Genomic DNA, 115,993 nt, shown 5'->3' on the forward strand with positions numbered 1-115,993 from the left:
GTGGAAGACCACATGCGTTACATTTGGCTGACTGTCCCCTATGTGCCTTTCATGTTTACAGCTGTAAAGAGAGAGAGACTTTCATAGAAGTGTTTCCTTAAAATACTACTGGAAGAAATGCTCTTGCTTGTCACATGGACATGCTGAGAAGTCAAATATTCTCCCTGGTAAGGAGAAGTTGTCTGTGCAGCTTTTCTTTGGGTGGAGTCTATCTGCAAATGATGAAGGTCAAGGACAACCATGCAACCTGTGAAGGGTTTGAGGAGAGTCTCGGGAGGGTGCTATGTGTGAGGAGATACTAGTGGAGACATGGCATGTGTTTTGTTGATTCCCAGGTTTTATTGTTGGTGTTCTGAAAATGAGTCTGAAGGTGTCTCATTTTTGGATATTGCCTTGGTCAGAGTCCAGCTGTCCAAGTTGTGGGTTCATCAGTGTGCTTTCCTGTTGCATGATGTTTCCTGGGAATGGTGGTTATGAAGCATAGATGTAAACTTTGCAATAGTGTGGTAGCGTAACGTATCTTCCAAGTTGCCTGTGTGTTGAAGAAGGATGATGTTGCCTTTGAGCTGAGACTTTGATGACTGGGTCTTTAACTGAGCTCGTGTCACTCATGGCCTTTAGAACTTTTAATGTTTAATCAAATTATATGGGATGAGCAGAAAGATCTCTTTGCATGTGTCCATGTTGCAGTGCTTGGATTCTGAGACGCTTTGTGCCCAACGTTTCTTTCAATGCTGTCTGTCTGCAGAGGTGGCTTTCCTGTTGCATGCTCTTTTGTCAGGTTGAAGCTCTGCGTGTACAGAGACAGGGCAGCTGGAAGACTTTGCTGTGGTATAGAGTGAAATGGCTAAAGGGTAGGTTTAAAAGTTTGTCCTAGTTGTTAGATGAGGCCCACAGTTGTGGTTCCAAGACTTTCCTCTTTTTTTTTGTCCAAAGAAAGTATTCGTGGGAATACGGCTATGGTCTATGATGTGAGCTGCTGTGTGAGCCTCCTGTGTACTTGTTAGCAGGTGGTTACCTTTTCTGTGTACCTACTACAGCTGACACAATCTGAAATGTGAAGCTACAATTCTTCCACTCCTGTAGGGTTCCCATTAATGCCTTCTTTCTTTGTCCAGGCCTGAAGCTGGGCCTCACTTTGGCTAGTAATCCTTAAAACACTGAAAGGTTAAAAGACTGACAGCTCCAGCTGTCCAAGTTGTGGGCTCATTATTGTGCTTTCCTATTGCATGACGTTTCCTGGGAATGGCAGTTACTGTGCACAGACGTACAATTTATGTTCAGATTTGAGAGTCATGTACCTTCCCAGTTGCCCAATGTGCTGAAGTAGGATGATGGTGTCTTTGAGCTGATACTTTGACAACTGGGTCTTTATCAGAGCCACATGTCTCTTTTCCCCTTGAGAATATTTTACATTTCTTCAAAGTAGTGTTGTTGTCCTAAAAGCAGATTTGTTACCCGCTATGCAATAGACCAATCTGACACACTCAGGAGATCTATTGCTTTTTGTTCAGGCCTGTGTGCTCAGTGGACTTTCCACAAATCAAGCACGCCAGATTCATCAGGTGTGTCTCTCTTGTACAGTAACAATTGCGTATAATTTATTAAACTACTCCTACCTAGCACATAATCAGGCTATCTAATGCAGATGCAGAGGATTATATAACCACAACACGTCAAAGGCCTTCTCCGCATTCGCAGGGGTGTCGGGTGGTCTTTGGTGGTTGTCTGGGGAGGTATTCCCTCCTCTACTTCGACCACTAAGTCGCTCTGTGCCTGGTCAATGGTTTGTTTTCCTGCCAAGAGGGATGTCTCATCAATCAGGAAAGAACAGAAAGGGTCAGAATGACCTTGGCTACTTCTGTAGGTGTTATGAAAATTGTTTGAAGTTGAAAATGATTAACTAACGTGATTTAGAACAGGATTTTCTAATCTAAAACAAATTTTCTAAACCTGACATCAGTGCGATGAGCAGAGAAATCTCTTTGCATGTGCCCATGTTATCATCCATGTTGTCAGTAAGGAGAATTTGCACGTGCAACTTTTCTTTCAATGGTGTCTGTCTGCAGAGGTAGGTTTCCTGTTGCGTAATATTTGAGCACACTGAAAAATTCTGTCTGTTCCACTCCAGAGCAGGTGAAAAAGTTTGCTGTGGTATAATTTGAAATGTGTAAAAGATGGAAAGGTGGTGTAAAAGTTCAGTTTGTCCTAGTTGTTAGATGACCCCACAGTTGTGGTTCCATGCATTTCCCCTTTTTTATTGTGCAAAGGAATTACTTTGAGGAACTGTGGCTATGCTCTTTGGTGTGAGCTCCTGTGTGAGCCTCCTGTGGACTTTTCCCCAACTAGGTAGCCTTCTTGTGTACCCACTGCAGTTGACATAAGCTGAAATGTTAAGCTATGATTCTTTCAGTTGTGTAGGTTTCCCATTCTTGCCTTGCTTGTTGTCCAGGTCTGAAGCTGGGCCTCCTTGTGGCTGGGAACCCTCAAAACATGAAAAGATCTCAATAATTGTTGGGCTGAGGAAGCAGTTTCCATCCATACCTTGAAGGTGTTCAGCTGCTAAGACAAAGACTTTGGCACCCTTCCGTTTCCCTACAATGTCACTGAATGAAATGCTCTTTTGCCTGTGGTCGCCATGTGGCCAAAACAGTGGATATTGTCCGTGGTGCCACTAAAGGCTGTGAATGCAGAGCAAGGAGGCTGGGAGGCTGGGGTTTCCCAGCCAGGAAAACAGGTGGGTCAATGTGGCTTTGGCTGAGCAATGGTTTGATTTCATGCCTGGTGCCGAGGGCTGTGCCATCATCCAAAGAAATTACGTTGAGGAACTGTGGCTATGTTTTTGCATGTGAGCTCCTGTGTGAGCCTCCTGTGGACTTGTTAGCAGCTAGTTACCTTGTCTGTGTACCTACTACAGTTGACGTAATCTGAAATGTTAAGCTATGATTCCTTCTCTTGTGTAGGTTTCCCATTCCTGCTTTGTTTCTTTGTCCAGGTCTGAAGTTGGACTGCAGAGAGAAAATATGACAAAAGGCTCATGGGTCGAGATAAGGACAGGGAGAGATCACTCAGCGATTACTGTCACAGGCAAACCCGTCTTGACTTGGGGAAATTAATTTTATGTATTGCCAGTTAAAGTCAGAGTAGGATAATGAGAAACAAGAACAAACTTAAAACACCTTCCTCCCACTCCTCCCTTCTTCCCAAGCTCTACTTCACTGCCAATTTCTCTACCTCCTCCCCCTGAGAGGTGCAGGGGGACGGGGAATGGGGAATGGGGGTTGTGGTCGGTTCATCATGGTTTGCCTCTGCCACTCCTTCCTCCTCACGTTCTTCCCCTGCTCCAGCGTGGGGTCCCACCCATGGGAGACAGTCCTTTATAAACTTCTCCAACCAAGTCCTTCCCACAAGCTGCATATATTCATAAACTGCTCCAGCATGGGTCCTTTCCATGGGGTGCAGTCCTTCAAGAATGGACTGCTCCAGTGTAGGTCACCTGCAAGGGTCACAGGTCCCTTCTGGCGCTGCCAGAAGACCTGCTCCAGTGTGCGATCCTCTCCATGGGGCCCCATGTTCTTCCAAGAGCCTGCTCCAGCATGGGCTCTCCACAGGCTCACAGCCTCCTTCGGGGCACATCCACCTGCTCCAGCGTGGGGTGCTCCATGGGCTGCAGGGTGGATATCTGCTCCACCATGGACCTGCATGTGTTCAGGGCGACAACCTGCATCACCATGGTCTTCATCATGGGCTGCAGTGGAATCTCTGCTCCGGCACCTGGAGCACCTCCTTCTTCACTGACCTTGGTGTCTGCATCGTTGTTTCTCTCACGTAGTCTCACTCCTCCCTCCCAGCTGCTGTTGCGCAGCAGGTTTTAACTCTTCTTAAATATGTTAACACAGAGGTGCCACCACTGCTGCTGATTGGCTCAATTTGGCCAGCATTGGGTCCATCTTGGAGCCAGCTGGAACTGGCTCTGTCATACATGAGGGAAGCTTCTGGCATCTTCTCACAGAAGCCACCCCTGTAGCCCCCGCCTGCTACCAAAACCTGGCCACCCAAACCCAATACACAACACAAAGACTTTGATATACTTCTGTTTCCCTGAAATGTTGCTGAATGAAATGCGCTTTTACCTGTGGCCAACATACGGCCAAAAGTTGGATATTATCCATGGTTCAACTACAGGCTGTGAATGCAGAGCAAGGAGGGTGAGAGGCTGCCTTTGAACCTGGAAAATAGGTGGGTCAGTGTGGCTTTGTCTGGGCAATGGTTTGATTTCATGTCTGGTGCCAAGGCCTGTGCCATCCATGCTGTGATCCTGGTTTCCCTGTCCTGAAAGGTCATGGTAGTCCTCCAACAATAATGAAGTGTTTGCACATGTCGTGGTTTAACCCCAGCCAGCAACTAAGCACCACGCAGCCACTCGCTCACTTCCCCCCCACCCAGTGGGATGGGGGAGGGAATTGGGGAAAAAACTCATGGCTTGAGATAAGAACAGTTTCATAGAACAGAAAGGAATAAACTAATAATGATAACAGTAACAATAATATAATGGCAATACTAATAAAAGGATTGGAATATACAAAACAAGTGATGCACAATGCAATTGCTCACCACTCACCATCCCATGCCCAGTTAGTTCCCAAGCAGCGATCCCCTCCCCAGCCCCACTCCCCCCAGGTTATATACTAGGCATGATGTCACATAGTAGGGAATACGCCTTTGGCCAGTTTGGGTCAGCTGTCCTGGCTGTGTGTCTCCTCCCAGCTTCTTGTACCCTGCCAGCCTTCTTGCTGGGTGGGCATGAGAAGCTGAAAACTCCTTGACTTGGTTTAAACACTACGTAGCAACCACTGAAAACATCAGTGTGTTATCAACATTCTTCTCATACTGAATCCAAATCATAACACTGTTATCAGCTACTAGAATGAAAATTAACTCTATCCCAGCCAAAGTCAAAACAGGACAATAACTGTGCCTTTAGAATGAAGATGGTCCTCCTGCTAGCAGAGGACATTTTTGGTGGGGACAGCTGTGGGAAGTGGAGCCTGAGCACCAGCGGCAGTGCAGAAGAGCCGCCCATTGACACCGAGGGGCCACATGTCGATAAGCCCACGCTCTCACTGTTTTCCTTGAGCCTTTCTGAACCTCTGTCCTCTTTCCCCTGCATTTCCCTGGTTAGCGTGGATGTGAAGTGCTGATCTGTGTCTCCAGGAAGGAATGAAAGAAGGAACAGTGTAACCACCGTCCATTCAGAGCAGCAAGTTGACTCCATTTGTGCTGACTGAAATGGTAGAAACTAAAACGGGTGTCCCTGAAACCTTTTGATTTCTAGTGAAATCACCTGACTCTGCATAACAGACTCTGCAGCATGGTCAGCTTTGTGTTGCAGAGCTTGTTTTCCTTTCTCAATGCTTTTTCCCATTGGGATGCACTTGGACCCCATTGATAGCATTGGACATATAGCTCTTGGTTATTGCTGGTTTAATAATGGAAGTCTGAAAGGAGATGAGCGTGCGGTTCCATGAATAGAGAAATGAAAGTTTCTTCTGCGTAAAGAAAGAAAGGAGTCTCACTGTCTGCCCTCCCATCCTTTGGAGGAAGACTGCTGCATAAACGGTAGCATTAGTGGGATGGATTAATTTTCTCCAGGCATGATTTCTCTGTGTTCTTGCTGCAGCTATTTCTCACTGTTTATTCCATCCTTGGAGGTAGCCCCTTCCTTGCCTATCAAGGTGAAGGTGTAGGGAGATGTTGATGTACAGCTGAGGGTAGAAAAGCATTTCCCTGGAGGGCTGTAATTGCTATGTCATAAATACAGGCTTTCGTCCATCCATACCTTGAAGTTTCCATCCATACCTTGAAGGTTTAGAGCTGCCAAGACAAAGACTTGGATAGCCTTCTGTTTCTCTACAGTGTCGCTGACTGAGGTGCTCTTTTGCCTGTGGCTGATACATGGCCAAACCTTGGATGTTGTCCATGGTGCAAATAAAGGCTGTGAATACAGAGCCAGCAGGCTGGCTCCCAAGCAGGAAAATTGGTGGGTCTATGTGGCTTTGGCTGAGCAATGGTTTGATTTCATGCCTGGTGCCAAGGTGCGTGCCATTCATGTGGTGATCCTGGTTTGCCTGTCCTGAAAGGCAATGACAGTCCTCCAGCAATAAAGCGTTTGTACAATAACTCTCCCTGCAGAACCATGATGCATGGGTAGATCCTGTGTGAAACCTCCTTCATCCATCTGCATCTCCGTGTAACATCTGCGATGTAGACTTTCTTGATAGTTGTAATTACACTGTCTTTCATGCCTTTGTTTCCTGGAAGGTCATGGTTCATTTTGCCCCATTTCTGGATAGTTCTTTATCTTTGGAGACTCGGAGTGTTGTTCTGCAGCAAATCCTTACTTCCCCTGGCAAGCCCTCAGCCACTGGAAGGCAGAATTTTATGTATGAGAAAAAGAAAGCAGAAGCTAGAAGAGAATCTGCTATACTTTCTCAGAAGACTTAGCTTGAGAAAGGGGCCTGTGATTAGGTGTTTCCACTTACGGCTTCAGACTTGTGGGAGATGAGCAGGCCACAGAGTAGAAAAAATGATGAGAGCTGATGAGTTTTTCATAAAAGGAACCCCCCCTACTCTGTAGTCCAGAGTAAGACTTTAGGGCTGAACGTGCAGCTTGAGAACGCAATGGCTCCCAGGTGCTCTGGGGGATGAATTTCCATGCCCACAGTGAACACTGAGACATCTTCCTGGTGAGTTTCTCTGACAGTACTTTTAATGCTTCCCTGCATTGCCTGACTGTTTTTTTTTTTTTCCTTTTCTTCCCCCCTCCCTGCCCCCTGGTGTTCTATGTATGTAGGTTTAGTTACAAGTAGTAGCATATCTTCATTTAGCAATGCCTTGTGTGTTAGTGCCTCTTGCTCATGTTACAGCTGGTGTGGAAGGCAGGAGATGTAAGGGGGGGTACATTTGTGTTCTGGTTTTGTTACAGGTGAATAGATGTAAACATGACCTTTGAAGAAGTTGCATCTCTGTGGAACAGTGTGTGTGATAAAAGAGGAGAAGAGATTCCTCCTAAGCAAAGAGTTTGATGACCCAGTCTCTGTTGGAGGACTACTCATCTTTTAGTTTGGCCATGTTAACTCTCCTGTGCTTTTGAATAGTTATGTTTCTTCTGAGAATGGTGGTGAGCAGACAAATGTATGTGCTTTCTTGGTATGATCGTGATGCATTAACCTCTCATGACATGTGTGTGCCAGTTATGAGGGTCAGAAGCTAACCTGCAAGTTGTGTGGGGTTAGAGAGAAATGAGAGCAATGACGTAGGGGTAGAACCTCTTGTAATTCCTGTGTGAAACCTCCTCTATCCACGTATTTCTCCCTGTAACGTTTTGATGGAGACTTTCATCAAAGTGGTAATTACATTTTCCCATCCTTTGATCTGCCTTCAGGCTTTGTTTCCTGGAAGGTCATGGTTCATGTTTTCCACTTGTGGATTGTTCTTTTGCAGTTGGAACTGTGAGTGTTGTTTTGCAGCAAACACTGACTTCCCTGGAGAACCACGTGAAGACAAGACTTTTTTGTGTGAGGAAAATGAAAGAGAAGTTAAAACTGAGTCTCTCATATGCCCTTACACCTAGATAAAGACCTTTGATAAAGCATTTACACAGTAGAAAAAGTCACAAGGACAGACGGATTTCCAAAAGCGACGCCCCCTACTATGTAGTCCAAAGTAAGACTTTAGGACTTTGCTTGTGGGTTCAGACCTCAGCCACTTCCAGGTGCTCTGGGAGATGAATTTTCAAGGCAGACTTGTGGCCAAGCCTCTGTACATTCCAGTAGTCAAATATTTACCTCGGTGGAGCAAGTTAGACTATTTCTTTTTGTTTAGTAATCAGAAATGGCTGAAAGATTTGAGCTTCTGCTTGGCAAGAAGGAACTCATGGAGAACACTTGCACACCCCCCTACCCATCGCTTACTCCAAGTGGATAACGAGCACTAATGAAGATCAATGAGCATTATTGCATAGCAGCAGTCACCTCTGATCCCCCTCTGGCAAGCTGGCTACTCAGGAAGGTGGTACAGACTGGTGTAGAGTACTGCTGGCCAATCCCACCTACCTGTGCCTTGTTCTTATGTCTCTGAGGACTACAAGGCTACGTATCCCTCTGTGTGATTTCCTAGCCTGCACAGGCCTGGATATGTCACAGTAGCAAATAACCTGCCCCATCTTGCTTAGTGAGAGGTATTGGTTTTGGCTGCTTTGGTTTAATTAAGTGCTGCTGAGTTTTGTTGTTCTCATTAAAGGAACATGTGGCGCCCAGTAAAGTCATGTAATGCAGTACAGGCAAGAGAGACGTAGCAGCCCTTCTAAATCACTGTAACTTGCCTAGCTTACACCTTGAGGCCTCAGCGACTTGTGGCAAAGCAACTGCAAACCACAGCACTGAAGTACCTGCCCCAATGAGGTCAGGTGGAGGTTTTGGGTTTGTATATTAATCACCAGAAATCGTTGACAAGCTTTCAGCTGATCAGGCAGTCCTTGCATGGGCTGGCCAGATGGTATGACTTGTGCCTGGAAGCTCCCAAAATCACAGAGAGAGAAAAATGCAAAATCGAGTCTTATGGCAGGCCTCGGAGTTTGGCATTTCCAGCAAGAGCACTGAAGGGTTTTCTGGACGGAAGATGAGTCAGCGTCAGGATGTGCACAGGGCAAAGAGCCTACACAGTTCTGCGCTTTGCTCTTCTCTGCCAGGCACGTACAGTGACATTGGTCTGAGTTCAGGTCCACGACCTTTAGGCTTCACATCTCTCCATCAGTGTTAACTGTTGTTCTAAATCAGAATCAAACCTGAGCATTTCAGAGTAAAATGAAATTCACCCTTTTTGCGTGGGCTTCCAAGGCACACGTGGGCAGGGAGAAGAAACATGAGGAAAGGCTGAAAACATGCATGACGAAGCTTCTTTATTGCTCTGTCACAGATATTTCCTTCTTAGTTTTCATACCAACGCACGCCAGAAGACGTAAAGGTACATGGCAGGGTGTATCACTACTTTAAAAGTCTACTGCGGCCTCAAACTCCTTCTTGAGTAGGAGACGACGGTTGTATTAAAATGGCTAGGGTTCCTGCTAAGCATTCCGTCAGTGCCTCTGAGTGTCCTTTTGTATTAAAAGAGAGACCGCCAAGCTTGATGCGTACAGCTCGAAAGCCGGGGCCGCCGGGAGCGAGCGCGGCCGTCAGCCGGCTGCGGTGGCGTCGCGGCGCCTCCGGGTGCCGCTGTTGGCCGAGGCGGAGCGGCGCTGGAGCCGCAGCCGCAGCCGGAGCCGCAGCCGCAGCCGCCGCAGCGTCCTGCCCCCGCAGGCTGCTCGCTCGCACGGCGCCGGCCAGAGCGGCAGCGGCACGGGCAGCAGAGGCGAGAGGCGGCGCGGCGCGGGGAGCAGCGGCGTCCGAGCCGGCGCCGAGATCGCTGCCCTCCGGCGGGCCCTGCGCTCGCTGCGGAGAGTGGCTGGAAGGGAGGCAGGGCAGCGGCAGGAGGGAGGAGCGCGGCGAGCGCTGCCCACAATGGCGGGCAGGCAGAGGCAGAGGCAGAGGCAGAGCCGGCGGCGAGCAGCCGGGCGAGTGCTGCTGCCCGCTTTGCTGCTGGGCTTGTGCTGCCGGGCGGCGCCGGAGCGGGTCCGCTACGCCATCCCCGAGGAGCTGGGCAGAGGCTCGCTGGTGGGGCCGCTGGCGCGGGACCTGGGGCTGAGCCCGGCCGACCTGCCGGCACGCCAGCTGCGGCTCAGCGCCGAGAAGCAGTACTTCGGCGTGAGCGGGGAGACCGGGAACCTCTACGTGAGCGAGAGGCTGGACCGGGAGGAGATGTGCGGCGAGGCGGCGTCCTGCTCCCTCAGCTTCGAGGCGCTGGTGCAGAACCCGCTCAACGTTTTCCACGTCGAGGTGGTCATCCAGGACATCAACGACAACGCCCCGCGCTTCCTGCGAGACAGTTTCCAGCTGGAGATCAACGAGTTCACTTCTCCCGGCACCCGGTTTGCCTTGGGCACGGCCGAGGACGCAGACGTGGGCAGCAACTCGCTGCAGGGCTACGAGCTGGAGGCCAACGGGTACTTCGCGGTGGAGGTGAAGGAGAGCCAGGACGGCAGCAAGTTCGCGGAGCTGGTGCTGCGGCGCGCGCTGGACCGGGAGAGCGAGCAGAGCCTGCGGCTGGTGCTGACGGCGCTGGACGGCGGCGAGCCGCCCCGGAGCGGCACCGCCCAGCTCTGCATCAACGTCACCGACGCCAACGACAACCCACCCGTGTTCGCGCAGGACCGCTACCGCGCCAGCCTGCGGGAAGACGCGCCGCCGGGCTCGATGGTGCTGAACGTCTCCGCCTCCGACGCCGACGCCGGCACCAACGCCCGCATCACCTACGGCTTCGGGGAAACGCCGGCCAAGGTGCTCCAGAAGTTCGTGGTGGACGCGGAGAGCGGGACGATCACGCTGCAGGAGGCGCTGGACTTCGAGGACACGCGAGGCTACACACTGCTGGTGGAGGCGAGGGACGGGGGCGGTCTGGTGGCGCACTGCGAAGTGGAGGTGGAGGTGCTGGACGTGAACGACAACGCGCCCGAGGTGACACTGACGTCGGTGTCGAGCCCGGTGCCCGAGGACGCGCCGGCCGGCACGGTGGTGGCCCTGGTGAAAGTGCGGGACCGGGACTCCGGGGAGAACGGGCAGGTGTCGTGCGAGCTGTCGGGCGAGGCGCCGCTGTCGATCGTGGCGTCGTCGGGCGGCTCGTACAAGGTGGTGACGGCGAGCGCGCTGGACCGGGAGCAGGCGCCCGAGCACCGGGTGGCGGTGGTGGCCAGGGACCGGGGCAGCCCGGCGCTCTCCAGCCGCGCGGCGCTGGTGCTGGAGGTGTCGGACGTGAACGACAACGCGCCGGTGTTCGAGGAGGCCGCCTACAGCGCCTACGTGGCGGAGAACAACGCGGCGGGCGCGCCGGTGCTGCGCGTGCGCGCGCGGGACGCGGACGCGGGCGCCAACGGGCGCGTCAGCTACTGGCTGGCGGGCGGCAGCGCGGGCGCGGCGCCGTACGTGTCGGTGGAGGCGCGGAGCGGCGCGGTGTACGCGCAGCGCTCCTTCGACTACGAGCAGTGCCGCGAGTTCGCGGTGGCGGTGCGGGCGCAGGACGGCGGGGCGCCGGCGCGGAGCTCGACGGCGACGGTGCGCGTCTTCGTGCTGGACCGCAACGACAACGCGCCGCGGGTGCTGTGGCCGGCGGCGGGCGCGGGGGCGGGCGCGGGCGCGGGGGCGGGCGCGGGGGCGGCCCCGGCCGCGGCCCCGTTCGAGGTGGTGCCGCGGTCGGCCGAGGCCGGGTACCTGGTGGCCAAGGTGGTGGCGGTGGACGCGGACGCGGGGCGCAACGCGTGGCTGTCGTACGAGCTGGTGCAGGCGCCGGAGCCGGCGCTGTTCCGCGTGGGGCTGCACAGCGGCGAGGTGCGGACGGCGCGGGCCGTGTCGGAGAGGGACGCGGCGAAGCAGCGGCTGGTGGCCGTGGTGAAGGACCACGGGCAGCCGGCGCTGTCGGCCACGGCCACGCTGCACGTGGTGCTGGCCGAGAGCTTGCAGGAGGCGCTGCCGGAGCTGAGCGAGCGGGCGGCGGGCGCCGACTCGCCGGCGGAGCTGCAGTTCTACCTGGTGCTGGCGCTGGCGCTCCTCTCCGCCCTCTTCCTGCTGAGCGTGGCGCTGGCCGTGCTGGCGCGGGTGCGCCGGGCCGGGCCGCCCGCCGTCCTGCGCTGCCTGGGCGCGCAGCGCTTCTCCGTGGCCGGCGCCGCCTTCCCGGCCGACTTCTGCGAGGGCACCTTGCCCTACTCCTACAACCTGTGCGTGGCGCCGGGCCGCGCCGTCGCCGAGGGCGCTTGGCTGCCGCCGCCGCCGCCCAGCCTGGCCGCGGAGGAGCTTCTCGGCGCGGAGCCCTGCGGGAAGCGGAGCCCGACCAGCAGCGCCGGCGCGGGAGAGCCGCCCGCGGACGCCGAGGCCCCGCAGGTCTGTAAGCCCGCGCAGTCCTTGCCTCTGCGCCTTTCCTAAGCTCACGCCGAGGGGAGTGGGCTCTTGCTCGTCCTTTGGCCGCTTGGGCGCCTGCTGACGCTCTCCCTTTCCGTCAACAGATGAAGTAATCCTCTGCCGTGTCTGTCGTGGCACCAGGCAGCGGGAACCGGCGCTTCCTGCCTCACCACCTGTCACACGTGTAGGCTCAGTGGAGAGTTCTTGCCATTCAGCTTGTGCTGGATGAAAGGGTACAAGTGTGGTGAACTCTCAGGTGGAATGAGTTCTGATGATGCTGAACGTCGGTGGTTTGCATCTGTTTACTTTCCACTCAGAGCAGGCAGGTAGCGGCGGCAGTTCTTGGTTCATCACTCGTTCAGTTCCAGCTGAGAAGGTTTTTCTTGTGGAACGTGTGTTCTCTAAAATGGTATGAGTTACTAATGTTGAACGCGGATCCCTACCGTGTACAATGAGGTGCCCTAAGTCTATATGATGGAGTCGGGAAAGTGGGATTGGTGCTTGATGTTTGAGATTTTTACCTTCCTGATGGCTTTTTCCCGAAGCAATGGACTTGGGACCTGGTTGACAGCTAAATAAAACCACCCCGTTGTTTAATGCTGTTTCTAGAATGCAGCAGCAAGTCCTAAGTGTAAGCACGGTCTGTACCGTGTAAGGCTGTAAAAACAAAACAAAACAAACCCCAAAAAACAAAGTGGGGAGAAATGGAGGCTGATTGCGAGCAGCCTCCGATGTGCAGCCGAAAAGCAACGAAGTGGAGAGTAGAGGGCCGTCCCTGAGGAGGACTCCTTGTGAGGGGGGATCTTCATTGCTGCCTTGTGCTATGGCTGGGGGTTAGGGAAATAATGTGGCTGGTGGCGTTCCAGTATGACACACTTTTGATCTGCGGAAAGGGTGAGGGAAAAGTCGTGCAAGCACGACTGCTGCTAATTGCTGTGCAACTGGTGGGGCAGATTGTGCTTTTGAACTAACGGGCCAAGACTGGCAATGCTCTGCACGGAATATTAAGAGAACTTTATATCTACATTGTATCACCATAACAAAAACATTTATCCCCGCGGTAGAAATCACACAACCACGGGAGGCGTGCCATTTCTTTATGGTCGTCACCGCCCCTTCCTAGCCGATTCCTTTACGTTATCGAATTAATTGTTTAGGTGTAAATGGCTATGAAGTATGCAGACCCTTAATTTATGTGGCCTAATGGGAAATCACCCATTCAAGTCCGTTAACTTTCCCTTTTCGGTATTAGCTGCCTCTGTAGGTCTTCCAACAGTTTAATGATGTAGCCATTAGCTCAGGGACTTCACTGAAGCACTCCATTGCTCTCATCCCGTTCTAAAACACCGTCGGGACTTGACGACTAACGGGAAAATAGGCGCAGAATAAAAACTGGGAGCAACGCAAAGGTGTCGTATGGCTGCAATCACCCTCCACCCACAGAATGAGCCGTATGAACGGGAGTATTTCCAGGAAAGTTTCTGAAGCGTGGGTTCATGAGCCCGATATGATTATTTCTCCGGGGGGTAGGGTGTGTGTCCGAATATCACGTTTTTTATTTCAGAGCCTGTTTTCTCTTGCTTTCCTTGTAGCAGTCATTCAAGCACGACGGCTACAAAAATTTGTGTTATAGATTGTGGTATGGGCTTAGATTCTCAGTTGATTGACGCCACCTTCTTGGGCCTTTGAATGTCTAATCTCAGCCGATTGTCGTGGTGTAGTTAATTTCAAGCTTGTTCCTTATTGTTGTCCCACAAACGGGGTTCGTTTTCCCGGCCTGCAAGGCAATACCACACAGAGTGGAGGTATTTTTAAATTAATTTCATGGATGCGCAAGAACGGGTGCCTGTCTCAAGACAGCACACCTTTGTCTCAGAAATCCCCCTTTTATCTAATTAAGTGATACATATTCAGTATTACTTCCCTTAACGATTGGTTCTTTCTTCTTCGCCTGTCATGTAAATTAGTGCGCAGAGTCGGTCTTCTTCTTCATGGTCTTCTTTTGAGTAGGTGGTCTCATTGGAGTAGGTGGTCAATGAGTCGGTGGTCGCAATCTCCCCCTGTAGGACTTGCCTCTTACCTACTTGTTACTCTGTCTTGGCAGTTACAGGTGGTTCGTCGAGATTTATTGACCAGACCGCAATCCATTACCTTTTCTGACATAACCATGAAACCCCACTCTCAGAAGAAAGACCTTCTGGAATATCAAACCTAGGGAGAATTTCTTTTGATAAGGCCTTAATGATTTCTCTAGCCTTCTTGGTACGACATGGAAAGGCCTCTGGCCAACCACAAAAGTTATCTACTATCATCAAGAAATACCTGTATGAATTACACCGTGGTAGTTCCATAACATCTGTTTGCCAGTATTCCCCAGGAGTTATTCCTTGTTTCACAACTTCTCCTGTAACCCTCTTGGTAATTTTTTGGATGATTAGCACAACAAATATCACACCTTTTAACTATTATGTCTGTCAGAGTTTGCATTTTTGATCCTATAAGCTATCTTTTTGGCAGTCAATACCAATGCATTTGCTCTTGAATGTGTTTCTCGATGCAATCTTTTAAGTAGACTTTCCATCATCTTTTCAGCAAGTAGCAGTTGCTTTAAAGGTGTCATCCACCATCCCTGATCATTCTTAGAACAATCTAATTGTTCTGGCAATTGATCTTCTCTCTCAGTATATTGTGCAGGTGATGATTCTAAACGAGGTGCTGGAATTAAGGCTCCTTCAACTGTTGACTCTTTGAGAGCTGCTGCTTTTGCCACTTCATCAGCTTTTCGACTTCCCTTTATCATTTCACTATTCCCTCTCTGATGGGCTTTACAATGTGTTATTGGAACTTCCTTGGGTTGAAGAACTGCCTGCAAAAGTTTCGCTATTTCTTCTCCATATTAAACTGGAGTTCCTTGCGAGCTTAAAAGTGCTCTTTCTTCCCAAGTGGCTCCCTGTGCCTGCTTCAGCCACGCTTCAGCCTTTAAATGCCTAATCTCAGTCAGTGGTGGTGGCGTAGTTAATTCCAAGCGGTTCCTTATGAACGGAGGTCTTTAACGCAAAGTCCCTGCCGCTTGGTTTCAGGAGCCCGATACCGCTGGTTCACGGAAGGGGTGTGTCTGAATATCCCGGTTTGTCTTTCAGAGCCTGTTTCCTTCTTGCTCTCCTTGCACCAGTCATTCATTCAGGCATGACTGCTACACATATTAGTGTTGAGATTGTGGCTTCGGACTAATGGGATGAGGCTCGTAATCACCTGCATGTGAGACGAGGAGACATTCTTTTACTTGGCACGTCTCGGCGTTAGCAAGTGATTTTTCCCGTGCGGTTGAAGCAGCGCGGCCGCGGGAGGCCCCTGCCTTCCTCCTGGTCGTGATCGCCTCGAGGGTCGAAGGAGAGAAGGGCTGGCGAAAAGCCAGCGCAGGAGATGACCGCGGGACGGGCCCCGCTGTCCCCGTGGCGACGGTGCCGTCCCCGCCCGCTGCCCGCGGGAAAGGCAGGGCGGGCAGCGTTCGGCAGCGCTCGGTGCCTGCAGTGCCGGGAGGAGGCTGCGGGCGCCGCTGTTGACCGAGGAGGAGCGAGAGGAAGGCCGGAGCGCTGCCGGCAGCCCCGCCCGCTGCGGCCCGGCTCGCTCGCTGGCTGGCTGGCTGGCTGGCTCGGCGGCCGGGCGGTCTGCGAGCGTCCCCGCGGTGCGGAGCCGTGCTGCAGCGAGGCGGAGGGGCCGGCGGCAGCGGCCGGGAGCGGCGAGCCGGGGCCGAGCCTTAGAGGGAAGCGGAGCCCGAGCCGGAGCGTCTGCGAGGAGCGTGCGGCGGCGGTGCGGGTCCGGCGGGGCCGCGGCGGCGATGTGCGCGGCGGGGAGGCGCTGGGGCCGGCGGGAGCGAGCCCTGCTGTGGTGCGTCCTGGTGGCGGCGTGGGAGGCGGCGTGGGGGCAGCTGCGCTACTCGGTTCCCGAGGAGATGCCGAAGGGCTCGTTCGTGGGCGACGTGGCCAAGGACCTGGGGCTGGAGCTGCCGGCGCTCCGCGACCGCGGCGTCCGCGTTGTCTCCGAGGGGTCGACGCAGTATTTCGCTCTGCACGGGAAGACGGGACATTTGGTGACGGCGGAGAGGATAGACAGAGAGCAAGTCTGCGAGAGTGTGCAGCGATGCGTGCTGCGCTGTGAGGTGATAGTGGAGGGGGAAATGAAGTTTTTCGAAATCGAAGTGGAAATCACGGACATTAACGACAACGCGCCCAGCTTCCAGGAACTCGAGCTGGAGGAGAGAATCAGCGAGACGACAGCCCCTGGGTCGCGGTTTCCCCTGGCCGAGGCTCACGACCCGGACTCGGGACGGAATTCTCTGCAGAGCTACGAGCTGAGCGGGGACGAGCACTTCTCGCTGGCCGTGCAGGCGGGCCCCGGCGGGGATCAGCGTCCCGAGCTGGTGCTGGCGAAGGCGCTGGACCGGGAGGAGGCGGCGTTTCACGAGCTGGTGCTGAGGGCGAGCGACGGCGGAGAGCCGGCGCGGACGGGCACGGCGCGGATCCGCGTGGCAGTGCTGGACGCGAACGACAACGCGCCCGTGTTCAGCCAGGCGGAGTACACGCTGCGTGTGCCGGAGGACGTGCCCGTGGGCTCCACCCTCGTCACCGTCACGGCCACCGACGCCGACGAGGGGCTTAACGGGCGAGTGAAATACTCGTTGAAGAAAATCACAGAGAAATCTTCAAAGATCCTACAGCTGGACTCCGAGACGGGAGCGATCACGCTGGTGCGGAACCTGGACTTCGAGGAAGGTGACTCGCACGAACTGGAGGTGCAGGCGCGGGATGGCGGGGGCCTTTCCGACACGGCCAAAGTCGCGATCACGGTGACTGACGTGAACGACAACGCGCCCGAGATTTCGGTGCGGTCGTCGCTGAGCGCGATCTCGGAGGACGCGCCGCCGGGGACGGTGGTGGCCCTGCTGCACGTGCAGGACCGGGACTCGGGGGCGAACGGCGAGGTGCGGTGCTCGCTGGACGGGGGCGTCCCGTTCCGGCTGCGGAGCTCGCAGGGCAGCTACTACCGCGTGGTGACGGCGAGGGAGCTGGACCGGGAGGAGGTGGCGGAGTACAACGTGACGGTGCGGGCGGCGGACGGCGGGTCGCCGGCGCTGTGGAGCAGCGCGGTGCTGGCGCTGCGGGTGCTGGACGTGAACGACAACGCGCCGGTGTTCGCGGAGGCGCGCTACAGCGCCCGGCTGCCCGAGAACAACGCGGCGGGCGCGCTGGTGCTGACGGTGCGGGCGGCGGACGCGGACTGGGGGCAGAACGCGCGCGTGCGGTACCGGCTGTTGGAGGGGCGGGTGCGGGGCGCGCCGCTCTCGTCCTACGTGTCGGTGCAGGCGGAGACGGGCGCGCTGTACGCGCTGCGCTCCTTCGACTACGAGGAGGTGCGCGAGGTGGGGCTGTGGGTGCGGGCGGAGGACGGCGGCGCGCCGGCGCTGAGCAGCAACGTGTCGGTGCGGCTCGTGATCGTGGACGAGAACGACAACGCGCCGCAGGTGCTGTACCCGCCGCCGGCGCCGGCGCCGGGCGCGGGCTGGGCGGGCGTGGAGCTGGCGCCGCGCTCGGCGGAGCCCGGGGCGCTGGTGGCCAAGGTGGTGGCGGTGGACGCGGACGCGGGGCAGAACGCGTGGCTGTCGTACGAGCTGGCCAAGGCGACGGAGCCGGGGCTGTTCCGCGTGGGGCTGCACAGCGGCGAGGTGCGGACGGCGCGCTTCCCGCTGGCCCGCGACGCGGCGCGGCAGAGCCTGGTGGTGGTGGTGAAGGACCACGGGCGGCCGGCGCTGTCGGCCACGGCCACGCTGACGGTGGTGCTGGCCGAGAGCGTGGCCGAGCTGCTGTCGGAGCTGGGCAGCGCGGCGGCGGCGGCGCCGGGCGAGCCGGCCGGCAGCCTGACGCGGTGGCTGGTGGTGGCCGTGGCGGCCGTGTCCTGCCTCTTCCTCGCCTTCCTGCTGCTGCTGCTGGCGCTGCGCCTGCGGCGCTGGCGCCGCTCGCAGCTGCTGGCGGCGGGCAGCGGCGCCTTGCGCGGCGTCCCGGCCTCGCACTTCGTGGGCATCGACGGCGTCCGCGCCTTCCTGCACTCCTACTCGCACGAGGTGTCGCTCACCGCCGACTCGCGCAAGAGCCAGCTCCGCTTGTCGGGCGGCAGCTGCTGCGACACCCTCCCGGCCCGGCCGCCGCCCGACGAGCCCGCGCCGCTGCTCGGGGAGGACCCTGCCGGCGCCCGCCGCGCGGACCCCGCCGCTCCCCCGGTGAGTTCCTCCCACCAGCCCTTCCCCGCGGCGCGGCGCGGCGCGGCGCGGCGCGACGCTTCCCTCCGCTGCTTCTCGGCCCTTTCCCCCCGACTTCTGTCTCCTGCCTCGGGGGGTGGAGGTAGCGGGAAGGCAGAGCTTCGCTCAGCGACGCGCGGGGCGCTGGCGCCTCTTGCTCCCGGGAGGTGAACGGGGGATCGCGGCTCAGCGTGACAGTTGCTGCGGGAGGCAGGAGAAGCGGGAGGCTGCTGTTGCCTGCTGGAGTTTCCTCTCAGGGGGGCTTGCTGCTTTTATCACGTCGCTGATGTGTTACATGCTGTTCACTGACCCAGCCTCTGCCGGAGGACAGCTCCTCTTTTACTCGTAGAGCCTCGAGGTTTCTTTCCAGAAGACTAGTGAGCAGGCAATGTATCTTCCTTCTCAGTACGGAGATGTAGCGAAATCTCGGCGAGGTCCGTGGCGTGGTAGTGATCCATGTCGAGGACAAAGGGTCTGGGTTCTGGCCCTCTGATAACAAGTGCTTGCAAAGTGTGAGTGTCAACGAACACCAGGCAAGTTGTGACGGTTTGGAGACGAGATTCTTGGGAAGTGTTTGTGAGGGGCTGTGGAACCAGACACAAGAGATCTGGTTTGCTCCTTTCCCTGTTCGGTGCCCATCTGTAGTATCATGCAATGTGAGTTTTGGCTTCCCAAGTAAGTTTGGCCCAAGTCAGACACGTTGTTCCAGCTGCATAGGGAGGCCTGGGAGGTTCCTCCTGTGTGCTTGCACGTTGTGGTGATGTTTCTAACAGCTTAACTGTATACTTATGGCAAGTGCCCTAAAGGGAGCTTTGGGAGGAGCCAGCCCTGGTTTTGTAACCTAATAAACACCTGAGTTATGCCATAATGTAGAAGAGTATGTTGTCATCCCTTCCCTTCTGCGTGTGTTTAACGTCCCGACTTGCTCGTTGTAATGCTGTGGAGGTGGGCTTTTGCCTGTGATAATGTCTGGGGGACCACATGTGTTACATTTGGCTGACTATCCCTCATATGCCTTTCATGCTTTCAGCTGTAAAGAGAGACTTTCATAGATGTGTTTCCTTAAAATACTACTGGAAGAAGTGCTGTTGTTTGTCACATGCACATGTTGACAAGTCAAATATTCTCCCTGTTAAGGAGAAGTTGTCTGTGCAGCTTTTCTTTGGGTGGAGTCTATCTGCAAATGATGAAGGTCAGGGACAACCATGCAACCTGTGAAGGGTTTGAGGAGAGTCTTGAGAGGTTTCTGTGTGTGAGGAGGTACTGGTGGAGACATGGCATGTGTTTTGTCGATTCCCAGGGTTTATTGTTGGTGTTCTGAAAATGAGTCTGGAGGCGTCTTATTTTTTGGTTATTGCCTTGCTCGGAGTCCAGCTGTCCAAGTTGTGGGTTCATCAGTGTGCTTTCCTGTTGCACAATGTTTCCTGGGAATGGTGGTTATGAAGCATAGATGTAAACTTTGCAATCGTGTGGTAGCGTAACGTATCTTCCAAGTTGCCTGTGTGTTGAAGAAGGATGATGTTGCCTTTGAGCTGAGACTTTGATGACTGGGTCTTTAACTGAGCTCGTGTCCACTCATGGCCTTTAGAACTTTTAATGTTTAATCAAATTATATGGGATGAGCAGAAAGATCTCTTTGCATGTGTCCATGTTGCAGTGCTTGGATTCTGAGACGCTTTGTGCCCAACGTTTCTTTCAATGCTGTCTGTCTGCAGAGGTGGCTTTCCTGTTGCATGCTCTTTTGTCAGGTTGAAGTTCTGCCTGTACAGAGACAGGGCAGCTAGAAGACTTTGCTGTGGTATAGAGTGAAATGGCTAAAGGGTAGGTTTAAAAGTTTGTCCTAGTTGTTAGATGAGGCCTACAGTTGTGGTTCCACGTCTTTCCTCTTTTTTTTTTGTCCAAAGAAACCATTAGTGGGAATACGGCTATGGTCTATGGTGTGAGCTGCTGTGTGAGCCTCCTGTGTACTTGTTAGCAGGTGGTTACCTTTTCTGTGTACCTACTACAGCTGACACAATCTGAAATGTGAAGCTACAATTCTTCCACTCCTGTAGGTTTCCCATTAATGCCTTCTTTCTTTGTCCAGGCCTGAAGCTGGGCCTCACTTTGGCTGGTAATCCTTAAAACACTGAAAGGTTAAAAGACTGACAGCTCCAGCTGTCCAAGTTGTGGGCTCATTAGTGTGCTTTCCTATTGCATGATGTTTCCTGGGAATGGCAGTTACTGCGCACAGACGTACACTTTATGTTCAGATTTGAGAGTCATGTACCTTCCCAGTTGTCCAATGTGCTGAAGCAGGATGATGGTGTCTTTGAGCTGATGCTTTGACAACTGGGTCTTTATCAGAGCTGCATGTCGCTTATGCCCTTGAGAACATTTTACAGTTCTTCGAAGCAGTGTTGTTGTCCTAAAAGCAGATTTGTTACGCGCTGTGCAATAGACCAATCTGACACACCCAGGAGATCTATTGCTTTTTGTTCAGGCCTGGGTGCTCAGTGGACTTTCCCCAAATAAAGCACACCAGATTCATCAGGTATGTCTCTTTTATTCAGCAACTATTGCATAGATTTTATTAAACTACTCCTACCTCGTACATATTCAGGCTATCTAATGCAGATGCAGAGGATTCTATAACCACAACACGTCAAAGGTCTTCTCTGCATGCGCAGGGGGCTCAGGTGGTCTTTGGTGGTTGTTTGGGGAGGTATTCCCTCCTCTACTTCGACCGCTAAGTTGCTCTGTGCCTGGTCAATGGTTTGTTTTCCTGCCAAGAGGGACGTCTCATCAATCAGGAAAGAACAGAAAGGTTCAGAATGACCTTGGCTACTTCTGTAGGTGTTATGAAAATTGTTTGAAGTTGAAAATGATTAACTAACGTGATTTAGAACAGGATTTTCTAATCTAAACCACAATTTTCTAAACCTGACATCAGTGCGATGAGCAGAGAAATCTCTTTGCATGTGCCCATGTTATCATCCGTGTTGTCAGTAAGGACAATTTGCATGTGCAACTTTTTTTTCAATGGTGTCTGTCTGCAGAGGTAGCTTTCCTGTTGCGTAATATTTGAGCACGGTGAAAAATTCTATCTGCCCCAATACAGGGCAGGTGAAAAAGTTTGCTGTGGTATAATTTGAAATGTGTAAAAGATGGAAAGATGGTGTAGAAGTTCAGTTTGTCCTAGTTGTTAGATGACCCCACAATTGTGGTTCCATGCATTTCCCCTTTTTTATTGTGCAAAGGAATTACTTTGAGGAACTGTGGCTCTGCTCTTTGCTGTGAGCTCCTGTGTGAGCCTCCTATGGATTTTTCCTCCACTAAGTACCCTTCTTGTGTACCTACTACAGTTGACATAAGCTGAAATGTTAAGCTATGATTCCTTCACTTGTGTAGGTTTCCCATTCTTGCCTTGCTTGTTGTCCTGGTCTAAAGCTGGGCCTCCTTGTGGCTGGGAACCCTCAAAACATGAAAAGATCTCTTATAATTGTTGGGCTGAGGAAGCAGTTTCCATCCATACCTTGAAGGTGTTCAGCTGCCAAGAAAAAGACTTTGGCACACTTCTGTTTCCCTACAATGTCACTGAATGAAATGCTCTTTTGCCTGTGGTCGCCATGTGGCCAAAACAGTGGATATTGTCCGTGGTGCCACTAAAGGCTGTGAATGCAGAGCAAGGAGGGTGGGAGGCTGGGGTTTCCCAGCCAGGAAAACAGGTGGGTCACTGTGGCTTTGGCTGAGCAATGGTTTGATTTCATGCCTGATGCCAAGGCCTGTGCCATTCATGCTGTGATCCTGGTTTCCCTGTCCTGAAAGGCAATGACCGTCCTCCAGCAGTAACATATTTGTGCAATTCCTGTGCCTGTAGAACGATGATGCATGGGTAGAACGGCTTATAATTCCTGTGTGGAACCTCCGTTATCCATCTGTATCTCCTGTAACATTGCGATGCATAGTTTCTTCATAGTTGTAATTACACTTTCTTTCAGGCCTCTGTTTCCTGGAAGGTCATGTTTCCTTTTCCCCACATCTGAATATTTCTTTTGCATTTGAAACTGTGAGTGTTGTTTTGCAGCAAATACTCTCTTCAGCCAAGTAAGACAGAATTTTCAGTGTGAGGAAAATGAAGCAGAAGCTAAAAGAGAATCTGTTGTAATGTCTCAGCAGACTTAGCTTGAGAAAGAGGCCGATGAGAAGATGTTTAGCCTGATGGCTTTGTATCTGTGGGAGATGAGCAGGCCACACAGTAGAATAGAATTGTTGAGAGCTATTTCTTATAATGAAAGCCCCTACTATCTAGTCCAGAGTTAGACTTAAGGGCCACACTTGCAGCTTGAGATATGAATGACTGCCAGGTGCTCTCGGGGATGAATTTCAGTACCCGCAGTGAAGACCAAGAAGACTTCCCGGTGAGTTTTTCTGAGAACACTTTGTCTTCTAATGCTTCCTTGCCTTGCTTGTCTAATTTATGTTTTTCTTTACCTGGTCTCATATGTATGTAGGTTTACCTGTAATTATCAACATCACTTCATTTAGCAATGTGTCGTGTGTTAGTGCCTCTTGCTCATGCTACAGTGGGTGTGAAAGGCAGGAGATATGAGGGTATCTGTGTTCTGTTATTGTCAGGGGGAATGGATGTAGGCACGACCTTAGTAGGAGGTGGGAGCATCTCTGTAGAACAGTGCATGTGATAAAAGAGGGGAGGAGATTCCCCATAAGCCATTAGTTTGATGACCCATTCTCTGCTGGATGACCACTCCTCTTTTAGTGTGTCCGTTTATCATTCCTGTGCTTTAGAATCCTGTTCCTTCTCACAGTGGTGGTGAGGAGACAAATGTACCTCCCTTCTTGGTATGAGCACAGTGCATTATCCTCTCCTGATATGTTTTTGCCTATTATGTGAAGGTCAGAAACAAACCTGCAAGTTGTGTAGGGCTGGAGAGAAGACAGAGGAGCTCTGTGTGTCAGGCTATAGGAGAAGAGATGGTCATTTCCTTGCTTGACATAGTTAACACAGCGGTGTGCCTGATGGAGTACTATGCACTATGAGTTGCTTCTGCTCAGTAAGAAATGTTATTCCACCAATCCATCGACTGCTGTACATTCCTAAGTCTTGCCTTGCTTGTTGCCGTGAGATACAGCTCAACGTCAGGGTGTCTGATCACATGTGGAGGGTCACATCTGTTCTAGTTGTCTGAGTGTAGGGGCAGTTCCCGTACAAAACTTCGATGTTTACGGCTGTAAAGAGGAAGCATTTCATAGACAGGCGTGTGCTCACCCAGGCACCCTTGTCTGTAGGGTAAGAAAGGAGAACCATCTCTACTGCAGTCCACAAACTGCAGAGTGGCAGCCCTGCCCAGCCAAGGTTTCCATGCACACAGGGTGTCCTCCACACGGTGCCCCAAACCATGCTGGCCACTCAATTGGAGAGGTATGGGTTTGACAGCTGGCCTGTTAGATGGATAAGGAACTGGCTGGATGGTGGCATCCAAAGAGTTGTAGTCAATGGCTCAATGTCCCAGTGGAAACCAGTAATGTGTGGTGTCCCGCAAGGGTCCGTACTGGGACCAATACTACTGAATATCTATCAAATAATACAGTGGGATTGAGTGCAGCCACAGCAAGTTTGCAGATGACACCGAGCTGAGTGGTGCAATTGATTCACTAGAGGGAAGGGATGCCATCCAGAGGGACCTTGACAGGCTGGAGGAGTGGGCCCATGTGAACCTCATGAAGTTCAACAAGGCCAAGTGCAAGGTCCTGCAGCTGGGAGGGGCAACCCCCAGTTTCTGTACAGACTGGGGGATTGAGAGCAGCCTTGTGGAGACAGACTTGGGGGTAGAGGTGGGTGACAAATGGGACATGTACTGGCCGTGAACTCTTGCTGCCCAGAAAGGCAATATTATCTTTGGCTGCATAACCAGCAGCGTGGCCAGAAGGTCAAGGGAGGGAATTCTCCCCCTCCCTTCTACTTCCATGAGACCCCACCTGGAGTACTGCATCCAGCTCAGGGGTCCATGGCCCAAAAAGACATGGACCTGTTCGAGTAGTTCCACAGAAGGACCACAAAAGTGTTCAAAGGGCTGGAACATCTCTGTGATGAAGAAGGGCTAAAGGAGTTGAAGTTCTTCAGCCTAGAGAACAGAAGGCTCTGGGGAGACCATATCGTGCCTATTCAATATATAGAGAGGGCTTAAAGAAAGATGGAGAAAGACTTTTTGCCAGGGCCTGTTGTGACAGGAGAAGGGGCAATGTTTTTAAACTGAAAGAGGGTAGATTTTGATTGGACATAAGGGTGGTGAGACACTGGAACAGGTTGCCCACAGATGTTGTGAATGCGCCATCATTGGAAGTGTTCCAGAACAGGTTGGACGGGGCTTTGAGCAACCTGTCCTAGTGAAGGATGTCCCTGCCCATGGCAGAGGCGTGGATTCGATGATCTTTAAAGGCCCCTTCCAACCCAAACCAGTCTACGATTCTATGAAAGACTCGATGTGGCTTTGCACTTTCCCATTGTCAGCCGCTGAAGTATGGAGGCAGAACAGAAGGCATTTCAGTGTGAATCAGAAACACAGTAGTATCTTAGCATGGAGCTACACACATTCCCTTTAGGGTGATATATTTCCCAGGGTAATTGTTCTTCTCCCTAAAAGGAAAATTAACAACGGGACAACTGTCAGACTTCCAGGCGTCAAAGGAAGAATTGCTGGGAAGACGGAAACCCTTTGCAGGCCCAGCATGAGAGGATTGCAATGATTTTTGCTTCATTCTGTTTCTGATTACTTATTGATGCCTCCAACAAGAGTAATTCCATCTTGGTATTTGTCTCAGGTGAGGAAAGCAGACTTGAAGGTGCCTGACAGAGTGCTAAAAGGCTCGTAAAGGCTTTCCTAGCTATAATACCGTTTCACGCTATTATCGTTCCACCTTGATTTTAGGTAGGGCAGCCGAGTTCCTTTATTTATCGCTCTGCAACGAGTATTTCCTTCAGACATTCATTGCCACTCAAGGAGGCGACCTAAAAGTACCCGACAGCGTCTTTCAGCCTTAAACGCCTTCGGGGTGGCATGAAGCAAGTGTTTCCGCGCCTCCTGATTGTCGGAAAAGAGAGACCCCAAAGCTGGGTGCAGCCACTAAACACCGGCCACAGGCCCTGGGCCGCCGGGAGCGAGCGCGGCCGTCAGCCGGCTGCGGTGGCGTCGCGGCGCCTCCGGGTGCCGCTGTTGGCCGAGGAGGAGCGGCGCTGGAGCCGCAGCCGCAGCCGCAGCCGGAGCCGCAGCCGCAGCCGCCGCAGCGTCCTGCCCCCGCAGGCTGCTCGCTCGCACGGCGCCGGCCAGAGCGGCAGCGGCACGGGCAGCAGAGGCGAGAGGCGGCGCGGCGCGGGGAGCAGCGGCGTCCGAGCCGGCGCCGAGATCGCTGCCCTCCGGCGGGCCCTGCGCTCGCTGCGGAGAGTGGCTGGAAGGGAGGCAGGGCAGCGGCAGGAGGGAGGAGCGCGGCGAGCGCTGCCCACAATGGCGGGCAGGCAGAGGCAGAGGCAGAGCCGGCGGCGAGCAGCCGGGCGAGTGCTGCTGCCCGCTTTGCTGCTGGGCTTGTGCTGCCGGGCGGCGCCGGAGCGGGTCCGCTACGCCATCCCCGAGGAGCTGGGCAGAGGCTCGCTGGTGGGGCCGCTGGCGCGGGACCTGGGGCTGAGCCCGGCCGACCTGCCGGCACGCCAGCTGCGGCTCAGCGCCGAGAAGCAGTACTTCGGCGTGAGCGGGGAGACCGGGAACCTCTACGTGAGCGAGAGGCTGGACCGGGAGGAGATGTGCGGCGAGGCGGCGTCCTGCTCCGTCAGCTTCGAGGCGCTGGTGCAGAACCCGCTCAACGTTTTCCACGTCGAGGTGGCCATCCAGGACATCAACGACAACGCCCCGCGCTTCCTGCGAGACAGTTTCCAGCTGGAGATCAACGAGTTGACTTCTCCCGGCACCCGGTTTTACTTGGGCACGGCCGAGGACGCAGACGTGGGCAGCAACTCGCTGCAGGGCTACGAGCTGGAGGCCAACGGGTACTTCGCGGTGGAGGTGAAGGAGAGCCAGGACGGCAGCAAGTTCGCGGAGCTGGTGCTGCGGCGCGCGCTGGACCGGGAGAGCGAGCAGAGCCTGCGGCTGGTGCTGACGGCGCTGGACGGCGGCGAGCCGCCCCGGAGCGGCACCGCCCAGCTCTGCATCAACGTCACCGACGCCAACGACAACCCACCCGTGTTCGCGCAGGACCGCTACCGCGCCAGCCTGCGGGAAGACGCGCCGCCGGGCTCGATGGTGCTGAACGTCTCCGCCTCCGACGCCGACGCCGGCACCAACGCCCGCATCACCTACGGCTTCGGGGAAACGCCGGCCAAGGTGCTCCAGAAGTTCGTGGTGGACGCGGAGAGCGGGACGATCACGCTGCAGGAGGCGCTGGACTTCGAGGACACGCGCGCGTTCAGCCTGGCCGTGGAGGCGAGGGACGGGGGGCGGTCTGGTGGCGCACTGCGAAGTGGAGGTGGAGGTGCTGGACGTGAACGACAACGCGCCCGAGGTGACACTGACGTCGGTGTCGAGCCCGGTGCCCGAGGACGCGCCGGCCGGCACGGTGGTGGCCCTGGTGAAAGTGCGGGACCGGGACTCCGGGGAGAACGGGCAGGTGTCGTGCGAGCTGTCGGGCGAGGCGCCGCTGTCGATCGTGGCGTCGTCGGGCGGCTCGTACAAGGTGGTGACGGCGAGCGCGCTGGACCGGGAGCAGGCGCCCGAGCACCGGGTGGCGGTGGTGGCCAGGGACCGGGGCAGCCCGGCGCTCTCCAGCCGCGCGGCGCTGGTGCTGGAGGTGTCGGACGTGAACGACAACGCGCCGGTGTTCGAGGAGGCCGCCTACAGCGCCTACGTGGCGGAGAACAACGCGGCGGGGCGCGCCGGTGCTGCGCGTGCGCGCGCGGGACGCGGACGCGGGCGCCAACGGGCGCGTCAGCTACTGGCTGGCGGGCGGCAGCGCGGGCGCGGCGCCGTACGTGTCGGTGGAGGCGCGGAGCGGCGCGGTGTACGCGCAGCGCTCCTTCGACTACGAGCAGTGCCGCGAGTTCGCGGTGGCGGTGCGGGCGCAGGACGGCGGGGCGCCGGCGCGGAGCTCGACGGCGACGGTGCGCGTCTTCGTGCTGGACCGCAACGACAACGCGCCGCGGGTGCTGTGGCCGGCGGCGGGCGCGGGCGCGGGGGCGGGCGCGGGGGCGGGGGCGGGCGCGGGGGGCGGCCCCGGCCGCGGCCCCGTTCGAGGTGGTGCCGCGGTCGGCCGAGGCCGGGTACCTGGTGGCCAAGGTGGTGGCGGTGGACGCGGACGCGGGGCGCAACGCGTGGCTGTCGTACGAGCTGGTGCAGGCGCCGGAGCCGGCGCTGTTCCGCGTGGGGCTGCACAGCGGCGAGGTGCGGACGGCGCGGGCCGTGTCGGAGAGGGACGCGGCGAAGCAGCGGCTGGTGGCCGTGGTGAAGGACCACGGGCAGCCGGCGCTGTCGGCCACGGCCACGCTGCACGTGGTGCTGGCCGAGAGCTTGCAGGAGGCGCTGCCGGAGCTGAGCGAGCGGGCGGCGGGCGCCGACTCGCCGGCGGAGCTGCAGTTCTACCTGGTGCTGGCGCTGGCGCTCCTCTCCGCCCTCTTCCTGCTGAGCGTGGCGCTGGCCGTGCTGGCGCGGGTGCGCCGGGCCGGGCCGCCCGCCGTCCTGCGCTGCCTGGGCGCGCAGCGCTTCTCCGTGGCCGGCGCCGCCTTCCCGGCCGACTTCTGCGAGGGCACCTTGCCCTACTCCTACAACCTGTGCGTGGCGCCGGGCCGCGCCGTCGCCGAGGGCGCTTGGCTGCCGCCGCCGCCGCCCAGCCTGGCCGCGGAGGAGCTTCTCGGCGCGGAGCCCTGCGGGAAGCGGAGCCCGACCAGCAGCGCCGGCGCGGGAGAGCCGCCCGCGGACGCCGAGGCCCCGCAGGTCTGTAAGCCCGCGCAGTCCTTGCCTCTGCGCCTTTCCTAAGCTCACGCCGAGGGGAGTGGGCTCTTGCTCGTCCTTTGGCCGCTTGGGTGCCTGCTGACGCTCTCCCTTTCCGTCAACGGATGAAGTAATGCTCTGCCGTGTCTGATCTGGCAGCAGGCAGCGGGAACCGGCGCTTCCTGCCTCACCACCTGTCACACGTGTAGGCTCAGTGGAGAGTTCTTGCCATTCAGCTTGTGCTGGATGAAAGGGTACAAGTGTGGTGAAGCTCTCAGGTGGAATGAGTTCTGATGATGCTGAACGTCGGTGGTTTGCATCTGTTTACTTTCCACTCAGAGCAGGCAGGTAGCGGCGGCAGTTCTTGGTTCATCACTCGTTCAGTTCCAGCTGAGAAGGTTTTTCTTGTGGAACGTGTGTTCTCTAAAATGGTATGAGTTACTAATGTTGAACGCGGTTCCCTACCGTGTACAATGAGGTGCCCTAAGTCTATATGATGGAGTCGGGAAAGTGGGATTGGTGCTTGATGTTTGAGATTTTTACCTTCCTGATGGCTTTTTCCCGAAGCAATGGACTTGGGACCTGTTTAACAGCTAAATAATACCACCCCCTTCTTTAATGCTGTTTCTAGAATGGAGCAGCAAGTCCTAAGTGTAAGCACGGTCTGTACCGTGTAAGGCTGTAAAAACAAAACAAAACAAACCCCAAAAAACAAAGTGGGGAGAAATGGAGGCTGATTGCGAGCAGCCTCCGATGTGCAGCCGAAATGCAAAGAAGTCGAGAGTAAAGGGCCGTCCCTGAGGAAGACTCCTTATGAGGGGGGATCTTCATTGCTGCCTTGTGCTATGGCTGGGGGTTAGGGAAATAATGTGGCTGGTGGCGTTCCAGTGTGATACACTTTTGATCTGCGGAAAGGGTGAGGGAAAAGTCGTGCAAGCACGACTGCTGCTAATTGCTGTGCAAGTGGTGGTGGAGATTGTGCTTTTGAACTGACGGCCAAGACTGGTAATGCTCTGCACGGACTATTAAGAGAACTTTATATCTACATTGTATCACCGTAACAAAAACATTTTGCCCCGCGGTAGAAATAACACAACCACGGGAGGCGTGTCATTTCTTTCTGGTCGTCACCGCCCCTTCCTAGCCGATTCCTTCACGTTATCGAATTGTTTAGGTGTAAATGGCTATGAAGTATGCAGACCCTTAATTTATGTGGCCTAATGGGAAATCACCCATTCAAGTCCGTTAACTTTCCCTTTTCGGTATTAGCTGCCTCTGTAGGTCTTCCAACAGTTTAGTGATGTAGCCATTAGCTCAGTGACTTCACTGAAGCATTCCAATGCTCTCATCCCGTTCTAAAATACTGTCAGGACTTGACGACTAGCGGGAAAATAGGTGCAGAAAAAAAACTGGGAGCAACGCAAAGGTGTCGTAAGGCTGCAATCACCCTCCACCCACCGAATGAGCCGTATGAACGGGAGTATTTCCAGGAAAGTTTCTGAAGCGTGGATTCATGAGCCCGATATGCTTATTTCTCCGGGGGGTAGGGTGTGTGTCCGAATATCACGTTTTTTATTTCAGAGCCTGTTTTCTCTTGCTTTCCTTGTAGCAGTCATTCAAGCACGACGGCTACAAAAATTTGTGTTAGAGATTGTGGTATGGGCTTAGATTCGCAGTTGATTGACCCCACCTTCTTGGGCCTTTGAATGTCTAAACTCAGCCGATTGTCGTGGTGTAGTTAATTTCAAGCTTGTTCCTTATTGTTGTTCCACAAACGGGGTTCGTTTTCCCGGCCTGCAAGCCAATACCACACAGAGTCGAGGTATTTTTAAATTAATTTCATGGATGCGCAACAACGGGTGCCTGTCTCAAGACAGCACACTTTTGTCTCAAAACTCCCCACTTTTATCTAATTAAGTGATACATATTCACTATTATTTCCCTTAACGATTGGTCCTTTCTTCTTCGCCTGTCATGTAAATTAGTGCGCAGACTCGGTCTTCTTCCTTCATGGTCTTCTTTTGAGTAGGTGGTCTCATTGGAGTAGGTGGTCAATGAGTCGTGGTCGCAATCTCCCCCTGTAGGAATTGCCTCTTACCTACTTGTTACTCTGTCTTGGCAGTTACAGGAGGTTCGTCGAGATTTATTGACCAGACCACAATCCATTACCTTTTCTGACATAACCATGAAACCCCACTCTCAGAAGAATGACCTTCTGGAATATTAAACCTAGGGAAAATTTGTTTTGACAAGGCCTTAATGATTTCTCTAGCCTTCTTGGTACGACATGGAAAGGCCTCTGGCCAACCACAAAAGTTATCTACTATCATCAAGAAATATCTGTATGAATTATACCCTGGTAGTTCCATAAAATCTATTTGCCAGTATTCCCCAGGAGTTAATCCTTGTTTCACAACTTCTCCTGTAACCGTCTTGGTAATTTTTTGGGTGATTAGCACAACAAATAGCACGTCTCTTAACTATTATGATTGTCAGATTTTGCATTTTTGATCCTACAAGCTATCTTTTTGGCAGTCAATACCAATGCATTTGCTCTTGAATGTGTTTCTCGATGCAATCTTTTAAGTAGACTTTCCATCATCTTTTCAGCAAGTAGCAGTTGCTTTAAAGGTGTCACCCACCATCCCTGATCATTCTTAGAACAATCTAATTGTTCTGGCAATTGATCTTCTCTCTCAGTATATTGTGCAGGTGATGATTCTAAACGAGGTGCTGGAATTAAGGCTCCTTCAACTGTTGACTCTTTGAGAGCTGCTGCTTTTGCCACTTCATCCGCTTTTCGACTTCCCTTTATCATTTCACTATTCCCTCTCTGATGGGCTTCACAATGTGTTATTGGAACTTCCTTGGGTTGAAGAACTGCCTGCAAAAGTTTCGCTATTTCTTCTCCATATTGAATTGGGGTTCCTTGCGAGCTTAAAAGTCCTCTTTCTTCCCAAGTGGCTCCCTGTGCTTGCTTCAGCCACGCCTTAGCGTTTAAATGTCTAATTTCAGTCAGTGGTCACGATGTAGTTAATTCCAAGCGTGTTCCTTAGGAACGGAGGTCTTTAAAGCAAAGTTCCTGCCGCTGGTTTTAGGAGCCCGATACCGCTGGTTCTCCGGGGGGGGGGGGGGTGTGTGTCTGAATATCCCGGTTTGTATTTCAGAGCCTGTTTCCTCTTGCTCTCCTTGCACCAGTCATTCAGGCATGACTGCTACACAAATTGGAGATTGTGGCTTCGCACTAATGGGATGAGGCTCGTAATCACCTGCATGTGAGACGAAGAGACATTATTTTACTTGGCACGTCTCGGCGTTAGCAAGTGATTTTTTCCCGTGCGGTTGAAGCAGCGCGGCCGCGGGAGGCCCCTGCCTTCCTCCTGGTCGTGATCGCCTCGAGGGTCGAAGGAGAGAAGGGCTGGCGAAAAGCCAGCGCAGGAGATGACCGCGGGACGGGCCCCGCTGTCCCCGTGGCGACGGTGCCGTCCCCGCCCGCTGCCCGCGGGAAAGGCAGGGCGGGCAGCGCTCGGCAGCGCTCGGTGCCTGCAGTGCCGGGAGGAGGCTGCGGGCGCCGCTGTTGACCGAGGAGGAGCGAGAGGAAGGCCGGAGCGCTGCCGGCAGCCCCGCCCGCTGCGGCCCGGCTCGCTCGCTCGCTGGCTGGCTGGCTGGCTCGGCGGCCGGGCGGTCTGCGAGCGTCCCCGCGGTGCGGAGCCGTGCTGCAGCGAGGCGGAGGGGCCGGCGGCAGCGGCCGGGAGCGGCGAGCCGGGGCCGAGCCTTAGAGGGAAGCGGAGCCCGAGCCGGAGCGTCTGCGAGGAGCGTGCGGCGGCGGTGCGGGTCCGGCGGGGCCGCGGCGGAGATGTGCGCGGCGGGGAGGCGCTGGGGCCGGCGGGAGCGAGCCCTGCTGTGGTGCGTCCTGGTGGCGGCGTGGGAGGCGGCGTGGGGGCAGCTGCGCTACTCGGTTCCCGAGGAGATGCCGAAGGGCTCGTTCGTGGGCGACGTAGCCAAGGACCTGGGACTGGAGCTGCCGGCGCTCCGCGACGGCGGCGTCCGCGTTGTCTCCGAGGGGAGGACGCAGTATTTCGCTCTGCACGGCAAGACGGGGCATTTGGTGACGGCGGAGAGGATAGACAGAGAGCAGCTGTGCCGGCTGGTGGAGAAATGCGTGCTGCGCTGTGAGGTGATAGTGGAGGGGGAAATGCAGGTTTACGAAATCGAAGTGGAAATCACGGACATTAACGACAACGCGCCCAGCTTCCAAGAGACAGATACGGAGCTGAGAATGAGCGAGACGACAGCCCCTGGGTCGCGTTTTCCCCTGGCCAGGGCCCACGACCCGGACTCGGGACGGAATTCGCTGCAGAGCTACGAGCTGAGCGGCGACGAGCACTTCTCGCTGGCCGTGCAGGCGGGCCCCGGCGGGGATCAGCGTCCCGAGCTGGTGCTGGCGAAGGCGCTGGACCGGGAGGAGGCGGCGTTTCACGAGCTGGTGCTGAGGGCGAGCGACGGCGGAGAGCCGGCGCGGACGGGCACGGCGCGGATCCGCGTGGCGGTGCTGGACGCGAACGACAACGCGCCCGTGTTCAGCCAGGCGGAGTACACGCTGCGTGTGCCGGAGGACGTGCCCGTGGGCTCCACCCTCGTCACCGTCACGGCCACCGACGCCGACGAGGGCATCTACGGGCGCGTGAAATACTCGTTGAGGAAAACGAAGGACCTGGCATCGGAGATTTTCCAGCTGGACGCCGAGACGGGAGCCATCACGCTGGTGCGGAACCTGGACTTCGAGGAAGTCTCCTCACATGAACTGGAGGTGCAGGCACATGACGGAGGAGAGCTTTTCGACACGGCTAAAGTCGCGATCACGGTGACAGACGTGAACGACAACGCGCCCGAGATTTCGGTGCGGTCGTCGCTGAGCGCGATCTCGGAGGACGCGCCGCCGGGGACGGTGGTGGCCCTGCTGCACGTGCAGGACCGGGACTCGGGGGCGAACGGCGAGGTGCGGTGCTCGCTGGACGGGGGTGTCCCGTTCCGGCTGCGGAGCTCGCAGGGCAGCTACTACCGCGTGGTGACGGCGAGGGAGCTGGACCGGGAGGAGGTGGCGGAGTACAACGTGACGGTGCGGGCGGCGGACGGCGGGTCGCCGGCGCTGTGGAGCAGCGCGGTGCTGGCGCTGCGGGTGCTGGACGTGAACGACAACGCGCCGGTGTTCGCGGAGGCGCGCTACAGCGCCCGGCTGCCCGAGAACAACGCGGCGGGCGCGCTGGTGCTGACGGTGCGGGCGGCGGACGCGGACTGGGGGCAGAACGCGCGCGTGCGGTACCGGCTGTCGGAGGGGCGGGTGCGGGGCGCGCCGCTCTCGTCCTACGTGTCGGTGCAGGCGGAGACGGGCGCGCTGTACGCGCTGCGCTCCTTCGACTACGAGGAGGTGCGCGAGGTGGGGCTGTGGGTGCGGGCGGAGGACGGCGGCGCGCCGGCGCTGAGCAGCAACGTGTCGGTGCGGCTCGTGATCGTGGACGAGAACGACAACGCGCCGCAGGTGCTGTACCCGCCGCCGGCGCCGGCGCCGGGCGCGGGCTGGGCGGGGCGTGGAGCTGGCGCCGCGCTCGGCGGAGCCCGGGGCGCTGGTGGCCAAGGTGGTGGCGGTGGACGCGGACGCGGGGCAGAACGCGTGGCTGTCGTACGAGCTGGCCAAGGCGACGGAGCCGGGGCTGTTCCGCGTGGGGCTGCACAGCGGCGAGGTGCGGACGGCGCGCTTCCCGCTGGCCCGCGACGCGGCGCGGCAGAGCCTGGTGGTGGTGGTGAAGGACCACGGGCGGCCGGCGCTGTCGGCCACGGCCACGCTGACGGTGGTGCTGGCCGAGAGCGTGGCCGAGCTGCTGTCGGAGCTGGGCAGCGCGGCGGCGGCGGCGCCGGGCGAGCCGGCCGGCAGCCTGACGCGGTGGCTGGTGGTGGCCGTGGCGGCCGTGTCCTGCCTCTTCCTCGCCTTCCTGCTGCTGCTGCTGGCGCTGCGCCTGCGGCGCTGGCGCCGCTCGCAGCTGCTGGCGGCGGGCAGCGGCGCCTTGCGCGGCGTCCCGGCCTCGCACTTCGTGGGCATCGACGGCGTCCGCGCCTTCCTGCACTCCTACTCGCACGAGGTGTCGCTCACCGCCGACTCGCGCAAGAGCCAGCTCCGCTTGTCGGGCGGCAGCTGCTGCGACACCCTCCCGGCCCGGCCGCCGCCCGACGAGCCCGCGCCGCTGCTCGGGGAGGACCCTGCCGGCGCCCGCCGCGCGGACCCCGCCGCTCCCCCGGTGAGTTCCTCCCACCAGCCCTTCCCCGCGGCGCGGCGCGGCGCGGCGCGACGCTTCCCTCCGCTGCTTCTCCGCCCTTTCCCCCCGACTTCTGTCTCCTGCCTCGGGGGGTGGAGGTAGCGGGAAGGCAGAGCTTCGCTCAGCGACGCGCGGGGCGCTGGCGCCTCTTGCTCCCGGGAGGTGAACGGGGGATCGCGGCTCAGCGTGACAGTTGCTGCGGGAGGCAGGAGAAGCGGGAGGCTGCTGTTGCCTGCTGGAGTTGTCCTCTCAGCGGGGCTTGCTGGTTCTATCACCCGGCCGCCAGGTTTTTTCTCATTGTGTTCCCCGACCGGTTTTCCTGTCAGTAGTAGGTCTTCTGAACGGATGTGTTGCAGTATTAGCAAATCGAAGTTTGCGTTATTTAGCGGCGTTCAGATGTCTTCCCGACAGCAAGTGTGCTTGAGTAAGATGAGATTCTCTTGAAATGGAACTTTAATTACCCCGTGTATATCTTGCCGTGATGCGTTAATCATTTATACTTTTCATGCAGCCCTATTGCTTGTCTTGTATCATTACCTGCTCGCGCATGTTGTAGCACTTGATCTTATGTTGTTTATTATTTATTGTCATTGAAATCAGTGTGTGAGGAACTGAGTACTACATGTTCTTAATAGCGGTACTCGTTAGAAAGGTTCTCTTCTTTTATTCTGTGCTTCTTACCAGCCAGTGAGCAGTTTTACTTATTGGATGGGACTTTTACAAATACAAAATTATTTTTATGTTGAACGGCGTGTTAGTTGAGGTGTTTTTCTCAAGTCCGTCTTTGTTTCACTTATTTATCACTCTTCCCCTGTAACACAGCTTTTTCATTTAACAGTCATTATTTAGGACCAATGTATACCATTGTTGGAAATAAACGTAGAGCCACCTGTGCCTGCTTTGGGGCAGGACTTGTATTTCTCTCATGTGACGGTTCCTCACGCAGCGTGTCCTTCAGCCAGTAGTGACAGCAGTGCCATCTTTGTGTACCAGAATGCAGTATGTGTTTTCTATGCTGGAGGTACTTTCTCCTCAACCGGGAGACCATTCCTACTCATTCCTGCACATTCCTTGTTGCTTGTGGGAATTTCCTTGGTTGGGTCAAAAGTGAGCTCCATGCTCCAGATTGAGGAATAAGGTGGAAAAGGAGCGAAATTACTTGTGGGTAAGTGTTAAATTCTAAAATACATGTGCATACGTGAGCACTGGTTGGTCACTTCGGTGCTGAGCCGCCGCTGTGCTCTTCCAAAAAGAGAGTGGAGTTGAAGAACTGGATGTTCCAAGACTGAATGTTGTGCTTATAGATTCTATAAGCCTCTTCCTAGGCCTTCAAATAACGGGTGAAATGCTAGAGAGTATTGTCACAGTTTCTGCTGGCGTGTGTTACAGATGCATGGCACTTTAAGAAATGTCAAGATACTCTTGCTGTGAAGGGTTATTCATTTGTGCTTTTTATGTCGCCTCTCAGCTTGGTTTGTATCATTATCCCTCACATAGCAGTGCTTGATCTTTCGATGCTAAGCGTTTACAATCGATGCAAATGGTTTGTGAGGAACAGAGTAGTAGGCATTCTAAATAGTGTTACTGGTTAGAAAGGTTGTGTGCTCCTTACCAGCTGGTGAGTACATCCAGAGTCTTACTGCACCTGGAAGGATTTTGTGAGAATGACCTTCTTGTCCATTAGGACAGAGCAACCTTGTGGCCTCTTCTGCCAAGTAAGGGTTAATCTCTGAGGGATTGGTACTGTCCTATGGTCACTTTTCATCTGCTTTACTGTTAATCATCGTGTCTTTTACAGAGAGGTGTAGTTAGAGGTAGCAGTGTAGCTGAGGGTGTAACAACAGTATGTCCTAATGTGCCTAATGCCACTATAATGTTCATTTCTTGCTTGGCAGCGTTACTCAGAGGATTGGACTATTAGACATAGACAGGTATTTTCATCATGAATGGCTTATTAGTTGAAGGTTTTTCTAAAACTCTACCGTTCGTTGCTTTATTTATCACTATTGTCTTACAACACAGAGTTTTCATTTAATGTTAGTTATTTGAAATGCATGTAAGCAGCACCTTTGTAATGCAATGCAACAAACTTTGAGAAAGGGCAAGATTCTGCGTAAATACCTGCTCGGTATGGGTAGGTGACCCTCTGGTATGCGTCTTTCCATGTGAAATATAGTGTGGCTACTTTGTGAGAATGGTCTTGTTGGTGGGGAAGAGCCTGTTCTCAGTGACATTGTAGCCAAGTGATCATTTGCTAATAACTGCTACAGTGGAAGAAGCTTGTGAAGGAGAAACTGTGTCATGTAGTCCGTGTCCTTGTATTCTTTTAAGGGAGTAGCAAGAGTGGAACTGAGTTATCACCAGCACCCTGTGAATGGGCACAGCAGTCATCCATGGAGTCATCTCTTGTTTGGAGCAATAGGAGTTTTAGGAAAGTCTGCTGTACCTGTAGTTTCCAAATTCGTGGGTTGTGTACCACTTGAAATGATTCAGCTGGTCATAACGTGCCCTGCTCTCTCCACAGTCATGAACTAAGATTTGTTGGTTTGCAGAGTCTTGCATTCTGTGATTTTCTTTGAGTGCTGCTGAGAGGTGGTGTTATCATACAAACAGGCACTGAGGAGGATCAAGTACTTTTTCATAGGCAGTTGCAATCCAGAGGGTTTTATCCTTCCCCCTTTCAGACCAGCCCATGCCTGGAGTGTTCTGTGTGTTCTGGGTGCAAAATACACGTTGCTGTATTTGTGTCACAGGTAACCTGCCTTCGCTAGTGTTGCCCTTCTGACTTTTCTTCTTGTGACTTTTTTTGCCATCTTTTTTTCCTACAAGTCTCTGACTGTCCTGAGAAAGATAGCTGACATGTTGCATACATGTCAGGCATCACTATGGAGGAGTATACCACTCCACCTTACAATTCTCGGAATAGCACACTGGTAATTGAAGTATCCTGGGCGCATGGGTACCTTTTTGCTGCCCGTCCATGTTCTTAGATCTACTTACTTACCCTGTTCACTGAAAGAAGCAATTTTGAAGAAATGCTTTAACAGATCTGTCTTCACGGTTCTAGAGCAAGAAGTTGTGGTGATCTCCATGATTTGTAAAACTGGGAGCATGTACTGATAGTGCTACTGTAGAGAATAAGGCTTGCCATTTTCCCCCAGTCTTAGTCACTCTGAGAGGTATATAAAATAAAAAGGATATAAACAAGAATCTCCTCAAAGAAAATGGTGGGTCTGGTGCTTCCTTTCTACAACAGCTTCTCCACTGAAGTATTTTGTAGCTGTTGCTTCTCAGAGCTCGTAGAAATGAAATAAAAGAGCTGGGGAAAGACAACCCGCAGCAATAGTAGAAGTTGTTGGAATATGTCAGACATTTGCTGTACAGTGTACCTGCTTGTACTTACCTGCACTCACCTGGCTCTGCTGTACGAAGTCTGCACGAACGTCAACACGTTCTCCAGCCGGACCCTTCACTTCCACTATTAAACAGAGCTGCTCGGATCGTCTTTCCGCGGGTATGAGAACACTCGCCAAACTGAAAGCTGAATCGCGCCTTTCGGTAGCCGATGGTGCCGACTGCCGGCAGCTGCTGACAGTGCGGCTCGGAGCGCAGAGGCCAAAGCGCCGCACGGCCATCAGCCGGCTGCGGTGGCGTCGCGGCGCCTCCGGGTGCCGCTGTTGGCCGAGGCGGAGCGGCGCTGGAGCCGCAGCCGGAGCCGCAGCCGGAGCCGCAGCCGCAGCCGCCGCAGCGTCCTGCCCCCGCAGGCTGCTCGCTCGCACGGCGCCGGCCAGAGCGGCAGCGGCACGGGCAGCAGAGGCGAGAGGCGGCGCGGCGCGGGGAGCAGCGGCGTCCGAGCCGGCGCCGAGATCGCTGCCCTCCGGCGGGCCCTGCGCTCGCTGCGGAGAGTGGCTGGAAGGGAGGCAGGGCAGCGGCAGGAGGGAGGAGCGCGGCGAGCGCTGCCCACAATGGCGGGCAGGCAGAGGCAGAGGCAGAGCCGGCGGCGAGCAGCCGGGCGAGTGCTGCTGCCCGCTTTGCTGCTGGGCTTGTGCTGCCGGGCGGCGCCGGAGCGGGTCCGCTACGCCATCCCCGAGGAGCTGGGCAGAGGCTCGCTGGTGGGGCCGCTGGCGCGGGACCTGGGGCTGAGCCCGGCCGACCTGCCGGCACGCCAGCTGCGGGTGGCATTCGCCGCTAAAAGGCAGCAGAAATACTTTACCGTGAGCGGGGAGACCGGGAACCTCTACGTGAGCGAGAGGCTGGACCGGGAGGAGATGTGCGGCGAGGCGGCGTCCTGCTCCGTCAGCTTCGAGGCGCTGGTGCAGAACCCGCTCAACGTTTTCCACGTCGAGGTGGCCATCCAGGACATCAACGACAACGCCCCGCGCTTCCTGCGAGACAGTTTCCAGCTGGAGATCAACGAGTTGACTTCTCCCGGCACCCGGTTTTACTTGGGCACGGCCGAGGACGCAGACGTGGGCAGCAACTCGCTGCAGGGCTACGAGCTGGCGGCCAACGGGTACTTCGCGGTGGAGGTGAAGGAGAGCCAGGACGGCAGCAAGTTCGCGGAGCTGGTGCTGCGGCGCGCGCTGGACCGGGAGAGCGAGCAGAGCCTGCGGCTGGTGCTGACGGCGCTGGACGGCGGCGAGCCGCCCCGGAGCGGCACCGCCCAGCTCTGCATCAACGTCACCGACGCCAACGACAACCCACCCGTGTTCGCGCAGGACCGCTACCGCGCCAGCCTGCGGGAAGACGCGCCGCCGGGCTCGATGGTGCTGAACGTCTCCGCCTCCGACGCCGACGCCGGCACCAACGCCCGCATCACCTACGGCTTTGGGAAAATGCCGGCCAAGGTGCTCCAGAAATTCGTGGTGGACGCGGAGAGCGGGACGATCACGCTGCAGGAGGCGCTGGACTTCGAGGACACGCGAGGCTACACACTGCTGGTGGAGGCGAGGGACGGGGGCGGTCTGGTGGCGCACTGCAAGGTGGAGGTGGAGGTGCTGGACGTGAACGACAACGCGCCCGAAATCACGATGTTGTCTGTGTCGAGCCCGGTGCCCGAGGACGCGCCGGCCGGCACGGTGGTGGCTCTCCTGAACGTGAACGACCCTGACTCCGGGGAGAACGGGCAGGTGTCGTGCGAGCTGTCGGGCGAGGCGCCGCTGTCGATCGTGGCGTCGTCGGGCGGCTCGTACAAGGTGGTGACGGCGAGCGCGCTGGACCGGGAGCAGGCGCCCGAGCACCGGGTGGCGGTGGTGGCCAGGGACCGGGGCAGCCCGGCGCTCTCCAGCCGCGCGGCGCTGGTGCTGGAGGTGTCGGACGTGAACGACAACGCGCCGGTGTTCGAGGAGGCCGCCTACAGCGCCTACGTGGCGGAGAACAACGCGGCGGGCGCGCCGGTGCTGCGCGTGCGCGCGCGGGACGCGGACGCGGGCGCCAACGGGCGCGTCAGCTACTGGCTGGCGGGCGGCAGCGCGGGCGCGGCGCCGTACGTGTCGGTGGAGGCGCGGAGCGGCGCGGTGTACGCGCAGCGCTCCTTCGACTACGAGCAGTGCCGCGAGTTCGCGGTGGCGGTGCGGGCGCAGGACGGCGGGGCGCCGGCGCGGAGCTCGACGGCGACGGTGCGCGTCTTCGTGCTGGACCGCAACGACAACGCGCCGCGGGTGCTGTGGCCGGCGGCGGGCGCGGGGGCGGGCGCGGGCGCGGGGGCGGGCGCGGGGGCGGCCCCGGCCGCGGCCCCGTTCGAGGTGGTGCCGCGGTCGGCCGAGGCCGGGTACCTGGTGGCCAAGGTGGTGGCGGTGGACGCGGACGCGGGGCGCAACGCGTGGCTGTCGTACGAGCTGGTGCAGGCGCCGGAGCCGGCGCTGTTCCGCGTGGGGCTGCACAGCGGCGAGGTGCGGACGGCGCGGGCCGTGTCGGAGAGGGACGCGGCGAAGCAGCGGCTGGTGGCCGTGGTGAAGGACCACGGGCAGCCGGCGCTGTCGGCCACGGCCACGCTGCACGTGGTGCTGGCCGAGAGCTTGCAGGAGGCGCTGCCGGAGCTGAGCGATAGAGACGCTGTGTCCGAGCTGACGTCTGATCTAAACCTCATTCTTGTAGTGGCACTCGTTGTCGTGTCCTTGTTATTCGTTTTGACAGTCATTTTGATACTGTTCTTTAAATGCCGACGGTCGAGGACTCCTCCCGTTTTTATAACTTCCGATAAGGAACTGTATTCCAGCCTGGGCTCAAAACCACCGTACAACTACTGCAGCAGCACGCTGCCCTTGCCCTATTCCTACGAGGTGTGTTTAGCTTCCGAGTCGGGCCAGAAGGACTTCACATTTCTGAGACCAGGGACGGCAGCGTTGTCTGACCGTCTCCTGACCAGGGAACCCGGCTCAGACACTCACTCCGGGAAGGATCCTCCTAGCCCCGGGAGCTTGGCAGAGGTGAGCTTCTGTCGCGGGGTCACTCTCTGCGTGTTTTTGTGAATCTTCTTCCCCTGTTCTGCCGTAGGGGATCGGTGGGCTACGGGCAGAGCTCAACGTCACTTCCCGGCAAACTGCTCAATAGCTCGGAGGCGTGGGTGGGTGTGAGTGTGTGCGTGATGTTGACTCTTCCTTTTGACCTGCCCAGTGTCATCCACGAATTGTCATTTGTGCCCCGAGGAGCGACGCTATGTTTGTACTGGTGTCTGTCTGTCCTACTCCAGGTGAGAGTTTCATCGAGCCGGGGTGATGGGGTTGGAGCGGGGGCAAAAGGGTCGTGGGGTCCCTAAGCTGAGACAACCCTTTCGTCTTGGTCTAGTGAGTGCTTCATTTATTGTCTGCCAGATTTGAGCGCTTTCCTGTGATAACGATGTGTGAGCTATCCCGGCCTCTTCACTCAGTGAGGGCAGCAACTCCGTAGTTCTCTGTTTTCCCTTCCAGCTCGGTTCTTTTCATACTCTGAAGCCCTCAAAAGGAAAACGTTGTGTACACCCGTGACTTAACATTTATCTTCCACCTGGGGAGCCGGGGCTGTAGCTCCAAGCCCGGAACCGAGCAGAAAATGCTTTGGGTCCACTGCTGCCACCGGCTTCTCTGGAGCCCCAGCGCAGCCGGGAATAACGCCAGAGCAGCTCTGGCTGGGATTTGGCTTGAACCCGTCCCCGAAGGAATTCTTGGTGCAGGGGAAAGGCACCTGTTCCCTTAGCTATCACATGTTTCCACTCCTCTCCCTCCAAATGGCACTTTCAGGAGCTCCGACCTGTTGCTTTCAATATTCGGGCTTCCCATCAAAGTAAGGGAGACATAATGTGTCCAGATCAGTCGAAATACGGGAGATGGAAATGTTCAGTCTTCCATACGTTTCCTGAGATCTCTTTGCTGTACTCAGCTCTCCACTGCTTGGCCGTCTTACCGCTGCTGGGATTAATAGGTCGTGTGTCCACTCATGTGAAAAGAAACTCCTTAAGAATTGCGGTATGCACGTTAAAGAAATTCCTCAGTAAGCAGAGTTTAGGAAAGGCACGAAATGGGCAGTGGTTGGAAAAAAGATTCAGGGCTTATTTCAGAGAAAATAAGTGGCTGAAGACTATTTCAAGATTTGTCTCGAAGAGAGCTATGGATTTTCTTCTTTTTAGATTATATGTAAGAAAGAAAGGTAATTGGGATTTGGTTGCATAAGGGCCTATGAGATAAGAAGTCTACTCTCAGCGCTGTGAGCCTGCATACACAGTTTGTTACAGAAGTGCTCCAAAACGCATACTTACATAACGGATACTTACATGCACGATGCAGCTGTGGTGGGTAAAGCATATCGGCTTCCTTCTCCGTATTTAAATTGCTCCAGAATTAAATTCTATTAAAATCCAACGTTAGACGACTAACCTTGGATTTTTATCGGTGTGAAGCCTATGCTTTTATCACATTCTGTGGACTGGTGATAAGAACGATAAGTAGCGCTGATACGGTTTATCTTTCGGCAACGATTATTCGCAAAAATACTGCGACTCTGGGTGGATCCCGTGTGCTCACAGCAGTTAACAGGACTGTGCGGGGTGAGGACATGTAGCCAGAGTCGAGGTCCCTGTCGCTCTGGGGCGGTGTCGTGTCTCTCACCTTGATGCGGCTGATTTACAGCCCTTCCACAACGTGCTCAGCCACGACAAGCAGCGGGATAACAGATAACCAGCCGCAATGTTTCCGAGCCAGTTCTGAAGGGCGTAGAGAGCCTTGTTTCTCTCGATAAGGGAATGAACGCGTGGGCGCTGATTTCCAGTACAGTTTCTTTCCCAGACATCGCCGTCCCTTCCTTATCACTCTCGGCTGTGGGAAGACACCTGGACGCTGTGTTTCTCGGCTACAGCTGGGTTTTGATAGGGCTCCTGGCTCTCCCTTATCAAGCTCCCTTGGCCCCTTCCCATTGCACCGTGACAGCTGGGCAGTTGCGCGGGTGACGGACAACGAAAGCCGAAATTGCCGTAGTTTTATCCATTTGGGCGCTCGAAATGTCGGCAAACCGACGTATCAGGAGTTGTTGACAGCAACAACCCCAAAACGCGGGCAGGCAGTCCGGGAATTGGCTGTTTCTCGCCGAGGCGCTGCCGGTGCCGTGGTCTATGCGGTGCAGCGACCAGCCGGGCTGTTGCTGCACGGGAACGGGAATCGCTCCCGTCCCCGGTGAACCAGCACGTCGTAGACCGTGATTTCTCTGCGTCCGGCTGATGGAAACAGATACCATGGAGCAAGCAGGGAGGTGGCGAGAGCAGGAGGGCGTATTAAACCCAGCTTTCTACGATTTGTCGGGGAAGATGCCTGCTGGGACAGTGGTGGCGGTGGGGAACAGGAGGGGTGATGCTCCTGGGAACGCTGTGGCAGGAGCTGCCCCGCGGGGTGACTGTGTGCTGCAGCTGGAGGAGCTGCTCGTAACTCGGCAGCACGAAATCTGCGTCGTTTTGCCGGCGACACTGCTTTGGTGGCACACAGAGGCGCGGCGTCGGGACGCCGTGGGATGTCAGGAAGGGGCTGACCAAGCACTCGGGTGGCAGGACCGGCATCCCGAAGGTCCCGAGGGACACTCGGAGCCGGCGCGTCGTGCCGGCGCCCTGCATGCCCCGGCCGACATTCCCCACCCCTCCTCCTGCCCGCTCCACCTCCCCCTCTTGCTCCCGCTGCCTCTTTCCAACGAGGTTTTCCCGGGGGGACACCACTCCCCCTAGCCCCCGTTTCCGTATTCCCCCTTTTGGCGTCATCCTCTCCGCCAATTCTTACACCTTTCTGCCCGCACACGCAGTCCCCGTCCCCGATCTACGCTGACTCTGCCAGCGCTCTCTCAGCCCGGCTGTCCTTAGGAGCTCGGTTTCTCCCTTCAGGGTCAACCGGCCCGAGCCCCGCTGCCTTCGGGCAGGGGCCGCCGCGCTCCCTCCCGGCGGTGGTCGGCGGGCGGCTGCCCCGCGGCGGGGCTCCGGCAGCCCTGCGCTCCGTGCAGTTATTGGCCGGGACTCTGTGTGCCGCTGTCGGCCAATGATGGAGCGGGGGGGAATCTGGCGGCCCGGCCCCGCTCGGAGCCGGGATGAGGCGCAGACGGTCTCAGAGAGAGCCTGGGAGTGAGTCACCGCGGAGCCCGCAAAGCAATGCCCTTCTCCCCGCCGGACGCCGCTTCCCGGGGCGCGCTGGGCAGCGGCATGACGGGGCGAGCTGAGGATTTCTAGCCGGGGCGGGGGGGGGGCGAAGCGGAGAGCGCGGCCGTCCTGTGCGATGAACGGCGTTGCTGTAAGGAGCCGCGGGGTGACGACGGGGCAGGTACTGAGCCTCTTGGTTTTGTTCGGCGTTTCCGACTGGGTTTCCGCCGCGATTCGCTATGCGATTCCCGAGGAGGCGCGGAGAGGCTCCGCGGTGGGGAACGTGGTAGCCGACCTGGCGCTGGACCTCGGGCGGCTGCCGGGGCGCCGGCTGCGGGTTGTGTCCGGCGGAAACAAGAAGTACTTTGGGGTGGATCTGACGAGCGGCGCGCTGCTGGTGAGCGAACGGATAGACCGGGAGGAGCTCTGCGGCGCGCTCTCTCCCTGCTCCCTCAGCTTTGAGATCGTGGTGGAAAACCCGCTGGAGCTGTACAGCGGCGCCGTGGAGATCCAGGACATCAATGACAACGACCCGGTTTTTCCCAGCAGCCAGGCGAGGCTGGAAATCAGCGAGTCGGTGGCGGCCGGAGCGCGCTTCCCGCTAGAGAGCGCGCAAGACCCCGATGTGGGGATTAACTCTTTGCAGACCTACCAGCTCAGCGCCAACCCGCACTTTGCGCTCGACGTGCAGACGAGGGTGGATGGCAGCAAGTACGCGGAGCTGGTGCTGGAGAAGGAGCTGGACAGGGAGGAGCAACGGGAGCTGCATTTGGTCTTGACTGCGCTGGATGGAGGCAGCCCGCCACGGTCGGCCCACGTGCAGATCCTCATTGATGTTATCGACGCCAATGATAACGCCCCGGTCTTCAACCAGTCCACGTACAAGGCAAGCGTGAGGGAGAACACGCCCAGCAGTACCCTGGTCGCCAGGATCAGTGCATACGATCTGGATGATGGGCCCAATGGAGACATTGTCTATTCCTTCAGCAGCCACACACCCGCCAAGGTACGAGAACTCTTCGCTCTGGACTCTGCCACGGGGGAATTGAGGGTCAAGGGACAGCTGGACTATGAGGAAATGAAGCTGTACGAGATTTACTTACAGGCTAAAGACAAGGGTGCCGCTCCTGGTGTGGCTCATTGCAAAGTGCTGGTGGAAGTCGTAGATGTGAATGACAATGCTCCAGAGGTGACAGTGACTTCTGTGTACAGCCCTGTGCCTGAAGATGCAGCTCCAGGGACGGTTGTAGCTCTGCTGAGTGTAACAGACTTGGACTCCCTTGACAACGGTCTGGTGAACTGCTTCATTTCCCCTGGGATCCCGTTCATGCTCAGCTCCTCCCTCAAAAATTACTACACATTGAAAACAAAAGCAGCTCTGGACCGGGAAAAGGCATCGGAGTATAACATCAGTATCACAGCCAGGGACTCAGGCTCACCACCCTTGTCTGCAGTAAAACAGATCCTGGTGCAGGTGTCAGATGTCAATGACAATGCGCCCAAGTCTTCCCAGGACTCCTATGATGTGTATGTGCTGGAGAACAACATGCCTGGCATCCCCATCCTTAATGTGAGTGCCACAGACCCGGACCTTGGGCGCAATGCCCATCTCTCCTATACCCTCTTGCAGAGTGACCCCACTGTAGGCCACCTCTTCTCCATCAACAGGGAGAATGGTACCCTCTACCTGCTCTCCTCCCTGGACCACGAGGACCAGGTGGAGTTCAGCATGATGGTGCAGGTCCAGGATGGCGGCTCGCCGCCTCTGGCCACTAATGTCTCAGTCAGTGTGTTTGTCACTGACCTCAATGACAATGCCCCAACCGTGTTGTACCCTCACCCCAACACCACCGCCACCTATACCGATGTGGTGGCACCAGGCACTCCTGCTGGGCACATGGTCACCAAGGTGGTGGCGGTGGATGCGGATGCAGGGTACAATGCCTGGATCTCCTATACCCTGTTGCAGGCCACTGACCCCAGCCTCTTCTCAGTTGGGCTGCACAGCGGAGAGATCTTCACAGCCCGCCAGCTCCAGGAGGATGATGCTCCCCAGCACATACTAGTCATCCTGCTGAAAGACCATGGGGAGCCTGTGCTGTCGGCCAGTGCCACTGTCTCCATCTCTGTGGCCGAGATGGTCAAGGAAGTGCTCACTGACCTCACTGATGTGGCACCCACCAACGATCCCAGGAGGCATGTGACTTTCTATCTCATCCTGGCTGTGATTTTGGTGTCAGCAGCCTTCTTCATCACCATGTTGTCAGTGGGCATCTTCAAGTGCTACAAGTGGAGGCAGTCAAAGGAGCTGTTCAATAGCTCCAGGAGCACGCTGTACAGGACACCAGGGCCTTTCCACCACATTGATGCTGTGCGGGGTGGCTTCACGCCACCCAACTTCTACCACCAGGTCTATCTCACCACAGACTCTCGCCAGAGTGATCTCCTGTGTAAAAAGCCCTTCACTTCCAGCCCCCTGGGGAGCCGCCAGAGCACCATGAGGAATGGTGAGCCAGGGCTGTACCATCAGATCGTGGGCACTGCCAGCCGGCTCCCCACGCCTGCTGAGGTAATGTAGCTCCTTCCTTGGCATGTCCTGGTGCCGGTCAGAGACATGGTTCATTTATGCCATACATATATAGTAGCAGATTGGGGTTGGGGGGAATATCCAGTCGCGCCATGCCTCTAAAGAGTGGTTAGCTGTAGCTGAACGGGTCTTCTCTGGAGTCAAATGAGACATCTTGAATGTCGACATTTGCACCATAGTGAGCAGGATCAAGTGAGTCAGTTTGCTCAGGTTAGCAAACATATGTCTTTCCGATGCAGTTTTGGGTATGCCTTCTGTAAGTAACTCGTAGAGGCTGAGGTCAGCTTGCAGCCACTTGCAAATCCTTGGCAGAAAGTTTGCTGCTAATGGTATTTCCTTCCCTTTGCAAAATGAGAGCCGAGGGGAGCACTTGCGGGGTCAGGAGGGGAACATAGCCTCTCTGTGTCATGCCCTGGTGTGGGCTGGGGAGGTGGTGGTGCAAATGGGGCTGGGAGCCACCAGCTGCCAGTGGTGGACCGGGGTGTTGCTTCCCACAGTGTAGTATGCAAAGCTGAAGGACAATGCTGGTTCCTCCATTTGACAGACCATGGCCACAGAGCAGTCCCTTCCGTCCGTGTCTCACTTCATGCTTGACTCCTGATGGTTCCAGCTTTGTTTCCGTGGAAGTTTTGTGATGATGTTAACTTCAGGGTGGGAGGGGGGGATTGCAGACTACCCCAGTCTCTTGCAGGGCTCCACTGAGCTGGACTGTGGCTCTGAGCAGGATAGTGAGTCTTCCACCCAGTTGTTGTTTTAAAAACCCTATTACAAGCCCTGCATGATTTGTAATATGCTATCTCTGGGTGATGTCTAATGTCCTGACTGAACAAACTGCAGCCAGAAAGGCGTTTGCGCATGGCAGGCAGCTTCTGTGCTTCTCCCCCAGTGGGAATTGTGCAGCTTAATTTGAGAGCTTTCAATTACAAGAACGCTTCGATCCTCAGAGGTGAGGCCAGGTAGTGGATCCAGCAGAAGGGGGTAGGGGATCTGATGGGTTGCCAAGATGGTCGGTGCCGGTAACGTGTCCCTTCCTGGGAGGCTGTGAGTAGGAGAGACCAGTTCCTTGGAGCAGAAGGAAGTGAGGTGCAGTGGAAGCTGTGCATGGGTGTGGGGCTGTGTGTGCCGCCTGCTCGCTGTAGCCGAATCACAGACGTAGGCAGAAACATCTCAGAATTATTTTATGCCTTTTTTTTTTTTTTTTTTTTTTTTCCCTCTTGCGTCACTGCTCAGACTCAGCACTTCTGATTTGTGGCAGGTGGGACCAGCTGCAGCAGCTGCAGGAGCAAGTGTTCCTCTGCATTGTGCAGAGTGTGCTACAGCTGGGGACAAGGATGTCCCCTCCACCAAAGGGTCATAGCAAGATGCCTCTGGGGGTGGGGGCAGTAAATGATTTGAGAGTGGGGATGGAAGGAGGTGATAATGGGCAGGTGGTAAGCCCAAGCACTAGCCATGGCTCCCCCTTACTCCCCAGTACTACACTGGCAGTGAGAAACCAGCTGGGCTGGCACTGGGCCCTGGATTTTCAGTCTCTGTAGTGACAGAAGATCCGGCCCAATGCCACAGACCGTGTCAAGCCTGCAAAGGCTTTACACCTCTTTGCTCTGCAGGGTAACAGCCAGACCCCAAAATTGATGCAGTGGGGATGGTGCTGACCCCATCTGCGGCAGGTAGCGTGTCCTGCCATGAGGGATCCTACCCTGAAGGATCTCTAGTGATCCCTCAGCTCCCCGGGTCATCTAGATCAGAGCCTTTCCACAGGGTGAGCTCTGGCCCTCTGGAATGGGGACATCTCCTTCTCCATCCTAGACACCCCATACCATTCCTGCCTTGCCACCATCCCCATCCCAGGCTTTGGCAGACCCAAGCAACAGCAGGATCCCCTGTGTGAAGCCTGTCCCTTGCTCCAGCCCCTTGGTGACTGAGTCACCTTGGGAAACTGAGCAGATTCTCCCAGACCATGTGGGCTTCACAGGGGGCTTCTGCTGAGGCACCGCAGCAGCACCAAACCCATTTCCAGGGGCACAGCACCCTGTGTTGTGGCAATGTCTGTCACCCAGCTGTACTGTCCAGGGCCCTGCTTGGGATGGGGACAGGGCACATCCCAGAGTCAAGGTTACTGCGACAGCTTCCTGCTGGTGGCACCGTGGGAAGCCCTCGGGGAACGAGTACGTCCAAAGAGGTATTGGTCTCTGGAAGCTGGGGAATCCACTTGTCCAGCGTTTCGCTGCGTTAGCCCTTTAAGAATGCCTTTTCCCTTCTCCCGGAGCAGGCAGTAGGTGGGACCCGGGCGGTGTTCTGCACCAATCGCGAGGTTCCTTGCTCCGTCTCTCCGTGACTGGCGGCAGGGTGGTCCCGTCCCGTGGCTCTTGGAACAAGCAGGGAGGGGCTGCAGAGGGGAGGGAGGCCCCTCGACGGCAGCACCTCCACTGTCTCTGTCCTCGCCCAGAAGGATGGTGTCCCTGTCACCGTCGTCCGTGCCGGGCATGGGTGCCCCCAGCCTCTCTCGCCTATTCCCCCAGGTCCCCTTGTGCCCAGGTGGTGGAGACAGGCAGGGTCCCAGGCAGGAGCTGGCTCCCCTGCCTGCCACACCACTATGGAACCCAGCCCCCCAGGGTCTGCGTGCACCCAAGGGAGGTCAGGGTGGCCTTGAGTACACAGAGGACAGGATTCCAAGGCATGCCTGCACAAGGCTTCTGCAGGGATGGGAACTGAGCTAACACTCTGCAGCTTGCCACCATCCTCTGGGACAGGGAGAGGGGGAAACTACTGCTCCACTCCCCCCTGGGGAGGCTGAGACCGCTGCTTTTGCCCTCTGGGAGATTGCTTAGCTGCAAAGCTGTGTCTGCAGCCGAATTTCAGTATGTGTGTCTGCCAGGTGGGAGGCTCGGGCCTTCTTCCCAGTCTGACGTCCTGACCTGAGGTTGCAATCTGGTGGTGGTCTAGTGGGCTTGCTGGCTGGCTCTGTGCATTTGCAGTGAGTCGGGTACTGTGAAGGTTGACCCCTTCCTTTTTGCAGGGTGAGGAAGGGGCATCCAGCTGGGTGTGTGTGGGGAGCAATTGTGTTCCAGCTTTGAATGGCACACCCATTTCTGCCTTCCCACCTTCTGCCTCCAACACCCACGGGGGGCTGGCAGGGATGGGCATCCCTGTCTCAGTGCAAGCTCTCCTGGCTGACGGTAGTACTGGTGGCAGTGATGCCTCACTTAGAGAGGCAATCCTGGGGTCCGGGCAGCAGCCAAAGCATTAGCTGGGGAGGAGAAAAGGGGTGGGAGAAGAGCCCCTGGCACCTCAGGGCTCTAACAAGCACCTTTTCATGAGGCATGAAAAGTCCTTTGGCCCAAGCTCATGACAGCTGCCCTTTGTCTGTGGGCGCGATGTGAAGCCACCATTGTGGAAGGGGGAGCGCACAGGGAGGGCTTGTACCTAGCTTCCAGGCTGCCAGGACGTGCAGTTTCCCTGTGAACGGGAAACGGGCTGTCGGAGCAAGTGACTCAGGCTGGCAGAGGGGAGGCCGGGGGTGGCAGCCCCGCTGATGCCGGCTCGGGCCCCCGCTTCCTGCACCTCCGGGGAGCCCCCGCTGGCCGAGAGGGAACGGAGCTCCTGGCCAATTGGGTGCTGATCTGAAGCCGGGGGGGGGGGGGGGGAATCTACTTCTCCCCCCCCTCTTCCACCTCCGCGCTGGGGCTGTGATTCAGTTCCCCTCCCCCAGCCCACCCCCTCTGCTCAGAGGCTGACAGCCGGAGCCGCAGCCTGCTGGAGCCCCGGAGCTGTTTTCCAAGCCGTGGAAGAGAGACCCAGCGATTTTTTCGCAGCTCCTCAGCGCCTGCTGCGTCCCGGGCCGGACGCGCACAGACATGGAGAGCGTCAGCCTCCAGCGACCCGCCTGGAAATGGCAAGTACTGAGTTTGTTTTTGCTCTGCGGCTGGGGCTGGGTCTCCGGGCAGATCCGCTACTCGGTGGTTGAGGAGTCAGAGGTGGGAACTGTGGTAGGGAACGTGGCCCGGGACCTTGGCTTGAAGGTGGAGGAGCTGCCAGGTCGCAGGCTGCGCCTGGGTTCAGAGGAGAGCCTGCGCCACTTTGCCATGCGCCTGGACAACGGCGCGCTAGTGGTGAGCCAGCAGCTGGACCGGGAGCGTCTGTGCGGAGCAGCTGCCAGCTGTGTGCTGTCGGTGCAGGTGGTGACAGAGAACCCCCTGCAGCTTTTCCGCTTGGAAGTGGAGATCCTGGACGTGAATGACAACTCCCCGAGCTTCCCCACCTCTCGCCGCACCCTGCGTGTCGCCGAGTCTGCCACAGTGGCTGCGCGCTTCCCCCTGGAGAGCGCGCAGGACCCCGATGTGGGCACCAATGCTGTGGGCTCCTACCGGCTGAGCCCCAACTCCCACTTCTCCCTGGACGTCAAGCAGCAGCAGGATGGCAAACTCTTCCCGGAACTGGTGCTGGAGCATGCCCTGGACCGGGAAGAGCAGCCAGAACTGCAGCTGGTGCTGACGGCTGTGGATGGGGGAAGCCCAGCCCGCTCAGGCACGGTGCAGATAACAGTGCTGGTCCAGGATGTCAATGACAATGCACCCACCTTTGACCGCACTACGTACAAGGTGCAAGTCCCGGAAAACATGCCCGTGGGAGCCCTGCTCCTCCAGCTGAATGCATCTGACCCTGATGAGGGCCCCAATGGGGAGACGCAGTACTCCTTTGGGGTTCACACCTCTGACTCAGTCCGGAGGCTCTTTGCCCTGGATCCCCGCAGTGGTGAGGTCCGGGTGAGTGGGGCCCTGGACTTTGAGGAATCACCTTTCTATGAGATCTATGTGCGAGCCCATGATGGAGGGATCCCGGAGATGGAGGGCCACTGTGTACTGCAGGTGGAAGTGGAGGATGTCAATGACAACCCCCCAGAGGTGTTGCTCACCTCCCTGCTGAACCCAGTGCCAGAAGACACCCCACCGGAGACCGTCATGGGGCTCTTCAACATACGGGACCGAGACTCGGGGGCCAATGGGGATGTGAGCTTGGAGATCTCCCCTGATGTGCCTTTTGCCATCAGGTCCCTTCAGAACCACTTCTCCCTGGTCACCCGGGAGAGCCTGGACCGAGAGTCCACCTCACAGTACGTAGTGGAGCTGATTGCCCGGGATGGTGGGTCTCCCGCTCTCACCACAACCCTCATGCTGCTCCTCAACATATCTGACGTGAATGACAACCCCCCGCGCTTCTTGCAGCCCTCCTATGATGCCTTCCTCCCAGAGAACAACCCACCTGGCTCCCTGCTGTGCACTGTCTCTGCCTCGGACCCCGATGATGGGGATAATTCCCGGCTTGTTTACTCCATAGAGAGTGGCCAAGTGCAGGGTGTCCCCACCTCTTCCTTTGTCCACATCAACCCTGACAATGGCAACCTCTATGCTCAGCGCACCTTCGACTTTGAGCAGCTGCAGGTTCTGCCGGTCTCTGTGGCCGTGCGGGACTCGGGGTCCCCCCCGCTCCATGCCAATGTTACTGTCTACATCTTTGTGCTGGACCAGAATGACCACCCCCCCACCATCCTGCACCCTGCCAGTGACAGTGATGTCCCAGCACCCCAGAGGGTCCCACTGTCTGCCCCACCGGGCTACCTGGTCACCAAGGTGACAGCAGTGGATGCAGATGCCGGGCACAATGCTTGGCTTTCATACCGACTGCTGCCGCAGTCCACCGACCCCTCCTTGTTCCACGTGTCGCTGTACAGCGGGGAGGTGCGGACGGCACGTGCCCTTCAGGACACTGACGTGGCAGCGCAGCAGCTCATTGTCCAGGTGATGGACAACGGCGACCCACCGCTCTCCACCACTGTCACCATCACCGTGGCCCTGGAGGAGGTGACCCTGGAGGACAGCTACAAGCCTCGGGATTTCCTGGCTGGTGCCAAGGAGAAGCCAGACCTGACCCTCTACCTGATCATCGCCCTGGCAGCCGTTAGCACTGTGGCGCTCGCCACCGTCACCCTCCTGGCTGCCCGGTGCCTCCGGCGCAGAGGCCGTGCCGCCGCCTCGCCCTGCTGCTGCTGCTGGCTCAGCGAGTCGCCCTCCCGGGACTTCTTCAAGCACTCCAGCCCCAAGCTCCAGCTCAGCTCCGACGGCACCCTTAAGTACATGGAGGTCACCCTGCGACCCACCGACTCCCAGTCCCAGTGCTACGGCACCTGCTTCTCCCCCGGCTCCGACCGGAGCGACTTCACCTTCCTGCGGCCTTGCCCGCCCCCCGCGACCCTACCGAGGGAAACCGGGGCTTTCCTCTCCGCCACCGGTACGCTGCGGGACCCCGGCCAGGTGAGAGCCTAGGGGCAGGGGAAGGCGGTGCCGGCGCAGGGCTCGCCGGGCGGCCGGACCGCGCCTTCCCCCCCGCGGCCGCCCCGGCTCCCCGGCCCCGGCGCGGGGGGCGCGGGGGGCGCCGGGGCCGCCGCCGCCGCTCGGGGAAGCGCCGCGCAGGTTCGCGCCGCGCGGCAACAGCCCGCGGGTTGCGATTGGCGCCGGTGTTGCTGTCCTGGGAAAGGAGCGCGGCGATTGGAGGAGCGGCGCGGCCCTGGGAGCCAATAGCGAGGCGGCTGCGCGGAGCACCGGCGTCCCCCGCCCCCGTCGAACCGCGTCCGCCCCAAACAATGAATGGGAGCGGCGAGCGCTGAGCGCGGCCCCGGAGCGCGGTGGGCATCGCTCCCCGGCCGCCCACCCGGCAAGGATGCCGAGGGCAGGGAAGGCGGGCCGGTCCCTGGGACTGCCGCGTGTCTTCTCTTTCTGTTTGTTCTTGCACAGCTCCTCTGCTCAGATCCGGTACAGCATCCCGGAGGAGCTCACCCGGGGTGCCTTCGTGGGCAATATCGCGAAGGACCTGGGCACTGATGTGGCGAAACTGGCGGCAGCTAATCTGCAGGTACTGTCCGATTCGGATTCCCAGTACTTCTCGGTCAATGTGAACACCGGTGTTATAATGGTCAGCGAGCGGATAGACCGGGAGCAGCTCTGCGGGCAGAACCCCCGCTGCTTCCTCCACCTGAAACTTGCCATCGAGAACCCAGTGGAGTTTTACCGCATTGAGGTGGAGATCCTGGATATCAATGATAACCCCCCACAGTTCCCCAGTGACGAGGTTTCCTTGCGCATCTATGAGCTGGCATCCCTGGGTGCCCGCTTCCCCATCCAGCCTGCCCAGGACCCCGACGTGGGCACCAACACCTTGCAGACCTATCACCTGAGTGCCAATGAGAACTTCAACCTCAACGTGAAGGCACGCACAGATGGTGGGAAGTTCCCTGAGCTGGTGCTGGAGAGGGCCCTGGACCGGGAGCTCAGAGCTTTCCACCACCTGGTCCTGACTGCCGAAGATGGGGGCTCTCCCCCTCAGTCCAGCAAGACACGCATCACTATTCAGGTCCTGGATGCCAATGACAACCACCCAGTCTTTGACAGACCCTCATACGGAGCCCGCTTGGTGGAGAACTCGCCGCTGGGCACCCTTGTGGTGAAGTTAAATGCCACTGATGTGGACGAAGGGCCCAACGGAGACATCCGCTACTCCCTCAGCAGCCACAACTCAGCTGCCTTACGCCAGATCTTTGCCATCGATGAGCAAACTGGGGAGATTCGCGTCCAGGGCAACCTGGACTTCGAGGAGGCAACGGTCTATGAGATCGAAGTGGAGGCCAAGGACATGGGGTCGCCCACGATGGAGGAGCACTGCAGCGTGGTGGTGGAAATCACTGATGTGAACGACAATGCCCCTGAGGTCATTCTTACCTCCTTCTCCAGCTCCCTGAGCGAGGATGCACCCCCGGGCACAGTGGTGGCCGTGATACACGTCAGAGACAGGGACTCTGGTGAGCAGGGCAAGGTCCAGTGTCACGTGTCTCCAGATCTTCCCTTCCAGCTGCGTAAGGACTATGAGCACCAGTACTCACTGCTAACCAGCACCCATTTGGACCGGGAGCATATTGCCTACTACAATGTCACTGTCTCTGCCTCGGACCTGGGCAGTCCCCCGCTCTCCCGCCACACCATCTTGCCAATTGCCCTGGCAGATGTCAATGACAATGCGCCCCAGTTTGAGCAAGCGTCCTATGAAGTGCTGGTGGCAGAAAACAACCCAGTGGGCAGCGTGCTGGTTACAGTCTCTGCTGCCGACCCTGACTCGGAGCAGAATTCCCGCCTCTCCTACTCCATCCTGCGAGCTGGTGGGACAGATCCAGGTCTGGATCCGACTCGCTACCTCTCCATACATCCCACAAGTGGGCAGGTCTCTGCCAAACTCCCCTTTGACTATGAGCAAACCACCTATCTCCAGTTCCATGTGGAGGTCTCGGATGGTGGCTCCCCGGCCCTGAGGAACAGGACGCTGGTTCATGTTTTTGTAGTGGACCAGAACGACAATGCCCCACGGGTGCATTTCCCCAGGGCTGGGGAGGACTCCGCTACCCAGTTACGAATCTCCCCCTCCACCGCCCCTCCTGCTCTCATCACCAAGGTGGTGGCAATAGATGCGGACTCGGGGCGCAATGCCTGGCTCTCCTACCACCTCGTGGAAGCCACAGACCCAGGGCTTTTCAGCGTGGCCCTGCGCTCCGGGGAGATCCGGATCATGCGGGCCCTGCAGGAGACGGATGCTTCTGCGCATGAACTGCTGGTGGTGGTCCGGGATGCTGGGGACCCCCCACTCTCCACAGCCGTCACACTGGTGGTGCTAGTGGAGGAGAAGGGCCCAGAGGCTTTGCAGGGCTCCGAGGCTCGGGCCACTGATGGTGGGGGCTTACCCACGATTACACTTTATCTGATTGTGTCCCTAGTTCTCATCTCCACTGTCTCGCTGGTGGGACTGGCAGCACTGGGCATGCGGTGCCTCCGGCGGGGCTCTGCCCCTGCCAACCAGGGCTGCTGCGTGGAGAGCGTGAACACGCTGCAGCCCCCTCCCAGCCACATTTCTGGGCACTTGCACTATGAGCCTAAGCAAGGGGACACGGTGATGGGTGTCCAGGTGACAGCCACGGCACCCCCTGCTCCGCGTTACCGCTCCTGCTTTTCGCCGGTCTCGGACATCAGCGAATTCATGTTTGTGAAACCGTCCGCGGGTCCAGCTGGTGCCAACCCGCCGGATCCCACCCTGTGCAGCGAGGTGAGCTCGGGAGCGTGTCCCCCAGCCTGACAGCAGCCCTGCTGCCTGCGCGGCTCGGCACCGGAGCGGCTCGGGGTGCGGCAGCCCCAGCCGGCTTTGGTGAGGGGGTGCCCGCCGGTGCCCGCTCCCAGCAGCCGGGAGGGGCGGAGAGGGGATTCCCGCTGCCGGGAGTCCCCGGCGCCCTCCCGGCGCTGCGGGGGCGGAGTGGCGGCGGCGGGGCGGGGGGGGGGGGGAAGGGGGGGGCTACGCCGTGCGTATTTTGGGGAAGGCGGCGGAGGAGGGAGAGGAGGAGGAGGGAGAGAAAAAGGAGGAGGAGGAGGAGGGGGCTGTGGAGAGACGTAAAGCTGTCACTCGGTCCATCCCCTCCGCTCGCCGACTTTGTGTGTCTTTGCGTGCCGAGGAGCTGCTCAGCTGGCCGGGCTGCGATCGCCCCCCCCCCGCTCCCCGCCCCGTCCATCCCTCCCTGCCCGGCTCCGGCGGCTCCGGCGGCGGCTTCCTCCCTGCGCAACCCGCTCGGACCCTCCCGGGGCGCGGGGGTTCCGGCGCGGCGGCGGCTGCCGGGGCCGGCAGCGGAGGCGGGGAGGCGGGGGAGGCTGCGCGGCGCCGCTGCCGCTCAGCTCCGTGCTGCTCCGCTCTCACAGTCGGCACGGGATGCTCGGGGGACGGAGTTTGCCATGGCAGCTCCCGCTGCTGCTCGCAGCCCTCTCCTGTCTGCCGGCTCCCAGCAGCGCCCAGCTCCACTACTCCGTGCCCGAGGACCGAGAGCCGGGCTTCTCGGTGGGCGACCTAGCCAAGGACCTAGGGGTGGAGGTGCGGAGCTTGGCCACTCGCAACCTGCGCCTGGTGAGCGAGGGTGGGCAGCGGCACTTCCAGGTGGACCTGGCAGCGGGCGTGCTGCTCCTCGACAGCAGGCTGGACCGGGAGGCCCTGTGTGGGCAGAGCCCCACGTGCTCCCTGCACCTCCAACTCGTCATGGAGAATCCCCTCCAGCTCCACCGTGTCGAGGTGGACGTCCTCGATGTCAATGACAACGTGCCCCAGTTCCCCAAGCCGGAGGTGGTCTTGGAGATCACTGAGGTAGCCAACCCTGGGACTCGGCTACCCTTGGAGGTAGCAGAAGACCCGGATATGGGCTCCAACTCCATCTCCACCTACGAGCTCAGCCCCAGTGAGCATTTCGCCCTGAGTATCAACGTGAGAGGAGATGGCGTTAAAATGCCCGAGATTGTACTTGAAAAAGCATTGGATAGAGAGAAAGTGGCTGTTCATCACCTAACACTGACAGCCCTGGATGGAGGGAATCCGGTGAAATCTGGCACTGCCAAGGTTACCATCCATGTCCTGGATGCAAATGACAACCCTCCTGTCTGTGATCCACCCATATCTAAGGTACATCTGGAGGAGAACGTGCCAGTGGGTACTCTGGTCACCAAATTGAATGTCACCGACCTGGATGAAGGTCCCAACGGGGATGTGGAATATTCTTTCAAAACTAGCAATAATGCACCTGGTAAATTCACCAAGCTGTTCTCCTTAGATCCCCGGACAGGGGAGATCAGAACCAAAGCCCCACTGGATTATGAGGAATCCAGTGCTTACGAGATTGCGGTTCGAGCCAGGGACAAGGGGTCCCCAGCCATGGAAGGACATTGTCACCTGCGAGTGGAATTAACTGATATCAATGATAACAGCCCAGAGATCGTGCTGACCTCTCTCTCCAGCCCAGTGCTGGAGGATGCAACCCCAGGCACTGTGATTGCCCTCATTGGTGTGAAGGACAGTGATTCTGGTGACAATGGGCAGGTCCGCCTGCAGATAGCGAAAGAGCTCCCATTTAAACTGGTGTCGTCTTTTAAAGAGCATTTCTCACTGGTCACAAGTGGTCCCCTTGATCGGGAGAAGGCCAGTGGATACAACATCACGGTGAGGGCTGTGGATTCAGGGTCCCCACAGAGGGCTACACAAAAAACCTTTTACCTCCGAATTGCTGATGTGAATGACAATGCACCGAATTTCTCCAGCCCTTTTGATACAGCTCACATTCAGGAAAACTCCCTTCCTGGAACTTCTGTTTTTTCAGTGTCAGCATCTGATCCTGATGAGGGTAGCAACGCCAAGCTGTCTTACTCCATCCTGGACAACGGGATGCAGGATGTACCCATCTCAACCTACTTCCGGATAGACCAGGACAACGGCACCATCTACACTGTGCGGGCTCTGGACTACGAGCAAGACAAGGTGTTCCAGGTGCCTGTGGAGGTGAAGGATGCTGGGTCTCCTGCACTGAGTAGCACTGCTGTGGTCCATGTGTTTGTCCTGGATGAGAACGACAATGCCCCCACCATTGTCTACCCGTCTGTCCCCAAGGGCTCTGCCTTCCACCAAACCATCCCGGTCTTAGCAGAACCTGGCTATCTGGTCACCAAAATTGTAGCTGTTGATGCTGATAGTGGCCATAATGCCTGGCTGTCCTACCAGCTGCAGGAGACCACTGAGGCTTTGCCTTTCCAAGTGGAACACCGCTCTGGAGAGATAAGGGTTGCACAGGCTCTCAGGGAGTCAGAAGATCCCCACAGGCTGGTGGTCGAAGTGAGGGACAATGGGACACCGTCCCTCTCGGCCTCTGTGGTAATAGTAATTTCCCTGGAGGAAAACAGTGTGCAGGACTTTTCCAAGTCCTTGGACCTCCCCAAATCTTCTCCCAAGGATACCAACCTAACGCTTTACCTCATCATCTCCTTGGTGTCCATTTCCCTTGTGTCCTGCGTGATGTTTGCTGTGGTGGCTGCCCGGTGTCTCAAAGCTGGCACTGCCAGCTGGACCTTCGGGGGTTGCTGCCGAGGGACTGGCCGCAAGCCTGCCTCCCATTTCCATGGGCAGATGAAGCCAGATGGCTTCATCAAGTACCTGGATGTGGGAGGAGCGGGCTTGACCTCCCAGGCGCAGAATTACACTTCTTGTTTCTCGCCCATGTCTGACCAGAGCGATTTCCTCTTTGTAAAACCTTTCAGCCATTCTAGCACTGCGGAGACCGTGGCTGCCTATGAGCAGGTGACCAGCACCTTAGCAAGTCCCTGTGATGGGGTAAGAGATGGGTGTTTCTTACTGTCCTGTGTGCTAAGCGCAACGGTCCGTAATATCCAGGCCAGTTGGCTGTTCTCTGTCTGTCCTTCCACCTAAGAAGGTAGCTTCAGGGAATGTGTGTCACCGTCACCTCCTGGGAGGTGGCAGGTGAAAGCTTTGGCTCAGCTTGATGGAGGTGGGGGAAGGGGCTGGGCAGCACTATAAAATCAAAGACTGTGTGTTCGTAGAAGTGGAGAGTTTTCCCTTGGCCCCGTTCGTACTCTTTTTAAAGTGATTCTTAGCATGGTCAGGAACATGTTTTTTTGGTGTTTAACTCTTTGATTCTATTTAAACCCTTTATGCTGCATGGCATACAAACTGCAATGTGGGAGGAGGTTATCTGAAAGCAAAGTTTGTCAGTGTTTCTTTTGCTCTGTTTTAGAAGTGCGTTGTAGAAATTTCTCATTTCTTAACTCCCAAGTGTTACTAATTACTGATTGTGCACTGGCAAGGGATCATTTTCCAGCTTGGTCGTTTTGAGAGAGGGGCTGAATTCACTATTCGGCACTGAACGTGGTGACATTTTTCGCAAAGGTCCTGGTGACCTTACATGCCCTTGGGCTTGCAGAGACCTAGGCAGTGGCATGCTTTGAAAACTTCAGCCACTTGTATTCAGATGTCTAAATATGGATGTAGGTGACTGTATTTAGCTGTAGCTTTTATAACTTTAGGATATAAAAAGTAAAGTAATTTTGCGTCATAAATGCCTGCCCTAAATTTGAAAGTGGTAATTACAACAGGAATTCAAAATATAGATTGGGAAGGGCTTATGTAGTGCAGGATTGTGTGTCAGCGTGTGCAAAAATGTGTATCTGAAATCTGGAGGGCAAGTATTTAAACAGCTTAATTTGCATGCAACATGGGTACCAGTGGGGCCTCTATTTTAGGGGAGTAATTTATTCTAATATATTCTTTCATGAGATTCATCAAAGCTGTGGAGAAATTAGTGAAATCACATCTACTAAATAAAAATCTAGGTCAGCTGTATTCGTCTTCACTTTTCCTTAGTAATTGCATGTACAAGCAGAATAATCCTATAAAACTGATGTTCCACTGTTTGGACTATGAACTGCTCATTCCTAAGGTAACTGAGAGAAATGTTGTCCTTTCCAGGTAGCATGTTATCATTCTGGAGTTAATTAAGAAGATTACTATTTTCGGAAGTATGCCGTCTTCCAGACAGAAAACAGTTCAGCTATTTAGTGCTCTTCACAAAGGCGTGATTCAAACAGGAATATGCAAGCCTGCTTTGTGTCCTTCCTTATTTACAAAATGTTCATTGTCTGATGGTAAAATAACACAGGCAGAAAGCGATACAGGGGCTTACTAATGAAGTTACAAAGTGTGCTGCTGTGTCCGAAGTTTATTGTATCTCCTAAACAAATAATGCTTTTTTCTTTTGCTGTCGGAAGTTCATTCTTTTCTCTGTGGACAGAAAAATACTGTAGTGCTCCGAGGCCACAACACCTAGGAAAAGTCATTCAAATACAATGTGTGAAATCAAGATCTCAGGCAGGCCTTTTTAAGGACAGAAGAAGGACAGATTAGGAAGGTCTGTTATCATTTTACCTTCTGGCATTAAAAGCATCTTTCTCAGTCTCAATTAACTCTGCCACCCCCTACCCCCCCAAGCTCATTACTTTGGTACCATTGCTTCTGCTGAATTGATGCCCTTATCAGTTTATTTCATGCTTCATTTCTTTCACAGCCTGGTTTCCTGAGCTGCTTTGGAAGATTATTCGCTGAATAGTTTTTGTCATGCTTTTTAGTATTCATGCTGGTTCAGAAATACTCAAGAAAGGGGGAGGGGGAGCTTTCTTTTTGTTCTAATTGATTTGCTTTACTTGGAAAGAACACGCTGATACTCCAGACTCAAATAATCCAGGATCAGTTCACTTTCATTTTCAAAGGCAAGAATGGAGGTATTAAAACTCTTCTATTTTCTCTGCAGCAAGCTCAGCCTAACACAGACTGGCGCTTCTCTCAGACCCAGAGGCCTGGAACGAGTGGGTAAGTGCCTCTTTTTCCATGTATGTGTCTAGTGAAAGTTTCTTTCCTTTGCGTGACACTTTCAGTGCTGGGAAGTCCTCAACTGGCAGCTCTGAGGATGGGTGTTCCCTGTCATTGGTAGAATTGTCCAGCCAAAGAGTCAGCTTCTCTGTCAGTTCTGTTTGGTGGTGGTGTGACAGGGGTTGTTTGCAATGGTGTGTCTGGTTTGGGGTTTGGTGTCTACAGTTCAGGAAGGACAGTCAGGAACCAGAGGGAACTCCAGGTGAAGTCGTGCAATGGTTAAAGGACTGGAAAACATGATTCAAAGAGAAAGGCTTCCTCTCTAAAGCAGATTTTGAGCATTTAGACTAGATTCTGAGTCCAAAATCTTGATTCCTCCGCCTCCTCGGAGGCCACTGGAAACCACTGTGTGAGTCCCTTTACCAGCCATGGAGCCTCGAGTTCTGTGCTGCTGAAGTGTATATTGCCTGCTCTGGCTTGAGCGCCTAGTGCCAAACTGCTGTGTAAGCCCCCATGGCAGTCAGACGTTGAATGGATGAGACCCAGGTCCCCAAAGGCCCCTCTAGAGAAATGTGTCCCAGCTACATCAAACTCAGCAGGAGCAGGTCCATCATGAAATGCCACTCTATGTGCTTTCTCCTGTAGGCTAGTCTGGCTGAGTCAGGGTTAGGTCCCCTGGATCCAACTCCATTTGTTGGAGAGTTTGGAACCTTTCTTGCATTCCTTGGGAAGTGCCATCACCAACACGGGGTGGTTCATCAGTTCTTCCAGGTGAGGAGCCCTCTGCATGCTTCCCACTGGAGCTGGGCAACTGGGCAGATGGAGGCTAAGGAAGAAGAAATTAAACCTAATGGGTCAGGAGACTCACAGGAAGGATGTCTCCTAAGGTCTAGTCTTGCTCTCAAAACCATGGCTGAGTTTTTGCCAATTTGCGTGTGATGTCAAAAAGATAAGCCCTGGCAGCAGAGCAGAGACCTGCCTCCCAAGTGAGTACCCCTCTCTTGACTGTGCGTTCTTGCTTCTGGCCCAACAAAGTTTGCTTTTCTTGGTCCACAGTGAGAAAGCACTGACAAGAAAATGTTGAGGAGGTGCCCTTCACCTCTCCCATCTTCCCTCCTGGTTCATAAGTGAGGGCAGGGATCCTCTTCCAAGGGTGCACTTCCTTGAGTAACATTAGGGTGAGAAAGGACTTAAACTGGGAGTCCACCTTCCTCTGTGAATATCCCAACCAGAGGTTATTGTGTATGAGGAGACTGGCTCCAGGATAATTTATGTGTGAAAAGATTACATCTTTTGAGGCATACCCAAGGATTATACCTTGGAGCAATCAGGAGTAAATTGGGATGCTGTGCGTCCGTGGCTGGCTGGGTCAGGTACTAAGAGAGGAGCTCATGCCTCTGTGCTTTGTCATTCCTGGTAGCCACTCAGGCAGCTCCTGTGGAGGTTTAAATGGTGCCACAGGGAGTGTCAGTTTCTGGATTTTGGTGTCAGAGCTTGCAGTTAAAACATCTGCAGCAGCTGGTTGTGTCTCAGCCTTTCTCTGGGTCTGGCTTGATAATTTAGCTTAACAGAAAATGAAGAGACTGCTATAGCCAACTTGTTGCAGCGATTAAACTTTGTTACTAGGCTCTTCTAGCTGACAAAGCTAAAATGGAGTGAGGGTTTGATGTAAAGTAGATAAAGCATTCCTACTAGAAACCAGCTATGGACTTTAAAACCAGGTTATCGCTGGAACACTTTTCTGAGAGGTCTGTTGAATTCCCCATCACTGACAACATTTTAATCAAGAAAAGTCTTTCTCACCATTTACGCTCTAGTTCAAATGACAATTAACAAAGCCCTGTTAATACAGAAGTGCACCAGAGCTGCTGTAATAGTTTTGTTACAAGAAGCAAGTAAATGAGCCCCATCAGAGCAAGCTCTATTGCTCCCTCTTCTAGCATCATGCCAGAGGTCTTCAAGGCACAGAGCTGATGCAGTCCAGACCTACTTAACTCAGTGACAGGGACCCTTTCTCAGGTCATGGGACAGTGACCCTCACCCCAGCCTCTGCCTGAAGCTCTTTACAAGCTCCAGCCCCTTCTCAGTGCCTCAGTGGGAGCAGCAGCCTGTGGGGTGGGAAGAGAGAGGGCAGGAGGAAAGGCAGCCTCAGACTCTGTGCATGGGGAGCTGAACTAGCACAACATGTTGGTTCTGGTGCAGGAGCTGTGATGTTACCCCTGGTGATCTGTGACCTGGGTGCCCACAGTAGTCCCTGAAACAGCCACTAGTGGCTTGTGTTGGTGCCTGTTGTGGGAGCTCCCATAGCACTGGCTGCCCAGGCTGGCCCCCAGGTTTGGAGAGTGGCTTTGCCCCAGCACAGGCTGGTACTGAAATAACTCAGTGGATTTTAATTCCTGCTGGTTTTGCCCACCTGCCTGTGTGCAGATTCCACATTTGCAATAAAATCAGCTCTTACTGATTTTGGTTTTTTGTTTCTTTTATCCTGTTTTAAGTTAAATCAAGGGAGATGTGTTTATTCTAAACCAGTGTTAAAATACTAAAGGATGGAAATAGAAAGTGCTATTTTATGTGTTCAGTGCCCTGCCCTGACATCTCTCAGATGATCAAACAGGCAAATCCCGGAGAGCAGTTCACTCCCCATTGTGCTCTTCCCAGTGTTTTGATGTCTGGTGGGTGAATTCCCCAAGCACTGGTTGGTAGTAGAGGTATTAAAGAAGGTGCAAGGGCAACTGCCTGAGCCCTGCCCACTGTTACTCTCTCCAATGTTAGCTCACGTACAACTGTGTCTCCTGCTGACAGGCGAACCTCTCTAGGACCGTGAGCTCTCTGAACAGCAGGGCTCTGCTTGGCTCTTCGGGAACACAGGCCACCTCTAGCTGAAAAGGAAAAAAAGAGATGTGCTCTTAACTGCATTTGTCTGACCCAAATTAAATAGCAATAAATACAAGGCAGCTTAGGCTAGTGGTTTGAATGGATCCTGGAGGGAGTCCGGCACTGACCCTAAGCCAGAAAGGAGGCTTAAACCCATGTTGTGATTTCTCCTTTGCTGTCTTCATGCGAGTTGGAGAAGGAACAATCCTGTCTTTTCTGAGCATATCCCCACCCACTGAAACAAATCCCACATATCTCCGAGCACCTGAAACCCGGCAAAACTCAGGGTAAGCTCAGTAAGGCAGGGGCCATCTCTCGATCTCATATATCACTGCATTCAGAGTGCTGTTACAGGACAACAAAGAGAATTTGTTCTTTGTTCGGAAACACAGGAGAGCTCTGGTGCACATGCTCAGGAAATAAGAGCTCAGACAATATCCTCTGAAAATGTGGTAGGGCGTCAGAACTGAGTAGACCAATTCTCAATTAATCTTGTTTGGGAGAAACAGGAGGATAGATTAATTAATTTAATGATGTTTGTATTTTGTTTTCTAAAAAAAAAAAAGCATCCATGCTGTCTCTGGGCAAATGTAGATGAGTACAGAATGATACCAAGCAGCAGATGCTGTTCCCAGACAAATCAGATCAGTGGCTGTAGTGGAGATCACAGCAATGAATTGATCAAAGGGCAGTAGTCGTACAGTCTGACAGTGTTACAGGCCATCCCTGTGGGATCATCAGTGTGGGGTTTCCCTGGGGGAGGGGGGGGGGGCTTGTATGGGGGGGCAATGCAGGGATTGGAACTGGTATGAGGGACACATCTTGTTGCTTTTTCACTAGTTGCCAAAGGAACAGAGACGGGGCTTGTGTCCTGCACGTTCATGGTACTTGCATAACAGTGGTAGCTCTTTGTTTTGATCTCCGTGTGATGGTTTATTCAGGAAAACACCTGGCTCAAGTCAGGATTTCCTTCCTGGAGGAGTGGCGAGGGCTCTGTGTTGCTCGCAGGTGGGCATGGGAGGGTGAGATGTCCTGGGCTGGGAAAAGCCGGTATGTCCTGGGCAGCTCATAGGAAGAGTGCGGACAATCTCAGGCCATGTGGGTAAGCTGGAAGGAGATCCCAGGCAGGTGGCACCCCAGAGACCATGGCGGGGGACTCCCAAGGAGGTGGGGAGCAGTGTGGGAATCCCCGGTCACTCCAGGGGAGGGAGGAGCAAAGCATGCAAAGAAGATATAGAGTCTCATTTCACACACTCCCTCCGTTTATTTTCTCTAATCCTAAATCTCCCTGTGCTACTAGTTTCCAATGCTGTTGCGAGCCAGTCTCCCTCTCCCAGGGTGAACACAGTCAATAGTGATGTTCACTTCACTCACCTGTTAAACAGCATCATGGCCACCTTGTCTGACCCCAGCCATCATCACCCAGGCTGTGCAGAGGGAGGAAGGAGGGTGCAGCAAAAGGGGTTTGCAGCTGATAGTGGAGGTGCCCATAGGAAAGCTATGAAGGAAAGGATGTTTTTTTCATTCTTTGTTTCATTTTCAAGCCTGAGGTCCAAGAGTTGGGCTTGCAGGACTAACGACAGACTGCCTGTGTCTGGTGGGGGACAGGGAGGGGAAAAAAGGTGTTCCAAGGACAGTCCTTAAAGCTCTCAGGAGCATTCTTGGTGATCAGAACGTGCAGGTACTGCCAAAGGGTGGCTGCAGCTCAGGGGGCTTCTACTGTGTGTTTGGGGTGGTCAGACAGCAGCACCCCAGTGTACTAGGACACGCTCCCACCAAGGGGAGCCTATATGTGTGTGTGCAGGTGGGACATCTCAGAGCACACGGCAGCTGGGGCCAGAGGCCAGAGGGAGAGGGAGATGTGAACATTCATGGGTTTACACAGCGTGGGGGCGGATACACAGCAGAAAGACAGCTGGCCAGAGATGCAGGCTTTAGTGTGTCCTTCCTTAAAAAAAAATACTTGCTAACCCACCAGCCACAGGGTTGTCTGCAGGTGTCATAACCCCACAGGAATTTACGTTGCAAGTTTGTGTAATGTTATAGTGGATACAGCAGCAAGTGCTATAAAGCATATGCACGCCTGCACCAGTGGGGATGTCAGGGTAAACACTGACAGATTGACCTTCTGTCCACTTTTTGATTGAAAATGTTGTGAAAACTGGCATGTGCTGGGCAGAGGTGCCAGCCAAGCTGCAGCCTGCAGCAGTCCTCTCCCTCCAGTGCTTCCGCTGGGCTGCAGAGCCAGGTCCCTGTGAGTGTGACCCCTCCGTCCCTCTCATGCCCCACCATGGCTCTTCTGGCATCTTTTCATAGAATCACAGAAGGGTTTGGGTTGGAAGGGACCTTCAAAGATCATCCACTCAACCCCCTCTGCCATGGGCAGGAACATCCTTCACTAGATGAGGTTGCTCAAAGTCTTGTCCAACCTGACCTTGAACACTTCCAGGGATGGAGCATCCATAGCTTCTCTGGGAAACCTGTTCCAGTGTCTCACCACCCTCATTGTAAAACATTTCTTCCTTATGCCCAACCCAAACCCCACCCTCTTTCAGTTTAAAACCCTTGTCCTTTCATGACAGACTCTGGTAAAAAGTCTTTCTCCATCTTTCTTATAAACCCCCTTTATATATTGAAAGGCTGCAGTACGGTCTCCCCAGAGCATTCTCTTCTCCAGACTCCACAACCCCAACTCTCTCAGCCTCTCTCCATAGCAGAGCTTTTCCAGCCCTCGGAACATTTCAGTGGCCTCCTCTAGACCTGCTCTCACAGGCCCATGTCTGTTTTGTGCTTGGGACCTCACAGCTGAACACAGCGCTCCAGGGAGGTCTCAGGAGAGTGGAGCACAGGGAGACAATCACCTCACTTGACCTGCTGGCCACACTGCTGGTGATGCAGTCCAGGAGATGCTTGGATTTCTGGGCTGCGAGCGCACATTGTCTACTTGTATTCCATTTGTCACCCACCAGTACCCCCCAGTCCTTTTCCACAGGGCTGCTCTCAATCCATTCATCCCGCAGACTGTATTGACATTGGCAATTGCTGCCACCCAGCTGCAGGACCTTGCACTTGGCCTCGTTGAACTTCAGGAGGTTCACATGGGCCCACTCCTCCAGCCAGTCAAGGTCCCCGATGTTTCCCCCCACAATATCTGCTCTTGCCACCCTCATATGCACCATGCAGCGAGGGTCTCCCTACGCTCCTCTTCTCCATTCCCCCACTGCATCTCCAGCCTCCTGCTTTCTCAGAGCCCCTCCCCACCACCACTGTCCTCCCACACAGCATCCCAGGCTGTGCCCAGCTCCAAAGTAGCAGCAGAACAAGGAGCTTTTGCAATTTCCAGCCACTCATGTGATGATGGGCAGTGACAGGAGAGCCAGTGGGCCAAGCATGGCTGGTAACTGAGCCTTTCCCTAGTAGCAGACACCAATGAAGGTCTTTCTCTGTTGATTTTCATGCAAATGGTGGAAGAGTAGCATGTCAGAAACTTCCACCTGGCCATTGGATCTGGTTGAAACTACTCAACAGCTTCCAGAAGCCTGGGGTAATTGAATGAGCGGATGGGCAGTGTGGGGGAAAAAGGCTGAAAAAGGGAAAAGGAGACAGTCGTCAGATCAATGTAACCTGGAGAATGTGCAGCTAGTGGGATGTGCACCACAGCTGGTGTCACCACGGCTTGGGGAAGGCCAGGAGCCCTGGGACCAACTGCTGGCACTTCTGGGCTATGCAGGCTTCCCACCCTCAGCTCCTCATTGACAGGCACAAGAGGAGCAGTAGAAATAACTGCCACCCTGGGAAGTTTAGGAAATAATTGTAATCCTCAGGTTTCCATCCCAAACATACTCAAGAGTTAAAGCCAGTAGTGGTACTCACTTTGCCAGATGAGGTTCCACATGTTCTGCAGTGAATCAAAAGAGGTGCAACAGTCTTTGGACTAAAATTACAGCTTCTTCTGGCTGGTTTGCATTTGTCTGCCTGTTCAGATGCTTGAGTATTGAGTGATTCCTCCACAGCGCCTGCAGCATGCAGAGCATGGAGCTGCTCTCAGTTGCCACCCCAGGGCCTCAGGAAGGTGTGAGTGGAGCCCAGTAGCCTGAAAAATCACAGCTCCCTCTGGAAATCCCTTTGAGGTCATCGCTTTGCAGGAACAGCTGTAATCTAAGTGACGCAGCACTCTCCTAAGATTGAGAGCCGCTGTGCTTTAATGTGGGCTGTGGACCTCTGAGTGAAGTAGGAGTTGGGCTAGTAAAGGGGCTCTGCTGTGAAGGGAGGGTTTTCCCCCACCAAAGCCTCTGGGGCTGCAGAACTCAAATCACTAGCTTGTGCCAGGTCCTGGGGAGTCTGGGAGAGGAGTTGCCTTTTTGGGGAGTATTTAAGGTGGTTGTTCATGCCTGATGATGCAGTCCATGCCAGCCCCCAGCAGCCTGTTTGTGTGTCTTTTGCTCAGCAAATACCTTGGAGGAAACCGTGGAAGCCCAGCAAGGGTCAGACAGTTGCATCTGCCAGGTTTGGGGTTGCCCTGGTGGGTCTTGAAACAGGAAAGGTTGAAGACCACACAGAAGCTCATGGCTTTAGATGGGACTGTGGTTTCCCATCACACAGTGCAGAGAAAACGCTGCTTTAAAGCACTACAAAGCTGCTTAGAGTCCAGCTTTGCTCTGAGCATGGGCTACAGCCCCATGGTGCGATTTTGGAGTGGATTTGGGCCGCTGCGACAGGCAGGAGCTGTGTTGACACTGGGAGCAGGTGTTGTCCCTGGGTAACTGCTCTCCTTTCCCCCCTTCCTGTGGAGCTGAGCCAATCCTGAGACTGAAAGCTGAAGGTTTTGTAGTGATGTCTCCTCATCCCACCCTACTTCCCCTTCCTTAGCTAAGAGACCACAGAGCTGGTCCCCCATGCTGTGCACGATGCCAGTGAGCACTCCTGTTCGCAGTGTTCACCCTTTTGTCTATTAACAGCCCACATCTCAGCAGATTCAGTATACGGGCTTCTTTCTAGATCATGTAGCCCTCTTCAGTGGAATGTTTCCTTCCCTTATTGATCATCCTGGGCCAATAATCCCTTTATCTGCATTTGTCATGGCCCTTGAAGTCTGAGCCAGCTGGATCCTGCCAGGTGGGACAAAATCTGGAGAGTCTTTTATGGAGAAAGGGAAATATCCTAGTGATGGGACACATTTCTTATTCTGGAAAGCCCCCAGAATATCAGGAGTTTCATCATCACAGCATTATGTATAGACATGCTATTTTAGGTAATTTAGCAGGTGCTATGTGTATTAGTTTAATTTTTCTGTCTCCATCTGCTTCCTGCACAGCTGAGCACATGCCATGGCTGGCTGCAGAGGCACAGGGATCTGACAAATAGACACAAAAACCCTTCCAAAGAATTTCTCAAAATATCCTTCCTGGCATGTTTGGGGCATAGATGGCAGCAGGGTGGGCTGGGTGAAATAATATGGTCTCAGCTCCAGCTCATCCAGGAGGGCTGGAAGAGTCCCCAGGAGAAGGGACTGCCCCTGGTCCCCATTTTAGAGACATCATAGCCTTTTGTTCTGCCTCTGCCTGGCAGAGCAGCATCCCAGCAGCTCCATGGGCTGGATGTAACGACATGCCGGTGCTTTGGGAGGCTGCAAATCTTCCCCCTGCTTGCCTGCTAACATTTTTCAACCCCATCTTTGCAAAGTCATGATCGTAAAGCTGGGCCTCATCCAGGTCCTCTCCAGCCCTTGTAATTGCATTACAGCAGCAGGGAACGTGGGGAGCTGGGGGAGTGTGGGGGAAGGGCCAGCAGCATCCTCTGTTAAGGAAGGGAGAAGGGCAGGAAATAGTGGCAATTTTGGAGCTGGTGCCATTTTTTCAGAGGCTGGGGGAGGTGGGAGGGTGGTGGGCTGGGGCTGTGGGAGGCTGGCGTGGGTGCTAGGACAGAGGGATGCTGACCCTGGGTCTGTATCCCCAGCCGTGGGTCTGTGTCCCCAGCACACCTTGAGCGCAGAGGAGACTCAGCACTGGCAGGGATGAATTCATTCCCTCTTGCTTGTCGCTTTGCCAGCCAAGAAACGGCGCAGGCGGAGGTTTTACTTCTGCTGCTGCCTCCAGCTGGAGCTGTGTGGGGGAGGTGACGAGCCAGGGGGTGGGGAGGGCTTGGAGGAAGCTGGGAGAGAGGAAAGAGCAGTGCAGGGGGGGTTAGGCTGGGGGGGGGGGGACAGCCTGAGGGGGACCAGGAGATCCCCAGGAATGGGACTGGGGGAATGGGCTTGAAGATAGCCCCCTGGCCCTGGGAGCTGGGTGTGTAGGGGAGGGCAGAGTGCTACCCCAGACAAGCTGCCAGTGCAGGTGATGGGAGCGTGGGAGCAGCAGCCAGAGCTGTGGAGCAAACAGGAGTGAAAGGGGAAGAGGCTGAGAGGAGAAACAAACCCCAGCCACATCCTCCTCCCTGGAGCGGGGAAGCTTGGGAGCAGCCAGTGCTGTGGGGTGGAAGCAGTGCTGGCCACTGCCATAGGAGCCAGAAAGCCCCAAATGAGAGAGGAGGGAGGATGCTGGGGGTGTCTTGGGGAAATCCCCAGGGCAAGTGCTGCCAGGAGCCCTGCCAGGCACTGCAGGGTGCTGGGGTCTCGTCCGCAGGGTGCTGGGCTGTCCTCTCCAGCCCCTGGGATTCTGACAGCACTGCTCTGGCATGAATAAACTTTTCCAGTTTGTTGTGGTGCTGCTATGGCTTGTGTTTCCAGCTGCAGAGCGAGGAAAACAATTTTTCAGGAATCCACCAGGCAGTTGTGCAAATAAATGTTTGCAAGGCCTTTGGCTGCCATAGTGACGAGCTCCATAGCAACCCCACAAGGAAATGAATAATTCTGTGCTCGAAGTGGAAGTTAAAAAGGGATGTGGTGGTCGGGAGTGCCACAAAATAGCCAGTCAGCAGAGCACGCAGGTCCACCCTGTGCTGCTCAGGTGGATGCTTGTGGAAGTCCTCAGTAATGGGGCAGCCTTGCGATGCAGCATGTGGTGGGGCTGTCAAGGCTGCAGGGCAAGCCTTTCATTTCATCATTCCTCGATTTCCATGTAGGCAGTTTTAATGAAGGCATTTGCAGGTCATGCACTGGCTGTACCTGCCTCTGCTGTCCCGTGCTCTGTGTTCACCATGTCCCGAGCCCCCTAAGATGCTGCATCCCTGGGTTTGTTTCAAACATGGGTTTGTTTCCTTCCCTCCAGTCCTAGCTGTGCTGGAAACGTTCCTGAAAATTAAAGCCAGCTCTTTTTTGAGCTTTGAAGTGTGGAGTAGAATTGAAGAGAGAGAAAAAAAACCCTATCCTATGGGGGATGGGTTTTTAGAAAAAAACCTACTGAGTCAACGGCATTTGTATTAAAAACAGCGAGTCCTTGGAATCATTTCCATAGGAACCAGCCCCTCCGTTCCGGGCAGCCTCCCTGCAGCAGCACCCAAGGCTGCTGCTGAGTGGGGAGCAGGGCTGCAAGGGGGGGCTTTGAGGTCTGCCCGCCCCAGGCACAGGGAGCAAGGCAGGGCAGGCTGCTCGCTATTGAATCAGTGATTCACAGCACTGATTCACAACTCTATCCTATAGCTGTGGAAAACGGCCAGATCTGGTCATCAGCTGTGTGCCTTTTTCCAATGTGAGAAGTTATTTTTGAGCATTTTTGGATTACAGCACTTGTTTTTTTTCTGTGCCTCTGAATTCTGGATGATTGCACTGCAAGTAATTGAGGCACTTGAATTTCCTGCTTTGAGAAGTGAGCTCAATACCATTTTTGCAGCTCTAAGTCATTTCTAAAATAGCTTTTCTGCGTGGCATCACGGGGAGCAGGCACACAGCTTTGGGCCTGTTTGTGCAAAATTTGGGAACACTGGGTGCAGTAAGTTTGCAGAAAAGGACTTGGGGACCATCAGGTTGAACATGAGTCACCAGTGCACCCTTGCTGTGATGGAGACTGACTGGGTTTTACTGGTAAGATTGTAGCCAGCAGGTCAAAAGAGATGGGTGCCCTCAATTCATCTCTTAATGGGACCACACCTGGAGCACTGTGCCCAGTTTTGGGCTCCCCACTGCGACAAAGACATGGCCATATGGGAGCCACCAAAATGATCAGAGGTCTGGAGCCCAAGGCAGGGGAGGAGAGGCTGAGAGCACTCCTTCAGCTTGGAGGCATGCGAGCTAGGAGAAGGGTCTCATTGCTGTCTTCAGAGGTGCACAGTGAAAGGATGAGGGGTAACGGGCAGATGCTGCAACAAGACAAATTTGGAGTAGATGTTAGGAAACGTTTTTCATCCCAGGGTGGTCAAACACTGGAACAGGAGGCCAGAGAGGAAGATCCATCTCATACTTAAAATCTGGCTGGTCAGGCCCTGAGCATCTAATATCAAGTTGGGTTCAGCTGAAAGCTTGGCCCTGCTTTGAGTGGGGTGTTGGGGCAGAGACCTTCCCACCTTCGTTAGACTGGGTGCTTCATGTCCCTCTCCAGCTGAATCAGTCTGTGATTTTGTGATCCCACAAGGCATTAAGGGGATGTAGGACTTTGGCTGTCCCCTTGACACTGGGGTACAGCCATAATGCAGGGGCTGGTGAAGCCCACCACGTGAGTTCATGTGTGTTCACTCCCTCTCTAAGACTAGAAGAAAGGAAAAGGGTCTGAAAGGCTGCCCATCTCCCCTTCCTTCAGGGGATGAACCTCCCTCTGCTCTCTGGTGTTGTATGGTCACCCGTCCCTGAGGGCACACAACTCTAGAACAAGAGCTCAAAACAACCTAAATAAGATCCACACGTTTCTTGGTACAGCTGCTCCTCTTGTGCCACGCACCGGATGGGCTGAACTGTGTCACACAACCCTCTCCCAGGCTGCAGGGACTAACCACCATCCTTCTTCCCCCTGCTTTCCAACCCAGCCCTGGACAAGTCTGCTGCTTTGTGGTGGCCAGCTCTCCTGTCTGTGCCTGCATGCAGCCATGGGGCCAAGGATCATTGGGGTGGAGAGTGAGGACCACCTGGTGAGGGAGTTCTGTGAGGCTGGGGGTCCTGGTCCTACTTCCCAGGTGAATGCCCTGACCACAGAGTGAGCCTTTCCTTCCATGCATTCCCTCTGTCCTAGGGCACAGAGGCACGGCTTTGACAGGAGCAGGAGCTTCTGTCCAGTGCAACCCATTGCCTGAAGGAGAGGCAGGAGGGGAGGAAAGAGTCTTTCGGGAGGTGGAAAATGTGATGCTGGCACTGCTGCATCGAAGAGGGAGTTGAACATGGGCCTCTGATTTCAAAACAGAGTTCAAACCACCAGAATATTACAATCTAAAAAAAAAAGAAAAAAAAATTTGGCACTTCCTTGTGCTTTCTCTTTCCCCATCCCTGGATCCCATCACTGTGCTAGGGCAGCCTCTAGAGCCAGAAGCAGTGTCTGGGAGGCACCGGAGTGTTTCTGGGCAGCTTTCCTGCAGCCCTGAAAAACCTGGGAACCTCAGCTGCCAGCCCCGGGGGCAGCTGGTGGGGCAGGAGCTGCTGGTGTTAACTGGTGACTGAACGGGTTGTGGTTTGCAATGGTGTTTAGGTTCATAAGTCCTTTATTGGATCTAGCCCAGGGTGCTATTCCCAGCCCTGCTTGTGACATTAACAGGTCACTGCAGCCCCAGGGCTGTCCCCTCCTTGTCCTCGCTGCCTGGACTGCCTGCACGCTGCTCACTGGCATAACACTGGGTGCAGGGTAGCGGTACCCATGTCCAAAGAGTCTCAGCACAACCATCACACAAGCGCTGAAATCAATTTGCAAGGTGGGCAAGCCTCGCTTCTGGCCTTCTTGAAACTGTGCCACCACACACATAGCAGAGGATGGATATAGTTTTCGGGATGCCCTGGGTTGCAGCAGACAGCAGGTATTTCAGAGGCAGTGCTGTTGACAGTGTCGTGCCAGGGCAGTCTCTGCTACATTAGGGATTGTTTGCATCCTTCACAGATAAACTGGTGTAAGAGCAGTGCCCTGCACCCGGCTGGGGCTGGATCAGGCAGGAGGTACAGAAGGGGAAGGGATGGGTGGTCATGTGGTCCTGGCACAGGTCCTGCGTGGTTTTACACAAGTTGCTTAAGACCAGATTTTCTGCAGAGTAACTGGGAGTGTCCATACATGCATCCTTACACTCAGATCTTGTGTTTCAAAGGGAGTTTGCCCATGTATACCCCTCACTTGGTCCATACTAAGCTGTGTGACTGAGTAGGGCCTTGTGGGGCCTGATCAGAGCTCATGGGCATTCTTATCCATCCCGTGCATCTGCAGTTTTTCTTCCTGTGTGCAGGACATTTGCACAGGGAGGATATTGAAAGCTCTTGTGCATTCAGGGCTTCCCTCCTTGCAGAGCTTTGATGCAGCTGGGGCAGTGACCTAGACACGGGAGCTGCCCACACTACATGCCAGATACAACCTTCGAGGATGTGCCTGTGGGTCCATCTCATTTCTGAAACGGCCATATTGAGCCTGTCCTGTGTGTGAAGGCTGCAGTGGGTCCAAATGGCGGGGGGAACTTGGGCAGCAGGACGCTCAGCATGGTGGTGAAGAGCCCATCTGCCACCCAGCATGCAGCGCTGAGTTGGCATGGGCAGTGCCTGCACGGACATTTGCAGCGCGCAGGGTGCTGAGTGCTCAAGCATGGAGCTGTGGCAGGAGACTCCAGAGCTGGGGGAGATCTCAGCTGTCTGAGCATGGCTGAGCAGGGCTTCGGGGTCTGGCAGCTCCTGGGTGCAAGGGCTGGGTCCACTGTGGTGGAGGAGGAAGACACCTCCATGGCTTGCAGCGTGGTGGTTTGAACATTTGCCTGGGAAACAGGCTCAGCTCTCTCCAAGGGGAAGGGCTTTCACCCTCCCCCATCTCAATTCTGGAGATCTCCCAGCTGCAAGAGCGGGGCAGCCCTTGTCCCAGGCAAGCCAGCACACAGCCAAGGGGCAGAGCCTGTCATCCCAGTGGGCAGCAAGAGCTGCAGGTGGTCAGAGCACTCAGCTGGGAGAGGGGAGACCGGCAGTCTGAGTGATGTGGTCACTTAGGGTCAGAGCAGAGGAGGACCCAGGAAGCTGGTGAGATGTTTAGGTCTCTGCTGGAAGCAGTGAAGCTCCAGGGGGGGCTCTGGGAGCACAGCCCTGACCTCTTCGGAGGGGAAGTGCCACCACCAGTGAGCGGTGGCCGAGCACAGCTGGCACCTGGCAAACATGAAAGCGGGTCTTGTTAGACTGCGCACAGACTGCTGATTGTAACCTCAGTCACAAACCCTCCTTAAAGCCTGGTAACATTCCCAGAGGTTTCCCAGGCAGATCTGTGGTGCTCAGCCCCTCCATCACCCAGTCCCAGGGAACCAAGGTGGGCACCCACCTCCCTTCTGTCCTCTCCATGTTGCTCCAGCCTCCCCAGGACTGTTTGCTGCCAGCTCTGCAGAGCCAGCAGCTGATTTTGGACTTCCTTCAGAGCAGGTTTCATGGCACTGGGCAGCTGGCTCCATGCCACGATCACACCGTGGGGTTTTCTCACTCTCAGTCTCGCAAATGAAGCTGCAGACCAGAGCAGTAGCCTGAAATACTTTGAAAGGGGCATCCACTCACATGGCCTGCAAAAGGAACAGAGGACCTGGTCGTACAAGAGTGCATGCAGCTCTGGGACTTTAGGACCAGCATTTTTTTGTGGTGTTATATTGGTGGGAAGGCACCCACAGGGATTTTGAGGTGATGAGGTGCTGGCTGTCTCTGAAGTCAGCCAGAGTTAGGCAGGTGTTGCCTAACTGAGCCCCCAAGTGCTTTTGGTATTGGGAGACTTCTGAAAGTGTCTTGACTCTTAAGTGTTATGTAATAGAAGGATTTAAAGCCTGCAAACTCCTCTCCACCAGTGGACAAGCCCACAGCCTTGGCTTCTCATGCTCTCTGACAAGCCCACACCTCCTGACCAAGCTTTAGTAACTTGCTGTTTCTTTTCTTTTCCCGTAGCTCCCAGAATGGAGAGGAAGGTGGAGCCTGGCCGAACAACCAGTTTGACACGGAGATGCTCCAAGCCATGATCCTGGCTTCAGCAAACGGTTGGTCTCCATTGTGTGTGGAAAAACTATGGCACTTGCTCTCGTGCAAACGTCTCAGATGCATGCTGTTAGATAAGAGGCTGGTGGGATTGATGTTTCTGGATTGACTGAGGTGGCTTCAAAAGTCCGTCTTCAACAGATGCTGGTGGAAAAGCACTGCTGTCTCTCTCCTCGGCCCTGCAGAGGAGGGGTCAGGAAGGATTCAGACAGAGGAGATACCAGATAGCCATCAGCATCAGGCATGCTGTAGACAGGGGTACCTCTTCCACCCAAACTATATCATCTATGTACCAGACGGAATGTTATCTGGCTTGTGACAGGGTTGTGTTACATGAAAGAGCCAGTCTTGAGATGTGTTGTAAGCTACTTGGCTTCAGAAAGTCACAGTAAATGAAATGTCTGCTGTGTTGCAACTTGCCGTAAGGCGAGGAGGTAGGAAGCCTGGAAGATTTGCTTGTGGCTAGAGGCTGGACCAGGAATACAGTAAATGCCTGACAGTAGCCGCAACAAGCCTCCTGTCCAGAGATGCCAGTGTGTGCTTTCTGCTCGCACCGGGTCCCTCCACCGAGACGTGGGCTCGCCAAGGTTTGCCCCACTGGCTGCTGCTGGCTCTTTGCAGTTGTAGTCACTGGGGTTTGGGTTATTTTGGGTTGGTTTGTTCTGGTTTATGGCTGTGCTGCATGGAAGTGGTGGGCAGGGAGGGGTGTTCCCATGCACCCGCAGTCTCCATGGCTTTATGTAAAAGAAGTGCAATTATCACTCTGTGCAGCACTACAGATAAAGAGGCTGGTTTTCATACAGCCTTTATTTATAAATACCGCCAAGTCTTTTCCCCCTTGATTTAAAAATAGAAGCAGCAGCACAGCCATAAAACCCTGTGCAAAATGCTTAGGATGTTTCCTTTGAGCTGTTGGGAGAGAAGGAATCTGGGGGAGGAGGGATGGCTTTAGTGTTGCTTTCTTGGAAAGCTGCTGCAGCTGAACTTTGCTGCTCTGCAGACACCAGGCAGCCTGGAGACACAGCTGCCGTGGCCGGGGAAGGGGACGAAGGTCTTGGGCAAGGGAGTTGTTTACACTGAAGGGAAAGAAACAATGCAAAAATGTGTCTCTGCTCTGAAAAACGACCATGGAAAAATAGCCTCCGGCCTTGCATGTGGTTATCATCAGCCGGTGCCTCCAGATCCGGTTTCCTTGCTCGCAAATAAAGCTGTTTTTCTGACTGCTGCTCCAGCAGTCCCCAAGACCAGAGAGATGAGCGGGTCCCTTCCAGGTTAAGCACCGACTTCCACATAGCCCCGGGCCCTATTCCAGCAAATCTCCCCCAGTCCACAAGTTTCAAACAGCCCTAACCTCTCCCACGGCTTCAGTGCACCCAGGGGGTTAATTTAAATCAGATCCATCCGCTAGATAAGGGTTTTCCCTGCTGCAGCCCCAGGGAGAGGATGGCTCCGTGCTCTCCATCCTTCTCTTGCCCACACCGGTACCTTGCTTGGATGGATGGATGGATGGATGGATGGATGGATGGATGGATGGAGACATAGCATAAGCTTTTTCCACCAGCACTGTGTTTTCATGTCTCCCCTACTCTCTGTCCTCCCTGCCCCCCCTTTTCTGCTCTCACTCATTAATAGTGTTGATTGGAGCAGGAGCAGGCTTTGATTAGGGGCAGTGCTAATTGCCCATTAAGCTTTGTGCTGCCCATCCTTGGGTAATGTTTCCTGGCTATTTAAATGATCCTTATCTCTTACTGTCACCTGCTGGTCTCTGTCTGAGCTCTGGGCTGGCAGGTGGGACACAGTGACACAGGTGATGGCACTGTGTGCCCTTTGCCTACCCGCTCCTCCCAAGCGTGAGCTGGTCCCGCGCAGAGCGGCCGATGCTGACCCACCGCACTACATCAAGCCCATGCTCAAGTCTGTGCCGAGCAGAGACTGCCTGGGAGGCAGAAGTTCCTTCGATCCTGCTCTGCTCCACGAGCATCTGGAAGGGGCTGGTGATGCTCTGCCTGCATCCTTACCCTGTGCCAGGGATTATCCTTCGCTTCAGCAAGAAGCAGAACTGGCCCTGCCATGCCAAGCCTGCACGATCCAGTTGCTCTGAGGATTAAATCACTTACCCAATGGTTAAATCACCCTCCCAAGCCAGAGTGCCTGGGGAGCTGGCTTCCCCCAGGGCTGTGACCCTGGTGTGGGGCTTCTGTCTCCCTTCCTCTGGATCTTCCCCCCTTGCAGCTGGAAACAGTATGAAAAGCCAGTGTTTTGAGCCTTCTGAAGGGACAGAGGCAGCTGCTACGACAGACCAAGGAGCACCGATGCTCCAGGATACCAGACACTAAAGGGCAGACATTCTGTCCTTAAAATACTCTGGCTTCCAGTGAGAATTTATAGGGGTGCCATGAGATGGTGGGAGAGCAAATGGAAAGGCAGCCCGAGGAGGTCCTTCTCCCCAGCTCCACTGCCTGCAGGCAGGGGCAGATGCGCTATATTGGGTTCTTCTGAAAGTCCCACCAGCAGCTGCAGCAGCACGTGCTCCAGGGCTGCCTCCAGTTTGCCTCTCTTCCCCTTTGCTTATGAGGGCAATGGAGCCACTAACTGGTTATTTTTGCCAAAGCCCAAATTCTTGTTTTCCTCCTCAGGATCATTTGGGATAATGTCTGGGTTCTGGTAAAGCCTGAACGTAACCTTTCCAGCAACAAGAGCTGAAGTGCCCTGCTTGGCAAGAGCAGCTCTGTGCCCATTTATAAACCTCTATTGTTCCTGTTCTCTCTTCTTTTCAGCTTTAATGTCAATGTTACCTAGAAACAGCCCTTTGCTCTTACCCTGGACCAACAGGCAGGCTGGGAACTTCACGGGTGGCTTTTTCTCCCCCATGAAAGCTGTGCTGTGACTGCAAACTAGTTCACAGGGACCAGTTGTCCTGGATGCCGCTGGGATCCCCCAGCCTCCTCACTGCCCTGGTGCAGCTGGGATGGTCCAGTAGGAAGCATGGCAGCAGTACCCAGTGGTGAGGGCACAGGAGAAGGTGCCCAAGCCCCCAGTCAGGCTGTATCCAGCTGGAGGAGCCCAGAAAAAAAAATCTGCCCCACTGCCAGAGGTCATAGTCCACCTGCAAGCTGGCCCCTGGCTGCAGCCTGGCCTGACAGCACATCTCCAGCCATCCTCTCCCTGTTCATAACACCCTGATGGGTATGGGGTTGAGTTGGTTGTTAATGAAACAAGCTGCTGATGAGGTGGGCTGAGGATTTGTGATAAATATCACTAACTGTATACGCACATCTCCTTCAGCCCTCCTCCAGACCAAGGTCCTCAAAGCCCCACCAGGTCTGGGACCCATTTAATGGGGACTGTAGAAAAATTCTCCTGCCGCTGAATGCTTCCACAGCAGAAAGCAAAATGGCATTTCCCCACACTGGTTTGCTGTGTTTCTACACCCTCCTGCGTGTCCCCCGGCCTTCGTGCACAATATCCCGCCTGTTTTCGGACTCAGTGTGTGTTTTCCTCTGCCTGCTCCAGCAGAGCAGCTGTAACTTTTCAAACTGCAGTTGCTTAATACTTCCGACCTCTGCAAGGGGATGTGTACACAGCAATATTTCAGGGGGGCTGGTGGGATGTGGCCCAGCTTTTTGTGTAGCTTTCTGGCTGGCTTAGCCACCTCCATCTGCTCAGGGGAAAGCAAAGGCAACACGGAGGCGTGCACAGATCTGGTCTGGAGCAAGGAGAAAAAAAAGGAGGGGACCAGCCCACATTCTCTGCTCGTTGTTTTTCTTTATTCCCTCAGTCTCTCTGCCTGTGAAAGGAGGGAGCAGTAGCGCCGGACTCTCCCTTGGGCCCCTTCAGGTGCCCTTGGTGGGTTTCTCCAGCCTCCCAGGAGAGCGTGACCATAGCCACATGCACGAAGCAGTTAAAAGGCTGAGATGGGATCCACAGTATCCAATGCAAAGACAGGGCTTTAGCAAGTCATTTCTGAGCAGGGCTGTACAAGGATCCCATGGTGGGCTGTGCACGGGCAGTCACGCTGGAGCGAGTTCCCACAGCAGCTCATGGCAACAGCATTGCTTGTGCTCTCCCATCCCTGCCGTGCTCATTTCTCCCCTTGCCTCTGTGCATCCCCTCTGTCTCCATCTGGTCTCTATCTTCCAGCAGTGCCCCAGCATTGCGGAGGGGGGGGGGTTCTGTGCCTTTTCCCACCCCTGCGCTTGCTTTCTCTTTGCTGGGGCTTTGCAGAGCGACAGGAATGAATTTGCCTTCCCCTCCCCCTGCTCCCAGATCTGGACCGTAGGACATGCTTCAGCATTGATTTGCTTCGTGCTCGGCTTCCTAGAGCCATTTTGTGGTATTGCAGGGGAGGGATTTTCTTCGCTCATGTGCTCTGCTCCCTGAATAAACCTGGCTGGAGAAATAATGGGGGCAGGGTTTTAAATGCAGTGGAAAAAAAAATAAATATTGGATTTCCCTTAATGCATTACTAATGGTTATGTCTGTACAATATGTTTGTAATGGGCCACTTTCGGAGGGAGGGATGTTTTTCTGTGGAGGCAGCAGCCGGGGAGGGGGGCAGAGCAGACAGCGTCAGGCAGGCAGGGAGGGACAGGCAGCCCCATCGCTGCTCAGGGCAGAGGAGAGGTTGCCCTACTCCGGCCAGCCTCCAGCCCCAAATACCAAACCTTTAACAATGATGCGAGATGGAAACAAGGGATTTTGGTGCCGGCTGCGCCATGCTCCCCAATACGCACATTGCAGCTGTCCCATGGAGCAGTAGTGCTGAAGGGTAATGACGGGTGGGGGGGGCGAAGGTTGGTGGCACTGAGGTCTGGGTTTGACACCCAGCGAGAGCCTTTCGGGGCTGCTGGGGCTTGGGGTGGGCTCTGGCCAGCACTAACAAACTGCCCTTCTTTTTTGTCCCCTCCTCCGGTGTCCACCCCAGAAGCTGCTGATGGCAACTCGACCCTGGGCGGCGGGACGGGCACCATGGGGCTGAGCGCCCGCTATGGCCCCCAGTTCACCCTGCAGCATGTCCCCGATTACCGGCAGAACGTCTACATCCCGGGCAGCACCGCCACCCTCACCAACGCCGCTGGCAAGCGCGACGCCAAGAGCGCTGGTTCCTCGGGAGGCAACAAGAAGAAATCCGGGAAGAAGGAGAAGAAGTAGAGAAGAAGAAGGAGACCTTAGAGCTACAGGGCAGCCGGCTCCAGCACTCCCCCAAACCACAGCCCAGGCCGGAGGACGAATGTGATTTTTTTTTTTTTTTTTTTTGTGATGCAAAAAGTAGGAAATGCTGCGAATGTATCTCATCGTCATCAGAGCTAGGAGCAGGGTCTCGCTGCTGTTAGATCTCATGATGAAAACCAATCCAGAAGCTAAACCGAACACAAACAAGTGCCCTGTGAATACTTGCTAATGTTTTATACGATCCCTCGGGTGTTAGAATATGCAAGGGTGGAAGGTCTTTTGCCACATCTTTGGATCCGATTTGTTCCCAGATAGTCCGAGAAAAGCACAAGGCTTGTGCTCGGCTTTGCCCAGTGTAAATAACTTTAATGCGGATCTTTTAATTTATAGACCTTCAGTCATTTTTTTTGAAAGGAAAAGGCAGTTCCTAGCTTAGAGCCCATGCTCCAGATCTTTGCTCTTAAACTTTCCATTAGTAAAATTCACCCTCAGTTAATGATAGCGATGGATTTGTTGCTGAGAAGTTGGTAGGGAGTGCTTCAGTTCCTGCTTACCTGTTACCCGGGAAAAAAAAGTAAGTGTTTATATTGCATGAGTCAAAGGGAATATGGCAAAGCTGCATCCTCAACATTTTTTTTTTAAAAAGTGCAACCACCAATGGCCTGAAATATGAGACAAAAAAAAACCCTCCTGATGTCTGAGAGGTAGGGAATTCAATGAGGAGCATGCCAAGGTGTGCAGCAGCTGCCCCAGCGGTTCTAGGGGTCTCCGAAGAGCAGACACATCTCATCCCTTCTTTGCAGTAAATATTTATATGTACAGTTAATGTTCTTCTGGAATTAAAGCTGAGAGAGTCTCGCTCCCCTGTGGCCAGGCAGCCATCTGGCTGAGTTCCTGCCAAGGGCACCAGGGGAAGATGCTTCACGTTTCTGCACACCGTGTCTGCATGCATGTCCTTCACCTCACACCTGCACTAGCGCAGTTAGCTCCACAGACCCAGAGAAGTCCTCGCATGCCCACGCAGTGTGGTGTGAATGCGCCGGCAGCTGCCCAAGCCTTTGCGCTGGGGCTGCCTTGGGGGAGGGTGGGGGGTGGGATCAGTCAAGCGGGATGGGGAAACTCATTGCTTCTTATTTGGGGTGTAGACCCCAAATAAGGGTTATTTGGGGTCTCACTCAAAGAGGTGAGATCTGCGGAGCTGCTGGTGCGTGGCTTTGGTGCAGAGTTGGTGACTGAGTAAGTGACGGTTGGTTTGGTGGTGTTTGGGGACCAGAGCCAGAGAAGGTACCCGAGAGCTGGGGGTGAACGTGGGGTGATGCTGCAGAGCTGGGAAGCCGGGGCAACAAGGGGGGAGGCGTCACATGGGACCACGCCAGGCCAGCCTGGAGGAGGTGATGCTCCTGCTGGCTTTGGGCTTTCCAACCCGTGGATGGAATCGAAGGATGAGGAATAGAATTTCTCCACGTCACCATCACCCTTGCACCAGGCCGGCTTCCCATATCAAAGCAGCTCTGAGTCCCCCCAGGAAGGCAGAGGGGGACTTTGTGTAGCCAGAGCGAGGAGAGGGGCTGCGGGGTGGCCAGGAAGCAGCCGCGCTGGGTTTCCCAGGGTGTGCGTGTTGTTTTTTCCCTTTTTAATCACTAACACGTAACTCACCTGAGCAGATCCATCCCTCTCAGCCAGGCTCCGGCATGGCAGCCATCACCCCACCACCACCCCCTCCCCAAACCCAGCGCAGCAGGAGCATCCACCGTGTTTCATCCGGATCCAGCCACCTCCGGCACTGGCTGCGCTGGGAGCGGTTCCCACCCTGTCCCCTGCAGCTGCCACCTGCCCCTCTCTAGAAATGCTGTAGCTGAATCGTAGTCTTTATATTTCTTTTTAATCTGCAATCTGAGGTAGCGTAGTGAGTGTCGTGTATTTAGTGGCGTGTTATTTTTAATCTCGGTAACTAACTTGTGGACACCAGTATTTTCAATTTTCTCTGTATCTTCTTTCCATGTGGTCTGTGCTCCAAGTGTACGTGAAATGAAACACGTTTGCCCTTTCAATGTGTCTAATATTGAATTATACTATATATTATATATATGCTTATATCCTTCTTATACCCATATAGACCAACGTCGATGTGTTACACGCAAGTTTTATACTCTAATATTTATATTGCTTTTTTTCTTTGGGAAAAAAAAAATAATAAAATGTTTTCTTCTGAATAAATGGTATTTTTTCCAATGGGAAGAGGGGGGCACAGATGGGGCCTGTCCATCCCAATGCTGCCACTGTGCCGAGGCTGCTGGCGGGGCAGGGGGTGGTTCAGCCCCAGCTTGGCTCCAGCAGTGGGGATGCTCTTGCGACACCTCTGTCCTTGGGTCCCCCCAGGCCTTTGGTCTGAGCGTGACACGGTCATGGGTGGCACTGATGTGCTCTGGCTGGTGTTTTTGGGGAAGGGCAGGGCAGACCCTGGCACACCCCACTGAGGAGACCGCGGTGTCCACAGCTACAGCCCCTTCCCCAGCCTGAGGGGATCCAGTGGCCCTTCCCCATCACTGCCAGGGATCTGTTCTCCCTTCCCCAGTCCCGAGGTGATCTGCTTTTTGTGGTGCCTGGGCTCCCCTCTCTGCGCTTGGGGGGGGGCAGATGGGGGGAGTCAGGCACCGTGCCCGGGGTCCCCCGGCCAAGACGAGCCCCCCGCTCTCTCCCTGCAGGGGAGTCTGACACAGGCCAGGGAGAAATGTCCCGTGACTCAGAGTGTCACAACCATGGAGGAAAAAATAAGCTGCTGCTGCCCAGATGTGAGGGGGAGGGTGGAGGAGGAGGAGACAGAGCAGTCCCGGCAGACAGACAGACAGACACACATAACCCGGGAGGCGGGGGGAGGGGACTGGAGCTAGTCCCCCTCACATTAGCAGCACGCAGGAGGCTTCAGGAGCGCAGGGCACAGCCCCCCCTCGCCGTACTCCCATTCAGCCCCCCCCCAGTGCCTCCAGCCGGGCTGCAGCTCTGTGGCCTCCACACCCCCCACCACCCCGAGACTGCCCTCACATGCAGAGACCACCTCCCCAAAACCCCCTTGCAGACTGACAGACAGTCCCCAAATCCCCTGCACCCCACAGAGACACCTATCCCCCCCCCCCCCAATCCCACTGCACTCCCGCAAAGACCCCTGGAAATCCCCATGCACCTCATAGGGGACACCCACACACACACACACATTCCCCTGCACCCCTCAGAGTCAACCCTTCTCCCCTCCCTGCGCACATGAGGACAACACTGATCACACGCATGCACATGCGTGTGCACACACGCACTCCCCAGAGGGGGTTCCAACCAGAGCATCCTCCTTCGGGGCAGGCGGTCCCAGACCACAGGGGAGGGCCCGGGGTCAGGATGGTGACAGGGCAGGGACCTGGTGCTGTGGGGCCCCTGTCACGCCGTGCCCTCTGCCCCCGGCCCTGGGGGCCGCTGTCCCTCCCACACTGGAGTACCTGGAGCGTGTTAGGGACAGGTCCAGGGGGATGACGATGGGGATCAATCACATCGACTCACTGCTAACAGGGACCAGGGCTAAGCACATCCAGGTGCCACCCATGGGCTGTCCCCAGCACCTGCCCTAGCCGGGGTGGCATCGTCCCAGGGCACTGGGCATTGCTGCCCAGTTTGCCGGTGATGCCACCGAGCACCTGGAGCCGGGCGGTGGTGGAGGAAGAGGGGATGGTCAGGCCAGCAGGTCCCCGCCTGGGTGATGGCCACTGCTGGTGGGGAGCAAAGAGGCTCCGCAGAGCTGTGGGTGCAGGTCTGACCTCAGGAGCCCACAGCCTCCCAGGTGCCCTGAGCCCCATCATGTCCCCAGCTGCTGGTGTCAGTGTAAGGATGTGCGCAGTGTGAGGATGCATATGTGTTTCATTTTGTTTCTCCTCTCTGTTGCACTAAAATCACCCAAGGGCTCTGCAAAAACTGGGAAGGGAAATGCGCAGAGACACAAACCTGGCCAATTAGCACTGATGAAGGGAACCCGGTCAGCCATTCTAATTAACAGGGACACACGGGAGTGGGAACATGTTCATTGCAGCATGGTTAGCCGACGGAGGACTTCCTGAGCTGAGGTGATGAGAAAAGGGAGGCCAACAGAAACAGAGCCCAAATCACAGCCCTGATAAAAAGGACACAAAGAAGGTGGCAAGATTGACCCCTGATGGCTGAGTGACCATCAGGAGATTAGAGGCATTGCTCCTGGGAAGGGTGACTTGACCTTGGAAAGGAGGGGATGATCCTGGATGTGGGGTGGGAGCGAGTGAGTGGATGGAGGGGGGGGGGGGGGGGGTGTCTTTCACCTCCAGCCATGGAGGGTACTCAGGGGCTCTGTGACTGGAGTGGGAGATGGTTTACAGCCCATGTGCCTGATGCTGGCGGCTGCCGGGGGGGGTGGTGAGTGGCTGTATCCCCCCCCCCCCCAACCAGGTGTGCGTGTGTATTCACCAGCAAACTTTGAGGTGGCCCAGCCAGCGAGCAGAGGGGTCCATGCTTGGATGCTCTGAACATCCCTCAACAGCCAGAATGGGCTCATATCCTCCTCCACCCGGTGCCCTCCTGCTGCTGTCTGACTCTGCTTCTCCTCCTCCATCTCCTTCTTTCCCCCCTCGCACTGGGAGAAGCTCAGCACCTCTTCCCTGCCCCTCCCCACTATCCCTTGTCACCCTCCCAGGTACATCCATGGCATGGGACCAGGGGAGCCCCAGGCTGCTCTGCAGGCAGCTGAGCTGGAAGACCTTGGTGGTACAGGAACAGGTCACTCAGTGCTGGAGACCCTGTTGTCCTTCCCCTGGGGATTGTCCCTAACTCACCGCCTGCTTCTGGCGGGGCTGGAGCCTGCAGGTGCCATGGGCAGTGATGGCCCCATGTCACCAGCTTGTGGGGCTCTTGTTCGCAGCAGTCACTTTTTTTGGCCAGTTGACCTTGAAAATCAAACTAAAACAACAACAGGAAAAAAAAAAAGGAATTGAGCAAACCCAGTTTTCCACTGGATTTGTGAGCTGAGCTGACCTGTGGTCGCTCGGCCCCAGGGAGGGTTGGGTGGGGAGCTGGCATCCTGCCTGCTGACGTGCTCCTTGGCATCAGGCTCCTGTCATGGGCTGAGTCCCATCAGGCAGCTCCTCCAGCCGTGACCTCACCCAGCAAAGAGTGGGGGAAAAAGATCACCAAAAAAGCTGAATTTTCACTCAGCTCCCTCTCGCCCTCTCCTTTGGGGTCCCCAAAGGAAGTCGCCTTGGGTCTGACACAGACACTGGGAGCTGCAGGATTAAATGGGTCTTTGTGCATTCCAGTGCCAAGAGCCTGCAGCTGGATTTTGAGCCTGTGTTGAGCAGAAGAACCCCCAGGGAGCCAGCAGCAGTGGGGGGGGCTTCTCCTCCTGTAAACACATTAGCGGGGAGGGCAGCTGATGCTGCCAAAAAACACTCAGACATCTTGGTGCTTGGGATAGAAAAGGTCTAAAAGGTCCTTTCTGGAGCAGTGGGTGCAAACAGCCAGGCGAGGAGAGTGGGTGTCCATAGCAGGGTGGCACGCTGGGAAAGCCCTTCCCACAGCCCGTGCCACCGGGATCCCAGCCAGCGCCTTGCCATAACATCCCCTGGGATGCACTCCCCCTGATGTAGCCATCTCCTCTCACAGCCTCACATTCCCCGGGTGAGACTGAGAGGTGTTTCACCATCCTCCACATTCCTTCCTGCTCTATAAATCCACTTCCTGACACTTTGATTTTTTTTTTTTTTTTTTAACAGTTTAAGCCCAGCGTGCAGAGACGGAATAAAATTTGCCTTTTGCTGGCTGAAACCTTGTGACTGCGGTGAAGGAGAGGGTGGAGGGAGGGCACTGCCTGCCCTTTGCTGGCCCCACCAGGGCTCGATGGCTGCCAAGAGCTCATCCATCACGTGGAGGAGCAGGACCAGCTCTCAGCCAATCTCTGGGTTGCAGGAGACCAGACAAAATAGGACGTGGTGGGATTTTGCCCTTTCGCAGCCTGCCTGAGCTTGTGGTGGCCTCTATCATGCAGTGGCATGAGCTGCTTGGAGCCCACTCTGTCTCTCTGTCCGTCCTCCCCTGCAGGGCAGAGCCCCTGCCCCAGCCATGCTGGTGGCCGGGTGCCGGATGAGCTTGTCCCTAGGGAGCCAAAGGCAGCTGCAGCCAAGACCTGAAGTCATGGAGCTGGGGAGAGGGGAGGGCAGGGATGAGGAAGGAGAGGGATGCCAGGCTGGACAAAAGCAAACCGGGTGGAGGGAGGAGATGCTGTGGGCACTGCTGTCAGGCCACGGTGTGGCTGGAAGGGTTCACCTCCAGGGAGACACTGCTGCCTCCCCGGAGCCAGCACGCTTTGCTAGAACTTGCTGGGGCCCCTGCGATGCTGTGGGTGTGACCTGGCAGGGTCACTGTCACTGAGCTGCTGGTGGAGGAGCCAGCCCATGCTCTTGGTCCTTGGTCCTGCTGCTGCCTCTGCAGTCAGCAACACCCCTCCATTCCCCCAGAGACCAGTGCTGGCCCCCTCCAAACCCATCGTCAGGGAGTCCCTGGTGGCACACAGGCAGGGCTAATTCCCTCTTGGATGCCCGCAGCCTGCATCGGCCCTCAGGGAGTTTAGGCAGAGGCAGTGCTTTGGGAAACCCCCAGCCAAACAAAAATTCAAGAAAAGCCACTCATGGCCAAAATGTTCCTTCAGCAGTGTGCACAGCAATGGGCAGGGGCTGCCCGTGCCCAGCACTGCCTGCCCAGCCCTTCTCCCTTCGGCACATGCCCGAAGTGGCCATGCCTGGCATAGGGAGAGGGTTTTTGACACCCTCTCCATGTGAATGGGCAGTGATGCTGAGCCAAACCACCCAGGGCTTTACCAGGGTGGCTGGGAGCAGGAAGGGGACTGGAGATGGCCGTGTTAGGCATGTCCCCCTTTTAGGAGACAGGGACAGGGTGGCATAGCGCCAGGCACATCCCACCGGCCAAGGTTTGGAAGCCGCTGCCACTTTCGGGCTAGGGAGCAGAAACACGTCTCAGGGACCTCCCCTCCTCTCCCACAGGGCTCATAACACATGGGATTTGGGGGGAGCCCTCCTGGGTGAACCCCAAGCAACACAGCCCTGCCGGCGTGGGGAAGGGAAAGCAGCTGGTGAAGCCATGCCATGCCATAGGGAAAGGAACCCCCCCGTGCTGTGCTGGCTCCAGAGGACTTTGGGGAGCACCCACCACTCGCCTTGGTGGTAGCTGCATGACTGGTCCCCAGGATGTGGACAGGTTCCAGGGCTGGTGGAGTGGGGACCCTGCCATCATTCCCATCACCTCTGGACCAGGGCACAGCCAGGAGCATCCCTGTGAGGCACAGCAGGGCAACAGGGGGGCTTGGACCCATCCCCAGAGATAAATAGAGAAAGAAGGTCCTTGTGCTGCAGAAGGGAACGGGACAGGTGCCAGGGAGGGAGAGCAGCCAGATGGGAGGAGAGGGAGAGGAAGAGGCAGACAAAGTTGCTTTGTGCGGGGCAGTATCTGGGGGGAGGGAAGGGGGAGCATGGGGAAGGGGCCACTGGTGCCAGATGGGGGGACTGGGCTAGCTCCCTCCGACCCCATGATCCCCATAGCAGGGTGCACGAGATAGTCGGCTGGGGTGCGGGAAGAAAAGATTTTTTTGTACTGTTAATAAATAAAAAAATACTTTAAAAAATAGTGCTTATTTTATCTTTACCCCATCCTTTTTTAATTTTTATTTTAGTTTCTGCTTCAAAATGTACATGTTAGCCCAGTAGGATGTGTAGGTAATTTATAAATCAATAAATATATTGGGGGGGGTATGTGCAATCAAAAAATTTGGAGCACACTGCTCTACATGATGCTGGTGGGTGCTTCATGTTGTTAGAAACCAGAAATCCCCCCCCCAACTTCAGCACCCTAGGGGGTAACGCAGCACCTCTCCTTGCTGAAGACCATGAGGTCTGCTGGCCCCTGCAGAGCTTTGGGCTGTCCCCACCCCCTAGCCGAGCATGAGGCCCATGCCCCTCCTAGGCTGTCCCAGCCTGGCTTTCCTCCATCCCCCTGGTCAGGCCCAGTGCCAGGTTTAGACCATTATTTTATCATGGCTTTTTTCTTTCCCCATTTTCACAGGCCAGTGCAGGTGTGTTGAGCTGTGGGGTGCCCCAGGAGACCCTGCTCCCTGCCCCACCACACCAATTCAGGCCCTCCTGCTCCCCAATTAGCAACTTGTCATTGATAAACTCATCAAAAGGCTGCTAAAAAAAAAAAAGAACTAAGGAGTTTTGACACAAACTAGGGCAATAATCAGGTCTCTGTCCTCATTTTTAAATTACCCCTGCAGTCCCCAGCATCCATGCCAGCAGGGACCAGCTCCTGAAAGCCCCATCCCACACCCACCGCAGCAACGAGGATGCCTTGAAGCAGAAAGGGGGCTGGGGAAGAGGCAGGGACATTTTGAGGTACAGGGCTGGCTGATGGCCACATCCCCCCAAGACTGTGCCTGTGGTGGGATGGGGATGAGGATGAAGAAGGCATGGAGGAGGACTGGGGATGGGGAGGAGATGCTGGTGGCAGCTTGCTGTAGCAGGAGGGGCTGGACCAGTTCCAGGGGATACTGAGGACCCCCTTGGTGATGTTCCACCACCACCTTTCTAAGCCCACAGGGGCAGGGAGGGGAGCAGGGCTGCTCCCCGCTGCAAGCAGGGGGTAAAGGCAGCGCTGCCCTGGGCAGGAGGGGCCAGGGCTGACCGCAGCGGGGATTCAGATACCCTACGGGGTACCTACCATGAGATGCCAGCAGGATTTCGGCAGGAAAACAGCTGCTGCAATGTGTGCTTGGCCCTGGGATGAGGAACACAGCCCGGGCTCGGTTGTCCATGCACGAAGGACGCAGCCTTTCGCAGTCAGCTCCAGCCCCATACACAGAACTGGTCACAAGGGCAAACTCTTCCTGGACCAAGCCACAGTCACCAGCATGTGGCAAAGCATTTGTCCCTCCAAAGCGGCCATCTGGGAGAAAGCATCCTTCATCCCAGCAGAGCAGCAGGGAGCTGCAGCCTGGCCGATTTCTGGCTGGGTTGACCTCTAAAACTCAGCCAGCGGCCAGGCTGGTGCTGCTTACATGAGAGCAAGGGCAGGAGGACCCCTCCGCAGGGTCACTAGGAAGGACACTGCTGTCACAGAGCTGCCATACACTTCTGGGTATATACACCTTTGGGGACAAGAAAAGCTCAAGTGGTGTGACCAGGGCTCTGCTTACTGTTTTATCCCTGGGGAATATCCATCATGGCAAGTATTTAGGTAGTGGGGGTGGCTTCTGTCCACACCAGCTTCCCACGCGCCTGGCTTTCAGCCTGGGTGACATTTGGGCAGGAGGGACATTCCCAGAGCCCCCTCCACATCTGGGCTTTCAGGCACGAGACCAGGTTCGCCAAGGTGGATTTTCTGTGCAGGGAACAGGACTTCCAGCCTCCTCCTGGGATGTGGTGGCAGCACCCAGCACCACAGGCAGCTCCAATGCTGCTCCAGCTGCCCAGTAGCCGACTCCAGCCCCGACAATGTCTCTGCAGCTCAGTGCCACAAGGCTCCAGGTTCATCTCTGCACCAGCAAAGTTATGATATGGAGGCAAGATCACATTTTTGTACCAAAAATAATATTTATTTCTCCATCTTTTGTACATACAAACTATCACAATAACACAGTGCTACCAGAGCATCACTTGCCCACAGCTGCAAAGCCATGAAAAAAGGCTTTATGTTAAGGGAACTGTTACAAGAAAATAAAAGCTCTCAGGCAAGGCTCCAGGCTGGTCTGAGTGCAGCTCACGTATCCCAATTTCTCTTTGATTCTGCAGCTTTCAGGGGCTGCTAAATGCAGCCATGGGCATTTGGCTGCACAAAGGCAACTCCTGCCTGCGCTTACCAGCCTGGCAGAGCTCACCATCACCCTAAGGGTGGAACATCTCTTGGCTCTACAAGGAGCTCTCCGATGCCCCAGGCACTAAAGCGGCAGAGGGACCGATACCTTAATTGTCCTACCTGCCCTTTTTGACTCTCTCATCCCTTTCGGGGGGGTTGGGGGGGGGGGGTGGGCACGAGAAGGGGTCAAGCCTTGTTTCTTAGCAGGCTTCTGGTTCACCCAGGTTGTAGTGCGGACAGTCCCTAGACTGCAGCCAGCAGCATCCCCCGCTACAATCAGCATTTTTCTCTTTGAAGCACAAAGCTCTTGTGCGCAGGCACGCACCCACCTCTTCCCAAGGGCCTATCTGCAGCCGCTGCCTCGCTGTTATTCTCTCTAGTTCATGCACCGCTGGGTTTGTGTGCCGGAGCCAAGCACCTGGGATGTGAGCGAGATAATAGACATGAAATGCATTTGAAGCAGGGAGCAGGCATCATGCCCTGCACAAAGAGCCCTGCTGAGTGCGGCCACCGCCACGAGGGGACTGGTGGCTGTGCCACGTGCCACACGGGGCTGCTGGGCTGACCTGACACACGGGCACACACTCTCCTCAGCTCACCCAGCTTTTTATTAGCACTTCCAACCTGTGATGTAATAACAAGCCCCAGGAATACCTGAAATGCTACGAAAAACAGAATTGTATTATTACTGAACATAAAAGTGCATTAAAACTAAAAGCTGCAAAGGCTCCGTGTGACTCCAGGAGGGACCAGTGCTCCCAGTAGTGCTTGGGCAGGCACAGGCTCCCACAGGAAAGAGCCTGCCCTGTGCTGGGTGACCCCAGCCATCCTGAAAGGCCCCCAGACCCTGCTGCACCACTTGTGCTAGCTCACCCCTCCCTGGGTGGCTCTCCCAGATCGGAGGGTGCCAACCTGCCTTCTTTCCGAGAGCATTCCCAGCCACATTATTTCCTCCACCCTCCTGGGTACCCCAGCTCCTACCTGGGCTGGGATCAGCCTGCCTCTTCCTGCAGGGATGCAACAGCAGCTAAGCTGTGTGCCAGTCCCAGGTGAGGTTGGGCTCTTACAGATCACTCCATTACTTCAATGTTACAAATATGTTAAATTAGAACAAGAAAACAACTCAACACCTGGAAGCCACAAAATGGGGCAGACCCATTCCCACTGTAAACTATTCCACCAAGAGCCAGCACCCTGCCAGACAAGACCTGGGGTCCCTGCTTTGGCACCCCAGCACTAAGCTATGTGTAGGGAGGGCTGTGACTTTACCCTCTGTCCCTGCTTTTCTGCCCAGTCTGCTCCAGCATGAGAACTACAGATGATGTTCCCCCCCTCTTGGCTGAAGCTTTTGACCCTTTGGTTGTCTACAGGGGCAGACCAAAGATCAGACAGGAGAGCTAAAACAACACAAAAACTGGCACAAATGGCCCCAAGAGCAAGAAGGAAAATAAATTACCCTTTATAGCCATGCACAGATCCCAGAGTGAAATTTTATTTTACTTACTGAAAGCTCTCACAGGTCCAACAGTTTTCTGCCTTTGTCCGGGGGTGACGTCTAGCTTGAGCAGCTGATGACCTCCGTGGTCTCTTCAAGGACGCCTCCATCTCTTGTCACCTTGCTGGCTTTGCTGGTCTTGCTTGGTTCTGAAAACAAGGTGTTGTTAAAAACAGGGGGGAGAAGCACCTCCAGGCCAGCTCTGGTACAGACCACCTTTATCGGGGACAGCAGGCAGCTGGGTTGGAGGAGCTACCTGACTTCAGGACACTGGTGAATTTAGAAGTTTCCACCACGGGATCCAGGGCTGCAAAATGCACCATGTTAAGGGTTCAGACCTCTGCCTGTCTTCACCCCAACTCTAGACAGCACGCGTAGCTCCCCAAGGGGCAACACCGTGACCCAAACGGGACTCCGCACCTCAGGACACAGTCTCCTTACGAGGCCCCCGTGCACCCCACGGGAGAGGACAGCGGCAGCGTAACGGAGGATACTGCCCACCAGGCTCCCGCAGGGTTGTGCCTGCAGAGGGTTTCAGCCTCCCGAATCTCCCCACGTGTCACGCTTTGGCCTTATCCATATAAGCCCAGCATTGCCTTCTGGACGCAGCCGAGCGCTGGTGTCCTAATAACGAGGCCCAGGCAGCGCCTACCCTTAAGAAGCCTTTATAGCTTAAGGCCTGAGCTCATCCAGCTCATGAGGCCACGCTCAAGCTGGCAGCCCTGAATTAGAGCAGCCGCTGAGCACCGACAGGCACCGGGGCACTTGGTGGCCGGCTGACCACCGGCTCGGCCGCAGGCAGGGCATGTTGGGGCAGGCACCAGCACAGCCACGCGGCGCTGCCTGCACAAGCTCCTGCCTTCAGTGCCTCGGAAGATGTATTTTTACGATTGGGAGGGGACAGGCTCAGGAATACAAAGCAGCAGCTGAATTGCTGCCCAGACACTGCAGGCATGAGAAATTAACTCCTTCAGGACTGAAAAACTTTACACACTGTCACCCTAGCTCCTGAGATACCAAGGGCAGGCATACGAAACCACGCAGAGCAGAAGCTGTAGGCTCCTGTGGAGGATTTAAAAGCCTTTCAGACTCTGCTGAATAACTTTCATGAACCCAACATCCCTCTCTCACCCTGGAGCACCCCTCGAAACTACCCCCTCGCCTCTCCTTGCTGGCTCTGCCTCTCTCTGCCCTGCTCCCCAGCCTCAGCCCCACGGGGTGTCCATTTCACCAGCGGCACAGCGGGCAGGAGACATCACTTATGGGTCTGTCCCTCACCCCCCTAAACCAGAAAAGCAAAAGACACATCGGCTGTGCGTGAGAGGGGGACAGGACAGCACTTCTGCCTTGTGCACAACAGGTCTGACACTTGCAGAGCCTGAATGGAAAGGGACTGACAGCCTCCAAACCCAGACATTGACCACCTCCCTTCCCCTTCCAGGTCTGCTGGCAAGATATCCCCTGTGCAGGGTGGGCGTTTTTCAGCACTGGACGCTGGTATGTGGATCCTGTGCGGGTACTGCTGATGGGTCTACCCCACCGGGTAGTCTCAGGTTGCTGCTGCTGGGTTGCGCGAGAGCTGCCCAAGAGCTGCTCTCCCATCTCAGTCCAGCAGCGAGCAGGGATGAAGCATTTGATTTGCAGGGACGAAGCATTTGATTTGCGCAGACAACACAGGGAGCATTCAGAGCTGCCAGGCTTTGTGCACTGATCCCCCCAGGGCTACAGCAGAAAGGGACGGGGAGGGGGGGGGGGTGAGAGATGTCCCCCCAGCTGCCAGCTGGACATAGTGTAGCTAGAGCGAGCTGAAAGAAAGCAGGAGCCTATACTCAATGCACTTCTTGTCTTCTTCATCCCTCAGCAAATCCTCCTCTCCCCAACTGATCCAGCGGCCCTTTCTCCCCTCAGGCTCTTCCACGTCCCCCAACCCCTGTCCCAAGCCCCAGCCCGCACACTTCTCACTCCTCTGGGCAGAGCCATCCTGCTCCCGCAGCCCAGCTCTCCCCCTGGCAAAACCCGTTCCCAACACACAGCATGATCCCAGCAGACTGCTCCCTCCCTCCACCTCCGCTCCTTGCAGGTCCCAAATATTCCCTCACACCCCCACTGACACTCTCACATCTTTCTCAGCCAGTGAATTTTCTCACATCCTCCCACCTTTTTCTTCCATAAATGTATTTGGTTGCTTTTTTTAACCCGTGTAAACCGTAAGCATGTGCAACATCCTTTAAAGAGGAGGGCTGTGAAACTACAGCTTGGTATTTAAGCCTGCCCCTCCCGACTTCATTCAAGCTCTTGCAGAAGAGACATAAACATCTCCAATTTATAATTTCATACGCCTCCTTCATGCCCCTTTTCTGAATTAAGCAGCCCCAGGTCTACCCAGTCATCCTTATTGCCTCCCCCTGCAGCTTATCTGGCTTATGATGTCCCTCCTCAGGCAGGGGAAGCAGAACTGCAGGCAGCACAACACATTTAAAACAAAAAAAGGCAGTGCTGTGGTTGCTTTTCCTTCCTCTCCTTCCTTTCCCAGGGATTCCTAGCTCTCAGATGGGGATTCTGGGTTTTAACTAATGCAGAGCACTAGGGCTGACATTGCCACGGACACCCCATAAACCCCATGTTTCGCTCCAAGCAGCAGTGGTCAGCTTGGAGCATCCCCCTGCTCACAGAGTTAAAAGGGAAAGGCACACAGGGCAAGACAAACCCTTCAAGATGCTGTAAGCCACTGAGCATCCAGCTGAGGTTCTTCTGCAGCCGTTCACAGTTAGTCTTTTGTTTTTTCCTACTGAAATAGTCAGAAACATTCCTACTATTCACAGTCTTCCTGATAGATTTTGTTTCCTGCCTTTTAGCCTGTTAAGTAATGGGTTAGCAGTCACATAGGAACATCCCTTTTCATCCCATGGGAGCTTAGCTTCTTTAGGAGACTACAAGAGACCCCTTTGGAAATCCAGGTGGGCTTTATCAACTAGCTTTATCAACTCATGCCATCAGCAGCAGCAGCAGGACAACAGGAAAATACTGGAGCTACTGAACATTAGTAGTTTTTTGGGCAATGAGTATTTATGGCTTTACCAAGGGATTGCCAGGCTCGAAACCCATGCCCAAAGATGTTACTTCTGGTCATCCCCAGCAGATCTCATTTGAGATTGCAGTGACTTTACAGAGGACTGACAAAACATTTCAGGATGACTCACAAATTGCTGCCTCCTACCCACGATGCGCAGATTTTTGCCCTGGCATGACTGCACCCACCAGCAAAGGCTGCAACCTGCCCTGCTCCCCTGGCTCAGTTTGGGGTTAGCACTACCTGGGTTAAAGATGACCACCATCTTCTCTCCCACAAACCAGGCAACAGCAATGGTACAAGGGGTAACGTGTCTGCTCTGTGCACCACAGCTTCATCCTGTTTGAGGAAGAAGAGTCCCCTTGCATCCAGTCTGGCTCAACCCTTGCTGTCTTTCCTTTGGGTGCCTGGGCCAGCAGTGATGGATTTGTGATTGATTTTCTGCCTTCACTTTGCTGTGTGGTGGGGAGCAGATGGTATATGTGTGACGTCAAGGCAACAGAAAAGGACACCGGTTGAGTCACTTCAACCACAAACCAATTCTGAATCATATAGCTGAAGCTCTGAGGGTAGGACAAGTGCTGAGCCAGACTGGAGGAGGACACTGAGCTATTGTGTGCATGCCGGGCCATGGTCTGCACGCCTTTCTCAATGAGCTGGCTGCAGCACTCCCCTTTCGGTGACCTCGCTCCCCCACAACAGGTCCTTTAAGCATTAAGCAGAAGCCCGGCAGCTTTTCCCATTCCTTTACAGTCTAGGGATGGAGCTGCTCGTGGCTGAATAGACACAGCTGCCTGGGCAGGATGGGAGTCAGAGATCAGAGCTGACAAGGCTCACATGCTGAGCTCCTGTCTTCCTTGGCAGCCGTGACGGAGGATGGAGAAATGTCCTGACAACTGGTAGCGGGGCGATGGAGAAGCACAATATGTCCCACTGGGAGAGCCCCCGGTGACTGCAAAGCATCAGGCAGGAGGCTCACTGGGAGGAGGACTCGGAGAAGCACCAGCTCCAGAGGATCCTCTGCAAACACACAGTCTCAGAGCACCACGTAGCAATGCCAAAACCAGCACAGGCTTGGGACCTGGTATGGGTTAACCCGTGGGCAGCTCAGCCTCCCACAGCCGCTTGCTCACTCGCCCCCAGCGGGATAAGGGTCAGAATTGGAAGGGTTAGGGTTGAGATAAAGGTGGTTTAATAGGTAAAGCAGCAGCTGAGCACACAAGCAAAGTAAAATAAGGAATTCATTCACCACTTCCCACTGACAGGCAGGTGTTTGGCCATTTAGCGGCTGGTGAGGTTTAGCTGCCCAGCGGGGTTAAACACGACAGGACCACACAGATACCGCATTGTACTGAAACCACCTTCTGAAAAGAGAAGAAAGAAGAAAACCCAGAGAGCAGGGGAAGGAAATCCCACAGTGATAGGCAGAGTTCAGGCTGATGTGGCACAGCCCCCCCCCCCCCCCCAGCCGCTCCTACCCCCGTGAGCGTGATGAAAGGGGAGCCCTCTTGGCCCTTGCACCCTGTAGGCAGTGAGTCGGGGCCCCTTGTTTTTTGTAGGTGGGGAAAGGGAAATCCTCCCCCTCCAAGGGAAGCCGAGTCTGAAACAGCTGTGAAGGTGGAGAGTGTCCTCCCAGGGTTTTGATTACAGCAGGAGAGCTTCCTGCGATCAGAGCACACAGTGCTCCTCTGGGAAAGGGCCAGAGGGGTGAAACCAAGTCAGGGACACGTCAATGGGACACAGGGCACGCCATCACCAACAGCCGAGGTGGTGTACAGGAGCACACATAGTGCTACGGTCATACGTACCTACTGGTTCTGGGCTGCTGCCGCTCACAGCCATGGTCCCATCACCGGTGGAGGACCACAGGCGCCCTGCGCATCCAACAGCACCAAGACACCTCTGCCACGCAGACACCAAGCTGATCAGGGTCTGAGGGGGCAGCAAGGCTACGCTAACCATGCACTAGCCTTGGACCTCGCTGAGGCCAAAAGGCAGAACAGCCCACTACTTTAAATCCCTGCCCTTTTCTGCATGTAAAAGATGGGCAGACATCCCACTGCTACAGTAGGCTGCTGAAACTGAGTTGGAGATTTCTCTCCATGCTTCTCCTGACCCCCCTTCTCCTATAGTTGAGACAGAAAAGTTGTAGCTTCATTTCTTCTACATCTCTACTCTGGTTTTCTTTTTCCAAATGCTTGGCTGAGAGATCTTCCTCCTCCACTATTTTGGTCTGGTCACCAGCTTGCAGCCACTTCTGTGGCACAGATCTGGCACCATGTGTCCTCACTCCCACTTTGTGTCCTGTTTTTCTCTGCTTTCTTTTCCACCCTGAGCACACTATATCCCCTCTACCCAGAATCTCCCGTACAGGGACCACATTCAGCAGCACATAAGCTGCTCTAACATCTCTTCACGCTGTTCTCCTCAAACTCTGTCATTCCTGAACCTGCTTCCAAACTGTCTCCTTTTCCAAGCCCTCTTGATCTCTCTTCCTTCTGCCCCTAACATGGCACAAGCCTCTTCTCTCTCTCTCTTCTCCTGTAGCTGCTGGCACCTGGCAGTATCTCCATATATCCCACTACCATCTCGACTCTTTCCATCTCTTTGCAAGTCTCCTGGCAGAAGTGCAACAGTCCTGTCTTGACTGCACTTAGGCACATAAAAGGTACGATTCTGCTTCCTCAGCCTGGAAGGAGACATTTTAGTAGGGCCTGTTGCGATAAGAGAAGGGGTAATGGTTTTAAACTAAAAGAGGATAGATTCACACTAGATATAAGGAAGAAATTTTTTATGATGAAGGTGGTGACACACTGGAACAGGTTGCCCAGAGAGGTGGTAGATGCCCCATCCCTGGTAACATTCAAGGTCAGGTTGGACAGGGCTCTGAACAACCTGATCTAGTTGAAGCTGTCCCTGCTCATTGCAGGGGGTTTGGACTAGATGACCTTTAAAGGCCCCTTTCAATCCAAACTATTGTATGATTCTATGAAAAAGTCTGGCGTCCCAGTCCACATCACTGGGCGAGAGAACAGACGAGGGCAGGCGGGAGTGCACAGTGAAAGGTGCTGTGTAAGCCAGCACGAATGGAGGGGTGGAGAAGCTATTTTGGATATGGATTAAAAGGATGTAACTCATCAGCAACTGCAGCAATACCAGCTGGGTATGTGAACCATGCCATGGTTTCCTTGACAGCTGAGAGGAAGGAACAAACACCAAGTAGTAATAGTAGGCAGCATTTTTTTCCTTCCCTTACCAGCCCTGGAGCTCTCTGCGGGAAGAAGCACAGAGGCAGCACAGCCTGGCAAGCAGCACCCATCCTGCCAGGCTCCCCTGCTCCAGCGGGACAGGCCGCCAGCCTGCAAAACTTCCTGTAAAACATCCATCACTCTGGCCCCATTAGCCACCTGCAAAGAAAACACAGGACCCTGTGACACCCACATGGCAGAAACAGGGAATGGAGCCCAGCATCTGGACTCCTTCACAGAAGTTTTGTCAGCGACAGCCTCGCACCCTACTCCACTACAGAAAATAGCATCTTTCGCCTCTTGTATCATGGAAAGGGACAATTAAAATTCCGCATCCTGTTCCTCCATGTCTCTCAGGTATGGGGTAAAATTCAGTAGGTCTTCACTCTGCATATGCTTTGAGGGAATGTTTTCACGCCCATGGGTATGATGGGGGTGGAAGGCATCCACCTCCCCCCCACCTCTGGATAGGAGGGAATGGATTAGGACCAAGACTGCCTGGCAACACCTTCCTCCCCGGGGAGGAGGGGGTGGGGACAGCTCCGCCAGGATTTTTGGGCTTGTCGTCTAAAGCCTTTCACTTCCTCAGAGATCCCAGCTGTTGGGTTATTTGCTGCTGACAGAGGCCTCTCTGGCTCCTCTGCTGATCTCCCCCAGGGTCTTCTCCCTCTCTGCTTGGCTCAGTTGTCTCCTTGCTCCTCTCCAATGAGCATCCCGGGGTGCTAATGCCACCCTGCCCTCTAATCTCCCTTTCACTCTCGTGATGGTGCTCAGACCACTAAGGAGATTAGCCTGGCCTCAGCTGCTCATCCTCCCTAGCAACAGGGATGTCACCCTCGGGGGAGCCATGTGCAGGGGTGACACATGTGCTGCCACCACCCCAGTGGCAGTGCAGCTCTGGTGCCCTCTCCCGTCCAGCCACAGACCCAAAGGAGGTGCCTGAGCTGCAGCGTAGGATGAGATGTGCTGGGACCAAGTGTTGGTAGGACATATTCCCCCCCCAAGCTGGGAACGTGGGAGAACTGCACCCATCCTCGTGTTGTTTGTGTGGGAATCTCCCAGGCTTGAAAACGAGAGGGCCAGGACACCCAGGCAGAAGACGGAGCCCCCCTGCACCCCCACCCTGGGGCACAGCCTTGTGCTCCACCAGCACAGCAGCAGATTTTAAAAGACCATTAAAACCCCAGTCCTAAATAAAACAGCACATTCCCGCTGCCTCTGCAAAGCCAGGCGGAGGTTGTGAGCTCCAGGCACAAATCACTCACCGCACGCCTTGAAGAGGAGCCTCCCCGGGGCTGCTCGCTACCCTGCGCGTCCTCCCCCGGCCATCGGCACGGCACCGAGGCGGTTAACGCCGAATGCACGGGCTCTCTGCAGATCCTCGTTTCCGTGACAACAGCTCCCGATGAAACCCAGAGCTATAAAATCCCATTAAACATCTGTGAGAGCCTGCCTGCGCTGCCTGCACAGGCTGCCACCTGCCGGCAGGCAACCCCCCCCCGTCCGTCCGTCCGTCCCCCCCCCGGCCAGGCTGACCCACATTGCCCACGCCAGGGCAGAGCTGGTGGCACCCAGCACCCCAGAAACATGGCTGAGAGGAACAGGGACAGCACCAGCATGCTGGGGGGAAGCCTGGGGCATGAAACCTAGTTACCAGACCCGGCTTTTGGGCTCATGAAGGGAGGCTGTAAGGATCTGAGGGTGCAGGTATACACCCCACAAGTCACCAGAGCTTTAGGGGGGGCCCTAGGAGAGACACAGCACCTGTCACTGTGACTTTGGCTGGCAGAGATGCTCCTTATGGAGCAAACCAGTCCAAATTCACCCATGGGGGCTCTCAAACTTTTGAGGGCAGGTTTGAGCGACAGCAGTAAGCCACTGGCATCTATTACAGCTTTCTAGTTTCTGACACTTATACATCTGCTTATGCCAAGCCCAAGTGGAGGGTCTGAGCTGCTGCAAAGGGTCTCTGAGGATGAGACAGGGTGGTGGTGGCCCAGTGGAGACTTCAGACTAAACTCAGCCCAAGCCAGACAACAAGACTGGAAGGCTGAGGAAGGATGCTGTGACACTGATAGCTGGGGATCCTGCCTCACCTCTGTGCTTCATGTACTCCCCTCCAGCTTTAGCATACTCAAGGACTTCTAAAAACCCTTTTACTTTGCCTGATTCGAGAAGTTTGGGCTTCTCCCTCTCCGTGCTTCCACCACTGCCTGCAATAGGAAAAGGCATCAGGAGAACGCAAGTAGAAAGTCAGGGAGGTGCTACACATCTAAGGTGATGCTCCTGATGGCAGAGCTCAACTGATGTGTTCCTGCTGTGGGTAAGAAAAGCAGTGCTGAGTTTAGTCTGGTATCACACAAAGGGCTCTTTGGGTACTGGGCAAACAGGGCTCTGGCACTCCGGAGATCCTAAGGAGTTACTACTCCTCATGGGGGAAGTGGTCCAGGAGAGAATGGGCACCATCCCTCGAGGGGAAGCTCAAACAACAGCACAGGAACAACCCATTCCCATGCGCCTGTTGCTGGGGCTCAGTGACCTCAGATGAAAGAACCCAGACACACAGTGTCCAGGCTTATTATAGTACAGCCTATTATACAATATATAATAATATATAAGCCCTATATATACATAACAATATGTAAGCACTATTATACAATGAGGTTCCTGCATCCAAAACTGACTGCAGGACTGCTCAGCCGGAGATATTTATTTGTTGGATCTTCCCCCGAGCTGTACCCTAAGTTGCTCCTCTATGCTCCTGGATTCAGAGGCACAGAAGCTGCAGCTTTTCCTTCCATTTGCAAGTGCTGCTGTGTCACTTGGATACTGGCAAAAAGCCTCTCCTCTGCTTGGGGAAGGATGGGGCAGGAAGCAAGCAGGGAGCAAACAGTGCCGCCTTCATCCTCACCCATCATTTAACTCCATCGCCAGGTATGGGAGGGAAAACAGTCACAGGGACTTGCAGCAGCAGGAGCCCTGGAAACTCTGGCATCTGTGGGAGCCAGGGGAATCCAAAGGGGCTACGGATGAAAGCTGACACAGAAAGAAAATACTCTTTTTGAGCTACAATTGCTGGCACAGCTGCTGGCCAGACCCCCTTCTGAAACTGAAACATGCCAGCAAGGGGATGGAAATCATTAACTTGTTTGTTTGCATGATGTAACCATTTCCATCTCCCTCTGGCCCTTGAATAAGCTCAGATTTCTTAAGATTTCCAGCACCCCAACGCTGCAGCGCCTGGGGCTCCCCCAGAGCAGCAGGCAGGGGTTGAAAGAACCACTAACAGAGAAGACAGGGCTCCCTCTCCCCTCCTCCTCAAATGCTTTTAAAGGCAGAAGCCATGGGTACATGGCTTTTCTGCAGGAGTAGATGTCCAGGAAAGAAGCCAAACAGCACCCAGGAGAAACCCAGAGCAGTTTGATGCTCCTTTCAAAGCACAGAGGCTCAGAAAGCCCATGGCCTCAGAAGGGAATGGGAAAAAAACCCTCAGTCTTGCAAATAAAGCATTTGGCTGAAAACTACAGGGTGATCTAGGACCGATGCTGAGGCAGGGTGGGGACCTCCGTCAAGAGGAGCTGGGACACAGCTCTGCTAGACACTGAGCATGCATTTAGTGGGCTGGCTAGTTTTGCTGTGGCAAGCCAAGCCTTTGGGGTACCTGGGCTCAGCTATAGTGACAGTGTGGCTCTACAGCCTTATCTGTGTGTGCTCTGGATCACAACCACCTCGTTAGAGGCAGCAAAATAGCGGGAGGGAGGGAGGAATGTGAGAGCTTGCAAAGCATCTCACTGCAGGAGTTCAAGCTGCTAGGAGGAGAGGATGCGTTTCAGGAAACCCAAAGAGGCAGGAAATCAAGGGAGAGGGACAGTAATTGAGTCCATATGTTGGAAGTGAAGAATGCATCTGGTAGCAGGGAGCAGACTAAGGGAGAAAGCCCATGCTGTGGGGACAGCACAGGGCACTCAGAGAGTCACGTTAACCTCCTGGGCCAAGCAGAGGGCTGAATTCAGACTAACCACAACTGCTGAGATGGGTCATTTGTCACTTGTGTGGGCTTCCAGGCCTGTGACTATAGTAGCTACAGGTTCAGGAGGCTTCCAACCTTAAACTCATTAACATCCTAATATAACAGGTAATGTTGCAAAAAGGTAATGGAAATGGCTGTTTTATTTCAAAGTGACAGGGTTAGATCTACACCCATGTCCCTGAGCATGTATGGAGCTAGGAAGGAAAGTGGACAACACTAACATCCGAACATGGTATTGCCATTCATCGGGCAGTGCCAGGAGGGACGTCAGGTCCACTCTGCTCCCAGAAAGCACTACAGCTTTGATGCAGGAGTACCTGCTATTGTAGGATTCACTCACTCACAGGTAAGGGCACAGATGGGGTGATGAATGAGGAACCTGAGTCTGCATAATCATCACAAGGCTATCCCACTGGTTTAGGGACTCCCAAAGTTCAGGCTACAGTGCTAGGAAAGCTCGTAAGACTGTTTATGGCCTCTCCCCCTCCTCTCTTCTAAAACACATTTGCAAAGAAATCTGAAACGTATGTGGTTGGAATAGAGGAGCCTAATGCCCGACGCCTACACTAAAAGAGCACAGCATAATGGCTTGGGAAGGGGGGAGAAGAGCTGTGATGCTAATAGCCACCGAGCCTCCCAAGAAAACAAGGGAGGAGATGGAGTACAGGACTACAGCATGGAATGGCCGTATGGGCTTTTGGTGTGTCATGCAAATTGCTGCATCTTATACAGGGAAAAAGCCTCTCAGGAAGGCCCTCAGGTTTGGCAAGGTTCTCTGTACCTTAGTACGCTTTGTACACTGCTGAAAATGGGTTTACTGTGGCTTGTCCAAAACTTATGTTTAAAGCGCTCCAGGCAAACCTGCCAATTGCTGCTCTCAGGACCTACCCTCTCAGTAAAGAAGAGAGTAATACCACTCATGCTGTCCCAAGCCTCCATTCCTGGGAATCCAGCTCCAGAGCATTTCTCTCTTCACCTGTAGCTCTCTGCACAAATTATTAGTAGGGCTTTGCATCCAGTCCAAAACTTCTGCTGTCCCAAACACCCAATTGCATCTCATACCTGCATTCATGTCTACCAGCTGTTCTCTGCTGCTGTCACTCCTGGTGTTTCTTCTCTGCCTCCTCCTTCAGGAGCTTTGCACAACATATTATCTGTTTCATGCCGCTTCTGATTCTCCGTGACAGCTTGCTGCAGAACAGGAGAAACAGCTGCTTGGGGGCTGCAGGATGATTGGGTGGGGGAAAAAAAATGCACAAAAGCAGTTAATATCCCTCTTTGGAAGAGGGGGAGTAAGAAGCATGGCAGGTCTGGGCAATGAAGGAAACACTTAAGAATTAAGAGGAGGAAAGTGCATCTTGTTCACCAGAAACCTATTTCAGTTCTATGAAGATGCTATCAACAGTCATTTTCTGGGGGTCAAACAGAAAGTACTGGCCCAGTACCATATAAAGGTCCTCTGTGTTTCAGTACATCATTTGCAACTTCTCATGCTGTGTCTTGGCATCCTTAACAAGGTTGTGAAACCCACAAGTCAAGGACCATAAATGACACATCAGGTGGAAAACTTCAGAGTGAGCAACAGATCACAGAGTACTGCAACATTCAACCTCTGCTGTGGTTTCTCTCCACTCAAAGGTTTCAGCAGTAGCACAGATACCACCATCACCAGACCATGATGCTGAACACTCCATGGTCCACACCACAAAAGAAATGCCTTTTCCCACAACAGACCCTTCTGCTCTCTCTCTCCAAACTTTGCTGAGACCTGTAAATCCCTTTTGCCATAGCTCACATCCACTTTGAAACATTTTTCTTCCTAAAAGCAAAAGGGTATTGTAATTTTTTCCCATAAATTTGTTGTCACTCTCATTTGTGTCAGCTGGAAAGTTCAGAATATTACACTGCACATTCAAAAATCTGTTCTTTTGTTACGTTTAAGCTTTTCTTCAAGTTCTCAGCAGACACTGAAAAAAAGTCAAAAATAGAGGAGATTCTTAAAATATCTGCTTTAAGCATAAACATAGTTTTTACCCTGCAACTGTCATCAGTACTCCAGATGTACCCCATGAAAATCCCTTTGACCTCACTGCCAGAAGTGTGGCTCACCCCCCCCCCCCCCCCCCCCCCCCCCCGGTTCAGATCCAGGCAAATCCCACCCCCTCCCCGGATAATTAACTGCTTCAGGCAACACCTCAGTGCTCCCTCAGCAGCAGATCTCCCAGGATATGTGGTCCTTTCTGTTCCTGGATAGTGTGTGTGCTCAGACTAAGGGCAAAGCTTGCTCATACATATGCTCATGTGCATTTCACAGGCAGATTAGAGAGCTCTGCAGCATAAATACAAACCAAGCCAGCAACAAGGCTCCCCATCCCCACCTTTTTTTTTTTTTTTTTTTTTGCAGTAGTTTGGTATGGGACACACACACAACAGGAAAGGTCTGCATGCTTTAACAATCTCCAGTCTCTAAAATGAGATAAAAAGGTGATTTATTTGGACCTATTGTTTAAAGCTGTTTAAAGACTGACAGCCCCAGAGAAGGGTGCAAAGACACCGTGAAGCAACCTGCCCAACTCTAGTACAACACAGCGGGGCTGGCTCAGCAGCCTGGGACAAGGGATGGGACAGAGTTATACTGGAGATGTTACTGTATGTTAGAAGGAGGCTTATTAGCTGCATATAAATATTAGACCAGGTAAGACAAAGAGCAGAGCACCAGGGGTACATGGCAGGGAAGCAGTCAGGCATTCGGCAGAGAGCTTTCATCCTCTGAGGGACGGATACATCTGCAGTCAGCATCCGGCTGCTGCCTCTTGCTTTCCTTCCTCCCTGGACACTGACTCAGCATCACCAGTCTTTTATCACAGGACAAAACAATAAGTAACGTTCCTTCCAGGCATCACATCCGCTTGTTTCATCAATGTTTCTTTCCTTTGCCACCCTGCGCAGTACAGCACACCTGCAGCACTAATAGGAAAAAGGCTTCTACTATAACACCACAAATAAGGCATCTTTGGGATGCAGCCTCAGGCTTTACAGCCACAGACACAGCAAGGAGCCAAAATTGTCTTTGCTCAGAGCAGCTGAGATCCAAACCGCTGTTCCCCAGGCACAGCAAACATCTCGCCTTCACTGGGATCACTTCTGATCCCAGGACTTTGTGTCTTGGAGCTGGTCATGAGAAAAACTGGTCAGGAAAAGAGGACTGTACAGAAGGCATTGAAAGCCTAGCCAGCAGGTATTTCCAGGTGCTGGAAATCCTCTGGGTGTATTTCCTAGCCACCCACAAGCAGGTGGCTAGGTAATAAACCCAGAGGGTACCAAACAGTTCCCTGAGCTGCCCACAGAAAAGCACTCACCTTGCAGAGAGCCGATTTCTCTAGTTCTGTACAGACCTGCTCCACAGTCCCCAAGCTAGCCCAGAGCTGTCATCCCTCAGAGACCTACACGTTAGGTCCTGCTTTTGTCTGCAGAGATTGAGCCCACACACTGTATCATGCTCAGGCCCACTCTACCAAGCAAAAGAAAATAAATTAGGTCTTAGTGCCAGAGGCAGCAGGTAAGTGAGTAGGTGCAGATGCATGGAGGCACTAGGACTGGCAGGCAGCAATCTTTTTCTTTGCCATCACCAGCTCCCACTTGTAAGATCAAATGCAGAAAGCATTAAAGCGATGCCTGCAGTCCCACATACTTCAGACCTATCAAGCACTTGTTTCCTGCTGACCTGAGCCAGAGTCCAACACAGCGACAAGCATAGAAATCAGCAGGAGAATAAGGCAGAAAGATGTGTTTAAACAGAGATAAAGAGATGGTTCCCGAGATGAGCAGCAACCAACCGAGTCTCAAGGAACTGTCACTGAGCATGTCCATGCCACAGCATCCTGCAGCAGCACAGGCACATGTCTGAAGCAGCTTGCTAGGTGAGACCTTCTGCTTTTTGGACTCCCACATGACTGAATATAGGCAGTTACTGAAAAACAACCGCTCATTACTTGTGCTGCTTCCCAACCTGTTACAGCAACCAGAACTACGAACAGGCAGGTTTTGTCTCCAGAACAGTTTTGCATTCAGATTCCATCCTTGGGCAAGTTATCAGGAAGGAGAATCATCATAGAATGGTTTGGGTTGGAAGGGACCTTAAAGATCATCTAGTTCCAACCCCCCTGCCATGGGCAGGGACACCTTCCACTAGGTGAGGTTGCTCAAAGCCCCATCCAACCCGGCCTTGAACGCTTCCAGGGATGGGGCATCCACAACTTCTCTGGGCAACCTGTTTCACTGTCTCACCACCCTCACAGTGAAGAATTTCTTCCTAATATCTAATCTAAATCTACCCTTGTCAGAAGACCTCAGACCAAGTGTACGTTATCACAGCCACAAATGGTCTTATAAGGTTATCCAGGAGCTGAGGAGGAGGAAGGAGACTAAGTTTGGGCTGCAGACACTAGACAGGTTACACACAGCTGGGCACAGGAGGAGATGCTTCCAGAAAGAGCATCGGCAAGGGTTGAGCGATGGCAGAATCATCATCCTTCTCGGAGAGGGTCCTTCTAAGCCCTGAGTGCATCTTAACTGTAAAAATGGTACTCTGATCAACAAAAGTAAAAAAAATTACAGGAACGGGCGTTTCTGAGGTATTTCATCCTTCCTGTACTTCTCAAACTTTATAAAGGTTCCAGCATTAGGAACAAGATCAGATTTATTTTCCACTCCCATTTCTGACAAGCAGCAGTGCTCTCATTTGAGGTCATGGTCTTAACTCCTAGTCAGCCCATTCTCCTTGATGCAGAATTCATCAGACATGGGGTCCTGCTCTTCCCTTTCCTCACCTTGCTCTCTTCTTGCCCGTTACCCTGCAGCAAGGCTAAATGGGACTGAAAACTTAACGGTTCTGCTAAAGGATGCTTTTTAGATCTGACAATCTGAAGACTTCTTGCACTGAAGGAAGGGAAAAAAAAAATCATGATGGGAGTTTCCTACTGGCATTGCATGGCCAATTTTTTATTTTTTTTTTAATTAAACGTGGCAGGAGAAAATGACTTATTGAGTTTTACCAGATGCTTTTGCATTTCAAACATCCAATTTCTCCTATGTGGACAACTTGGAGTTCTGTGTCTTAAAAAATAGGACAACTGAGACCCTCTCAAGATGTTTTGGGAAGACAAATAGGGAGCTCTTAACTCTTCTTTTTTTTTTTCTTGCCTTTAAAAAAAGTGGGGTGGGGAGTAGGGGTGTGAAGCCAAGCAACCACACACTTCATGAAAGTTTGTACACAGGGAACAAGGACAGGGAGCATAGATTTTTCTAGAACATCTATATAAGGACAGATATTGTTTGGATCTTAAAAATCCATCAAGTCCAAAATTTACTCATCTAGACTCCCCTACATCAAACTGAGATAATAAGGCTGCCTTCTCTACAGGAAGAGAGAGTCAGTCTATTTAGAAACTTAGGTAATAAAGCTGGTATGAATTAAGCAGCCCAAAGAGAATTACTGCTGTCCAAGCAGGTTAAAGACTTTGGTAACCTTTTTTTTGACAAATTAAGCACATAATTTAAATTCATCAATGGTTGGTCATAAGGATACTAAAAAACATTATCAGAAGCAGCATAAGGAAGAAAAGGAGAGTACAGAAATAAAGTCCCTACTGTAAGACAGTGTGTGTAGCAGACAGACCAGGCAGAGGACACTTTCCAGTGTTACTTTCCTTGACAGCATGCAAGGGCTTACAAAATGAGACCTAAAACTAATCCTCAGCCCACACAGTGCCATAACCTGGATAACTCTGAAGCCTCTCCCTTATCTCCCCTAGATCAGCACTGCAGCCCAGGTCTGTTGTGTGATGTGTTGCAATGGGAAACAATTAGAATAGAATAGTTAATTACCACTGATGGGAGAACTGATCTTCCTTTTCCTGCCCTTGCTTTGTGCTGTGAGCTGTAACCTTGTACCAGGGCCCTCAGTAGACAACAATAGGAGACAAGGGTCATTAAAGCAACCACTAAACATCACCCAAGGATGGGCAGCACTAAGCTTAATGGGCAATTAGCGCTGCAACATCTGCACCTTATCAAAGCTTGCTCCAATCAACACTCTGAGCCTAAGGATTGACAATGGGGAGACAGCAAGACCTGAAGAGTCCAAAGAGTTACTGTAGGAAATGTATTTGGGGGACTCCTTGCTGCACTGGAGAAAGTGCTTATTCAGGGAGACTCCTGCTGTTTCACATCCTAGGTGGCCGCTGGGGAGAGTTTTCCCTTTCCCTTTTCTCTCATTTATTCCCCCTCCTCACACCCCAAAAAGGAACTTTTACTGCTATAGTTGATGTTTACCACTAGCACCAGATTCTGAGAATAAATCTGTATGCATGTTAGCCTGTCTCATCATCTTTTGTGCAGGGGAGACGCAGAGACACTGCAAGGAGCATGAAGTGGGAAGTGGAGCGGGGCATCATACAAGGAACAAAACAGTGAAAAAATGCAATTTTTCTATTAGGGGCAGATGCTGATGTGATCTCTATTTGTCTGACTAGAGGAAAAGTCACTTAACAGAACCCCAAAATACCCATACTCTGCCAGACCTGCATTTTTCTGAGCTTCACCAGCTGTGGCAGCAGCTCGAGCAAGTTCTGCAAGAGAAGTGCACAAACCAGTGGGACAGAACTGCCTGGACCCACACCAGGGCAAAGCTGAAGAGAGGCAGAGTACAAATAGCTCCCTGACTATATGCCTCTCTCCCATCCTTACACAAAAGGGCAGGTGCAGAAACTCACCTGCACCACGCTAGCGCTCAGCACAGTCTTGTCCAGCTCCAGGACCACAGTCTTGATCTTTTCATAAGGCAAGTGGAAAAAGCCCAGGAAAACATCTGCCAGGGCCCAGGAAGAAGCACAGGTCAAAGCTTTAAGAACAACTCCCTGATGAGCACCAAAGAGAAGCGGTTTCTGACTTGGAGCTACTGGCAGCGGATTGTCCAAACTCAGCAAGTGCAGCTCCTTCCCCTTTCTTCTTTGGAGGTTCTTTCTTCTCTCACCCTCCTCACCTTTCTTTTTCGAGTACAGCAAACGCAGGTAAGCCATGAGCTGTTGAAGGAGTTATCCCGTGGGTAACACGCAGCTTTTCTTCAGTCAACGGCTGACCAGAACTGCCCTCTTACTAAGTACCAAAGCTCTGGCTGCTCCATGCAACAACATCTTTACAAAAGGGTAGAGAAAGATCAGAGCACTACTCTCCCTGGTGTTTACAGATGCGGACACAGGTGACTCTCCCACAAAGAGCAAGATAACCTCGCTAAAGACATCTATTGCCTTAAATTAATGCAGCTACTTCAGGCCTGACAATATCCACAGTATCCACCTGCGCATCAAAGCTCAGTGCAAGACATTGAACACCAAAGGATTTGTGGAGTGGCATGAGGGCAAGCGTTTCAGGAGATGTGTTTGCAGGTTTGATGCTGGAGAAGTGACTGAAATATGCCCAACATCATCACAGTCCCTAGACTTTTTTGCCCCTTGTTAATGGCCCCCTCCTCTGTGTTGCACCAAAGTGAAGCTGTCACAGACATCCCCTTCTCTGGGAACACGAACAGTCCCACCAACACTCCTGGGACTCGCATAGAGGAGCATGGAAAGGGTTTGCACCCTATCCTGCAACTCCAACTGCCTCTGCCAGCTCTACACCATAAGAGGGATGACTGAAGCATCCCACTGCTTGGATGCCTAAAAACTCACTGCTTCACCGCAGGCTGGAACAAGCAGGGGGGTCTGCGCCCATCCAAGGGTGATCACAAAAGCCAAGACACCCCTTCCTGCTGCACCCCAACCATGGGGAGGGGGAGAAGCAGCACCGAAATGCAACCCTGACCAGCTCCGCCGGGCGCTCACCCTTTGACACGTCGGACAAGGGGGCTGCAGAAGCCTGTAGCGCTCCCAGCACTGTCCCCCAGCCTGCTCGCCAGTCCGAAAGGCAGCATGCTGCCCAGTAACAAGGCAGGGGAGAATGAGCATCCCTCCCTCGGAGCTGACCTATGGCTGTGCTGCTCCTCCGTGCCTCCTCCCGCAGACCGGCTGACGCCCTGGGCTAGCAAGCAGACAGCACGGCTGCTGCCGGCACAGAATCGCTGACCTATTTTCGTATATGCGGGCATGCACAAGATCACAAACAAAGGGCGCTTTGGCTTAGGATATTTAAAGGAAAAGATACTCATCTAACTATTCCCAAAACCACAGCAGCTCTGATGATGTTTATTATCTTCCTGAAAATCATTCTCGTGCATGGCTGTGGGAAAGAAAAAAAGAAAAAGCACAGAGCAGTTGGTAAAAGCAAAACAAAAAGCTCCATTAAACTGCAAAATCACATTTCTCAGAAAGCAACAAAAAGGGATATAAGAACTTGAGAATAAACTGGGCCTAGGACTTCATAAGCACAAGAGCAACCAGGATTCACCTACGTGGAAGGAACAAATTTCTATAACAAGGAGTGACTAAGCAGTCCTGCAGGGATGTCCCCCACCTCCCTGTCACTGACAGATGAGCTGCTTGGGCAGAGTCATCTAAACAGACTTTAAACAAGTCAGCTTTCCCAGGGATTTCTGTTCAAGTTTGCTGATGCACTCGGACCAAATTGTGAAGTATTTAATCTGCACCTCCAGCAGGTTTCGGAGCTGGCAGCTTCAGCTCGTTTGAAATTAGTTGGATGCATTTACGCCAGCTACTCTCTCTGTGCACATACCTGTAAGGGTGAGGACCTAGCAATTTGGTTCTCAGGTATTGCAACAACAGGTGCCACAAAAGAAAACCCTTAAACTGCACTCCTTAGTCTGAAAAAAGCTGCAAACAAACTCAGGAGCCCTACAGAGGTTCACAAAACTGTCTCCTGCCAACCGCCTCTCATGGAAGGGAGAGATGGGCTGTGCTCATCGCAGAGCAAGAGCCTGCAAAGAGGCAGTGACCAGGACCACAGTTACACGAGTCCATCTTTGAGCCCGCAGCATCCTTGCTTGGTTGGTTCAGTGAAGTTCACTGTTGGAGAAGCCTACAGCAGTTTGGTTTGCCAGCTTGCTTCACATCCTGGATTGGGAAATGCCTGCTCGCCCCTAAGCGCTCCACTGTACAACACAAAGGATGTAGTGACGAATAACACAAAAATGGTTACTACAAATAGAGACGCTGACAATAGTTACTCAATATCAGATGCTGGCAGCTCTCCTGGGGCTCTCCACACAGCTGGGAAAGGTGTCGCTGCCAGGATTTGTTGGTAACGAACCTGGGGCAACAACCCATCCCCTGCAATACGCACAGGCAGGAAGGAAAAAAAGAGCAGGAATAGATCTCAGTGTCCTGAACAACGAAAACAGGAAAGTCCCTCTCATCTGGGGAGCCCAGACAAGAGCAGGTCTGCAGCAAAACCTTAGCACCATCCTGCTTCCAGGCAGTTTGTGGGGTCTGCTCAGCCTCCTATGGAGATGCGGGTTAAAAAAAGCAATATTGCAGCTAGAGCATCCTGTGACAGTGAGGGATGGAAGGAGGGAGGGCACCATCCAGTCTCAGGGGATGGCAGAGGCTGGGAGAGGGGGGGGTTCCAAGCAGTATTTCAACTGAAACACAATCTCTTTCTGCAGATCCGCTCTGCCTGCCTTCCCCAGTTCTGGCAACCCCCCCAGAGAGCCCCTCGCTCTGCATCCCCCTGGCTACAAGTCAGGGCTCACTGCCTCCCCCCACCCCAGCCCCACATCCCGCCCCAGCGCCGAGAAAGCCGCTGCCAAGCTTTGCCTCGGCATGTCCCGCTCCTCCCCGTCCTCCCCCTCTTTGCCGACCTTTTCATTTTCTGCGTCAGAAACATAAAATGGAGACTGCAGGGAAGGAAAACATTTTGCCTAAGATGGCTGAGGGAGAAGAAGGATTTGCACGGCGGTGCATGAGCACCCTCTGGCGCTGGATGAGCTGGCTTGGGGGGGGGGAACAGCTCTCCAGCCCTGCTCCAGCCCCACAGGCTCCAGGCAGAAAAAGAGACTCCAACTAGCCCTTACTGGGTCATTTAAATTGTTGTTATAGCCAAAATATTTGCTTAAAAAACTTCTGCAGCCTTGTTGCCTCCTGAGCTCTCCTGGTTGCCTCTCCCCACCACCCCACTTATATTCTGCTTTTCTTCACTGTGTTACATCCACAACTCTTAGGAAAAGGATAGTATTTTGTATTTAAACAAGCGTGTTTCACACATACAACTCCCAACAACTAATGTTGCCACCTTCCATGTTTACATATTTTTCCAGGTTTGAGAAAAAACACCAAATTTCATCTGTATTAAATTCCATATCAGGGTAAGTGCCCGAAGCCTGGTGTTACCTCTTGTGGGAACACGCCCAGGCCCAGGGATCAGAGAAAGGGCTGAAGATGGACATGAGGGGAGAACCAGCACCCGCCTGAAATAGGGTGACCAGATGTTGTCCCTAGGAAAGATTTAGGGACGAAAGGGTACATGCAAAACCAGCACAAGGATACCTTGCAAGCTGTTCCCTGAGCATCCAACTTTCAAGCCAGGAGTATGCAAGCATAGGGCCAAATCCAGCTGAATGTGAGGCTTAAATTCCCAAGCGAATCTCGCAAGTTTTCCCAAGATCAGTTCAAAAAGGGCCAAAAGGCATCACTTAGCCATGAGACAAAAACCACAAATAGATCCAGGATCCCAAGTCCTTTGTGGTAACTTAAACACCAAGGAGGATGAGGAAGAAAAGCAAGGAGTTTGAGAAAAAAATGAAGGGAAAGACAAACAGAGAGAAAGCACTTATATAGGTGACTGCAGGTAAAATCCTAACATCAAAGGATTAAATTCAGCCAGGAGTGGGGTGCCCAGCACGCATTTCAGTACCATAACCGCACACATCCAGCCCACAAGGACATAGCCTGGGAAGTGCTGCTTCTGGGGTATCAGCACTTACACACCACAAAGCCACACAGAGAAAGTCCCACTGGCTATATGACTAACTACAAAAATACCTTTAAGGGCCTTTTCTGTGAGAGACACCTGGGATGGGACACCCAGGGAGGCTTGATTTTATTACTGTCATTTCTGCAGCTGAAAAAACTACAGGCATGTCCCCCTGCATGACAGGAGACAAGCAAGGCTGGCACTGGGACACTAAGGAGCTTGGCAGGTTGGAACCAGCTTCCAGGGCAGGGGAATCAGCATCATGGGTGTGCTGAAGAGCAGGCATTTTTGCAGTGCTGCCGCATAGGAAGGGGTATCAAAAGATGAAGTGTCAGAACACCTCATCCTGTGAGCAATGGGGGACTGAAAAAAAATTACAAAACATTGCTTTGGGGCTACTAAACACGGGTGTATTCCCAGCACACCCTAGGTGACTCAGTCTGGGAGTGCTGGGAAAACACAAGTGAGACATCAGGGTGGACCCCAGCCTGGTAAGACAGTGCCATGGGGCAGGAGTGATGGAGACAGGCAGAGCTCTGCGCAAGCCCAGGACTGGGGTACGCTGGCACTGCTGGGCAGCCACCCGAGCCTGTAATGTCAGCAGGGAAGGGGGCTTGGGGGGTGCAGGAATAGAGGAGCACTACAACAGCAATGGCTCAGAGCACAGGGCAGGAATAGGGTGCATGGGAGAGATTTGGGGAGCTCCACAACTGAGGGATGTAGAGAGGGGCTTGCACAATGCTCCAGAGATCCCCGTTTCATTTAATGGCTCAAAACACTGCTAATCCCCGCTCCTGCTCTCAGACTGCCTAATAACTAAGCACCCAAAAAGCTGGTGATGCCGGCCGGGGGGGGGGGGGGGGGGGGGGGGAGCAAATGCTGCCTTTGTGTGCCAAGGCAGGTGATTTCTCCCTGCAACCCCTCCCCATTCCCCAAAGCAGCAGATGGAGACCCCCTCCCTATTACAGTCTTGTCACAGGCAGAAAAAAGAAAGACAAATCACCCAAAAGAAGGCTGTCTGACAGGACAAAGGCTCCTTGAAATGGGAGCTGAGCTGTTCTTTCCAGGTTCAGAGCGGGGACGGAGGGAGGGGGGGGCTGAGCACAAGGCGGGGGGGCTGGGGCTGCCAGCAGCACAGGGCAGGATGCGTGCGCAGCCAGCGCTTCCCCTCTTTGTCTGCAAAAGGAGGTCATGGGGCGGGGGGATAGGGGGGGATGCAGGGGGGGGGATGCGGGGGGGGGGAATGCGGGGGTGGATGCAGGGCTGCGTCAGCCCCTCGTCAGGAAAACAGCTGATCCCTTCTCCCAATCCCGAGCTTCTGACCTCATCCCCAGGAACGGAGCCAACACGGCTCAACTGCGCACATCTGGCGGATGAAAACAGCACTGCAAGGGACCTGGAAATACTAACCCACAGCAAGGGGATCCCAGAAGAACCCCCCAGTTTTCAAGGCCAGACAAGCCCCAAGACCCACGTTAAGCCAGAAAACCTTAGGGCACCCCTGGCCCTAACCTGGGGCTCACCCAGGGGCCTCTCGAAGCTCAAATTACAAATAAAATCACTGCCCGGTGCTGACACCCGAGTGCAAACACCAGGGATGTGCACTGTGGGCACTACAGGCACGGTCCAGCTCCCAGTATCTCCCAGTAAGCACCACACACCTGCAAAGAGCCCACCAGTAACACCCCAAGTGCTTCTCACAGTGGCAGCAGCCTGGCAAAAGCCTGAGACAGACAGGAGCTGCACCCCAGAGCTGGGCGCACCCCTTACCCGCAGCACCCCCAAAAGCGAGCATCGGCAGCCGACTGCCGCACCGACAGTGCCAGCACCGATGGGGACAGCAGCAGCTCCTCACTCCCAAGGAGGCAGCCCTGGGTCACAGCCTGACCGCACTCCCACTGAGCTTTTACATGTCCTCTGTTAGAAATGCCACTTCCACCTAGCAAAATATCTGCACCAGAATGTCTGCTGCAGCTGAACCAGCACCTAGGCACAAGTTGGGTGCCCCGGGGATGGTACTGCAATGGCAGGAAACGTGCTGCTTGCCCTAAAGTGTAAGGAAAGGTCAGTGCAAGCCATACAGGCAACACCATTGCCTGTTGCAAGATGAAAACATCACCTGCTAAAATACAAGGCCGTGCTACAGAAACTTTGA

At 54.5% G+C, this 115,993-nt stretch overlaps 2 protein-coding genes and 1 pseudogene across 2 annotated transcripts; all 3 read left to right on the forward strand.

Annotated features, from left to right (window-relative positions):
* Nucleotides 1-9,434: 9,434 nt before the first annotated feature.
* LOC115334414 (protocadherin gamma-B5-like) lies at nucleotides 9,435-12,142 on the forward strand. The gene has a single exon (XM_041119329.1). It carries the CDS (start codon nucleotides 9,558-9,560, stop codon nucleotides 12,066-12,068), a length of 2,511 nt encoding a protein of 836 aa, XP_040975263.1. The 5' UTR covers nucleotides 9,435-9,557; the 3' UTR covers nucleotides 12,069-12,142.
* A 3,526-nt stretch (nucleotides 12,143-15,668) lies between these two features.
* On the forward strand, nucleotides 15,669-18,685 carry LOC115334455 (annotated as a pseudogene).
* A 6,694-nt stretch (nucleotides 18,686-25,379) lies between these two features.
* Nucleotides 25,380-83,362, forward strand: LOC115334404 (protocadherin gamma-B5-like). Its single transcript, XM_029998531.2, is given in 7 exon segments — nucleotides 25,380-26,825; nucleotides 26,827-27,249; nucleotides 27,251-27,583; nucleotides 27,585-28,310; nucleotides 61,001-61,059; nucleotides 75,887-75,975; nucleotides 80,898-83,362. Coding segments are annotated over 7 exon segments (3,288 nt in total). The 5' UTR covers nucleotides 25,380-25,394; the 3' UTR covers nucleotides 81,125-83,362.
* The last annotated feature ends 32,631 nt before the right edge of the window (nucleotides 83,363-115,993 follow it).

The sequence above is a fragment of the Aquila chrysaetos genome, chromosome 22 (assembly GCF_900496995.4).
Source record: "Aquila chrysaetos chrysaetos chromosome 22, bAquChr1.4, whole genome shotgun sequence".
In the NCBI taxonomy this organism is placed as follows: Eukaryota; Metazoa; Chordata; class Aves; order Accipitriformes; family Accipitridae; genus Aquila; species Aquila chrysaetos.

Coding starts and splice junctions, on each gene's coding strand:
- LOC115334414 (XM_041119329.1), top strand. CDS start 9,558: ATGGCGGGCAGGCAGAGGCAGAGGCAGAGGCAGAGCCGGCGGCGAGCA.